This window comes from Ochotona curzoniae, unplaced genomic scaffold (assembly GCF_017591425.1).
Source record: "Ochotona curzoniae isolate NIBS_2020 unplaced genomic scaffold, NIBS_Ocur_1.0 contig_3622, whole genome shotgun sequence".
NCBI lineage: Eukaryota > Metazoa > Chordata > Mammalia > Lagomorpha > Ochotonidae > Ochotona > Ochotona curzoniae.
The window spans coordinates 28,253,983-28,398,161 of record NW_024465926.1 but is presented as its reverse complement, the minus strand read 5'-3'; the positions used below and the strand labels follow the sequence as shown (position 1 = coordinate 28,398,161).

The 144,179-nt window shown below is 47.5% G+C and overlaps 1 protein-coding gene across 4 annotated transcripts; it reads right to left on the bottom strand.

Annotated features, from left to right (window-relative positions):
- Window positions 1-74,824: 74,824 nt before the first annotated feature.
- On the bottom strand, window positions 74,825-137,922 carry ABCC12 (ATP binding cassette subfamily C member 12). Of its 4 annotated transcripts, none has more exons than XM_040982138.1 (29): window positions 137,754-137,922; window positions 134,639-134,794; window positions 132,057-132,204; window positions 131,552-131,785; window positions 129,750-129,923; window positions 129,205-129,352; window positions 126,113-126,261; window positions 123,769-123,876; window positions 121,607-121,885; window positions 118,127-118,198; window positions 115,451-115,575; window positions 112,285-112,357; window positions 110,731-110,934; window positions 107,997-108,131; window positions 107,715-107,793; window positions 107,560-107,673; window positions 101,861-101,950; window positions 100,752-100,855; window positions 98,817-99,014; window positions 97,931-98,157; window positions 96,317-96,454; window positions 93,266-93,422; window positions 86,637-86,726; window positions 84,863-85,052; window positions 83,925-84,084; window positions 78,524-78,602; window positions 77,143-77,256; window positions 75,668-75,832; window positions 74,825-75,569 (listed from the first exon to the last, which is right to left on the bottom strand). In XM_040982138.1, the coding sequence occupies exons 1-29, from the start codon at window positions 137,870-137,872 to the stop codon at window positions 75,483-75,485; spliced, it is 4,116 nt and encodes a 1,371-aa protein (XP_040838072.1). In that variant the 5' UTR covers window positions 137,873-137,922; the 3' UTR covers window positions 74,825-75,482. The 4 variants fall into 4 exon arrangements, with proteins under 4 accessions (XP_040838072.1, XP_040838073.1, XP_040838074.1 ...); XM_040982139.1 differs by having other exon boundaries at window positions 93,266-93,452; window positions 107,560-107,631; XM_040982140.1 differs by lacking the exon at window positions 131,552-131,785 and having other exon boundaries at window positions 93,266-93,452; window positions 107,560-107,631; window positions 137,754-137,872.
- Between the last annotated feature and the right edge of the window lie 6,257 nt (window positions 137,923-144,179).

Here is a 144,179-nt window from a genome sequence, read left to right as displayed (position 1 = left end):
TGGACAGAGCAGTCATGGTTGCCTTCCATGTGACAAAGGTACCTCCCTCCCTGGTCCCTCACCTATTCAAGCTGTTCAGCAGGAGCAGAGCAGATATAACCAAGTTATGCCTGGTTTTGCGGAGAGAGCAAAGAGCTTCCCTAACTGATGGCTTTGGAGAATGTTAGATAAGACACAAACGGTCCTCTGTATCCTCAGATTCTCTGGATTCATCCAACTGTGTATTAAGTATGTGATTATGCCTGTGATGGCTGTGTTTCCACTGAACACAACTTTTTTTCTTGTCATTGTTCCCTAGGCAGTATGATATAGCAACTGATTTGTAAGATTTTTTTTTTTATTTGAAAGAGTGACAGAGTCAGTGAGAGAAACAACATTGCCATTCAGTAGTTAACTACTCCAAAGGCCACAGTGCTCAGGGCTAGGCCAGGCTGAATCCAGGAGCCAGGAATCGCATGTGGGTCTCCCCTGTGGGTGGTAGAGTCCGAGTACTTGGGTCATCATTTGCTCCTTTCCCAGGTGCATTCAGAGAGAGCTGATTCATAAACAGCACACAGGACTCAAAGCACCACTGTAACACAGAAGTTCTGTGTTACAAGCAGTGGCCTAGCGTGCCACAAATGCTGACCTCTATAGCAGCTATTACGTAGTGTCTACATTGTATTGTATTTAAGTAACCTAGAGGTGATTTTTAAGTATGTGGTAGAATGTATGTGGCTTGTATAGAAACAGTACACGGATTCCTTTAAGAGATTTGAAGATCTGTAGACATTGTCATCTATAAGGCATGCTGGAGGCAACCCTTGTTGATTCCAAGGGACAGGTACACTATGGGCTTTCCGAGATCTGAGTATCTTTTAATTTTCTTCATTGACCAGCTTTAGGGTGGCAAAGCTGCCCTTAAAACAGGCCAAAGGTCATGTATCCACTTAGTAAATACTTTTAAAATTTGCACCAAGTACCTGCCAGGCTGGTTGGCTCTCCTGGGAAGGAAAATGGTCATTTTAAAAACATTTCACAATTTAGTAAATTATGTTGTGGGTAAGAAGTATCTTAGGGCAAGAGTTCTACTTGCCTAACAGAGTCTAATTAAATATTTGGCACTTTGTTCATCTGCCCAACCGTATGATTATCCCTGCCCTTGAGAAGCTAAAGACTCACAGCATTCCTGGGCCAAGGGGAATTCAACAATGAATAAAGCCTGGTGTGAAGAGCCTGAGCTTGAGAGTAAACTCCAGCTGGGAGGCCTTGAACAAATGCCTGGATTTGGGCCTCTCTAAATCTCTGTGTTTCTCCCTCCATGCAAAAAGGAAAATGTCTTCTTCAGGACAGCGGATCCAGAGGCGAGCCACGTGTAGAACCCTCAGATAATGGCAGCTCTGACAACACTAGCAGGGTGTAGCACTACATACCAGCATAAAGCGTCAGAGCGCTGGGGAGCCCCAGGGGAACGATGGAGGTGAGGCGGCATTGGTCATCCACCAAAATTGGTAACTGCAAAACTTTTGAGAGTAGCTAATCTTGTCAAGTTTTGGGGCAAATTGGTGAGAAGGTGAACTAGTGCAACTTCTTTGAAAGACACTTTCTGTCTATCCAATGCAAATTTGCATGCTCTTGTCTTACCAGTTCTGGTGGGAACTGACAGAATTTGCTATTGGATGTATGTGGGTAAGTTACAATGGAAAAATACACAAAACAATTCAAATGTTTACCAATAGTAAGCTAGTTAAACTACGGCACTCCATAAAGGTATATTCCAGCCAGCCAACACAAGGGCTGAAGTGGATCTTGCTGTACAGATAGGGAAAGTTCTCCAAAATATATTATCAAGTGAAAATACAAAATCACATTTCTATGTGTACAGTATGTGCCAGCTGTCATGAACATGCCGAGACATGCATAGAGAAATCTCTAGAAGGATACATGAGATATTCAAAATTCTGGTATATATTTTTAATTTTGAGTGTCTAGAACAAGAGGAAAACTTTCTTTTCACTGTTCATTATTTTGTACCATTTGAAAAAGCACAAACTATACTCCTTTTTCAAAGTTAAGGAATGGAAATATGTACCATGCAGATTGTAGAGGGCAGAGAGCCCTTAGAGAAGTGGTCTCATCCTTGCATTGCAAATGAATCCATTCCAAAGAGCCAAGTAAAGAGAACTGAGTCTGGGGAACACATTATAAGCCTGTGGTGATGTTGGGAAACCTGGAAAGCCATACGGATCAGTGAGGCAACTTGGTTGAGCAACAGCAAGGATGCTGTTGGAACCCAGAGGCCAGAGCCGACCTCAAAATCATCCTCTGGCTTCTGGATGAACACACTTGGAAGTTAATTAACAAAAAAGCTGGGAAATTAGTTTACAGGGATCCAATCCCTGCATATCGACTGAATAGGAGAAAGGTGCAACAAATCAGAGCTCATTCTGAGCCTGGCACATTCTGCTTTGCTGGTCAGTCCTCTACAAAGATGAAACATAAATGGCTCATCAAGCAATGGAGGTGATGTGAAGAAAGTTAAAGGATGGGATGAGGATGCCAGAGCTGCAAGCCAGCAGGAAGCTTTGAAGGACTGAGGAGGCCAACCCAGATGCAGTATATGGAGATGAGTTTGGTACCGGAGCGCAAGTGCCACTGTGCATGGTTTTGAATATTAGACATTTGTAGGGAAATATAATGAAGCAATGTGAGGGGTGAATTTGCCTGGTGTTTGTGCAGAGGACAGATGGAAGGAGACTTCAGCTTGAGTTTGGGGTGCCTTAGAAATCCCACTTGAGCATTTTCGATTTTGCATCATTAATATTGGAGCCATTACTGGACAAGCCCAATTTGATCTAACGTGTTTTTATTTGCCTTTCAGCACTTGGAAACATGAGATACTTCAAGATCACAGAGCACTGTATTTCCCAGTAGGAAATTCACATCTTCTTTTAATTTTCCACAGTAACTTTCCCTTTGATAAGACGCAGTAATAAGGGCTGTGCTACTAATTCTTAGTGGGGAAAAAATGAAAATTTAGAGGCCACATGCCGGATCCTCTTCATCAAAATATTTCCTTTGAAGTATTCAGGTCATGGAGCCTGGGGCCAGGGTTTTTCTCAATTAGTCGTGCAAGAGCCTCGGTTCTCAGTTTTTGAGACACAGTTTCAGGCTCTGGGTCAGGTCTCTTCCTCCCCGGATTCTTTATTAGGGTCATCTTGGCTTTGTCTCTCCCACATTCTGTTTTTCGAAGATACTACCTTCTTCCTCCTTGGGTGATAACTCTTTTTTGGGGGGGTGATAACTATTGTGATGAGAATTCTGACGCCACAGGGATCAGCTCACAACCACAGCCAAAAAACCCAATAGAAGATGCTTGAGCTAGGGCTGGGACAACAATGTGGCCTCTCAGTGGATGAGACTTGGTTTTAGCCATGTTGCTTGCCATCGCTAACAAGAGAATGAAATCACAGAGAATAAAGCCTGGCACCTGGTTCCAGCTGGCCTTTGGATTTGGCTTCCTGTGGTCTTACTGTGGTTAGAAGAAGCAATGCTTTCTCCTTTTAGAAGAAGCTGATTTGAACCAGGTTTTGGAGGTTTGTAATCTTAAGAACCTTGTCATATACCATTCTTCAAGAGTACGCAAGCTCTGGATAACCAATAGTTTTCATCAAATTTTCAAAGGGATCAGGAACTTAATGCAGGTGAATGATGCTTTTTCTTGCCACTCTGGATGGGTTATTTGTTGCACCTTGCTCCTGTTTTTGTTATCCTTGGCTTCTTTATCCAGACGTGAGCGCTGTTGAACTCGGGTGTACACCAAAGCCAGGGATCTTCACTTTCAGCAATCTGGGAGAGCTTCTTTAAAGAAGTCTCTTTCTGGAAGAAACAGCTTTGGGGAGGCAGTTTCCTGTTGGGCATCCTGAGGTGTATGGATTATGTGAAAGGCACCCTGGCAAAACATGAATGCTGGAGCCAGGTATTTGGATTCCAGATATTCCTCCAGCTGACTCTGTGACTTTAGGGGTTGCCTAACTTCTCTTTGTTTTATTCCTCTCATTTGTAAAATAGGGAAAGCCTGTGCCCACGAGCTAGACTGGATCAACATCTCACCAGTTTTAAAGAATGGACAGAAGAGCAAGGTTCTCCCAATTGTTCCAGTGGAAGTCCCAGAATTTATTCTGATTGGCCAGCCTTGGGTCACATGTCTGTTGATGAACCAATAAGAAGGCTGGAACAGTCTGATTCGGTTTTTTTTATCCTTTTTTTTTTTTTTTTAAGAAAATGAGCTGCAATGGCCAGTGCTGCCCCAATCCGAAGCCGGGAATCAGGAACTTTTTCCAGGTATCCCACACGGGTGCAGGGCCCACAGCTTTGGGCCGTCCTCGACTGCTTTCCCAGGCCGCAAGCAGGGAGCTGGATGGGAAGTGGAGCTTCTGGGATTAGAACCGGTGCCCATATGGGATCCTGGGCGTGTTCAAGGCGAGGACTTTAGCCTAGGCCATGCCCCCGGGCATAGTTATTTCTGATTCTTATGAACAGCTGGGGCACTTGTTAAGAGATGGGGCTATGAAGCCACAGTCTGTGAGTGGGGTAGGCTTGGCTCTCTAAAGGGAGCAGCACAAACCTGGGAGACACCAAGGACTCCACTATGGTGGGGTCTGAGCCTCCTGGGTGTGGGGATCACATATGACAATTTTCTGAACACAAAGTTAAACACTGTGGGCATGCAGAAGGCACTCAATAAATGAATCCCTTTCTCCTGGCTGTTCTCAAGCCTGGCTCATATTATAACCTCCTTGACTCTAAGTACTATGATTCATCTTGTTTCTTAGACAAGAAAACCTGGTACTATACTTGTAGCCAGAAATACAGCATAAATATTGTTTTAAAAAAAATCTTTCAAAGCTGGGAATGGCAGTGAACAGACTGAACAGCAGGCCCTGGGAGTGTTGGGGCCGATGATCTGTAAAAGGCACAGTGTGTTGCGCTGCTCTGGAGTTTAGGAGGCCTTCAGACAGACACTAGGCAGGGCATTTCCCTACTGGGAGAGCGCAGTGGATGTTGAGTTTCTGTGGGAGTCCCCACACAGAGGCCATCACTGTGGACCATGGTTCTGGCCAGTCTGGCATGGAGGCCTCACAAGACTTTGCTGTCTGGTTAATGTGCAGCAGAGACCAAGTGTCCACAGGTAATGGACTCGATGTGAATGCAGCACAAGTTTTTTATTTTAATTGATTGATTTTTGAGATATGTTTTTTTATTTGAAAGAGTTACAGAGAAGGAGGACACGGGGAGAAAGATCTTCCATTCATTGCTTCATGCCCCCCAAATGGCCACAATGGTCATGGTTGGGCCAGAATGAAACCAGGAGCCAGGAGCTTCATTCAGGTCTCCCAAATTGGTGGCAGGGACCCAGACATGTGGGTCATCTTCCACTGTTTTACCTAGGCCAATATCAGGGAGCTGGACTGAAAGTGGAGCAGCTGGAAGACAAACAAGTTCCCATATGACATGAGATGCCAGTGTTTGGGGCAGAGGCTTTATTGGCTATGCCAAAGTCTTGGCCCTGGGGAAAAGTTCTTAAAAGCTAGGCTACTCCAACCAATAGAAAAATACAGATGAAGCCTGCCTAACTAAATGTCACAGTACGAGGGAATTATGGTATTGCTAATAATATCCTACTTTTATTTTCTTGCCAGTAGCCTGGAGATGCTTTAGTTGAATGGATTAGGTGATCCTGATACCTGTGAGAATGAGGATAACATCCTTAAGAAGGACTGTCTGTTGTATCTTTTGTGAAGACAAAGAATACTCTGGGGGAAATCCCTTTGATGATCCTAACAAGTGATTTGAAACGCATACACACACACAGACACACACAGACACACACACACACACACACACACAGACATATGCACATACACACATATATACATATACACAAACATACACACAGACTACATGGACATGTATGTTAAGTGCTCCTGTTGGTGGTGAGAGAGGAGGACCATGAAAAGGAATATCTCCTGAAACAGCTGTCCCAGTGAGGGGCCAGCAGCGAAGTAGTGCTTGGTTGGCGTTGAAGTACATGGACAGCTGGTGGAGGAAGAGGATGGGAAGGGCGTGATGGTGGACAGTATACCAGCACTATCTGCTTGGAAATCCTTCAGCCCCTATGGTCTTCATGGGATCTGTCATAATCGCACATGCCCCTTCCATCAAAGAGGTGAGTGACTAGAGTTAGGCACCAGACTTAAAGCTGGTCCACTAGGAACATCCCTACCATCCTAGTCATGATCCACTTGAATCAAGAAGCCATTTTCCCAGGAATACATATTGGAATCAATGAGCATGGCAGGTCCACGGATCTCTGATGGATGAAGCTGATAATAGCTGCTGGTGCCATGTTCTTCATCACATAGTAGAAGCTCCTTTACAGAGGTGCAGAAGGAGGAATCGGGATGAGCAGCATCTTGGTGCATTTTAGGCCTGCACTCCTTTTGTTCCTGAGGCTTCCCTGCCTTCCTTATGTCTCAGTCCTTCCCTTGAGCCTCTTGAACCTGTGTACTCTTTTTTGTTTGTTTGCTTTAGCAGTTTCTACTGGCTTCTGCTACTTGCAACTAAAAGAGCCCCTACAGCACAGATACCTCAAATGGCCCAGGGAAGATAGACAGCTGGAAGGAAGATGGCTGGGGCTGTGGAGGAGGACCGGGCACTTGGTTAAGAGGTAGTGAGCTTTGCAAGATGAAAACCTCAGGAGCCTAGCTGCACAGCAGTGTGAATACACTTAATGCTCCAGGACTGTACTCTTAAAGAGTCAAGATGGCCAATTTTATGTTGTGCATATTTTAGTGCTATTAAAAACAATAGTGAAAAGGTAGGAAACAACCAAACAACAGCTTTCACATCTTTACATCCTATGGTGGGTAGGAGGGGAAATTACAGTTATACTTCATTTTGGGGCAAAATTGTACCTGTAATGACCAATTTGTTTCCACCTGTAGGCACCCTTTTTATTCTGCCAGAAACAGGAACCAGCGTCTCTTGAAGAGAAGCTTGCTGCTCACTCTGTACTTTGACCAAATCCACATAGTGCATTCTTGTGCTTTTGGTTTGTTTTATAAATGCCCACATAACAAATAATGATATTTGTAAAAAAGACTCTGAGAAGCAAACAACAAAATCTACTTCCCCCAGGTCTCTGGTCAAGGGTCAACCTTGCTGTGGGTTCATTGCAATTATCTTGTGGACATCAGCTTTGTGTCTGAGCTTGAAGCTTTCCTCACCCCAGTCTGACTCTTCCCTGCCCTTCTAGATCCCATTGTTGGTCATCCCTGCTGGATGTGACCTCATGTTAATAGCATGGAGTCTGTTAAGCTAAGCTATAATGAGTAATGCAGAAATAAATTGGCTCCAGCAGCACCAAACTGATTCAGCTCCTTCCAAAATGATGCACCAATGCTGTGGGGCCCTCAGCCCTGCTGCCAATTTCCACCAGCACAAACAACTAACCGTTGCCTGGGTAGCTGTGCCCATGTGGGAGGGAGGTCTTCAGCCTAGACTCAATCGAGGCCCAACAAGAGCAAAAAAGAGAGGATTTATTCTCAGCTCAACTTAAAAAAAATTTTTTTTGTACTGAACTGTGAGGCAGTGGCTTCCTGGTCCCCATCCATGCTACACATTTTCTCTCCTCTAAAGCCTCGTGGACTGGGTGGCCGAATGAAGGCACCAAGGCAGCAGCTACACTGCTTGAGGGAAATTTCATCAAGAGCCAGAAGCAGAGCGATCAACAGGACAGGATTTCAAGAGAGAAACTAAGAAAGAAGTGAAGCCACCACCTATGGTGCTGGAATCCCCCATGGATGCTGATGCCAGTCCTGGATGCTCCCATTCTGATCCAGCTCCTTGCAGATGCCTTGAGAAAAGCAGTACAAGTGTTTGGGGCCCTGCTACCCCAGATGTAGTTCCTGGCTCCTGAATTCAGCCTGACCCAGGGCTGGCTGTTGTGACCAGTGCAGGGAAATTTTTCTGTATCTCTCTCATTCTCTCTGTCATTCTGGATCCAAGCAAATAAGTAAACATTTTATGAAAATTAAGCAGAAACTCGAGAGCTGAACTGTGCTGAAAAGACCGAGACAAAAGAGATGGATAGCTTTGTCCTCTTAAACCTCAAAATATTTTGTGCATATTTATGTATATAATGATCTTATTCACAGGCAGACAAATCCCTTTCTTTTCCAAATATGCTATTAAAAGTGCACAAGTCTCCAAAACTCACTTAAGGGGAATTGATTTGTAGAGAGAGAAAATCCCTCAAAGCAGTAAATAGAAAGAGATTGTCATAAGCTATTGTGAAGAAAGTGAGTCTGAGTTTAAAAAAAAAAAAAAAAGGTGCCATGGATAGAAGGACCAGCCTGCAGAATCCCATTTGTTTTAGTGAGCTAAATGCAAGAGGCATTTTAAAGGGCGAAGTGCAAGTTCCAGCAAGTCCTTTGGCTTGAAGTGTGTGTGTGTGTGTGTGTGTGTGTGAGAGAGAGAGAGAGAGAGAGAGAGAAAGAGAGAGAGAGAGAGAGAGAGAGAGAGAGAGAGAGCACAAGGGCCTGATGGGCAGCACAGCTCCTCTGCCTATGCCTCACATTAACATTCTGAGCAGTAGCAAAATGATTTGATTTGACCAAATATGAGAAGCTATTAGTAAAACCAGAATTGAACTAAATCACCAATGTTCAAATGCTGCTGCAGGACTTTGAGGGAAGGTGAGATACGTAAGACTGTGCAGCGTGGAAAAAAAATTAACACTGCTCCCTCCTGAGCATCCGTGCTGCTGGAAATGATGTAGTGAAGCTGCCAGCCCTCTCTGCTGGATACGACTCTGTCACTGAGGTCAACCTTGCCCACTTCCCAGGGCATGTGTGTCTGCAGCAGCCCTTCCCGTGCCCTTGTTGCTGTTTTTCTCCTTCTGTTTCAAAAGTCACACACGTACACCAGAGTTCATCTGTAACACCCTCCAGGAAAATGTGACTCCTTTTTTCAAGATGCGTAGTGGCTTTGGTGTAGAAAAAAAATGGAATTAAAAGATGATGGTATTTTGGTGGTTAATGAATTTTGAAACGCATTTTTTCCTAATGGGCATTTCCATGAGCTTTCTGAAGCTCCCTCATATTTTACTCCTTGCAAACTTGTTGCAAATGGGCAGAATTACAAACAGGATGTGTCATAGTCACTTTAACCCCAGCGTCCCATTGATGCCACCCTTCTCTGATAACTCTGCTCATCCAGGGACCATGCACCACTCTCCTTCTCCCCGCCCTCTATTCCATTCCGCAGACTTCTCCCTCTTCTAGGAAATAACAAGGATGGATGGCCTGACATACCCCAGGGAAGAAACCCATAATTTAGTTGGGACGTACGTTTTCAGAAAGGCTTTGCAGTCCAGATACTGCTACAGGCAGGTATTTAAAATACAGCAGGAGTCCAGTGAGAGGAGGAGAATGGGAGCAGCTGAGTGGCATGTCACTCTCTGGGAATTAACCAGCTTCCTTTTCTAAAAAAAACATGCCAAGTTGTTTTTCTGTTCATGAAAACAAAAGTGCCTGGTATTTGAACAAGGTGACTATTGCCAGCTTTAACCAGAATGACAACACTGCAGCTGCAAGGCTGCCCCACCTTTGTTGGCACCCAGCCACAGAGGTCTCCATGCCACTTCTCCACATTGTACCTCTTTATAGTGCCTATGTGGCCCAGGTGTAAGTGGTGCCAGGATGAAGTTTAAGAAATAGAGTTTTCTCTCTCTCTCTCTCTCTCTCTCTCTCTCTCTTCCCCCCCCCTTCTCTCTCTCTTTCCCCCTCTCCCTCTCTCCGAAGCCAGGAGCCAGAAGCCTCTTCCTGGTCTCCCATGTGGGTGCAGGGTCCCAAGGCTTTGGCCTGTCCTTGACTGCTTTCCCAGGGCACAAGCAGGGAGCTGGATGGCAAGCAGGGCCACCAGGATTAGAATTGGCACCCATATGGGATCCCAGCACATGCAAGGCAAGGACTTTAGCTGCTAGGCTACCACACTGAGCCCCAGAGTTCTCTTTTTTTAAAAAAAAAAAAATAAGATTTATTTATTTGAAAAGCAGAGTACACAAACATGGAAAGAGCGATCTTCCATACTGTGGTTTACTGCCTTGGCTGGAGTAAGCCAGGGCAAAACTGCCTTACTCCATCCTGGTCTCCCACATGGTTGCAGGGACCCAAGCACTTGGGCCATTTTCCACTGACGTCAAGGAGCTGGATCGAAAGTGGAGCTCAGGGGCTGGTGCCATGGCTCAACAGACTGACCCTCCATTTTCTTTTTTTTTTAAAGATTTATTTTTATTATTTTTTCATTGGAAAGGCGGATATACAGAGAGGAGAGACAGAGAGGAAGATCTTCCGTCCGATGATTCACTTCCCAAGTGAGCGCAACGGCCAATGCTATGCCCATCCGAAGCCAGGAGCCTCTTCTGGGTCTCCCACGCGGGTGCAGGGTCCCAAAGCTTTGGGCCGTCCTCGACTGCTGTCCCGGGCCACAGGCAGGCAGCTGGAAGGGAAGCGGGGCTGCTGGGATAGAACCGGCACCCATATGGGCTCCCGGGCGTGGGTGCAAGGCGAGGACCTTAACCACTTGCGCCACCGCGCCGGGCCCACCCTCCATTTTCAAGCACTGGCATCCCATGTGTGGGCACCCGTTTGTGTCCCAGCTACTCCACTTCCAATCCAGATCCCTGCATATAGCCTGGGAAAACAATAGAGGGTGGCCCAATCCCTTGTAACCCTGCACCCATGTGGGAGGCCCATAAGAGTCACCCAGCTCCTGGCTTTGGATCAGCTCAGGGGAGTGAACCAGAGGATGGAAGATCTACCCTTTGGTGTCCCTTTTTCTCTCTATTAATCTACCTTTGAAACAAAAATAAATAAATCTTTTTAAAAAAATTAAAGATACAGAGCTCAAAATTATGCATATATAGGATGCTGGCAGGACAAATAGAAAATTCACCCATTGCAGAAAGATGCCAAACCTGAGGAAGTGATTTGAACTTGTCATTCTGATGTTGAGATGGCATCCGGAACTATGTCACCAACCTTAACAATTATGATCTGTTTAGGGAGTATTGGTTTATATGACAAAAGCCATAATGCTATTGTCAAACATGGCCATGCTCATCCATTCTTTGGACAAGGTAGGCGTGTGCTGTATTGTTATCATGGCTAGTTTCAAGATCAAGGTAATACAGACTCTTCTTGTCTAGCTTTCAGGTGGTGGGGAGGCTCTGAGATTGGCAGCTGCCAAACCTATTGGGTTTGTCCAATAGATGTGCAGGAGAGAGGGTGTCCAATGTCACACAAGCAAGCAAAGCAATGACTGAAGGATTCCTTGGAGAAGTAAATATCTGCTGTATTTGTGAAGCTGTTTTTCCCATTGCTTCTCGGAATCCAGACCAGGTCTAGTTCCTATAAGTGCTTATGTATGCATGAGTTCTAAGTCTTTGAAACAGACTCCATGCACCACCAGAAACACACCAGGCAGATTTTAAGTCAATGCCACCAAGTGTGCGTGTGTATATGTGTAGCATTTTGATTGCATTGGGACAGCACTGAACAGCATCTTTCTGGCATTATTTTTAGATTGTTGTAAGGACTTCACAGTATGAGAAAGCCAAAGGAGAGAATCAGTTTGTTTCAGATTCTGTTTGAAGAGTAGTTTGATGTGCCCAAAGAGTTTCAGAAAATGAAGAGAGTGCATCCCAGGTGTAATTGATTCTTTTGATGTCAATTGCAGATGAGGTAGAAAAATTTAATTTTGTGGCTCATTTGCGGTTTTGCCATTTATTTGTTTACTCACTTGGCTAACATTGATCAGGTGTGTGAATGTCAAGTCCACAATGACTGCCCATACCTGAACACTTGAGATCAGAGAGAATGGTTTATTTATTTATTTATTTATTTTTAATTGGAAAGGCGGATATACAGAGAGGAGAGACAGAGAGGAAGATCTTCCGTCCGATGATTCACTCCCCAAGTGAGCGCAACGGCCGATGCTATGCCGATCTGAAGCCAGGAGCCTCTTCCGGGCCTCCCACGCGGGTGCAGGGTCCCAAAGCTTTGGCCTGTCCTCGACTGCTGTCCCGGGCCACAGGCAGGGAGCTGAATGGGAAGTGGGGCCGCCGGGATTAGAACCGGCGCCCATATGGGATCCCGGGCGTGCAAGGCGAGGACCTTAACCACTGCGCCACCGCGCCGGGCCCAGAGAGAATGTTGTACTGTGGGGTTCTGGGGTTTTGGAGGTAAGGCCACTCTATCAGACACACGAAATAGCCCTCTACCGTAGCCTACTGATTATTTTCAGTTCAGAGACGCCATTCACATGGCCTATGGGTAGTTGACTGCAGCTTCTGTGAGTTTCCTGTTTTCACAAGCGGTGATAAAGGCAAAGTATTCTGGACCCTGGCACAGAGGAAGGGAATTAATCAATACTCACTGAATACCTACTAGTTTCTTGATGCAAGGAAGAAGAGAAAAAAGATATTCCTTCAGCAACTCCAGTCTTGCTGGAGCAATCAAACTAGCATGGGAAATGGCACAGACACCAGAAGAGAGATCATCTCCCGCAAGCATTCCCTAAGCTCCTTCTGTAGCGGTAGGATAAGTGTCTTGGAGGGCCTGAAAATGCACACCTGACAGTCCCTGTCACTGGTGGCTTACTGCCTAAGGGCCAGATGACAACATGATAGGCTGGAGTCACAGAGAGTTGTGATGGCCCTGGAGAGCAAGTGGTGGTACCCACTGGAATTCAGGGCAGCCTTTCAAAGGGAATGAGAGGGACAATCAAGATCTGAAGCGAGGAGTTCAGCTATCACTTGGGATTCCAGCAACCCATATACATTGTGGTGTTCAGGGTCAAGTCCTGGCTCCACCTCTGGCCCAACACACAGGAAGCCCTGGGAGGCAGCGAACTCAGGTGCTTGGCTTCCTTTCATCCCTATGAAGACCACATGGAGTTCTGGCTCCTGGCTTGAGCCTGGCCTAGCCCTGACTGCTGAGAGCACTTGGGGAATGAACCAACAATTGGGAGATGGCCTGCTATCTCTTTCAGGTAAATTTTGTGAAATCAAATGAGAAGAAATTGAAATCTGATCTCAAAATCCTATAAACAGTGAATCTGAAGGGCTTTGAATAAACATACACACATGAAAAGTTTTCCTTGCTTTCCTTTCCATTCTTTTATTCATTTAGCACACTTTCTGAAAGTCTTGGTGCCAGCAAGCTTCAGTGATGCTGGAGTCCCTGTGATGCAAAGCCTTTTATCCTGGTGGGAAACCAAACAAAATTATATCAGATTTTGGTAGATGCTGAAGTTGAAGGTGGGAAGGAATTGGTTGTTCTGGTGACGGCAGGCCCTTGGAAAGGGAATATTTGAGCTGAGACCTAAAAGATAAGAACTGGGTACTTATGAAGAGCTGGCGATGAAAAACAAGAGGACCTTTGAGACTAACAGAGGTGGGAAATCTTTGTGGAACACATGTGCTTGGGCCTTAACCCTTCTCACCTCCCTGTGAGAAAGACTTGATTATGAGTCAAGACAGGGTGGGATATGCCACAATAAAAAGCAACTCTTAATTTCCTTGCATTGTAACAAGTCAGCTTTGCATCACATTTATGGCCCGGGGCGAATCAGAGGCAACATGGCACCATGAGCTGGCTCTTGTGCAGATGGTAGGAGAGGACATGAAAGCATGATTAACCCATGGCAGCTCCTATGGCTTCCACCTAAAGAGGCCATCGATTCACATCTAACTCCAGGTTGTACCAGAACAAGCATTGTCTTATCAATAGTGCTGGTGTGGCTTCGTGATCTGGGACAGGACCTCAAACATTTTTGTCAGGAAGTCTGGCCAACTTCCAACTTCTCAGCCCATCAGAGCTCTCTGAGTGAGGGACTGGCTTCTGCTGACTTCTCTAAGTCTTGCAGAGCTACCATGCCCCTATAGACCAAAATAACACAGATTCATTTCTCAGAGTCATTCTGGAGGCTGGCAGCCAAGTCAGGGCTGGCACCTTCTGTGCCTGGTGAAGGTCGCCCTCGCAGGGCACAGACAGCACATGCTCTCTGAATGCTCATAGGCCCTTTTGTCAGTCTGTCTGTATCTTTCTCTTCTTGTAAGAGGAGCCAATCCCATCCTGAGGGCATTACCTCTGTGACTTCAACTGAATTTAATTACTGCCCAAAGGATGGTTAGCATTACCGGGAAGGTTTTAGCACATGTGTGCGAGTGTGTGTGGGGCAGGGTATGTGTCTGTGTGTATGTGGGGTGTGTGTGGCATATATGTGTGGGAGTGGTATGTTTGGTATGTGTGTATGTGAGTGGTGAATGTGCGGTGTATGCCTATTTGTTGTGTGTGTGTGTGTGTGTGTGTGTGTGTGGTTTTGTGTGTGTGATGCCTGTGTGTTATGTATAAGGATGTGTTTGGAGTTTACATGGTATATATGTGTGTATATGTGATGTGTGTCGATATGATATTGTGGTGTTTATGTATGTGGTATGTTATATGCATGTGATATGTGTACTGTGCAGTATGTGTGTGCTGTGTGAGGTATATTAGGGTGTATGGTATGTGTGTGTTATGTGTGTATGTGATGTAGGTATGTGGTGTATGTTGTACATAAGGGTATATGTTGTGTATATGCGTTATGTGTATATGTGATTCAAGTGTCTACATGTGTGTGGTGTATGTGGTATGTGTGTGTGTTTGAGTGTATGTGGAGGATGTGTATTTTATGTGTTAATGAGTGTGTGATGTGGAAATGTGCGTAGGAAGGAAGGAGGCATGTTCAGACCATAGCAGCCCCCCTGTGTCGTAAGGCCAGGTGTTTCAAAACCAGCTTTATCAGTACCTGGAAGTGAAAGAGACTGGAGACCATAAAATCTCCAGAGACTTTGCCAAGAAAATGTACCCTCATTTCAGTTTCTTTGAGGACTGCAGGAGCCCCAGAGGGGAGGAAGGCCCCACGAGTGGAAGTCCCAAGAGAATTTATAGAAGAGAGAGAAAAGAGAACAAGTAGTGAAGTGAGGCTTGACCTGAGACCTGGGGAGGCGGTGGGAGGATGAGGGGAGCGGGACCAAGCCGGCATTACAGATCACTCTCCACAGTGTTCTCAGCAGCAAAACCCTGCAAAGCCAGGCGCTAATCTCCTTGAATCTCACTTTCCTAATCCCTGAGATGCCAAATGCTCTGAGATCTATCAGGTAAAGCTTCCAGGTTCTTCAGTACCCACAAAGAAAGTGTGGCAGGTGGAAAATAATCCAGAGCTTGAGTTTTTAATGACAGTGGGAAAATGCCAGGAGAAGCATGGGCAAAACAAAAGAAAGAAATAGGAATGATTTAAAATGTCTCCAATGAAAGATGTGGGGTGAAGTACAGGTGGCAGCCTCAGTGCCCATGTGGGAGGGAACAAACCACAGAGGAGAAGGGTGTCCTATTAGGGGTCAAGTTCAAGGCTGGGGAGTACTTGGAAGAGCTCAGCTGGGTACAATTCTCACTGTAGAACTCCCTCCTTGGAGAGACGAAATGAACTGCTGTCTGTGTCATGCACAGTTGAGGGCTCAGTGTGCAGGCGTAGGGTAGGATTTGGTCAATGAGTGTGTGCACACTCCACTTCTCTGTACACACAGACAGCAAGGGTTAAGGACCAGCCCTGAGTTTGGTCCGCTAGCGTGCATGCACTTTGCTGTTCAGACAGCTATGGGTCTCGCAGAGGGACCCCCTTCCCAATGCACAGCTACTTCCCACCACTACTCCAAAGTTGGGTAAATGATCAGATTTGGCCAATACGAATGTAGCATCAACCAAATGACTGGTTTGAAAACTGGTAAGTGGCTCAAACTGGACCAATCATCCTAGAAGGTCAACTATCAAGACTTGCCTACAAGGGTGAGATCAGTCCTCGTTTTCTCCTGGGGTTGCAGTATGTAGGTTGCCCATCTCAAGGGGCCAGCAGCCATCTTCGCCTCCAACTGGGAGAATGAAATGGAGCCACAGGAAGTAACTAGACTGAGCACTGGGATTCCGCTGTGCTTAAGGTTAGACAGAGCCTTGGCCATCTCTTATGCTAAGCCTCCACACTCCTTTCATGCCTTAAGACCGAGTGTGCAGCTGCATTCTTGTCACTGAAAAGACCCTGATATTGTGCCCACTGCCTCTGGCAGCAAGCCTACACCTGCCCCATGTTCTGCCAGCTTTTGAAGTCTTCACAATGTCCATGGAAAATGCTTATCATACCACATTTTGAAACAGCTCTGCATGGATTTCTTTGTATGAGCACCCTTGTCCAAGGATATGTAATTATATATACCAACAGTAGTTATCTCTTCTCTGAGAATTAGAACTTTGTACTGTTTTCCAATTGTCTGTGTGTATCTTTTAATTATAGACAAAATGAATACACATTGTTCCTATAATAAAGAAGCTGTTCTTAACTCTAGAAATAATAGATTATTTTTTCATGGTGAATAAAGACTGCTATCCCTCCTCTTAAAAGATACTTATTATAAAGCTGGCAGGTGAAATAGTGGTCTAAACCACTACCTGCAATGCCAGTATTCCAAATAGGTACTGATTCTTATCCCAGCCACTCCACCTCCAATTCAGTTCCCTACTTTTGACCTGGGGAAAGAAAAGGAAGATGGCTCAAGTCCTTGTGCCCCTGTGCCTGTCTGGGAGACCCAGAAGAGGCTGCTGGTTCCTGCTGTTGGATCAGCTCAGCTCCAGCTCCAGCTCCTGCCATTATGGCCGTTCAGAGAGTAGACCAGCATATAGCTGAGATCTCTCTCTCTGTCTGTTTGTCTTTTTCCTTCTCTCTGTAAATCTTCCTTTCAAATAAGAATAAATAAATAAATAAATCTTTAAAGAATATTTATGAAAAATGATGCAAGGAAATCCAATTTTTTTGCATCAAAATAGTTAACATCTTTTTATTGGAAAGGCAGATATACAGAGAGGAGGAGAGACAGAGAGGAGGATCTTCTGTCCAATGATTCACTCGCCAAGTGACTGCAACCGCTGGTGCTGTGCTGATCTGAAGCTGGGAACCAGGAACCTCCTCCAGGTCTCCCACGTGGGTGCAGGGTCCCAAAGCCTTGGCCATCCTCTATTGCCTTCCCAGGACCCCAAGCATGGGAAGTGGAGCTGCTGGGACTTCTCAGGGCCACAAGCATGGCAAGTGGAGCTGCCGAGACTAGAACCGGCACCCATATGGGATCCCGGTCCATTCAAGGTAAGAACTTCAGCCACTAGGCCGTGGTGCCGGGCCCTCTATGGACTTCTTGAAGTATCTTCATACTACTAACTTCTTCTTATGTAAATAACTAAATGTGGCTTGGATATCAGCCTAAATGTGAGATCTTGGAGAAGTGATTCAAGCTATTCCTGCCTGTGTCCTCATTTGCAAAATGGGACAATCCTATGCACCCCATTTGCGTGTTGTTGCTTCATACTAGTGCAGGTGTAGCTCTCAACAAATATTAGTAGATCACCTCACCTCAGATCCACCTGCCAGCCCAGGAAGAGATGCCACATGGCCCATGTGACAATGATATATTCCTCAGAGCCTGTTCTTAGAACAGACCTGCCTTTCCTCATGGGCACCTCCTGTTGCCTTGAAAGCATGCAACAGGCAAAGTGAGGGGAATATATGGCCCTGGAGCCCCAGGGGCAAGGAGCAGCAGGAGAACTGGGAGTTCTGAGAGGGTTCCTCTGCAGGTGCCTGTCAGTGGAAGGGCTTTTTCACAACTCAGCTTGGAGCAGCTCCAGTTAGAACAGAGCCTCACCTCCCTGTTCCTTTGGAACTTCTCTAAGAGCACCACAGCCAGATTCGGGGAGTTATTTGTAGGTCTGTTGCCTGCATAGTAATTGAATCATGAACCCCTGATAATTCACTCTCAGTGGCAGTTTTCACGTGAAGCCTGAAATGGTTCACATATTACAGACAAAAAGGCAAGCTCTAAGCAGAGTTCACTCAGGCACTCCTCTCTTCTCACTCCATGCACTGGGATCCCTTTCTCTTGGGCATATGGCAGGGTGGCCTTCCACATGCCTCTGAGCTTTGTCAACTCCCCCCGTGTCAGAACATGCACAGGTCTTTTCTTCTTGGGCCCTGCACTTGCCCTGTTACCATAGAAACAGCTGCCTGTGTCAGAGCAGCTCGGAGAGGATAGGAAAGAGGCACGAGCTGCTGCCATAGTAACACGCAGCTCCACAGCAGCATCCCACACTCCCTGCCATTTTGTTTCCAAAGAGGAGGAAGGGTTGGTGGGGATACCTGAGTCCTTTCCCAAGGCTGGGAAGACAATAACTTGACTCTCATCAACAATCCAGGCAGCTGTGGTTGGGAGTGGGAGAATCAGTCCTAAAATGACCACATTGGCCAAAGCCCATGTGAAGCCATAGCATCAGTGGGGTCATCCATTGTTGACAATATTGAATTTTTTATGGCTGGCCATGACTAACACAATGCATGACTCCCTGGCTTCAGAATCTAGCCTTACCAACTACTGGCTGTGCCACCATGGACAAGTTGACTAGTCTGTGTCTCAACATTCTTATTTGTAAAGTGATTATATCCGTGCCTTCCAACAGGGTCACTGTGAGAACTAAGCCACTGAATTGATGAAAAGCTCACAGTCAACATCTGCCAGTGAATGCCACTTGTCCCTGCTAATAATGAGTGAACATTTACGAGGGCTTAATCTGTGCTAGGTGTTGTGCTCATGACACTCTGCTTTCATAGTGGTCTGCCATCCATTAGCTCATAGGAAGTATTGGGAGACTGGGTCCCATCGGCTCTGCCTCTGGAGCTTGTGTTACCAACAGGGCAAACCCAACCCAACTCTTTCATACATAAGACACCAAAATGCACAGAGCATATGACAGACACACAGTGCCTCTGGGCTATTGTCATTTCTGGGCAGGAGAGATGGAAGCAATGAGAGGGGGAAATGTGGAAAGGCTCCTTTGGAAGGTATTAGTGGAAATCAGAAATAAGAAAGTTCGAGGGAGGCCAAACTATGGGCAAACATAGCCACCACCTGCACTTTTTTTTTTAATTCTTTTATTTTGGTAATCTTTACATAGTTTATTAGGGCACAAAGAATCAAGGACTACAGCAAAGTGGGTAAGACCATTGTTTCCACATTAATAATATTATCATTTTTTCTGTATCTGGGGTAAGGAAAGAGATAAAGGGAAAAGCCCCGCTCAGCCTCCCACCCATCCCAGGTCCCCAATGTGGTGCATGCTCTGATGGTCCTGCTTATGCTGTTTTGATAGTTCAACAGCTCTGAATTGCTGCCAATCTAGCCTTTCCAAGCATGATGAAATCTCTGCAGAATCCTCTGGCTGACATAGTCTCTTCATGGTTGGGGTTCTGAGATCAGAAGTTCAGTTGGAGGGATCCCCAGAGAAACTTCGTCTGAGGTCTTCCCAGACCTGATTCTTGTGTGTGCTTGCCAGTACAGGGTCCGGCACAGTCCATCGCCCCAGTCAGCTCATGCACATGCTGGTGGTTGCAATTGCTGAGTCAGTTCTGTTTCCAGCCCTGTCTTCCATGCACCACCTGCACTTTCTACAGGTAATCAAGGCCAGAATTTTCAAAGCCTTTCATTCCATCCACTTCTCAGAGATAGGCAAAACTATACAGCAGCTGCTTGGGAGAAATTAATCCAATATTCATAAAGTTGCCTTGGTCTTGTTAGAAGCGGGGTTCCATGCACATGTTATGTCTCACGCTATTCTGGGTACTGATGGTGCAGTCCCATATTGTCCAAGAAGCCAAACTACACATGTACAAAGGTCTCAGCAGACTCCTGTCCCAGCTCCACCAGAAGCTGAGAGCCAGCTGGTGCATTGAGTGGACTTCAGGCCCTGGCTGGCCCTTGAATGCATCTGGGGAAGGCTGAACACAGGGCTAAATCCTCCTGGAGGCTTTTCTCAAAGGACTCGAATCATTCCCATCCCTGTCTCCTAGGCAGCTCACTTCTGGGCTTGAGTTTCTTATTGGAAGAAATGTTACTCCCAAGGCTATTAAGCTGCAGAAGCCATGGGGCACAGTGAGATTGGGGAAGTCCATGGGAACCAGCCTCCTGTCCCCCAGATACATGAACAAAACCACTCGTCCATCAGCAGTGAAAATCAACCAGGAGCTGCTTTGTGCACAACACGGTATGATGTGCTAAGCAAATTTATGTCCATCACATCCGTGAGATGTCATGTCTATTGGTAATGTTATTATTAAGCAAAGTAGGGACCAAGGAGGACAGATTTCCAATTCAAAAAATCCAGCATTTTTCCAAACGGAGCTCAGAAAGCAAAGCTTCCCAATTGTGTTTGCTGCCACTAATCCCTAAACGTGTTGTCATGTCTATGTCCAAAGGAAATTAAAGTATCCTGAAATAATATTCATATACGTATGAATGACGCCTTTGATATAGTACAATGTATTCTGACATGCTTTCACAGTCACAAGTCAAGGCTGACAGAGACTGACAAAGACCTTGTGTGACTCCTGAATACATCGAGCCACAGCTGCTGTGTAGGCAGATACCAGTGGCTCAAGCTCCAGGACCACCAGTCACTGCTGTGGAACTTCACAGCCAAGTTCCCACCCTTTTCCAGCCCTGACATGCAAGGTAGGAAGAAAACTCATGGCCTCCAAGGACTGCTATGGATATGTGCTGGGGGAATCTTCATTAGGTGCTTAGCATCAAAGGGCCACTACACAAGAAGAACCATCACTGCTGTCACTCTTAATGGGGTGGCTGATTTGAAAGACTGTGGAGGGTGACAGATGCACCCAATCACAGTCACTTGAGGGTTGAAGACTGGATAAAGCAGAAGGAGAAAACATACTTGGGAGAAGGAAGGGCACATTGACAAAGAGGACTTGGATGAAGAATCTCAGTGTGGTAAAATAGAAAGAATGTGTGTTTGCGTGTGGGAATGACAGAGAGAGAGAGATGGGCACAGGTGTTATTTATGCTCAGAAATCCTTCATACACAATATTTTCTTTTTCTTGTAAAATTCTAGGGCTCATTTGTTTGGAGACCACTGCAAAACAGATGCCACAAGCAGCTACTGTGACCTAGGCCAATCTGGTAGCCTGGGATACACTAATCAAAAATTATACTTTGTGTTTCTGTCAACGTCTGTCCAAGGATGATCTTAAGTATGGGTCTGAGCACACAGTTTACCTGACTCCTGACTCACAGGCTGTGTTGACTGAGCAGCTGAAATTGCTGGCGAACCTGCAGAAATAGCTTGGTTTGGCTTACAAATCACTGCGTTCATGCCAGGAGCTGTATGCCAGGTCCTTGCCTCTGCCCTCAGCTGGCAAGATAGACAATCCACATACTCCTAGGAACCAGGCAGCAGTGCGTGTGTGTGTGTGTGTGCACATGCATGTGCACAGTGGAGGAAGTGTACATGCATGAATGTGCTGTGTGACTGTGTGCAGAGGCACACATGCAAGGCAGTGAAAGCAAAAGGCTCCAGAAGCAGTAAAACAAGAGGCTAGTTTTCCAGACTGTTTGCTGTTCGTACCTGAAACCCATGCCTGCAGAGAAAGAGAGAATCATCAGGATGATTATAATTATCATAGTAATATAAGATGACTAATATTTGTACAAGATTTAGTGAGCCAGGGCATGCTGCTAACTTCTTTAATTGCAGAACCACATCTATTCTTCCCAACTGCATCAGACAGCTGTGAGCATAAACCACTCCTGACAGAAGAGCAACCTGAAGCTCACAGAGGTTAAGCAACCCACCCAGTGTCTGAGTAATGATTCAAACAGTTCAACTCAAGGCATCATCCCTTGGGGGAAGCATGCAGTCAACACATTATTTTTTTTTTTTACTGAGAAAATGGTCTTCTGGACTATGCTTGAAGTGATTCCAGATTTTCCAGGGAGGTGCAAGGAGTTTGCTGACATTTTCAAACACTGGGAACAAGTGCAGGAGAACTAGAAGTCTTAACAGAAATGTTGGCATTCCAAAAGGTAGTTGCTCCATTTATAATCCAGTTCCCTGTTAATGAAACTGGGAAAGCAGCAGAAGATGATGCAAGTCCCTGGACCCCCTCACCTACCTGGGAGACCTGCATGAGGGTCCTGACTCGTGGCTTCAGCCTGACCCAGCTCCAGCCACTACAGCCATTTGGGAAGAATGGAAGATCTCTCTCTCTCTCTCTCTCTCTCTCTCTCTCTCTCTCTCTCTCTCTCTCTCCAGCTCTGCCTTTCAGATCATCACAATAATTTTTCCAAGGCCACAGCAACAGACTAGACATGTGATAAGTATTCATTACCACCAGAAATCATGCTAAGGATGTTACCTGTGGAGGAGCTCAGGTGATTTTGACCTGGAGGCATGAGTGCTCAACCCTCCAGCTGTGTGGCACCTGCTGGGGAAATCCAGGCTGGGTCAGGCTCAATGCTTGAGGTCCTAGCCCTGGCCACTGCTGCCAGGTGGTGGGCAAGGCCTGGGCTCATCTAGGCATGAGAGATTTCTCCTTCCACAGTAATTACACTGTAGGTGGATTTCAGGCAGTTTTTGGCAGGTGCAGAGTCCTGGCTCCATCCACCACTGCCCTCTTGGTGGGAGGAGCTCAGGTGAGTTTGATTTGGAGGCATAGGTGCCAGAACCATGCCACCTGTATGGCAGTCACTGGGCGGGGTGGGGGGTGTCCAGGGTAGATGACCTTGAAATTAATGATGACAGGCCAAGCGCTCTGGTCGCCCAGCAAGTGCTCTGGGATCTTGGGGATGTGCCTTTACAGGGAGTCTGAGAGATGGCAGAGATGGAGATCAGCAAGGACCTTAGGGTCTGATCCAAGTGAGGAATGACTTCTCTGGAACTTCCATGGACAAGGCCACTCCACTTAAAGGGCTACAGTCTGGAACCCATCAGAAAGTGTTAGAAAAGGGAACAGGTTCTGGGACACTGGGAGTAGAATTTGCAGGAAAATATGTGGGCTCACCCATGTGGAACAGCAATCTCCATTGGCATGTGCAAGCACTGTGGCTGGAAACAGGCCTGGTTGGGGAGCTAAGAGGACATCCTGACCGGACGGGAATTCTCATCAGTAAAACAAAAGTGCCAGAATCAGCGCATTGTCTTGGACTGAACATAGCTGCAATCTCTCTTAGCATGGGTGGGGTTGGGGTCTGGGTCTGGGGAGGGCTAGGCTAGGCTAGATCCCAGCACCCACTGATAACTCATGAGAGTATTGAATGGGGTGCGCTATGTCTCTGCTCCTGCTGAACCATGTGAGAGCTGTGTATGGGCATGGACCAGGTGTGGATGTGCTGCAACACCTAACAATAAGAATCAGAAAAGGTATGGGCCAGTTGGGCAAGGACACCATTCCTGCCAGGACAACAGGTAAACAAAGTCAACCTGGGCCAAGAACCCATCAGTATGCGCAAGATCTGCCACTGAAAAAAGACTGGATAGAGGAGTTGGGTGAACTCTTTTGTCAGGTTGCAATCCCTGCAGGTAAGCACAAGAACCAAGGCAAGAAGCAGCCCAACCCAGATCAGGTTACAGTGCCCGCCGACGTACATGTGGGTCAGGTCAGAGAGTTGGAACTGGAGACTGACTGGGAAAGGCTAGGCTGTCACACCAACCAGCACAAGCTAGAATTGGGGGCAGATTGGATAAAACTATGCTTAAGCACCCACTAGTGGATGCTGAGGAACGATGAGCCATGTCAGTCTAGGGGTGATGTGTGTTGGGTCAGTGAGCCCCAGGGGTAGGGTGTCTGGAGGGCCCTGGGTCTCCTGGCCCAAGTTCTAGGATCCACCTACATCATGGGTATTGGGTCCATGAACCTGGGAGGTGGGGGGTCCAGTGGGGACTGGGTCTCCTGGCCCAGGTCCTTGGGCCCACCTGTACAGTAGGTGCTGGATCCGTGAGCCCCAGAGGTGGGGGACGTGGAGGGGTCTGTGTCTCTTGACCCATGTCATTGAGCCCACCTGCATGACGGGTCTGTGAGCCCCAGAAGTGGTATGTCTGGCAGATCCCAGGTCACATGACCCAGGACATGGGCTTGCTTACAAGGTAGTCACTGGATCTGTGAGCCCCAGGGGCAGGTGTTCCGGCATGACCCAGGTTGCCTAGCTCAGGCCCATGAGCCCATTAAAGATAACTGGTCCTCCTCAATTAGAGGATAGAGTGCTGGATGACAGACCACGGTGCACCTGGAAGACATGGTAGCTCATTGGGGCCTGCAGAGGACGTCTGGTACCATAGCAAAGAACGGAGAACAGAACATGGAAAACTATCCCAGCCAAATGATAACAGCAAATATCTGGGTGATTGGGGACTATAAAGTCGATGGTGTCAGCCAATGGACATTGGAAGGGATTCTTTATTCATTGATTGGCAAGATCAGCAGCATTTAGAAACCATCGCATCCTCCTGGGGAGAACCTTCATAATATTAGCTATTGTGACACTGGGTTGATATTGGGTTGCTTATCTCTATTTTCGTGACAGCTGGGAAGGTATGGGCTTTTGTCTCCACCACACAGCTGAGGCAAACCCAGAAGTGCCTCTGTATCCTCCAAATTCGCCAGTAGAAGCAGTCACTCTCTTACTTCCATCAGGCCACCATCGCCTGCTTCCCAACTAGTCTTTACCTAGCCCTCACCTAAGGAGTCAAGAGTGTGAAAAGAAACCCAGATAAGAGCTCTATACAGAGAACTTTCTAAACATCTTTAGCCACTCCCACTGCACACAGTTGCTAGGTGACAATCGCCTCCCCCAGCCCCTCAGTGACCTCATAGTTGCTATTGACTATGTGATGGTTCAGCTAAAGTGCAGCTGGACTCGGCTCTAGCTATGAACACAGCTCATAACTACACCCTTCAAAACAAAATTCCATCTTGCATCCAGTGCAAAACGCTTTCGTTTAATTTCGGTTATCTGGGAGGCCACTGTGTACTTTTTGGTTTTAGCCTCACCTTACCCTTTTGAGAGCTGGAGATGATCCTTTCTGCCCTGCTGACAGGCCCAGAAATGGAACCATGCTTACAGGGTCAGGCACTGCGTACAGCCATCATGCATAGCACAAAGATGGCGCTGAGCTCGGCTGGCAGCCGCAGCAGCCTCGCTCCTGGTTCCTTCTCCCCAGAGTTTGCTACAGTAGAAGGCTAGAGCAAATGACCCCCTCTGGAGTGAAGATGAGAGCTTAGTCGGGGCACCATGAGAACAAGCAAAGATCAAGAAGGAGCAGCAGGGAGCTGAGCGTGTGGATGAGTGAGATGGTCACTGATGGATGTGCTACCCACTCAGTGTGGAAGACAAAACACAAGGTCCTCTCCACCTCAGGCTCTGGAGTCAGACTCCAAAATTCAAATCCTGGTTCCTTACCACTGACAAGACTCTGAGCAAGTCCTTTGATCTCCTTAAGCCTTGGTTTCCTCCCCTGTAAAATGGGTTATTCACAGTAAACACCACACAACTAGTACAAAGATAAAAAAGAACCTTATATGAACCATAGTCCTCAGATATACAGAGAGGAGAGACAGAAAGACATTCTGGCTGATGATTCACTCCCCAAGTGACCACAATAGCCGGAGCTGAGCCAATCTGAAGCCAGGAGCTTCTTCCGGATCTCCCATACAGGTCCAGGGTCCCAAGGCTTTGGGTCATCCTCGACTGCTTTCCCAGGCCACAAGCAGAGAGCTGGATCCCAGTACATTCAAGACTAGGACTTTAGCTGCTAGGCCACTGCACTGGGCCCAATTAGTCTTTTACTTTTTAAGAGTTTTAGAATAGGCGAAACTGATTCATGATAAAAGTCGTTTTTTTTTTTCTTTTGAGGTTAGACATGGAGGGAGATTGCCTGGGTAGAGATTGGAGGGCTTCGTGGGTGATGGGCTTACTGTCAAAACTCATCAAAGTATGCACTTGAAATGTATAAATATTATTAATATAAATTATGCTGCCACTTGCAAATTGGCATAAGCCACAATTTTGCTCTACTTGAGATTAACATTTTGTATTCCCTTTTTAAAAAAATTATTTTATTTATTTTTTTTAAAGATTTATTTTATTTTTATGGAAAGGCAGATATACAGAGAGGAGAGACAGAGAGGAAGATCTTCCATCCAATGATTCACTCCCCAGGCAGCCACAATGGCTGGAGCTGAGCCATTCCGAAGCCAGGAGTCTCTTCCAGGTCTCCCACATGGGTGCAGGGTCCCAAAGCTTTGGGCGGTCCTCAACTGCTTTCCCAGGCCACAGGCAGGGAGCTGGATGGGAAGCGGGGCCACTGGGATTAGAACCGGCGCTTATATGGGATCCCGGGTGTTCAAGGTGAGGACCTTAACCACTGTGCCATCGCTCTGGGCCCTATTTTATTTTATTTTAAAATCAGAGTTACAGGGTGGGCAGAGACAGAGAGGAGCTGAAGCCAGGAGCCAGGAGCTTCTTCCAGGTTCCCCACATGGGTACAGGGGTCCAAGGACTTGGGTTAGCATCTGTTGCTTTCCCAGGTGCATTAGCAAGGAGATTGATTGGAAGTAGAGCAGCCAATACTTAAACCAACACCAAAATGATATGGCAGCATCACGGGCAAAGGGCCAGCCCCAATATTTTGTTATCTAATGCCACATCATAAGAGATTCATCAATTATGAAACTAAGTTAGATTAAACAAAGATATGTGGCAACTGAAAGTGAAAGGATGAAAAAAGATATTGTAGGCTAATGGAAAGGGAAAACAACTGGTGTAGCCATTCTTATGTCAGAAGATATAGACTGTGATGTGAAAAATGATGACAATGAAGAAGGACACCACATAATGACCCAAGGATCCATTCTGCAAGAAGAAATCACCATAATAAATATATATGCATCCATGTCAAGGCACCTAGCTGCATGAAACAAGCATTAATGGACTTAAAAGGAGAAATAGACTCCAATATAGTAATAGTGGGTGACCATGATAACCCATTAACATCAATGGAAATATCAAAGAGACAGAAACTCAGCAAGGACACAACAGCTCACCCAGACACCAAACAAATGGACATCCTACAGACAGGCAATTCTCCAAGACTGACCATGTTACAGGCCACAAAACAAGTTTCAGCAAATCTAAAAATTTCAAAATTATGCCATGCATCTTTTCTGATTCAAAATACCCAGGAAGACATACAAACACTTGAAGACTGAATACTATGCTACTAAATGAACAATGAGTTAGAGAACAAATCAAAAAGAAACATTTAAAAACTTGCTTGAAACAAATGAAGGCATCAACACAACATATCAAAACTGATGGAACACAGGCAGCGTTAAGAAAAAAGTTCATCTCAATCAATGCTTATGTTAAGAAATTAGAAAAGCACCAAGAAAATTAGATAACTGTACATTTGAAAGAACTAGAAAAACAGCAGCAAAGTAATCCTAAGATTAGCAGGAAAAAAGGAAATAATCAAAAAAGGGAGGAATATAGAGACCAAAAGAACAATGCATAAGATCAATGAATCAAAGAGCTGGTTCTCTAAAAACGTCAGCAAAATAGATTACCTCAATAGCCCAATTAATCAAAAAAAAAAAAAAAAGAAAAGAAAAGAAAAGAAAAAAGAGGGAGAAGATACAAATCAGTAGAATCACAGGCGAAAAAGGAAATATAAAAACAGATATATCAGATACACGTAGATTTAGTAGGAACTATTGCAAGCAACTATGTGCCAATAAATCAGAAGACATAGAAGAAATGGACAGATTTTTGGACACATACAATCTACCAAAATTGAACCATGAGGCAATTGATTATCTAAATAGACCTATAACAAGGACTGAGATTGAATCAGTAATTAAAACCCTCCCAACCAAGCAAAGCCCTGGACCAGATGGATTCACTGCAGAATTCTGCCAAACGTTTCAGAGGAACTTACCTCAATTCTCCACAAGATTTTCCAAACAATAAAAAATGGAGGCAATGCTTCCAAATTCTTTCTGTAAAGCAAATATCACTGTATTACCAAAGCCGGATATAGAAATAACAGAAAAAGAGGACACAGATTGATAGTTCTGACGAACATAGATGCAAAGACCCTCAACAAAATAATAGCCAACAGGATCCAAGAGTACTTCAGGCAGATCATTCACCTGGACCAGGTGGGATTTAGCCTTGGCATGCAGGGATGGTTTAACAAATCAACAAATGTGATTCACCACATCAACAAATTGAAAAATAGATGCATAGAAGGCATTTGATAAAATCCAATACCACTTTATGCTAGAAACCTTAAGCAAGATAGGCATAAAAGGAACATTCTACAACACATTCAAAACAATATATGAAAAACGCAGTGCCAGCTTCACACTAATGGGGGAAGACTGCAAGCTTTTCCACAGTACTGGGGATAGACAAGGATGTCCACTTCTACCACTGCTATTCAGTATAGTATGTGAAGTTCTAGCTAGAGCTATTAGGCAAGAAAGATAAATTAAAGACATCCAAATCAGAACTGAGGAATTAAAATGATCCCTGTTTGCAGATGGCATGATTCCCTACATAGAAGAATCAAAAGATTCAATTAAGATACTACTGGAACTCATAAGAGAATTTGGCAGGGTAGCAGCATACAAAATTAATGAACAAAAATAGACGGTGCTAGTATACATAAATAATTGAATGATTGAGAAAAAAACTTGTAAGTACAGTCTCCTTTAAAATAGCAAAGAGGACTCTTAAATACTTAAGAATTAACATAACCAAAGATGTGGAAGACCTCTATGATGAAAATTATAAAACACTGAAAAAAGAAATAGAAGAAGATATTAAAAGATAGAGAACCCTATCATTTTCCTGGATCAGCAGGATCAGCATCATGAAAAATGTTCATATTACCAAAAGTAATATACAGATTCATCCAGTCCCAATCAAAATCCCAACAACATTGTTCTCAGCAATAGAAAAGATACAAAGTTTAATTGGAAGCACAAGAGACCACAAATAGCCAAAGCTGAAGAATAAATTCAAGCTGGCAGAATTACAATTCCAGACCTCAATACATACTACAGGGCAGTGGTCATCAAAGGAGTTTGGTACTATTACAGAAACACAGACGTAATTCAATGAAACTGAATAGAAACCCCAGAAAGGAGCCCACACATGTCCAGTCAACTAGTTTTTGACCAGAAAACTGAAAATAATATGGGGGAAAAAAAAAGCCTGATCTCTTCAACAAATGTTGAAACAACTGGATAGTAGTCTGCAAAGGCAAGAAGCAAGACTCCCCCACCTGTCATTGTTTACAAAATTCAGCTCTAAATGGATCAAGGACCTAAACTGTAACCCAGAAACTGTCCAGCTATTAGAGGAGAACGTAGGAAGCACTCTCCAAGTTAGAGGAATGGGGAAAGACTTCTTAGAAAAGTCACCAAAAGCACAGGCAGTCAAAGCCAAAATAAACAAATGGGACCACATCAGACTAAAAAGCTTCTGTGCAGCAAAGGAAACGATCGACAAAGTGAAGAAGCAACCAGCCGAATGGAAGAAAGTCTTTGCACACTACACAACCAATAGCGGACATTTGAAAGATGTTTTGAAAAATCTTTACAAGGAAGGGTTACAAGAAAAAGCCTTGAGTATCCAAGTCACAGAGGGAATGTTGTGTTTCACCTTAGTCCCCTGCAAGTCACCAGGATGGGATTTGCTGGCTACAGTCAACAAAAGGAACCCCCCTTCTCTTTGAAAGTGCCTCCTTGAACTTGAGCGACCCAGACTTAACCCTGTCAAGAAGAGACTGTGGCCTTGAAAACCCTGTAGCCCTGCCGCTGTCTGTGTCTGGCTCCCATGAGATCCATTAGCAACTCTAGCACAGAATTTAAACTCTGTGTACCATCTGACTCTGTAGTTCCATGGCAGACAATCTCCTTGATGAAAGCCCTCATCTGTGCACACCCAGATCCGTGTAGACCAGAGGCCACTGCACCACATTTGTAACAGAAATACCACAAAACAGCCAAATAGTTGTTAACCAGGGGATCATACAGGAAGGTGCATTTGCATGATGTCACTCATCACAGATGCTGGAAATGAATAGAGTAGATCCATAGCTACGATCTGGAGCAGTGCCCCCCCCCATTTGTCTTTGATCTCATGAAAAATGCCATAGGAGAACGCATCATGCATTCACAATGTCCACCGGGTATGATGGGTTCCCTGCAGTACAACCCAGTGTGAGCAAGACAGGAGGCTGAGGCTCCTTCGGGCCTAGGGGCCTCTGCTGTAAATGGATTTGGTGCTGATTTGTCAGAAAATGTGTTTGCTGCAGCTCCTTGCAGAGAGCCGGGATTTGGGGCAGGGTGAGAGAAAGGCTCCTGGGAAGGAGGAAGAGGGCATCCCGCTGCTGTCATACATCTCTGTGCTGTTAGAATTCATTTTCCAGTCTGTATTTATCACTTTGCAATTTTGGTAAAACGAATAAAGGAAATAAAACAAATGAATGTCGTGCACGCATCAGCACACACCATCCATAAAGAGCCTAGCTGGGAGGAAAGGAGTGGGAGGAAGGAAGGAGCCAGTGGGAAGGAGAAAGATTTTTCCCAGGTTCCCAAGGAGGAGACAGCTGGAAGGAATTGCTTCTGGAAGGGAGCAAGCTACTAAAATACTCCTTCATTTGCATGTTCCTGTGCTGGAACCCAGACTTGACTCAGCACATGGGTCCCTGGGGCTCTGGGTAAGGAGGAGGCAGACACTAGCCTGTCCCCATGACAAGAGAAGACACCAAAGAGGGGCTATGATGATGGTAATTGTGGTGAGGGTTTTGGAAGGCAATACTCAGAAAGTGCCATGTGCAGACCAGGCTTAAGAGAGTGCCCAGGAAGTGTTAGTTGCTCTGTCTCTTGGGGAGATTGATGCAGTGGACAGAACAAGTCTCTGGATATTACTCCTGGACCCCAGTGGCTTTGGGATGTTTTTCATCCAGTAAATGAGCCAGACCCACCGGGCATCTCACACCCAATGGGACTTAGAGTGGCCACAGTCCTATCTCCCACTTCCTAGGTGGAACCCCTGAGGCCCAAGCCTGAGTAGTTACAGATTTCAGGGGAATGGGGCAGGGGGAAGGGGAGCAGGGAACAGAAGGTGGAACCCTGAGGAGGGATTTGTGCCTCTGCCCCTGTGTTGAAGTAGCAGGACTCTGAGCTGTGCCTCCCTGGCTTTCTGCACTGAAGCAACCCAGCTACACAGCTGGGTTCTAAGCAGCATTCTCCAAAGTGTGCAAATGATGCTGCTGGGACTGCCCTGAGATTTAGCACTCTGTTGCACAGCAGGCCAACCGCAAACTTCTTGTTCTTTCAGGTGTTTTCTTTATGCACCACATGTTTTTCAACTTTTTATATGGAAATATTTCCAGACTCTCAAGCTGCAAAGATAGCAAAGTTTCCGTGTATCTGCCATCCAGTTTTCCCTGGCAAGTGCCTCCTACATAATCATCATACAATGATCCAAAGTAGGAGAAGAATGAGGATACAGCTTTGTCACCTCTACTGGGGACTTTATTCAGACTTTCTTTTCCTGCTCTAGAATCCAGTCCAAGGCACTGCATGACATTTAACTATTGTCACCTCCTCCTTCTCTAAAAGACTCCTTTAATCTGCTGAGGACAAGGTGTAAGTCTGCAATGGTAAGTAAAGAATGCCCAGCCCACCACCCACCCCTAGCTGCATGCCCTCCCTCAGTTTGTTGTTCCACCCTGCCCCATGCTCATCATGATTTTAATTCCCTCGTTTATTGTTTGTTTAGGTCTCCCTTCATGGACACAGTGTGATTTTCATGGCAGAGAGACCTGGACTATTGTATTCATCACAATATCTATAGTGTTGGCACCCAGTTGTTGTTTCATAAGTATTTCTGCTTGATATTAAAAAAACAAACAAACAAACAAATGAATCAATGACTGGAGGCCAACCACATGCTGGGCTCATGGTTGTTCTTGCTCTTTAGGTCCCATCCTGTACTCGGATGAGTTGTGCTCCTCCAGGGATTCAACATTCAACACCACCCAGCTTCCAATTCAGCTCCCAATGCCTTGCCTGTCACCTTTCTGTATCTGAAGTCCCCTCTGTCCTCTTTAATCTTCTTTTCATGTACATGAAAACTGATATATCAGGAATGAAGAATACAGTCCAGCAAATTGAAAGTGCAGTGGAGAATCTCCAAAGCAGAATGAAGGAGGCAGAAGAAAGAATCTCAGAATTGGAAGATAGTGCCTGTCACCAGGAAGAAACAAACAAAAGCTGGAAGCAGAGCTGGATGAAGCTAAAAAAGTATTCAAGAATTGAAAGACACCGTTAAAATGCCAAATATAAGAGTTATTGTAATCCCAGAAGGTGCAGAAAGAGAAGCTGGGTTTACAAATGTATTTAATGAAATAATAAGGGAAATGTTTCCTAACCTGGAGAAAGAACTGGGAAACAGCATCCCAGAGGGGCACAGAACTCCCAACAGGCTTGACCAAAAGTGATCTTCATCACAACAAATGATAATCAAGCTCTCTTCAATCAAACACAAGGAAAAGAACCTTGAATGTGCACATGAAAAAAATCAACTGACACATAAAGGAATGCCAATTAAATTCACAGGAGACCTCTCACAGGAAACTCTACAGGCCAGAAGAGAATGGAACAACATATTCCAGATTCTCAAAACAAAAAAAAAATTTAGCCCGGAATAATATACCCAGCTTTGTTTTCCTTTGTCTTTGAAAATGAAATAAAATTCTTCCACAGAAAAGTTAAAAGAATATGCCTCTTCCAAACCTGTCCTGCAAATGATACTTAAAGATGTTCACTTGACAGAGAGAAGGAATATCACCCACCAAAACCAAAGGCAAATGCGAGGAACATCCCAGTAAAATAACAGCAGAAGACTAAATCAATGCACAATCCATTGCTAAAATAACAGAATCAAATTACCACCTATTTGTATCAACCCTGAATGTAAATGGCTTAAACCCATCAATCAAACATCATAGATTAGTAGACTGGATTAAAAACAAAACTCATCTATTCGTTGCCTACAGGAGACATATTTCACCAACAAAGATCAGCGGGAACTGTATTATCATGGATTTTCTTTCTTTTTTTTTTTGGTTAGTTTCATCTCTTCAAAGCACTTTCTTCTGATCAAATTCTTCAGTGACTCACAGATCACACAGTAGCACCATTTTTTTTCAGCAAGGTTCTTGACTTCTTCATTTCCTCAGTGACACATTAGTCATTCGGTAGCATATTATTTAACTTCATGGTGTTGTTAATTTTTTTCTTTCTGTTGTTGATTTTGTTTTGCACCTTTTCATTTAAGGGGTTGTATAGTAACTGTGTAATGGAGACTATCCTATCTAGGAGCATGTTATTTAATTTCATGGCATTGTAAATTTCTTTTTTCTTTTTCTTCCTGTTGTTGATTTTGTATTATGGCTTTTCATCTAAGGGGTTGTACAGTAACTGTGTAATGGAGACGATCATATCCAGATTTGAGGATACAATGCAGTATGCATCTCTACTTTCAAAGATAGACTCCCAATGAAACTGTAAAAACAACAACAACAACAACAAGAACAAAAGAGCACCCATCAGGAAGCAGCAGCAGCATCCTTGCAATTTGTTTGGCTCTGCCAGAAGTCGGCATGTGCCAGTTCTCGCACCAGGAAATTGCTGGCGTTTTCTGGCTCAGCACATTTGCACTTGACAGCAGGAGTAACACATCCCATGTTCAACAGCAAGCAAGTGGTGGTAGAAAGAAGCAAGACCCACTGCTCCCCAGACACAGACATTCAGATTTGAGAGCTGGCCTCTTTTAAGCCCCTTCCCACGAGGTAGGTTATTACCAACTCTGATTTGTTGATGAGAAGAATGAATCTGAAGTCAGAGAAAAAGAGTTTGGGGTAATGTTTTTCTTCATGTATATCTTTGATGATAAAGTTTTTCAAAGCAGGGCAGGTGGACTCACTTTCAGAGCACAGGAGTCCAGTGGAAGAATTCTAGAATCAACACACACACCTACTATTTTGTCTTTCTGAGTCCCCAAGGACCCTATTACCCAGTTCTTCCTCCCCTCCTCTGGGAGAAAGAGAGCTGTAATAGTCTGAGTCACCTGGTCATGTTATCTGATACGCATAATAAAAACTAACCTCTCAGTGTTTGTCCCGGAGCAGCAGAACACCTGTTAGTGACTGTGATGTCACAAGTGCCCCTCCCCCAAGTATGTGCTTCCTGCCAGGAGTGCACGTGGCTGAGCTACCCCCTGCTTCTCTCTGGGCTCAGACTGAAGGGTCACTGGCTACCCAGGCACGTTCTCATCACTCCAGGCATGAGCATCCCTCAGCCACGCAAGTCACTTGACTCAGCCCAAAATCAGAGGATGGAGAAACCCACTCCTCCCGTGGAGATTGAGGTAGGCGCGAACCATTTTTAGGTGTGTTTATTTACTTATTTATACATCCATCCATTCTCTTGGTGGGCAGGAAGAAAAGAGAGAAATGCAGTGGCGTTCAATGGTATGCCTCTTACATGCCAGCAGTGTCTGGGGCTGAGCCAAGGTTGGGTTAGAATAGAAGCTGGGAGCTGGGAACTCAATCCAGGTCGTCCACACTGGTGGCACAAACCCAAGTAATTAAACCAACCCTGCTGTATCCCAGCGCCAGCATGGATGAGAAAGTGGAGTTAGGAGCCACAGCTGGAACTTGAATCAGTTACTCGGATGGAGGCCAAGGGTATCTTAGCTTCTGAGCTAAATACCCACTCCAAGGAATCTATTTTATGAATCATTTACTCGGCCATATCCCTTCACTGATTTGAACTGCAGTTGCTTTAGCTTCAATCACTATTTGGTCAAGGGGCAGACATGCGTCATGCTTAAAGGATAACATTGGGTAAATTCTTGATTTCTGAAATAGTAACCTAGTATGTACTGCATACTAGATTATCACAGCTTTGATATGAGTAAAGTAACCCGCAGGTCAATTCCTATCTGTTACAACTATATCTGATTTGATATGGTCAGCCCACGCGTACCTGCCATCCTCATTACCAAGCTGGGAACATTTCCACTGCATTTCAACAGAAACTTACCCACAGCAGGGTGAGCTGCGTTGCTTCTATGGTAGTTTTCCTCTCACATGAATTATTAATGGCCAAACCTCTCTGCTTACTTTTCTGTGGCCTTTTCAGATTTTAGAGCTTGTTATTCTTCCAAGAGGGTTGAACAGAGGTTTGTTGCTTTTAAGGGCAAATGAGTTGAGTGTGTTTATTAATCAAGTGATCATAAACATGATTTAGGCACAGTAAGACACAGGACACTATTTCAGGAGAGAGAATACAAAACGGCAGCTGAAGACAGCCCCTATCCTGAGTTCCATCTGTTTGGAATTTGAGATGCTCACCCCAATTGACACAAGTCTGGCCATTTTGTTGAAAACACCCCCTTTAAATTCCTCGGCCCAGGCTGTGCAAAAAGCATGTTTTTCAGCACGTTCCTTGAATCTGACCTTTGTAGCTTGGATCTCAGAAGCAAATTTGAAATGCCAGTTTCCTGAAGTGACAGCTTTTTAAATCTCTAATCAACAATGTTTGCACTTCTCTGCCATTCCTTTCAGCTGAATTTCTCATCTGTAAAGGGTCCTTTTAAAAATCAATTTATGGGAGAAGATTAAGTTTGTTTGAGAGAAGAAAAATGGCAGTACTTGATGGCATACATTCATTGTGCTTTCCGTTTGTGTTTCGTCACAAATTTCTCACATCTGACATTCTCACTGTAACAGATCGTTCGCTGTATCATTTTGGAGTTGAGACAATAATTTGCCTACAAATTTGATGAAGATTTAGTAATGCTAAATTCCATCATATAGGAATATTTTGCACTGCAGCGATCATTCTCAGTGTGATAAGTCAATTACTCTGAACACAGCCTGCTATTGAGTTCCCTCCCTAAGCCGGTTAGACAAGAGAAAGCCAGGTCATGCTATTACAAAGTGGCTAATGTTACTTCGTGCGGCTCAAAGACCAATTCTGATGATAAATTCTGGGGATATCAAGCTCTGGATCCATAAGCATTTACTGACTCCACAAAGATGAGGCTACTTCAAAAAAAAAAATTCATGAAACGTTAACGGAAAGATAAATTTCTTTTGGTGTAAGACATTTTGAAATTCATGCATAGATTTTCACAATGCATATTCTCCATGGATATTTTTGAAGACCTCTTCTACATTTTTAAAAGTCTATGTATTGGAAAGGCAGAGTTACAGAAGGAGAGAGGGGGACTAAGAGAGATGGAGAGAGACTTTTCCATCCACTAATTTGCTCCTCGAATGGCCACAAAAGGCCGGACTGGACCTGTTCTAAGCCAGGACCATGCAGCTCTCCTCCCACTTGGGTCACAGAGACCAGATTGGAAGCAGAGCAGCTGGGACTTGAACTGGCACTCATACAGGAATGCTGGCATTCTGAGTGGTGGGTTAACCTACTGCACCACAATGCTGGCCCGACTGTACATTTAAAACCCCTAGGTAGGGCACTGCATGAAGTAGGAGGAGAAGAAGGAAGGATAAACAAACAGTATGAGACGGGGGACCCACACTCAGCGCTTGGATCTGCCTGCATGCTAATGTGGAAATGCCTAAAGTGGGCAGAGCAAGGCTTGGCAAACGGGAGGATCCTGTCCCACCCACCCAGGGCAACCTCCTACAACCCAGTGCTAAGGTATGACTGATCTGGCGTGGCTTGACGATCTGACTTTTTAAAAGGAGCCAGAACTCGGCCATTTGGTGGATGTGATTTGAACCATCTGTCGTTACCAGCCTATGGGCCGTAGTGAGGAGCCCTGTGGAAGACAGGACTGCAGAGGAGGCAACCATGGGCACAGGCTGTGTGTACACAAAGCAGCGAGGTCAGCGCTGTGAGGGAAGGGAGGAGGATCCTGCCAGAGAGCCCCCACCCCCACACCTAGCACCTGCAGGTCCCTAGCATTGTTGCATTGGAAGACCCCCCCCTCAGGACACACAGTAACACATCCAAATGCCATCAATTGCCAAATGAGGGCACCTGCCAAGACCTGTGGCACTAACATTGCAAAAACAATTTTGAAATCTTTGCATAGTTTTTTTTTTACCAGAAGGTTCATTTGCTACATACTAGAAAAAAAAAAATTTTGCACCAAAAATCATCTTTGTACCAAAACAAATTCACATGAACTATATAGCATTGTGCTGTCAAAAACATTTTGATGGTTCTGTTTGTAGGATACTATTGTTTTGATTTTGCAATTTTCCTATCTTTGAACTAATTTATATATACATATATATATTAAAAGACTTATTTATTTTTACTGGAAATTCAGATATACAGAGAGGAGGAGAGACAAAGAGGAAGATCTTCCATTAACTGATTCACTCCTCAAGTGGCCACAATAGTCCGAAGCCAGGAGCCCGGAACCTCTTCCAGGTCCCCCAAGCAAGTGCAGGGTCCCAAAGTTTTGGGCCATCCTCAGCTGCTTTCCCAGGCCAGAAGCAGGGAGCTGGATGGGAAGCAGGGCTGCTGGGATTAGAACCAGCACCCATATGGGATTCCTGCACGTGCAAGGTGAAGACTTTAGCCACTAGGCTACAGCACCAGGCCCTCTTTGAACTAATTACATCAACCCTACCCTGTGGGCCTTGAGATTTGTCCTGGGCTCCACTGAACTCCTCAGGGCCTCATGGATAAAATACCCTGTGGGTCAGGTGTCACAGATCCGGGTAAGCCAGGATACTTCTCCAGTAGAAAGGGAGGCAGAGGGCTTTGCAGGAAGAGAAACGAAGTGGAGAAGGGTCAAGAGCAGTATGGAAAGGCTGAAGAATTGAACACCTGCCAGAGGCAGGATGGAGAGAGGCCACAGGCAGCCACCAGGGATTCCTGAGAGAAGCATAACCTGTCCAGAATCCTGCAGGGAACTGGTATGGGAAGGTGAACTAAAACCTGAAGCTCAGAACACAGCTTGATGTCGACCACAAGGACCACTGGCACCAGTTCTGTTCTTTTCCCTTTTTTTAAAAAAAAAAAAAATTATTTGTTTGTTTGTGTATCTTTTATTGAAAAGTCAGATTTACAAAGAGAAGGAGAGGCAGAAAGAAAGATCTTCTGACCACTAGCTTACTCCCCAAGTGGTTGTAATGGTCAAAGCCAATTCAACCCAAAACCAGGAGCCTCCTCCACCACCAAAACTCTGCCTTCATCCCTAAACCCCCTTCCCCGCAAGGTTCAGGGTCCCAAGCTTTAGTCCATCCTCCACTGCCCTCCCAGGTCACAAACAGGGAGCTGGATTGGAAGCAAAGTAGCTAGGATTTGAACCAACAGCCCAATGAGATGCTAGTGGCTTTACCCACTACACCCCAATGCCTGTCCCTCTATCCTTCTCAAATTTTTCTGGTTCCATTGTTCTCCAAGGCCCCTCACTTCTTTACCCTACTTCCAAGCTCCCTGGAACCATATTTTCCCTCCTGCTGCTATCTGGAATTTCACAGTCCTGGTGCTGATCCGGCCTTCTCAGCTCCCCTTTCATTCATGACTCAACCTGCTTTTGCCCAAACAAGTTACCATCAGATTCACACCATTGTTTCCCTTCCTACCAAAGGAAGGAATTACTTTACACCACTCAGTGCTGGGAGCTGCATCACTGGCTATCTGTCCTTCATGTGCCCTAAGCTATAGTGAAGATAACTAGCTTAGGGAGGGACCAGAGCCAGAGTTGGGACAAGGATCTGTGGCATCTTTCAAATAGTTCTCCTTCTCTGTACCAGGCTACCTCCTGTGGGTATAACCTAGAAATTTTAAAATTGACAACTACACAAAAGAACATTCGAGACACTAAAAAGAAACACAATTGCCCTCTGCATAGAGATTGCTGCCCCTAGGACAGGTGCTTGCAGCAGCAGCAGCAGTCAGACACTGCCTGGAACAACCACACCTCACAATAAAGAGCCTGGTAGAGTCCCAGCTACCCCACTTCTGATGCAGCTTCCTGCTGATGCTCCCCTGGGAGGTCCAGATGACAGCTGGAGCACTTGAATCCTGGCTGCCTACTGGGACACATGGATTGAATTCCCAACTCGTGGCGTCTGACTGTTAGGGGCATATGCTAAGTGAATTAGTGAGTTGAAGATATCTGTCTCTGGTGCTTTGCCTTCCAAGTAAATATTTCTTAAAATAAAAAAGTAAAAATTTTAGAAATCAACATCCTCAGGGCGAAGTAGGTAAAGCCATTGCTTCTGATGTCAGCATGCCGTGTGGGCACCAGTTCAGTCCTGGTTGTTTCAACCCATCTCTCTGCTAACACACCTAGGAAAGCAGCAGTGGATGGCCCAAGTTCTTGGGTTCCTGCACCCTCATAGGAAACCCAGAAGAAGCTCCTGGCTTCTGGCTTCAGCCTGGCCCAGCTCCAGCTGTTGTGGTCATCTGGAGAGTAACCTGATGTAAATGGAAGATCTCTCTCTCTCTGTAACTCTTTCAAATAAATAAATACATCATTTAAGAAAGATTGGTGCCCTAGAAATACTTCGAGCATACGGCCCTAGGTTGGTGGCCCACAGAACTGTTCTGGGCCCATTACACAGCCTCTTAGAACACGTGCTCCTCGACGTCTCCTTGGTGACCTCGACTTAGGTCTCTTTTCAATCATCTCAAACAAGCCTGGCAGAAATAAACCTGGGAGTTGGTGAGGCAGCCTTTTTCTGGGCCTCTAATAAGAAATGTCTGATCGTTAAATGAGCATTTTGAAGGTTTCTTAAACAGTTTGCTGGATAAATAGTTTTTGAGAAATTGTCGCAGTGAACACAACTATGGGCTCCCTTCTACCTGCCTCCCCTCCCATGTTCATCCAGAGACACCTGCGGTGAGAGGTAAGAGTATTGCACAGAATCCTCATTTCCCTCTAAAGAAATGTGGTTCAGAAACCACCTGTGAAGGTCTATTAGCAGCAGCACAGCTGGAAGCCACAGGCTGTGTTGTGGGGGTTGCAGGGCTGGGCAAAGCAGTCGGGAAGTCCTAGGGCTCTGGCCTCTCCACACGGCCGGCCAACTGAGGTCTGGGCTCCACGAGGTTTTCTCGCAAGATTCTGACCCTCCCGCTGACGCTATGATCTCAAGGCTCACCTACTCACTTCCTTTTTCAGCTCAGTGCCTAATACATACATCAACTAAGACATCAATCAACTCTTCCGGAAGACATAACAGTTCCTATTGAGATAAGCATCGAAGTATCTGGACCGAGAAGGTAGCTGGCTGCGAAGGTTTTCTGGTTCCCAGGGCCCTGGATTCTAACCCCGAGTTCAGGTACACCTATTTAGTGAAGGTGGCAGCTCAGTTCTCCACTGCCTCTTCATTTCTTAGGGATGCCAGTGAATACCCTGCACGCACAACAAGAACACATTGCCGCTCTGAGTCTGTGCCCCTAATTAAATAATAACTTGCACTGAGCAAAGCTTGAACAGTACTGCCATTACCTCCTGAACTGAAGTCAAAATTACAGAGCTGTCATTTCCTGGATTTTCTCGTAAATGTAAGCATTAAATTATACCTACACTCACCCGTTAGTAGCTTCTCTTTGTAGTGGGTGTTTAAATGTCTTATAATGACTCTCACTATCTCTTCGACTTCCTTAGAATATTAATAACTCACCTTATTCCACAGTTTCTGTCTAGTTTGTCTTCTCATTTCTTGATGTAACATGGATTTGATTTTGTAAAGATATTTTTTCTTTCCATTTGAAAAAGGAAAATAGAAGTCTCTTTCTTACACAGAATTAAAAGGCTTCCTTGAAGGGCTAGTGTTGGGCACAATAGGTGAAGCTGCTACCTGCCATGTCTGCATCCCCTAGGAGTGCCAGATGGAGTCCTGGCTACTCTGCTTCCCATCCAACTCCATGCTAATGCATCTGGGAATGCAACAGAAAGTGGTTCAATGGCTTGGTCCTGTGCCACCAACACGGGGGATCTGGGTGGAGTTTTAGGTTCCTGGCTTTGGTCCTGGCCCAACCCCAGCTGTTGTGGCCACTTGGGGAGTAAGTCAACAGATCCAAGATATCTTTCTTTCTCTTTTTCCTCTCTGTAACTCTGCCTTTTTTTTTTTTTTTTTTAATGATGATAATAGTAGGGCTTCCTTGAAGGGCAATAACTCCAAAGAAATACCAAACACCGAGAAACACGAAGGGCAAGATCACTGTTCCAAAATCAGAGGGGCAGATCCGTGTCCCTGGCAGCACTAGACCTGTAGGACAGCAGTTCCTTGGGTGCTGAGGACCAGATTCCCCCTGTTTAGGAGGGAATGAAGACATCATGGATACCAATGTCTCCATTGAGCGACATTGCTCATCAATGTCACCTGTTTGTTTCCTGCAGGTGTTCAGAGCACAAGACCTGAGGCTTATATGCCCCCAAACAGTCCGAATGACTAACTGAATGACCAACTCTCATGTGCTCAATAGTCAATGAAGGAAGTTGGCACTCTTGAAAAGAAAGAACCCCAAACCAGTGCTGTGACATACTGTGGAAAGCTGCTGCCTACATACCAAGCATCCCACATGGCAACCAGTTTGAGACCTGGTTGCTCCACTTCCAAACCAACTTCCTGCTAATGTCCTGGGAAAGCATCCAGGGATGGCCCGGGTCCTTGGGCTCCTCCACACTCATGTGGGAGACCCTGAGAAAGCTCCTGGCTTCTGGCTTTAGAGTGGCCCAGCTCATTACAACCATCTGGGGAATTAACCAGTGAATGAAAGACCTCTCCCTCTCTTTCCCTATCTTTCTCTGTAACTTTACCTAAAAAAAAAAAAAAAAAAAAAATTAGAAACCAAAGCAAAGGATTCAGCCATTGTACAAAGAATTTTTTTAACAGAGTGGCTTAAGGCATTTGACAGATTGTTTTTTCCCAGCACTAGAAAACGAACTTGACAGCATGTGTTTTAAGCAGAGAGGCATGTATGAAGCTTCCAGCATCAGTCACTGCCAGCCATCGTGTGGGGTGGGAGTGGGCCCTGAGAGGGGGTTGTGGTTCCCTGTCCTTCTTTCCACCCGGAGCCCCAATCTGTCCCTACAAACCCATTCCCTTCTTGCTGCCACTAATTCCAGCTAATTCCTTAGTGACAAGACCTCACACATTACCTGGCTTCGCAAATGTGGCTGCAGAACCGACTCCACTACTTTCAGCGCATGCTTCACATCGGGGACCCTGGGACCACATCGGGTGGCAGTCTCCCATTCATGGGTACTGATGCAATTGGGATGCTGGGTACGGCTTCTCCCCTTCTCTTACTCCTTCCCCCAGATATAGGAAGAAGAAAAAACAAAACTGGAAACAATGGTCTCATCTACTTTCCCCTATTCCTCAACCCTTCCCAATCTGGCCAGTGATTCACATGGACATACATCCTTCTCAGTTAAACATCATCAAAATTTTTAAAAATTTTTTTAGACAAAAAAATAAATTACTGCACTAATTACAAAGAGTTTTCAGGTGAGAAGCCTGCTGAAGGGGTATACATTATGGCACTGAATGCTGGTTCATGTCTTGTCTGCACGACTTCTAGGAGTTCCGGGCTCCTGGCTTTGCCTTTGCCTAACCCCACCTATTGGAAGATCTGTCTCTTCCTCTCTCTTTAATTCTATTTTTCAAATAAATTCATCTTTAAAAGACAGAGGGAGAGATGCTGCTAAATGTCTGCTAGAGTTCAGAGAAGAGTATTTCCCTGAAGGGCTGGGCTGGGCTGGCAGTGCCAACGCAGGAGAGAAGTGGCAGGTGTCACATTCAGGTCTTCCTCTTTCCCCACAGCCAATGCTGCAGGAACTGGAAGAGTCACTGTGGGGAGGAGGAGCAATGAGCCTGAGCTGGGGGATGGAAGCCACTGGAGGAAGTCAGGGCCATGGTTTAGGAAAAGGCAGCACAAGGGGTTCTGTGATTGGCAGCCTCGCAGAGTCCCTGGCTCCCTTACGGGATGATGGTTCCCTGATGGTGTCTGCGGTAGACCACAAATTCAGCTGTGGGTGAGCATCCATCTCCTTGCCTGATTCATGCCAGACTGCTGTGCCACCCTGCTGGGCACTTTTGTTCTCCCTGGGTGTCCTATAACCATGCACTACACTGCTAAATGGTATCAGTGTTTATTCATGTTTCCTCCCATTTTTTTGAGAGGGAAGCAAACAGTTTTGTTGCTCTCTGGTTGCATCCTACAGCTTAACTTCAACTTGAACAACCCCTCATTTTGCTGAAATTTTTTAAGGCACAATATACTGACTTAAAAAAAAACAGTAATTGGCTAAGCATAGGTGAGAGTGGCCATTAATTTTCTTTTTTGTCTTTGTAGAGCTTGTCCTCAAAATAATTCTTAATCTAATAAACAATGACCTCACCATATTGTCTGTCCATCCCTCCATCTTATATCCAGGCAGCCAAGTGCCCATCTGTATATCCATTTTACCCACTCAACATCTTGTTGAATGCCTAGCGTAGGCCACTCACAAAAATGTTCTTTGCTCTTAGCTGTAAGGAACATTTGCTTAGGAAGGCTATTCATTGATTGATTTTGGGGAAAAAGAGAGCAACTTTCCATCCACTGGTTTACTTCCCAAATGACTGCAATAGCCAGAGCTGGGCCGGGCCAATGGCAGGATCTGGAAACTGCAGCCAGGTCACTCATATGTGTGGCAGGCACTACCACTTGAGCCACCATCTGCTGCCTCCCAGGACAATTTGCATGAGCAGAAAGCATGGATCTAGAGCAGACGTGCGGCTCACATGCAGCCATGTATGTGTGGATGTGAATGTCCCACGTGCTGTCACAGAACAAAGCTAATAGGCACAAGTCAGTTTTTTTTAGAACAATTGAGTTTACAATCGTTAGGGGCAGAACTGGGCTCAATTAAATTTTTCTGGTATACATGCCATCCCCAAATCTTTAAAAGACATGTCTTTTTTCAGACCTTTTTATTTTTTATATGAGATATATATATATATATATATATATATGATGAAAACACTCAAAATAACATCACATATTTCTGCATGGATAAATGTACACACATGTTATAGTCAGCGATCTCAAAGATTTCCCGTTGTTTCTGTAGAAAGAGAGCACACAAATCATTTGCTGCTTGTTTTTGCTATAAATTCAAAGTTCCTGGTTAAACATCAGTGCTTTGGCAACAGCAATGTCCAGGCTTGGGTCAGAACGATGGCATAAATTCACAGAAATGTAATTTGTTAAGATCAATTAAAATTAAAACCGCCGGCTTTCCAGAGGGCACAGCATTATCAATTTCCCCCTGAGCTTTTCCTGAGTAGCGGCTGGGGATTAGGAAAAGCACATATCACCACTCTGATGTGCACAGGCCCAGCCTTGCTCAACATCCCACTTGCTCTTAGCTCAGTCTCTGCTCTGAGAATGGAAAGATTGCCACCCAGGGAAAAATAATGTGAATGAAAGAGAGTCTTAAAGCATGGGGCTGTCACTACATCAAACCCAAACTGGAGGTGGTAGGGCATTAAAACAGGGCCTTAAATCACAATGCTGAACCTGCTGTCAGGCCGACGGGCATCTCTCCTACCCCTGCCATCGCATCGTTAATACATTGTGTGTTCTCTTTTTGCTTCCGTTCTGAGAAGCACTGATCACCACAAAATCACTTACCTTGAACACAGAGAGCTCGTTCTTTGTCCTCTGCTCCAACTTGGCCACTGGTTCTGCACCCCCAGAATGATTGAAGAAAGCTTAGATGTCAGCTTTGAACAATGACAGTGCCATGTATTAGCTTGTGGAGAAATTTCCAAAAGAGGGGTCTGTGAGCTTAAAAAACAGTTGTCTGTGGTTGGGCATTGTGACCTCTGCTTGTGATGGTTGCATCGCATGTCAGAATGCCAGTGCTGGCTGCTTTGTTTCCAATTCAGCTTCCTGTCAATGCGCCTGGAGACCTAGCAGATCGCTCAAGCACTTGGACCGCTGCTATCCAACTCTACACAGTTCCTTGCCTCTGGCTTTGGCCTGACCCAACCCTCCACGGCTATTGAGGGCATTTGGAGAACAAATGAGCAGATGGTCTGTTCTCTCTCACTCTTTCCCTCTTCTTATCACTGTTTTTCTGATAAATAATATTTTAAAAATCATGTTTGAGTTATAAATCAGTAATATTTATAGATATATTCAAATGGTCTATGTTTAACTGTTGAATGGTTTATTCTTAAAGTGTATTTCCCAATTAACTGATCCTCTTCATAAAAATGCTTTTCAAAAATATATATATATTGGTTGTGGGGCTGGCACAATTGTGCAATAGGCTAATCCTCTACCCTGTAGCGCTAGCATCCCATATGGCTGCTCCACTTCCAATCAGGCTCTCTACTTATGACCTGGGAAACCAGCAGAGGAATTCTCAAATCCTTGAGACCCTACACCCATGAGGGAAACATGGAAGAAACTTCTAGCTACCAGCTTATCTGGCCATTGCAGACATTTGGGGAGAAAACCAGTGGATGGAAAATCTTTCTATATAAAATCTGCCTTCCCAAAAAAAACATTTTTTAATAAACATAATGGCTGCTTGGTGGTTTTAAAATTATTTATCGACATAAGTCTATTTGAGAGACCACCTACCTGCTGATTCTTTTCACAAAAGCCTACCACAGCCAAGGTTAAGCCGGGTCGAAATCAGGAGCTAGGAACTCAATCCATTAGGGAAGCAAGGACTTGAGCCATCCTTGCCGCCTCCCAGTGTATAAATTAGCTGAATATGAAGTGGAAGAGCTAGGACTCTTCAACCAGGCACTGTCATGTAGCATGCCAGCATCCTAAGTTTTATCTTAAGCACCACACCGAATATCTGTCCTGGCTGTGTTGTTTTTGGGTAGTTTGTCTTGACTACAAAGAATTTTAGCAGTGCCAAATCTATAAAAAAAAAAAAAAAAAAGAAGAAGAAGAAGAAGAAGAAAGAAAGAAAATGAACCTAAATCAAATGCCCAGAAAATTATCAGAATAGTATAAATAGTTTTAGTTCCAGAGTATCCTTGTACACGCCTTCCTTCTGCAGATAGCCAGAGATCCTACTGCACTTGAACTGGGCTTGAATTTGACTTGAATTTAGTAGGAAAAAACTTCATGTGAAACTGAAAACAAGATATGAATTTCACATGAAAGCTTCTGTACCACTGGAGCCATTGAGTCCTAAAGAATCGTCTTAGAGTAAAATAGTAGCAATAATTAGAACTTGAAAAGTTCTCTTGATGATCTATACCAACTTAAAGTCATATTTATATGCTCCATTCTCAGGAATGTATGGAAAACAACACTAGTCTCCCAGTATTTTTATTGGTCTTTTAGAATTTTTCAAGCCTGGGACCAGCATTGTGGCATAGCAGGTAAAGCTACCCATGGTACTGGCATCCTATATGGGTGCCTATTTGTGTTCCGACTGCTCCACTTCCATTCTAGCTCTCTGCTCATGGCCAGAGGATGCTCTGGGCTTTGTGGCCCCTCCACTCACATGGGAGACCTGGATGAAGCTCCTAGCTCTTGGTTTCTAGCTACTCTGTGGTTGTAACTTTCAGCTCATTTGTACTGACCGCCAATTAAGTGGCTTTATTCCACTTCTCTTCTCACTGGCTGCCCATTGTTGTTGGATAGTCTACCAAGAGGATTTTGGGCATTGTTTTCCATGATGCTTTTCTGTTGAAAATTTCTGCCTGCTCCTGCTTCTTCTGAGTGATATCATGTTCTAGCGCAGTAAGTTGGGAAGGTCTATGTGTTAGTCTCCTGTCACTATAACAGAATCCTGAGGCAGCCTTATTCATAAAGTAAAACAGGTTATTTAGCCCTTAGTTCTTGTGAAGGCTCAAGGGTGTGGCACCAGCATCATCTTGGCTCTGGTGACGGCATTCTGATGGCAGGAGCACATGTGGGAGGAGAAGACCACGTCTCAGAAAAGGAAGCCAGAGAAACTGGGTCCCACATTCCCTTCCAAGGACTGACCTAAGGATTCTCCAACGTTGTACTTGCCAACCTTGCCACATCGGGTCCACGCTCCCAAGGCACGAGCCTTTGGGGAACAATCACATCCGCACAGCAGCAGTTATGTCCACACCCTGAGAGCTGTGCATGGAGATGACAGACTGCCGGCTTGCAATGTGCCGAATGCAACCATCCGAAAAGCAGAGGGAGAAGAAGAAAGACAGTGTGCTGGAAGAAAGGTGACCCTGCAGGACAGCTGCCTGTTAGAGGGCCAACCCCACATTCATGCCAGCTCTTGCAACAGCTGCACGCAAACTCTGAAGGAGGAAGACAAAGGCCTCGCTGAAGTCAGAGAAGCCAGGATGTGAATGAAGACCGGGAAACAAAGAGGAAATTCTGGCCCCGGAAAGCCGAACCTTCTGAAGAATAAAGAAGAAGAAAAACTAACTAAATGTACCAATCAGAGCTGAAGCAGATGAAAAGGGGCAGTGAGGCTTGGAGGAAATAAAAAGCTGTGATCAGGCACAGCTGGTCCATTCAGAGCCAGCTCAATATCCCTCAATCACAAGACGAGCTCTGCTCGGCAAGAGTGTGTGCACCTGCTTCCTTGCTAAGTCCTCACAGTCACGCTGTAACCTTGACAGGCCCAACCCTGTTTCCAGGAAGTGAACTGCTGGCTGGAAGCTGGAGAGCCAGGGGGACAGGCTCATTCAGGAGGACTACCTTCTGCTTTGCTGCCTCCTGCATATTCAAAAGACAATGAAAGAAGACGGTGATGATAAAACTAGGAGGGCCTCGGGTGTCATATTGGTCTGTAGGTGACTTTTGCAAAGCTGTTCAACCTAGGCAGTGATGTTCAACCTCTTTGGCCACCTGACACTCTTGCATTCTTGTTGGGGAACTAAGTCCTGACTTCGCCACTAAGAGTTCTGAGCGGCAAGTCTTGGTGCAAAACAATTTCAAATGATCACCTTTTAGTACAGAGCCTGAAGGAGACCATATACCCCAGGAAACAGGCTCCGCGGGCTTTAATAAAATGCTAGCACCAAACATGTCTGCAGTTGGATGCCACTCATCAGGGCCGTGGCCATTGTGTGCACACTTGAGATGGAACAACTCCTGCCTCTTTTTTCCATCTGGTAAGTCTCCTTTCATACCAAGAAGCCAAGGTTGTTTTCTGGTGCTTACAGCTTAGAACAGGAACTGCTACCAAGGGGATGGCAGGATTTACAATCCTCCTGTGTTTGGTTGCTGGGGCCCTAAAGGAACAGCCAAGGAAGTGAGAAGAGGAAGACATGCCCAGAGCCTCATTGGGCCCTGTGGTTGCAGGTGAGCAGATGCTCAGTCAGCAGGAATACTGCCATCATGGCTGAGCGAGAGCAGAGCTCCTGGAGCCTCCTGGATGCTGGGCGTTGTGGCTTGAACATCTGAGGAACTTAGGTCTCAAGGTAAAGGTGTTAACACGTGAGGCCTTTGGGAAGTGAGGCCAAGAGGACTGTGCCCTCAAGAGCAGGATTCACACTCTTCTCCAAGACACTTCAGAGAACAGCCTGACCCTCCCATCACGTGTGGACCCAGGAGTACAGAACAAGCTGCCATCTTGGAAGCAGAGAGTGGACCCCGGCCAGAGGTTGAATCTGTTAGAGGCTTGACCTGGGACTCCTCAGCCTCCACAACTATGAAAAACGCGTTTCTGTGTTCAAGAAATGGCTTAGCAGCTGTCCATGACTGAGATGGTGGGCAAGCAGAGGCTTTGCTGGGGTCTGGGGCTCCTGGAGCGCTGCAGGTAATGGAGGCTGCCTGAGGGAAGGGGCCCAGGCATGCTGTGGAGACAGTGACCATTACAGAACCTGCTGCAGGTATTGTTGCCTCTCCCACAACACTCAGCGCAGCCGCAGAGGGGCAAGTGTCCTGCAGAGGCACCATTTACAGGCAGTGCTGCTGTGTGCTGCCCAGAGCTGCCGTCCATGTAAGAACCTGCCAGGGAAATGTCTGGGAGTCCGGTCTGAAGCCTCGACTCCCAGGTTCCACCCAGGGTCAAGCCTGCCCTCCCCCAGCTACCTGCAAATCACACCCAAGCCCCCACTTGGGCCCCAACTCATGCCATGGGCAGTGTGCATGCCAGGCAAAGGATGGCCACCACCGCTGCTTTTATCCATCACTCTCAGCATCTCTGAAGAGCACAACGGCTTGTTTTGGGAAGGTGTGGTGTTCAAGCAGAGTCTGGGGCAGAAAACAAAAAGAGCTTTTCTTGTGTTTTGTTCACTCCCTCCTGCTTAAAAAAGCTGCTTGCAAAATAGAGATGAGAAACACACAATGATTAGAGCTGCAACAATAGAGGAAAGCAAATTCTGCTGTCCAGCCAGGCCTCCTGCTGGCTTCACAGCAGTGCTGGGTCTGCAGGGACCAGACAAGCTGGTCAAGAGGTGCGCTGGAGGGGCCTTCTGTTCTCAGCTTTCCTCCTTCCAGTGGGAGTTCTGAGAGCATGGAAGCTGAGTTTGCTGTCTCTGTATGGCCTGGATGCACCTGACCCATGGGGATGGGAGGGCTAAGCTATTACAGTGGACAGGAAAGAGGAAGAAGCCCTTTGAAAGAGTCTGGAACGTGAAGGGGAAGACATAAGGGCCCGCCATGTTGTGCTCCAATGGCTCCGTTCATGTTGAAAGCATCCACAGAATCAAAGCATCTACCCACCTTGTCACACAGTGGATTAACAAAAGAGAGGGACTCACATGACAGATGACCCTTCAGCACTGTCCAAGACTTCCCAGGCTCCTACAAACACTTAGCACACAGTGGGCTAGCCTCAAACATTAACCCATTGAAGAGGATGGAGCCACAATGACCTAAACCTCTAGGTTCCACCTCCCCACACACTGGGGATGAAGCTGACTTCACGTGGTGTGGGGGGCACAGCATCAGATCTGAGCAGAGCTGAGCTCCAGCACTGCAGTGGGCCTGCACGCAAGATGCTGCTGACATGCATGGACCATGCTTCCATCACAGAGCGACCATGAGAACTTACGGGGAGAGCCTCGTGTCAGTAATCACTTTGGGTTGCTCCCATTTCTAAGAGTCCCTGAGTGCTAAGCCTTCCATCAATAAGACAAAGATGAGAAATCAGGACATGACTTCACAAGCACGTGAAGGCTTCCGCAGCTGCAGAGGTGGGTAGAATTTGTGTGGGAACGACATGCCACTCGGACCTCCGACTGTACCGGGAAGAGGCGGAGGAGATCCGGCATGTTACTAGGGCAAGGGAGCTTTGGTGGACCAGTGACGCGTTTGAGCCTGTATTTCCTCTCCTACTAAGGACCAGAGCTGCATCCGCTCTGGCTTCCACGCAGGAGGTATATAAAAGCCTCCTGCCTGCTTCCTCGCATACCTTTTTTGCCTGCGCCTTTTCCTCCCCACGGCTTCCTGCTTTCTCTCTGCCTCTGTCAAGCAGAGAAAAGGCCCCAGAACAGACTTCCCCCCCAATAAAGGCCTCTTGGTCAACAATCCTCCAAGCCTTTTTTCTTTGCCTGGTGTTGGTTGAACCTTGCAATACACATTTACCTTTACACTTACATAAATTAAGAGATCTCTGTACTGGGAACTAGCACCAAAGGAACGGGAGGTATTAGTTTTTGTATTTTCACACCAGCAGAAAAGGATTCCTGGTGGCTACAATGCTACTAAAATACACAGCATATGTGTAATGCATTTCACAACAAATCTGCTCAGTTTGATGCATTTAGAACTTGTTAAATGCTTTATAAGCAGAAAACAACAATGTGTTCTGCAAAACTAGGAAGACACATAAAGCTCTTTGCTGATACTCTCAGCGGAATGAGGCCTCTCACCCTCCCGCAGCCCCTCCATTAAGTGTGTTCCTCCGGTTATCAGCTTTCCATCCACACTGATGCTGTCTCCCCTGCTGGCTCTGGGATAGCCCAGGGAAACTACCCCGAGCCCAATGGGCCCACTACAGAGGCAGAGTCCTGATGTCAAGAGCTAATCACTGAACTGACAGCTTCCGGTGAGCAGGATGCAAGTTAGAAGGTTCTGGGAGAGAGGAGGAGGGGCTTGCCCCTGTGGAGGACCTACTGTGTGCCTGATGATGGACCACACACATCCAGGAGCTGGGCAGAAACCAAAGGCAGAAGGGAAGTTTCCTGATACTTGTGGGCGTTAGAGACAAGCCAGCATTGCCCAGGCTGCTCCCTGTCCTGCCACATATAGGTGGTGACTTGGAGCTCTTGTGTGTATGCGTGCCCAGAGTCTCAGAGAGCCCATGACAGACACAGAAGCCTGCCCGACCACATGGGGAGAACCCAGTGAGGACTGCCAGGCTCCACATGGTCATTGTTCCTGCTCCCAGGGGCGGAGAAGTCCTGTGGCAAATCTGCTCTCACGAAAATTCTAGACCCTCCTCTTAGCCTGACGGGCTAAGCCCTTGGAGCACCAGGGACTGGACCAAAGTGCTGTGGCACCAATACCCCGTGATTAATGCTACCGATTGCAAATCTATTTCCAACTCGGGAGGAATGGCCTTTTGGTTTTTTTGTTTTTTTTTTTTTTTGCTTTCAAATGGAAAAGTCTAAATTGATAAGCAGTGATGCATGTCCTTTTGTGGTCCATTGCTCATACTAGCCAAAAAAAAAAAATGTCCAAGATAAGAATGACAAAAATAATCAGAATAACAATGCACCATGACCTTTCAGCAACATGGAGGAAACCATCCTTCAGCAGGAATCCATTTTTCCAGCTTTCATGTTTTTTTTTTTTCTTTTAGCCACAGGAAATAAACGCAACATTGTATTCCACCCTTTGATTCACTGTTTTCCCCATGGAGTTTCTATTTCCTGCTAAATTAAATAGCTGCAATTTACAGGTTTTTCTTGCTTTTTTGTTTCCTGTGAGTGAGGCTCTTTTCTGAAGCAGTGGCTCCCTGCAACTTTTCAACCCAGCTCTTCCGAAGAGAATCATCTAGAGACTGTTGAGCTCAAGCGAGATAACCAGGCACACAGTTGGTGCCCCCCACCACACACACTGGATTGGATTAAACTGAAGCTCCGTAGCCTCTCACCCTGGTCTCAGTCTGATGGGCAGTGCCTGTACCTAGGAAATGTGCTGCTCAGTCCCTGCCTTGCCACAGTAGTTAGTCCCATCCCACACTTGCAACTGAATACAGTTCTCATTGATATGCACAGAGGAGTTCTCCAGAAGGAAGATTTTATTCTCCCTGGCTGCCAAGGTCAGGTCAGCAGCGGCAGTCTGGCCCTGTCACCCCACATGGAGGGGATCTTGTTGGGGGCGGGCGGGGGGGGGGGGTTGGCGGGGAGGGCCATCCTCGCTGGACCATGCTATAAGAAAAGTCACAGACTTGCCACAAGAGGCTGGGGGCCAATCACATCTCCCAAATCCCCTGAAATCACAAAATTATAGATGAACCGAAATAATCATCTCTTTGTCTTTTTTTTCCTCTTTCCTCTTGGTAAACAGCTTGGATGCTATTCCCTGGCCACAGCAGCCCCTGGTGGCAGCAAAGGGAACACTCATGGCTGTGAAAGGATCGGAGGAAGATTCTGATTAGGATCTGTTGCAGGAGCCAGGGGAATTAGGCACCTAAACCACATCCACCTGCCCTCCTCACTCACTCTCACTGATGCGAAAGTTACTCCCTAGAAGCTGAGGTTAGTCTTTTGGTTTTTCAACCTCCACAAATGCACACAAATGTGTGCTCACATTAAGCATATCTGTCTATGTGTCTGTGTGTTTTATTTGGGGGTGGGAGAACATCTAGGTCAAAGGCCTCTGGACGAGGACCAATTAGGAGATTGGAAAGGAGAGAAGACATTCAGCAAACCCCAATTCATTGGTCCAGGAGCCCAGTTGTGCCAGGGTCCAGCTCTGACTTGATTTCTGCTTAGAAGGATTAGTTGTCACAGCTAGGATGAGAGCCAGGCCCCACCTACCAGTGCTCCCTTCCCAGAGCTGCACCAGCCATGTGAGACAAAAGTGGTGACACGGCCTTCAGAGAGTCCTTTATGAAACAGTAGAAATTGTCTTTGTTTCCAGAGAATGGCTGAGCAGAACCTTAAAAGCCTCCTAGGTATGAGAGCGGGAGCAACTCCTCCTAAAGACACACTGCAATGCAAATGTTGATCAGAAACTGCGGTAACTCAGGAGAGCCCGTGGCTACCAGAGTACAGGTAACGGGACTCGCGCCAAGGTCCCCTGCTCTCAAATGGCACCTCCACTGTCAAGCCCCTCCGTGCTAGAATCCAAGGAGGACATGAAGCAGCAGTCTCCTGTTTGGGGTCGTTTGGAAGGGCTGGGCAGGGAGGGGATGAAACTGTGGACACCTGCTGAGCACCTGGCCTCTGGGGGTGAGGTCGCACATCAGACCAGCACAAGGCAAGACAGCCCATGGGGAATTGACACCTGTGACTTTCCACCCTGCCTTTGGCTTTGCAAATGTTTAACATAGATTCAAATGCAACTGAAAACTGAGTTGAGCGCTTCTGACATCAATTAATAGACTGACAAAGTGAGCAGAAGAGAATTTTGAATTACGTTCAAGAAGAAAAGAAAATTACACAGCCTCCTATTTTCTGTTTTAAATTATCATAGCATACATAGTTATTCCCCCGGAGCTTATTACGAAGACTAAGATGTTAAGCTGGCTGGGGAAAGTGCGAAGCTCTGGCTCTTGGAAGGAAATGTCAGTATATCAATTGAGGGACTGTGGACATTTCAAAGCATGTGTGAAGCACAGCTTAGCTCTCTGAAAGGTGGAGGTGAGAATGAATGAGCTGGGCTAACTTCTATGGCAAGAGCTCCTGGAGACGCAGGTGTTGTGGCGTTGGGCTTCCTCTGATGCAGGCCAGCCCTCATCCCCTCTTATCAATCTGAATGTGGAAAAAAAGCTGTTGGATTCCATCCTTGTTTGGAGAGCACTGGCTCCACGGCAAGTCCCTGGAGTAGCATCACTAGCAGTTTCCACCTCCTCACCCTTCACGGGTGGCCTCCACTGAAAGGGCTTGTGCTCCGGATCCGGACCCCTCATCCTGGAAGAGCCTCCTCCTGAGACCTGGCTGCTCCTCGTGTCTTCACCCTCTGCTATGTTCTTCCCCAAGCTCTGTGGCAATCCCTGCTCAGCATTGATGCTCTCTGCAAGTTCAGTACAGAGCATCTCATCTGTAATCTAAACCACTCGCCCATTCCTTCCACAGATACTCACTGAATACCTACCAAGGAACAGGCTTGATTCCAGCACTGGGGCCGCAGCAATGAGTAAAACAGACAAAAGTCTCTGCTCTCACGGGCTGAGATTCCAGTGCCAGGGTTGGCATACTGCTTCTGTAAAGGATCACACGGTAAATATTTTGGCTTTTGCCAGCCGTATGGTCTCTATAGTAACTACAGCTCCATGCCTGTAGCTCAAAGAGCACCCGCAGATAACATGTAAGCAAGTGATGTGGTTGTGTGCTAACAAACTTTCTTTCTACATAAATAGATTATAGAAGAAAGGATCTGATCTGTTGGGGAAAGCGTGGCCTCCTTCTTTCTAAGCTAATAGAATGAAACCTGGGGCCATCTTTGTGACGATGCAGATGGAACAGGCCTGAGAAGGTGGCTAATCCACAGCCAAACACAGTGAAGAATCCTCTTGACCCTTAAGATGTTCTGAGCTCTCGGATTCAACCACAGAACTAAGTGTAAAAGCATCACGGATTATGCCCCCAAGAAATCCAAACCCCTTCTGTTTCAAAACCCGTTAAGTATATTATGTTCCCCCAACGATTCCTGACAGGTTGCAGTCACATTCCAGGGAGAGATGCCATCTCTGGGCACTCTGCAATGGTGCGTGCAGGTCCTATTGCTAGAGCAAAGCCTGTGTGCACAGGTCAGATGATAACCAAAGGCTACTGCTTGCTTTGTTTTGTGGCCTTTTCGTATTTTCAAATTCATTTGAAATTCAAAGCAATAGAGAGTGAGAGAAAAAGAGTTTTTCTCTCTGTTGATTTTCTCCTCAAAAGGCTACAATGGCCAGGTTTAAGCCAATCTGAAGCCAGGACCCAAGAACAGCATCTAGATCTCACACACAATAGCAGGTACCCAGTATTTGGGTCATCTTCTACTGCCTTAGCACTTATCAGGAAGCTGGGTCAAAGCAAGCAAGGCAGGACTTGAACCCTGGCCCTGTGATATGAGATGCCTGTGATATAAGTGGTAACTTAACCTGCGGCTCCATAACGGTGGCCCGGACCCTTGCTTCATTGTGTTACTAAGATCTCCACCCCTGGAAGGGCTGAAGTGTTGTTATGGTAACATGTAACCTATGTGTGTTTCTGAACTGCACCTGCATGGACTTGTACCCACAACCACATATGGTAGCAAGAACTTTCCCACTGACGGATTCACTTCCCTGCTGATGGAGTCACAGCTTTGGAAACAGTTCCCTGGGGTCCCCTTATTTGCTGCAAACAAATTACTTAGTGTGACAACTCCTTCTGGTGTGTTTCTTAAAACTTGCCAGGAAACAGGCCCACGATTTTAGAAAAGTAGCAAAATCAGACATACATACCTTTTACTTTTGGTTGCTTGAGTTGACCAACATTTTTCCTCCACTTTTTCCATATACCGTGGTTTTTTCCATGAACCAGTTACACTGGGGTTCTGTCACTGGTAACCAGAACAAAACCCAGACCCTGCAATGGACCCCTTACCTTAGGCAATCACATCCACCTCCCTGAGCTTCAGCTTCATGTGGATGACCCTCCTCCATCTTTATCTCAGCCCCTAATTTTATTCCTAGAGCCACATTTGCTAGTACTAGGATATTGTAGCAAGATATTCTGTAATAGGTATAAAACGATTCATCACCATCCCTCCAAATGTCTTCTCTTTTCCTAACAATACTGGAAAATAACAAAACCAGAACAAATCCCTACGTAGGAACCTATATTAGCCATTTCTAATTTTCTCAGTGGACATGCAAGGCCCAGTGGCCAGATTTTAGGAATTCACCTAAACCCATTTTATCCATTTTTGGCTAACTGATTATTAATCTAACTGTGGGGCAATTGTCTGAAAGCCTTAATCAATCCTCTTCTATGCCAGGTTGGTCCTTCCTCTCTGGTCAATAGCAGCATCAGTCATTCAGTCATCCAAGACAAGAATTCTTAGACATTGTGGCCCAGTTTGGCATGGCGCGCCTCTCCTCAACATTTGCCAGTGATGCTGTAGTCTGGCTGGGATCAGCCTACCCCTAATTCCAACTCACACTAGAGGGGGCTACAGCCTAGCCTAGCCCAGCCCAGCCGGCCCCCAGTTCTGACCCCCATGTGAAATGGCTTGTGTTGTGATCCAACCTGGCATGACCCACACTCCATTCTGGCACTTAGAATCGCCAGCAGGTGATATGAACTGGCCCAGCTTGGTTTGCCCCTGACCTGTGCCAAGTGCATGCTGATGGGTAACGTTCCCTGGCTTGTTCTGGTCTGATCCGCTTGCTATCATGGTTCTCGCATTCACCTGCAAGGACTGTGTCCCGACAGAGGCATTTCCCATTCTAAATCCTGTCTGCCCAAGCCTTTCCCTTCCATTCCACTGCATACCACACTTCTCCACAGGAACAGAAGCTCAAACTCCCTGCAACATGTCACTCCCTGACACAGGAATCTGTTGCTAACAGATGGAAGCCAAGCAGTTTAATCAGCAGTCAAGGTTATTTTCAATCCAGGACACAGTCTACTTTTTTTTTCCATTGTCCATATTAATGTTATACACCATGATATTTTGATACAATAGGGGACACCAAAAAGTCCACGGAGAGACCAATGTTGTACAGTAGGTTAAGCAGCTGCTTGAGATGCCCACATTCCATTTGGGAGCTCCTGTTCCAAGTCCTGGCTGCTCCCCTTCCAGTCTGGCTTCCTGCTAATATGGCTGGTAGTGCAGCCGATGATAACCTAGGTCTCTGTGATTCATGTGGGAGACCCAGATGGAATTCTGACTCTTGGCTTCAGCCTGATTCAAATCAGGCTATTGCAGTCATTTGGTGAGTAACTACAAATGCAATCTCTCTCTCTCCTTCTGTGTGTGTGTGGCTTCTTTCTGCCACTCTGCCTTTCAAATAAATAGAGGCATTTTCAAACATGGAAGTGGGGAAAGCACTATGGCACAACATGTTAAGCTGCCACTGAGGTTTCAGCAACCCTTATGGGTGCTGATTCAAATTCCATTTGCTCCACTTTCGATCCAGTTCCCTACAAATGTGCTTGAGAAAGTAACAGAGGATGGTAAAGTCACTGGGTCCCTGTACCCACATGGGAGACCTAGAACAAACTCATAACTCTTGGCTTCAGCCTGGCCATGCCTTGACTGTTGGGGCCATTTGGGAAACAAACCAGAGAATGGAAAATTTCTCTCTTCCTCTCTTAGTCCATAACTCCACCTTTTAAAAGAAATAAATCTTTTTAAAATGAAAGAAAAGGGCCCAGTGTGGTAACCTAATGATTAAAGTCCTTGCCTTTAATTGCATGAGCCGGGATCCCAGATGGATGCCAATTTGTGTCCCAGATGCTCCACTTCCATTCCAGCTCCCTACTTGTAGCCTGAGAAACCAGCAGAGGACAGTCCAAAACTTTGAGACCCTAAATGCATGTGGGAACCCCAGAAGAAGCTCTTGACTCCTGGCTTTGGATCAGCTCAGCTCCAGCCATTGCGGCCACTTGGGGAGTGAACCACCAGAGAGAAGATCTTTCTTTGCTCCTCCTTTTCTCTGTAAATTTGACTTTGCAATAAAAATAAATTAAGATTTTAAAAATTAAATTTTTTAAGAAAAGAAAAAAAATGATTCATGGAAAAGCTGAATTATAAGATTAATTTATCTGGGTTAGTAGAAAACGCCTGTTAGGCAAAGCTGAGTGGATTTCATGTTTTCACACCCCATGCTATTCTTTCATTCTGTTTTCCATGAACTTTATGAAGTATCTTTACACGTGGTGAATTGGTCACTACAGTCAAGGACGTTAGCATTACATTCTAGCTTTTTAATTCTGCATCTACTGAGGCGGCAGTTAACGACACTCTTCATCTGTCCACGAATTCCAGAAAATAGCTACTCTAATCTGCTTTTCTAATTGAAACCATTCCTGCATGGGAGAATCCAATCCCTGATTCTCCTGTAAGTTTCTTTTCAATTCCAATTCTTCCAGAAAGTATTCCTTAATGCTCTCACTTCTCTATTCCCAACTTTCTAACCTTCTTGTTCCTTCTACTGTTCTAGGAAGTGGTCTCTGTCTCTCTGTCTGTCTTCTTCCCTCTCCATCGTCTCTTCTCTTTCTTTCTCTCTTTCTCTCTCTGTGGGTGTGTTATCCCTACTCTGAAACACTGTTGTCTTACTGTGAATTGTTACTCCCATTGCTGTCATGTCATTATATAACACACATGGTTACTCAGCTGCCTGTTGTCCTAACTAGCTAGTGGCTGGGGGTCAGGGACGGGCTATTTCTCTTCCTCTGCTGTTCCCAGCACACTTTCTTTGTCGTTCTCAAACTTGGCTGCACATCAGAGGCTCCAGTGAAGCTTTAAAAATGTTCCAATGCCAAGTTGCATGACCACGGACTTGGATTTAATGGGTCTGACAGGAGGCCCAGGCCCTGTTGGATTGTAAATCTTTCTCGGTGATGCTGGTGTGCAGCCGAGCCTGAGAAGCAGTGGCAGAGCACATCACAGATCCCTAGAAAATGACCAAGGGATGTTTCGTGGACTGACCTGAGTCCAGATGTAAACTCAAATGTTGTAAATGTTTTTTTTTTCTGGATTTCATTAGCTATCATAACAAGATGCCTCATTTAGCAAACTTAAAAAATTCTGCTTGGGACCAATGGTGATCATGTTGAGGATGACAATGATGACAGTGATGATGATAAAACCTGGAACAAATTTCCTCTTGCATTGTTGGTCTCAGCACCAGGCAACCATTCCCCACTAAGAAATCAGGTCAAGCCCAGTTCAATCTTTGCAAATTCTTTTCTTCCACAATAGGTTCCTTGCCAGTCATCCCACATGGGGACTCTTTGTAAGACAATGGGCTTCCTGCATCAGTGGAGCAGGCTCCCTGGGCATAACCCAGTTCCTCCCCGTCCCCAAGGCCACAGTTTATAAAAAGCTCAGTGAATTTGTCATCATGAGGAACTTTTGGACACAACTATGTTCTTTTCTTAATGAGGCCTGGTTCCTAGGGAGTAGCTAGGACACAGCCTTTGGCCTAAAACATCCTTGCAAGAAAAATAGTTAAGCGTCAGCACTTGTTGCTTGTTGTTTGGGTACTAAAGGGCTGGAATTGTGGTTTCCTTTCCTCCTGGAGTGAGGTGTTTTGCTCCAGTCCTAGTATCACTCTACACCTAGCCCATGACCTTGGATTCACATGGATGGTGAGAGAGCGGACTTGAGCCAACCATTTCCACTGTGAAGGGATTCCTGCAGGGATAGTCCAAGCAGCCAGGACATATGTGTGGGATCCTTCGACCCTCTGTGGCAGATCTGATTTCAGAGGCCTGCTGGTTTTGAGTCAAAGGAAATCTGAAGTGCAAAAACTGAGCATTTTCGCTCTTATTAAGCCCAACTTGCCTTTAAATCTACAAGGAACTAGGATAGCTTCAAGCAGATCAAGGAGAGAAGGGCTTGGGTGGTACTTGCTTGGAGGACCACACAAAGAACATGTTGGGAAAGAGTCAAAGAGATGCGGAGCAGACTTACAGCCAGATTGAATTCAGTATCAGAGTAACACATTCAAAGAGGTGACCATCTACTAAGGTAACACGTTCAAAGAGCTGACCATTTACCAACGTGCCCACAGAGAAGCATGTGGCAGAAGACCCAGTTTTTCAGCAGGCTAGGCCTGTTATACTTTTGGGGTCTTGGGATGCTCTGAGAGATGGGGAAGCTTAGAGAAAAGGGGAAATGAGTTAGGCTAGAGTAGCTTTTCTTCCATGGAAAAGTGCAAGGAAATGCAGGAAGATTAGTGGGGCGAATGGGAGGATCTTATCAAATAGCTGCCTGATTCTACCAAACAGTTGCCAGATGCAAAAGGTCTGTTGAAATGTTTAGGAGTAGGGGGCAGTGTGAGGGCTCAGTGGCTAAATCCTCATCTTGCAGACAATGACTTGTCCCGCTTCCCAGACAGTTCCCTGCTTGTGGCCTGGGTAAGCAGTACAGGATTACCTAAAGCTGTGGGATCCTATATCCATGTGGGAGACCTGGAAGAAGCTCCTGGTTTCAGATCAGATCAGCTTCAGCCATTGCAGTCACTTGGGGAATAAACCAGCACATAGAAGATCTTCGTCTCTCCATCTCTTTGTAAAATCTGTCTTTCCAATAAAAATAAATAAATCTTAAGGAAGGAAAGAAGGAAAGAAGAAAAGAAAGGAAAGAAAGAAAGAAAGAAAGAAAGAAAGAAAGAAAGAAAGAAAGAAAGAAAGAAAGAAAGAAAGAAAGAAAGAAAGAAAGAAAGAAAGAAAGAAAGAAGGAAGAAGGAAGGAAGGGAGGAAGGAAGGAAGGGAGGGAGGAAAAAGAGTGAGCAAAGGTCCTGGGGGAGATGGCATTTGGGAATTTTACTGGGGGAGCCAGAATTGTTGTCTTGTCCTGTTGCAGGGTACATGCGAGATCGTGCCAGACAGGATCAGGATGTCTTGAGGCGTCTTTATTAACTAAGCTTGGTGCTAACAGGGTCCACTAGAAATTAGCAAATGACAAGTCCATATGCCAATTCAGTCTGAATTGCAACCCTGAGAGGAAGTGATGGCCATTACTCTGGAGTCCATCCAGTAAACTGAAGACCTGTGTTCCAGTTTCCCCAGCAATTTAAGTTATTCTAAGAGACATGCAGCAAACAACCTGGGCGCACTTACAGAGCCGCAAACATTTATCTTTTCCTGGCTTCTCTGCCAACATTCCATTATTGTTAGGCCTCCCTCTCCTGGAACTCTAGAAAGTACACAAATTAGACATACAAAGCATTTAACATGTGCATCTTCACTGACTCGCCCAAGCAGGGAACAGAGGGTGAGGAACACGGACACACAGGGGCCATGCTCAGGGTCTGCCTGTTCTGGATCTATCTGAGAGAAGCAGGGAGCAATCAGGTACTGGGGAGGCCAAGAGTTGGAGTGTTAGAGTGATGGAAACACACAACCAAGAGAGCAAGCCCCTCCCTATCATGGCCCTTTATGGGGGCTTGTGAGGGGAGTGGTTATGCAACAATGCAATACTGCCCCCTCTCAGGTTCCACGTGACAATAGGTTAACATCATAGGTGGGCAGAAGGGATCACATAGGTGAGAGGGGTGGCTTCCAAGCTTGTGACCCAGAGCTAGCTGCCTAGCCCACAACAGTCCCATCAGAAGATATAGATAAGGGCAATGTGGTGACCGAGAGCTTCATTGGTCTGTGTTCACTGATCATTGAAATCAATTTCACCTTCTGGCTTCAGTTTCCACATCTGTAAAAATGGGACAATAATAATTTGGTAGTAATAGCCTTAGGAAGTTCTGGATCTGGTTGGAGGAAAATTGTGTGAGCTATGGCCCTGGAAGTCCCATATAATTGCTGTGTGAGAACAACATTGAGCCAAATCTTTGTTCCCCGCAGACTAGCTTCTACTGCATATTTTTATTTTGTTGTGGCTTAGGTTTTAGGCCAAATATTTATTTCCTAAGTTCCAATCCCCTTACTTAGAAAGCACTTTACGCATAGGCACTGACACAAGTGGAGCAAGTGGTAAGGTTTATTCAGAGGTTAAGGAATACAAACCAACTTGGGCTCCATTCAGGGAGAGTGAGCCAGAGAGCAAAAGGGTAAGGGGGAGAGATTGCTACCTCTTGTTGTGAGATATAGCCTGCAGGGAGCAAGAGAGTTTAGGGGAGGGGGAGGCCAAGAGCCCCAGGGGTGAAGAGAGAAAGTACAATGGAGGAAACTGACCAAAAGGGCAAGCCCCTCCCTGCACAGGTTTTAATAGGGCTTGAGAGGAGAATGTCTGTATCCCAACACAACACTACTGCCCCAAGGCCCAGGTAATGATGGGCGCACACTCCCTGATGCATGGGTGGGCAATAAAAAGGTTAGGCAGGCAGGGAGGTGTGGTTTCCATACTGGTGGTTCCTGAACCAGCTGCCTGCCTAGACTGCACCAGTTTCACTGGCCAATGGAGAGTAATGGGTAGCCTTTTTGCCTTCAATTCATAGCATACACCCCCATGTTAATCAGGATTCAAAGAGCAGGGCTGATGCTGCTCTAAGCCTTCCAAACAAGTAGTCTAATAGGGGAGACTGGAGTTCGAACAGAGAATCTGTATTTGTTGACGGCTGGAAGGATAGCGGAAAGAGGTAATACTTCAGGGGCCACTGGGTCACCTCCAAAGTAGTTCAGAGCTACTGGATGGAGAACTGGTGGGAGCTAAAAGCATGGAGGAGACGCAGCTGCTGGCAGAGAGACACCACGGTAAGTAGAGAGAATTGGGAAGACAATCCCAGGCCTTTCTCTGCCTCTCCTCCAGGAGCAAGGGAGCCTGGCAGCTGTAGTTTCCTGTAATACCAGGAAAGTTAGAGAATGCAGATAGGCAGGTGGTAAACATCGCCCCCTCCCACACTGCCGAATGCATGTCCCTCTCTGGGAGCCAGCACAGAATCAAGTCTGCAGGAGAATTAAAGTGACAAAGGGAATTCTTGTCTGAGAAGGGCCAGAAGGCCCTGTGGAGTTAAGAGTTAGGTCTCGGGGACACACTCCACCCCAAGGCTATTCTGTTGGGATGCAGAATACCACAAAGAGCATGAAGGAAAATGCTGCAGGGACCGCGGAATGAGATTGGCTTGTTGTCATTCTTTCTTGTTTCTTTTTTCTTAAGATTTATTTTTATTATTTTTTTTATTGGAAAGGCGGATATACAGAGAGGAGGAGAGACAGAGAGGAAGATCTTATGTCCGATGATTCACTCCCCAAGTGACCGCAACAGCCGGTGCTGTGCCGATCCAAAGCCGGGAACTAGGAACTTCTTCCGGGTCTCCCACGCGGGTGCAGGATCCCAAAGCTTTGGGCCGTCCTCGACTGCTTTCCCAGGCCACAAGCATGGAGCCGGATGGGCAGTGGAGTGGCCGTGATTAGAACCGGCGCCCATATGGGATCCTGGCGCGTTCAAGGTGAGGAATTAGCCGCTAGGCCACGCCGCCGGGCCCTCTTTCTTCTTTCTTTCTTTTTTTTTTTTTTTTCCTAGCAAGTGCCTCGGTCCTTTTGTTATCAATTTAAGTTTGTTTGGTTTTATTTTTCCTGCCCACATTCTCAACACATTTGGAAGATTAATTTAAGCCAAATCTTTAGGTTCCCAAGGGACTAATCCATGCTTCCTGACTCTGAACAAAAGGCAAGTCTTAATTTCTTATCAACAGACTAGCACAACTTGGTGAGTTAAAAGCTTGGAGTGCGGCCTGACTCTTTGGCTGTGTGGGTTTGAGACACGGCAGGGGGACTTCCGCACAGGCTGAGTTCCTGGGGGGGAGGACCATATAAGCACAGCAGGGAAGAAGGAGGGGGTGGTGGCAACAGCCTTCTCCACAGCCCCGGCCTCTTCCTCTGGTGCCCAGCCAGCGGGCAGATGCACCGTGAGGGACCCAGTTCCACTTGTGGGTAAATGAAACAAACAGTTCGTGGGCTACAATGGTCTCCCAACTTTCATCTGAACTTTAGGATCTGGGGGCCCTCCAGCAGAAGAAAATCGTGACAGAAACTTCCCACAGGGGCTGAGAGGCAGTGCTAGATACACAAAACACGAGATTAAGGAAGAAAGACCCCCAGCTTCTCCCTCTTCTTCTCCTCCTTGAAATCTGGAGCAAGAATCAAGATAAAAGCAGCTCTTCTCAGAAGTGAAATGTTTGACCTTCCACCAATGTCCCCTCTTTTTGTCTACCGCTCACACCTACACACACACACACACACACTCGCACTGAAACCCATACACTCACACATACTTGCTTACATTCACACACGAGTACTCACACAGTTACACTCATTCAAATGCACTCACACATTTCACACATACATGTACACTCACAAAGCTCATATACACACGCACACACGTACACATTGCATACAAACACACATTCATACTCAGACACTCACACTCATGTACGCCCGCATTTAAAGTCACACACACTCACACACACGAATACATATTCACGTACCTGTTGGGCAGTGGCCAATGTGGGTGGGTTACAAGCTTGTCCCCTATTCCGGGCCTGCTTCGAACGTTAGTCCTCACCCTTCAGGTGCAGCGTGTAGCACATCACCCCCCACAAAGACCCTCCTGCACTACCACAAGGAGATGGCACGGGTCTGTTTAAGCTGTCAGACCGAAAGGCAGAGCCACCTGGATGATGTCAGGAAACTCAGCATTTGAGCCGAACGGAAAATGGCTGGGAACTTTTTTCTCAGCCATTCTGTTCAACCAGGATCAATGCCAGGCAGGGGAAGTCATCAGACAACACGGTGCTGGCTGTGTTATAAAATAGGATCATTTTATAGCTGAAAAATCTAAGGGTTCCTAACCATCCAGGTATAGGTATGTCATAATGTTGGCAGAGGACATTGAAGCAGCAAGGAGGGAAGCTGGGCGTGAGCACACAGCTGGACCTGCGCAGGGATGCAAAACCGTGTCCTCAAACTCTCAGCAGGGACTGGGAGGCCTTTCCTTGCACACACACACACAGAGAGAGAGAGAGAGAGAGAGAGAGAGAAAGAGAGAGAGAGAGAGAGAGGACGGGTCCATTCCCTGATCATTTGCTTCATGCTCAGCACTTGGTGGCCTTTTCTATGTGGGATGGGATAAAACGCTTGAAAGGGAAGTGTTCCCAGGCTCTGCTGAGCCCTGCTCACTAATGAACATCCTGGCTGCAGCTGTGCTCTGCCCTCTGCGGAGGCAGATCAGCACTTCAAACTCAGAACCTGCAGAAGTGAAGAGAAAGGGGAATATTCCTGCAGCAGGCCTGCAGAGCAGGGCGTGGAAGACTTGGCCTTTGGAGGTAGTCGAGAAACAGCAGCAAGTTCTTGAAGCACAGGAACCGAATGAGAGAAGAAGAGCACCAAACGAGAGAGAAGACGGTAGCAGACCAGGATTAGCCTGGGTCTGGGCATGCCCTCCACGGTGTTGGAGTATCTATAGCAAGAGCAGGAGTGCTTGCTCGGAAATGATTCACAATTGTTGGGCTGGATTCTTTTGACGTCATGTTCATCTTGTGGCTGAATTTTGTGGATCAGGGTTTAACAGGCTGCACAGAGGTACGCCCACAACCTGAGGCCAGCTACAACAGGTGTGGTTAATGACCAACAGAAATGGGCAGGGGGACTCCAGCCCCTGTGCATGAAAGCTGTCCTCCTCTGTCTGCCCCCATCCTTGTTCCTCACATCTACTTAGTATGGTCTTCTGATTTCTCTGTAGTTCTATTCTGAACCCTGCACTCACTTCCACTCTGAACTTGAGAACAGAAGTCACCTTCAGTGCAGTCCCTGGCAAACTGATATGCGACTTTCTGGTTTCCCCTGTCCTAAATCTCTAGGGTGCACATCAGTCAGTCTGGCTTCAGTGCCTGAGGAAAGCTACATGGCTGTCTCCCAGTAGACAGAACCCCTATGGGCTGAGACACGGGAGTGAGCTGTAGGTCTCAGCCTAGGGAAATGTTGATATGAACTATGAGCCTTGGAATTTCCCAGTGAGACAATTAGCTGTGTAAACAGAAAGCTGAGGAGGGTCCTGGGTAAATTAGAAAGCATAGGGAAGAGAGAGAAATGTAATTTTCTGGCCAACAGCCAAGTTATTAATGATTTAACAAAGTCAATAGCGCATGGGCCCTCTGTGACCTTACCACACAGAACTGCTGTTCTTCCTTGTATTTTAAAGGTCACTTCTCCCTTGGCTCAGCTGATTTGTTTCCAAGGTGAGCTGCACTTTCCTAGACCTCAAGACATCACCTTGTGCGGTGTCTTCAGCCACCATCCCCTCCTTATACCTGAAGGCTAGAACCAGATAAAATCCAGGTTTGCTTGAAGTTGTGATACAATCTTGGGTTGGTTCTTGTTGGATTATTCGCATTTCCAGATCTTGTTTTTCCACAAGTTTGGCATTGCCTACCCAAGCCTGGCACTGTGCTGTGCCGACAGGGACTGTCTCTGCCCTCAAGAGGTCCCAATGCAGTGGGGAGCACAGAGTACTTGGCAGAGAAGGCTGAAATGTGGGGGAGGGTTGCAGGAGATGAGGCAAAGGGGGCGGGGAAAGACTTTCAGGAAAGGGTGGTGCCTGAGATCACTTGAAAGGATGTGAAGTAAGTAAGTGAGCCCAGTAGGGATGTAAGATGCTCTGATCATCCTCAGCCCATGACCTCACTCATGGAACCTTCTTTACCTGGCCTACCTGTGCACTCCCCCCAAAGATCAGCTCACAGTGTAGACCACCTCTGTGGACCCTTCCCTCCCCTTTCATGCTACACCCATCTACATTCAAGCTTTCTGGCTTCTCCAGGATAACTCTGAACCCAACACAATAAAAATTCTCACATCACATCCTTATAATATAATCATAAATCTGGCACCCAGGTAGATCTTGCTCATCTTGGTAACTGCAGGGTTTAGTATAACATCCAAAAAACACAGTAACTGCTCGATGCTTGTTGTATTAAAAAATTGAATCTTACAGCAGTTTACTGAAGTCCTGATGTTGCTGCCCTAGGTGTCAGCTTAGACAATGATCGATGCTGGTAGGTGCTCACAAAGCTTCTGTCTCCCTTGACACAACCAGAAACATCGCTTCCTGCTCATACCAACCTATTCTATTCCTGTCAGAGTAAGGAGAGGGAAGGGATTCCTCTCAGGCTAAACTCAGGAGCTCGGGGTGATGGAGGCTCTTCCCTTAGAAAATTTCTCTGAGGCTCAAGTGGACAAAGAGATGTAGGGAGGGTTTATCACAGGCTCTAGCACATCAATCTCTGCTGACATGTGTCTCCACAGAAGCTGAATTCCTAAGGGAATTGCAAAAACTCCCTCCCCTGACAACCAACAAGGAGCTGGGAGCAGTGGGAAGGAGAGCAGAGATGATGCAGAAGGACTCTGTTGCAAGTAGACATTGCCCCTCTGGCCCTTCTCTATCCTAGATGGAGAAAAGTGGCACCAATGAGGGAAGGCTACTAACTGAGCCGAGATCCCCCTGCCCCGGCTCCAGCTCATTCATGAAACTGTGAATTCCGAACTGTAGCAAACACCTGTGTCACATGCATGTTCTCTGGGAAATGCTCACTGCTGCTCTCCAACTCCTCCTGGCCATCTTCCCCCCGGGGGGAGTTACTGCCACCATCAGGGAACTCCACATATGACACAGATGCCAGAAGCCACCAGGGCAGAGCTTCTCTGACACTGCTGGGCCAATGTCCCCCTTTTCTTCCCTAATGGAAATCTGCCCCTGGGACTCCCACTTACACACAACTGCAGCACATGACTACACTACAGCACCACGGCCTTTGCTGTCTTCATGTTCAAATCCCCCTTTGCTTTCACCCTCATTCTTCTCTCTGGTGCCAATCCCTTGAATTACTGCAGTGCTTGTTTTCAGTTCATCAGAGAGCTCATCTCTGAGTGGCTGTCACCGAAGGACATATTCTGGATACCCATTTTCCAATGTCCTTCTCCCTCCCCCTCACAGCAGTTGTCCTCTGCACCGTTTATCTGCTCCCGGCTTGGGCTCACTCACAGAAGGCATTCTAACTGGTTTTCTGCTCAGCACATGTATGTTAATAGTAGTGCCTTCATTAATCCATGTATGTTTCATACAGTGCACATGTATGTTAATAGTAGTGCCTTCACTAATCCTGCTTATGCTATGCATTTGGAATCAGAAGCTGCACCAATGCCTGAGGGAGGGAAAAGGCTGAGGCATGGCTCAGCACTGGAGTCTGTGTTGAAACTGAACCCCTATGATGTCAATGCACAGCCCAGCCTAGGTTTGTCTCCCTCCGCCCAAGGTGTTCTTGCCTGTCCTCTACAGCAAGGAATTCAGGAAGACGCACAGCTGACACGACACAGTTCTAGTAGCAGTATTCAAGAGTCATTTGCTTCTCCAATGGATAAAAACACTGATGGCCAAAATTATGCAGAGGGTAATTCCATTTCAGGCAGATTATAACCACAACCTTCATGTAACCCCCAGACCAGCTGGAGCTCTCTCTGGCCAGCACCAACTCTGTAAAGACTGACCAATCACAGGAAGGTCATGAGCTCCTCTGATGAACCAGGAACTTGAACATAAGCTGATGGTACAACTCCCAGCCCCCAAATTGCTCCAGTCCCAATTCCTTAGGGAACTTAGGAACTAGGGACAACAGCCAGGCTCCTTGCTCAGCAATTTGCAACAAATACCTACCTACTTTCATCCTGTGGTTAGTGATTGACTTTTCTGTGCATTCGATGTGTGGACCCTGCTTGGGGGTTCTACAGCACCACCTTCGTCTAACTTGGGGTGTTGTTTGGCAACAGTGTCTCTGCTTTCTTTCTCTCCTCCAGCCCCATGAGGAATTTTCACTGGTATGCATTTCTCTTTACAATTTTCTCTTCTGAGCTCACGCGACTGGCTGCAGCCTCCTCCCCAGCAGTGACTGGGTTTTCTCTGTGCATCCCCAGGGCCTGTTGGACACGCCTGCCTTACTGCGCATTTGACTAATCAAGCCATCCTTTCCCAACCTCCTCCATGTCCCAGGTGATAAGAGGACAGAGGAAGACAAGAGTCCCCAGACAGTGCTGTGGGGCAGAGGAGCCCTAATATCCTGTGCATGTCTTTGTCTCTCTCCTCGGCATTTCTTCCCTTTAGCTTCCCAAGAGTACCTAAGCATTCCTTGGACGCTGCATATGCCTCATACAGAAAACTAAAGTGAGTTTAGCTTGAGCTGAAGCATGGTTCAGTTCTACAGCCATAATTGTGACTAGCAACCCTATAGTAACCCTGTAGGATCCCTATGGCAATTGTACAGTAACTCAATAGAACCCCTTTAGCAACCAGAGTGTCACCATATAAGGGACACTAAGAGACTGCAGTTGAAACAGGAAACCAGCAAAGGTGCCCAAGGCCATGCCCCACTGTGTCTAGAGCTCAGGTTTTGTACACGAATCCGCTGAGTCAGTGCTAGGACAGATGCACTGCTTCCCACTGAAAGCCCTGGTGTCTCGCCCCTTTGTTCGAGGATCCTGGTTTTGTGAATGAACACTGGCTCGAAAATGGGTGTGTGGACAATTTCTTTCATTTTTGTCTTGTTTGAAAATTGTAGATAAAAGAGGGTCATCTATTTCATTTTATATTTTATCTTATTTATTGGAAAGGCAGATTTATAGAAAGAAAAATCTTCTGTCTGCTGGTTCACTCCCCAGATAATCACAATGGCTGAGCTGAGTCAATCTGAAACCAGCAGCTTCTCCCAAGTCTCCCATGTGGGTGCAGGGTCCCAAGGCTTTGGCCCATCCTCTGCTGTCTTTCCTCCGGTCACAAGCAGGAAGCTGGATGGGAGGTGGAGCATCTAGAACACTAACTGGTACCCATATGCTACACTGGCACATGCAAGGTGAGGGTTTAGCCACTGAGCCATCATACTGGGCCCAAGGAAGATCACGATTCAATCAGCTGCTGCAATTATTAAAGGAGATTGAGATGTAGAAATACCCACAAACTGTGAGGGTTCTTGAAAAACTCAAGATTCTTGGGCAAGTTGCTTATCCTACCTTTGTTCCTCACGGTCTTTATCCGCTCTGGCTGCAGTTACAAAGCGCAAGGCAATGTGTAGGTTACAAAAGCATGTCACTCAGAGTTTGGGAGACTGTGAAGACCAAAGTCAAGGTGCCAGAGGATTGGGGCTATGCTGACAGTCTGTTCCTCCCAGTGCCTCCTGTGCCACCCATGGTAGGGACTGTCAGCAAACTCCTCGGGCCTTTTCCACAAAGGCAGGCAACCTGCTTATGAGGGCTTCACCTCATGACCTAATCCCTTCGAAGGTACCACCTCTGATTTTTTTAAAGGCTTATTTATTTTGAAAAGGAAAGAGAGATCTGCTGGTTTATTCTCCCAAATGGCAACAATGGTGGGGGGCTGGACCAGGCCAAAATCAGTAGCAAGAAACTCCGTAAGGGTCTCCATGTGGGTGGCAGAGGCCCAGGTAGGTGGGCCATCATCTGTTGTTTTCCAAGTGCATCGGCGGGGAGTGCTGGATCAGAAGCAGTAATAGCCAGGACCCAGACTGATACTCCAGGGATAGTAGTGGGCATCACAGGCAATTAACCTCCTACACCTTGACACAGGCCCCCAAAGTCCCACATTTTACAGAGATAAGGCACCCAGGATTAGATCGAATACTTGCAATTGGAAATGATACAAATATACAGGCAGTAGCTCTGAATGCCCCCACCAGAAAAATGTGGAAAACAAGAGATGTGCTGTTGAGAGGAAAATGAACAAATTCAAGTAAAACTCTTTAAGATAGTATCTGCATTCCACCAGCATTACACAGGGTAAAGGATAAGAACAGTGCTCCCTGGGCCTCAGCCATGACGCAGGTTGGCCTGGTTTGGGCTAAACTCTTGGATTGGGCTCGACTCGGCCTAGGCTAAGCCATGGGTGTCAAAACTGAAACCTTTTGCAGCACCACACAATTGTGACAACTATAGTGGACCTGGTCTAGGTCTCAGGCTCACCCTGGAGATAGTGGGTAGAGTTGGCACTGCCTGATACACCTGGGTGCTAGGATAGAATGGCCAGGATCCCTACAGAGGGGCCTGCAACTGGTAACAATGAGCTGGAGCATGGATTTCTTCTGACCTAACTCCTCAGGTTAGAATTCCCAGAAGCTGACCTTGTGACAAGGGTTGCTAGGCTTGGAGTGATGGAAACAGAGTTGTAAGAGCTACAGGGAAGTCCTACAGGGGAGGGGAAGGGCTCAGGAAGGAGACAATTTCAAGCAAGGTCCCACCGAGGCCGAGTCCCCTAGGCAACTGGCAAGTGTGCATTTCACACCACAGACAAGGTGCTGGTACCCATGAGCTCAGCGCAGCCCTCGGCAGAATGGAAATCTCTAGGTCCTTCCACCCTCCTAGTGTGTGGGCATTGTGGCTCCAGCAGGAAGGAAAGGGGGGCCTGGGGAAGAGAAGCTACAAATCCAGCTGCTGGCGGCCAAAGCACTTTAAGGCTGGGAAGGGACCACGTCTCAGAGCCCATGGCTTTTTCTTGCCAGCTACTCCCTTCTCCCAGCAATTTGGACAGCAACATACCTGGCTCTACAAGGTCCCCATCAGAGAGAGCTCGGCATCTGCTTAGGGCTGTGGCACCATTAGGAGCACTTGCCAAGGAACCCATGTGGTGGCCAAGCCACACATGCTCTCTGCACAGCAGCCTCACCCTCTTCCAAATGCTGGAGATATGCAGATGACCTTGAATTCACCAAATGCAGCGGTGAGGACAAGCAATTCGTACAGATGCACCAGAGGATGCTTGGCTCGCCCGATGCTCTCACTGCATGGTCAGAAAAGAGCGGTCAGGGCAATGTGAATTGCAGGGGACTGTGTGTCTCCAGCAGTGCTAGTCACAGGAGGCTTGGTCCTTTCCCTGGAGGGGTGCCATTTCTCTTCCCCGTGGCTTAGTTGACTCTGCAGCAGCAGGAGTCTCCAGATTCTCCATTCCCTTTGCTCCATTTCTTGTTAATGAGATCTTCCCAAATAGTCCCTTTCCCATACAGCTCCCTGCCTGTGGCCTAGGAGGGCAGTGGAGGACAGCCCAAAGTCTTGGGACCCTGCACCCATGTGGGAGACCTGGGAGAAGCTCCTGGCTTTAGATTGGCTCAGCTCCAGCCATTGAAGCCACTTGGGGAGAGAATCATTGGATGGGAGATCTTCCTCTATGTCTCTCCTCCTCTGTGTATATCAGCCTTTGCAATAAAAAATAAATTAAAGAAGAAGAAGGACAAGGAAGAGGAGGAAGAGGATGAGGAGGAGGAGGAGAAATGCCAGTCCAGGATGGGCATGAGAAGACATACACCCTTACAATTCACTGAGGGAATGCAGGGTCAGAAGAAGGGAAATGCTGACACACCCAGCCACAAGACTGAGCAGTGAAGATACTGCACAGCCCAAGCCCATCATGAGAGAACCAATGTGAGACCATTCCCCTTAAAGGCAGCACCACCAACAAATATATGGAATTAGATAGTAGCCTGGCGAGGAGGGATGGAAAGCTCATGGCCGTAGATTGGAAAGATAAAAAAGATCTGGACCCGGATAGCGGTGAATCTTTGTATTTAATGCCACTGAACTTTACATGTAAAATAGTTAAAAAGCTAAGTCTGGTGCTGTAATTTATTGTAACAAAGAGTGTGTTTGCTGTTATGGCCTGTACCCTATAATGGAGTCCCTGGATTAGGTTCCTGGTCCTGCTCCAGCTTCCTGCTAGTGCAGATCCCGGGAGGCAGCAGGTTGTGGCTCCAATGATGGTGGAGGATTGAGCTCCCAAATTCCATTTTCAATTGGAGCACACTCCTTCTGTCTCGTTTTCTTCCTCTTTTCTCTACCTCTCGAGCAATTTTTTTTTTTTTTTAATATGAAGCTGCCACCAACCAAACCTAGTTATCTTTGGGTATATATTTTTGGGCAGGTGAAATAGGCCTAGTACTGCAAGAGCCTCTTGGGCTGAAGGCAAAGATCAGACTGGCAGAGCTGTGTTTGGGGCTAAAATGGAAAGCGCTGACCTGCCGGCCCTTGAATGCTAGCCCTGCCGAGGGACAGCTTTTCAGCAGGAGCCATGAGCTTGCACATCAGGCAGGGACTCTGCAGAAATCAGCATGTATTTCAAGATTTGAGTGCCCCATTTAGCCTCACCCAGCAGTGACCTTCCACACGGGACCCAAAGAAAAGCGATTTCTTTGATTGTCCATCTAACCCCACCACGACCTCCTGCATTTTTCAATTCATTTTAAATCATGCTGTACTGACCAAAGTGATCCCAGCTCTCTGCAAAGAATATTTCACATTTTTTAAACCAAAAATTCTGGGTCATTTTTCAGATGTGTTCACTTGAATGACAAGAATAAAATCTCTGAGTCCTTTCTGAGTCTTTCTGATCTTACGCTGTAGGGAGTGAAGGTGAGCAAAACAGGCAGAACTTGCATGGAGGTTCAGGAGGAGATGAGAATTATAAACTCTGTTGGACTTGGTTCGGTAGGCTAACGGCTAAAGCCCCCACCTTGTATAATCTGGGATTCCATATGGGCCCTGGTTCTAATCCTGGCTGCCCTGCTTTCCATTCAACTCCCTGCTTGTGTCAGGGGAAGGCAGCTGAGGATGGCCCAAAGCCTTGGGACCCTGCACCTGCGTGGGAGACCCGGAAGAAACTGCTGGCTTCAGATTAGCTCAGTTCCAGACATTGTGGCCACTTGGGGAGTGAATCAATGGACAGGAAATCTTCTTCTCTGTGTCTCTTCCTTCTCTCTGCATATGAGTTTAAATGTTAGGAAAGAAAGAAAGAAAGAAAGAAAGAAAGAAAGAAAGAAAGAAAGAAAGAAAGAAAGAAAGAAAGAAAGAAAGAAAGAAAGAAAGAAAGAGAGAGAGAGAGAGAGAGAGAGAGAGGGAGGGAGGGAGGGAGGGAAGGAAGGAGGGAGGGAGGAAGGAAGGAAGGAAGGAAGGAAGGAAGGAAGAAAGAGAAGAGAGAAGAGAGAGAGAAAAAGAAAATCACTCTGCTTACAGTCAGTTGTAGATCCATGCACTTTGAGCTCAGGAAGATGAGTGGAATCTCTGGGGCCAGATGGGGTTGACTTTCACTCAGATCAAAACCCCCCACATCATCCCAGAAAGAAGAAGGGTGTGCATCTTGTGCATTGCCCACAACCCAGCTCAAATTGTGGCTTCAAGAGAAAAGCGTTGGGTACTGTGGCAAGATGGGAGGTCTGCAGGGTGGGGCTATGAGCCAGCAAGCAGCACAAAAGCAGCACAATGTCCTGAGCCAGGGTGTGTTCTCCATCTATTGTCCCCTCTTTCCATGGACCTCAAGAAAGTTTCCAACACTGCATACAAACCTGGCAATGGGAAGAAACCCCTGCCAGCACCCATTCCAGCAGCCAGCAGACTGTCCTGTCCCAGGTGTCCTATCACAATCTGATATCTGAAGCCAGGAATCAGCAGATGTGTATGTGAAACGCCAGTACACCCTCCGTGGCTGTATCTGATTGAATTCATCAGATGTTGCCATTTGTGCATGCTGCAGGTGTAAATTTCTTCAGCATTCATGGTGCATATCTTCAGGTATGGCTGGAGAGGGGCAGGTGCATGACCAAGACTCAGAGAGTAACAGGGAGGGGCAGTGAATGGAATCTTTGTCCTGTGCTGTGTCTACAGTTTAGCCTGGGTGCTAGGGAGTTAGCATGGGGACCAGGAAACATCAGGGACCTCAGAAATCAAGGCAGGAAATCTGGCCAGAACTTCTGTGGTGCCCTCAGCAGACCTGCCTAGGAACCCACTGGACTTGCCATTTGTTTTCCTTTTGAAATGTCACCACTTGTTACAGCATTCACTCCCAGGGCTACCCCCATCCATTACAGCAAACCATGAAAGACACAGTAAACAATTGTGATTCTATAATACTGAGTCGGGGAGAAAGAGATAGGGATCTGAGAGAAGAAGCCATACAGAAACTGCAACACCCTCAGTTAAATAATTGTAGGGGAGCAGTTCAGGGTAGTTTAATTTCCTATTAGATTTTAATGACCAATAAAGAAGATATAAAAATGTCATTTACAGAGCTTCTCTGGCATTTTGTTTTCCTGGTTATTCTAATACATCAATTGAACACATAAGATGATTAAACACTTTTTTTTTCAGCCAACACTGTAACCCATCTTTCAGACTGCGGATCTGTGTGGTTGCTGCTTGTCATGCAGTCAAGGCAGACATGAACAGGGGTTAAGCAAGCAGAGAATTCTGCTTTTCTCCCTGTTAAAAGCAAGGCCAGGAAACCCTTGCAAATGCCATCCTTGGGCATTTTTCCTGTTCTGTTTGCTTGGAGCAGCTTTCAGTGGAAAGTTACAGCATTTCCGTTCTCAGGCGGTACAATGGTATTAGTAGGTACACATGAGGGGCCCTTGTGGGAATTAGGAAGTAAGGGCCAGTTTTTAAATCCACTGACTTCATCTTCTATTCAGAACTAGCCCAAATCCACCAAATGAGGAGAGGTGGCAAGAACTGCGGGCAAGGTAGGGGATAGCACTGTGGCCTCGGCTGCCTGTACCCCCAAGTGGGAGGTGGCAGCCTGTCCAGGTGACAGCTCTTGCTGCTAGCAACACTCAACCAACATCCCACATATCTTCCTTCTCCTCTAAACTCAGCAGTATGGATGTTTACAATTGGACTTCTGCTGCTAGCAACATGGCAAATGCAGAATCTGGCTTTTCAGCAAGGACCTCAGGTTTGTCGAACTCAATCACCTGAAAGTCAGAGAAGAAGAAATGAAATTTCCAGAAAACGCCCACCCACTAGAATGCCCAAACCACAGGGAGGTAACACTGACATGAGCTTGCAGCACCTTGCCATTTTCCATGACCAGGACCCGGTCACAGTTGAGAACCGTGTTCAAGCGGTGGGCAATGGTCAGCACGGTGCAGCCTTTGAAGGCATCCTTGATGGTGCTCTGGACGAGTGTGTCCGTCTTGGAGTCCATTGACGCAGTGGCTTCATCTAGGAGAATGATCTGTTGGAGAAGGGAATGCCCTACATGTCACACTGAGCCAAAGCTGTATTGAGAGGTAAATTCATAGTTTTCGTTCTGCTTACAAGAAGAAAAGCTGAAAAGTAATGAGCTAAGTCTTTGCAAAGAATGAGATGTAAGTCCCATCACATCACCTTCCCCTTCCTCTGAGGGACTTGCTAGAGCAAGGAGCTTACCTCTTGGTAAATGGCTTATTCTAACCATCTAGACAGGCTGGAAGAAGCCCTACACAGTGTATACTGTGCTAGGGTGAATCAGCCTAAGTTAAAAAGAACAGCACTGACATTTGTTCTCCTATCATTGTCTCTAAGAAATTACCATGAGTTTAGAGACTGAAAGCCATATTTATTAACCTACAACCCTAAAAGTTAGAAGCCCTAAAACCAAGGCACTGGTTTTTAGGGCCACATTCCTTCTCTGGGCTCTCAGCAATAAACTTTTCCCTGACCTTTTCTGGCCTCCAGAAGCCAGACTCTCAAGTCTGTAACTCATGTGTGGAAGTTTCCATGTTATCAGGACGTGGGGCATCTTTTTGAAGGGAAAGGAGATTGGTCTGCCTGCCCCAACCCCTTTGATACAGCAAATCAAAGAGCTTGACCTCGGTCCCTAACTGTGCTCCAACCTCTGTCTAGCTGCTTGACTCACCCCCCTCACTCCCACCCCAGGATCTATTTCCTGGCTAGTGAAAGGAGACTGAGCCTTATCATGAGCACAAGATACACAGATACCACCCCGAGTGGCATTACAGCAGGTTCCCTTTCCCCTGTCCTTAGCATGACAAGCACAATGGGTTTCACCTTCATGGGGTCTCTGTAGATTTCTATAGCAACAGCAGAGGACTCCTGGAAAGCAGCAAGCAAGGGTGGCTAAGTCCCTAGGAGAGCAAAGTGTCCATCCCACAATGTCCACAGGAGAGCATCCTGGTGGCCTTTTCCAGTGTCCTGGGTCCTGTTTATAAGGACTCAGAACGGCTCAGGGACAAAGTGGGGAAATTGCAAAGGCAGAATTGCCAAAGTCATCCTAGAGAAAATATGGAAACTAGACCTCCCGGCAGGGGAGAACCTCAGGGGAGCAAGGCGCCTCCGCCAGAAATAGCTGTGATTTTTCCATTTTTACCCTCGTGTTAGTCTTAAGAAACAAAAACGTGACTGTTTGTTAAGTGGCTCAATCGTCATCTCTTTACTGAAAGACAAACCGGTGGCTCTACCTCCCTTTTGGAGGAGAACCACAGGGAGAGCACCACAGGAAATAGTCACAATTTGACAGATCCACTTTCCATGCTGTCTCCTTACCTTTGAATTACGGAGAAGCGCCCGGGCCATACAGAGCAGCTGGCGTTCCCCTACGGAGAAGTTTTCCCCATTTTCTGTGACTTCTGCCTGTAATTTTTCCGGGAGTTTCATTATCTATATATATATATAAAAAAAAAAGCAGAGAAAGCAGCGCATTGATGCTGATGATCTATACAGTGGTTCCGCCTCGTTCCTGTTGATGGCCTCCTCTTGTGAATTCATCCGCTGGCTTTATTTTACTGTGGGAAAGGCACAAAACAACAATCATTTTGACACTGCAAACAGGCACGGCTTGAGGAAGGACTAGAGAGGAGGCAGACTTGCATAATTTAGAATCACAGTTGGACCCGTGGAACCCTGTGGACAACTCACCAAGGAGTACCAATCAGGCACTGCCAGCTGCAATGAACACAGAGCCAAGTGGCAACGGCACCGGGGTTGCTACCCCCATGACAAAACAGTGACGGGATGCAAGAATTTTCTGGTCACCAAGAGAGGAAAAGGCAAGTTGGGGTCTGATGCAGCTGCAAGAACAAGTCATAGCATCTGAGAGAGAGAGGCTCACATGGGTGCCAAGTCTTGGAAGAGATGAGTCATTCAGGCTACAGGGCTGGGGCTGTTGGCCTGCTGATCCCTACTGGGGCTGCAGCTCCTCCAGGGCAAGCCCCTCCCAAACAGTCCCTCACTTTCCTCTGAATTTTCTGTTGTGAGCTACTAGTGTGCTCCCACAGCTCTGGAATCAGGGTTCAGGTCACAATCTACAGCTCAACAGCCTGGACCTGTTACTGCCCTGAGTTTTAATTTCTACATCTTTAAGTCAAGGGACAAGAGGGCCAACCGCAGAGGACTGCTGTGAGGTCAACTGATGCAACATATACACATGTGGAGCTCATGATGGATCATGGCAGATCCCAGAAGCAGTGTCTAGGGGTGCTTTGATAAAAAGTCAGTGGGGTGCAGTAGGTAAGGCCATCTTCTGCAATGCCTGGCATCTCGAGTGGGTACAGGTTGGAATCCCACTGCTCTACCCCAGCCCTGGTTCCCTGCTAAAGATGTCCTTGGAAGACAGCAGAGGATGACCCAAGAACCTGAACCCCTGCACCCCCATGGGAAATCTAGAAGAAACGTTTGGCTCCTGGATTGCACCTGGCCCAGCCTTGGTCATTGCAGATGTTTGGGGAGTGAATTAATGGACAGAAGCTCTCTATCGCTCTCTGTGTCACTCTACCATCTGTAAATCTGCCTTTCAAATAAACAAAATAAGTCTTAAAAAAAAAAAGAGCAGTGAGGACTGCATCCTGCTGACACACAGGTGCCCACTGATGAGCTTTGGCCCAGGTTTGCCTGCCACACTGTGCCTGGTGCAGCCCCAGAGACCTACCGTGTCTTTCATGAATGTTCTCTCCAGAACCTGCCAGAGCATCTCATCAGTGTGACTCTCAAATGGGTCCAAGTTGTACCTGCAACAAAGGAAAAACAGAGGGAGTTAGATTTCTGAAGGACCAGTAAGAGGGGCCAGGAGTTTCTGTAGAATGAGGGGGACAACAGGAGGTGGTGAAGGTCCAGGACTACCAACTGCAGGCCATGAGCCCAAGCACCTGCAACACGCTAATGCAACAGAGAACTCCAGTGGGATGGGAAACTGCAACCGAGAGGCAGCAGCACCCAGCGAGGCACTGCAGACCTGTGCAGTGGAGCTGCACGGCAAAACTCTGGGTCAGGGATGGTGACAGCAAGTGCACATGTGGCCCCTCCACTCTGTTCCTTCAGCCTTCAGAGGTGAGAGGGACTTTTGTAGTCCCCAGGGCCTCACCAAGGACTGAGGATGTCACAGCAGAATGTGATACTGATGTTTCAAGACCTAATGTGCATTTATCCCAGGGCCAGCTCCACATCCAGGAAATATGGTTTCCCTGCTGCATTTGGTGCTGAGGGGGAGAAACAGTCCTCTCCCCCAAGGGCTGGGCACTGCATGAGGTTCATAGAGAAACTGGTTATCTCAAACTTTCTATAGCTGAGCACAAAACACTAAAGATACCTAAATGTGCACATGAGAAGCGTCTGATAACCTATAGAGGATCTCCAATCAGATTCACAGCTGACTTCTCATCAGAAACCCTACAGGCTGGGAAAGAATAGAGAGACATAATCCAGGTCTCAAAAAAAGAAACTGCCAACCCAGAATACTATAGCCAGCAAAGCTTTAATTTTTACATAGAGATGGAATAAAGAACTTTCAAAACAAGCAGGAATTGAAAGGACTTGTTTCTACCTAACCAGCCCTACAAATGATGTTTAAAGATGCGCTACACACAGAAAATGAGAATAGCACCCACCATAATCAAGAAGACAGAAGTGGAGAACATCCCAGGAAGGCCACCCCTAACCCCCTCCTACACACACAAAACCATGAATCAAACAATGAGAAAATCTGTATTAAAGTGATGGAACCAAATTGCTACTCAGCAATAACCCTGAAAACAAGGACCTAAACTCTGCAACTGAAGGATGTAGACAAGGTCCATCTATCTGCTTCAGGAAACACATCTCATCAACAAAGATACATGCATACTAAAAGCCAAAGGATTAAAAAAATGTTCTAAGCCAATGGGAAGGAAAAATGAGCTGGAATAGCCATTCTAATATTGGACAAAATAGATTTTAACAAAATCCTCTAAAAGAAAAGAAGAAAGACTTTACAAAATGATCAAGTGACACATTTAACAAAAATCAACAACTTTAGTAAGTGTATATGCACCCAACGTGAGGGTACCTGGCTATGCAAAACAATTGCTAAAAAAAGGAGACATAGATAATAATAGTGCGAGCTCTCAACACTCCATTCTCATCAATGGACAGATCAACGAGACAGAAACTCAACAAAGAAACAACAGAGCTTAGCATATGCCATGGGCCAAGTGGACTTAATCAATATCTACAGAATATCTCATCCTACAGATGCAGAGTATATATTCTTTTCATCAGGGCATAAAGCCTTCTTCAAGGTAGACCTCACGATAGGGCATTAAGCAAGCCTGCATGTTAAAACTTCAACCAAATTAACACAATCAAGGCAATATAGGAAAAATTCAAAGCCAACATCAGATTCAACGGGGAGAAGCTGGAGGCATTCTCACAAAGATCTGGAATCAATCAAGGAAGTCCACTCTCATCACTGCTCCTGAACATCGGACTGAAACTACTAGCCAGAGCTATCAGGCAAGAAAAAGAAATCAAAAGAACACAAATTAGAAAGGAGAAAGTCAAATTATCCCTGTTTGCACAGGACATGATTCTCTACAGGGGAACCAAAGACTCAACAAGAGACTACTGGAACTCATCGAACTCATTAGAGAATTTAGCAAGTTCATAGCTTACAAAATTAATCACATCAACCAATAAACCAATCACCTTGCTATACACAAATAATATCTGAAAAAAAAAAAAACTTTTCAAGATCAGTCTCATTAAGAGGCAAAAAAAACTTCAAATACCTTAGAAAAACCGAACCAAGGATATGAAAGATCTCTATAATGATGATAACTACAAAGCAGAAAAAAAAAAAAAATAGAAGACATCAAATCATGAAAAAATGTTCCCGGTGTTCTTGAATTGGTAGAATCAATATCATCAGAATGTCCACATAATTAAAAGTCATCTACAGATTCAATGTAATTCCAATAAAAACTCAACAACATTCTTCTCAGAGCCAGAAAAAAAATGATGCTAAAATTCATATGAAAATATAAGAGCCCTCAAACAGCTAAAGCTTTCAAACAATAAAACCTGGAGCTATCACAATAACAAACTTCATGATATACTACAGGGCAGTGATAATCACAACAGCCTGGTACTGGCGCGAAAAAAGACCTGAAGACCAGCAACAAAATAAACACCCCTGAAGTGACCCCCCACATCTACAACCAACTAATTTTTGGCAAATGAACCAAAAACAACCCAAGGAGAAAGAGTAGTCTCTTTAACAAATGGTGTTGGGAAAATTGGATATTTTCCAATTTTTCAAACTGGAATGGATCAAGGATCTAAACATATGATCTGACACCATCAAATTACTAAGGAAAAACATCAGGAAAACTGTGCAAGACACAGCTGTAGGCAAAGACTTCTCAGAGAAGCTCCCCAAAGCACAGGCAATTAAAGCAAAAATCAACAAATGGGACTACATCAAACTAAGAAGTTTTTGCACTGCAAGGGAAACAGTTAATAAACGAAGAGACAACCAACAGAAAGGGAGAAAATATTTGCAAATTACACAACAGATAGAGGACTAATACCCAAGATTTACAAGAAACTCCAGACACTTAACAACAGCAAACAAGTAACCCAGCTAAGAAATGGACAAAGGACATTTGAAGTGATACTTTGAAAAGATGATATTAAAAAGGCTCATAAACACATTTTTAAAATGCTCAGTCTGCCTGGCTATCAGGAAAGTGCAAATAAAAACCACAGTGAGGTCCCATGGAACACCAATGAGAATGGTCTACATACAGAAATCAATAAATAACAACTATTAGCACGGATATGGGGGGAAAGACACCCTAACGTGCTGTTGGTAGGAATGGAAACTAGTACAACCATTATGAAAATCAGTATGGAGAGTGCACAGACATCTAAGAATTCATCTCCATATGATCCAGCTATACCACTCCTGAAAATATATCCAAATCAAGTGAAATCTACATTCTAAAGAGTCACCTGCAATCCTGCTTTTAGAGCAGTACAATTCACAAAGACAAGGAAATAACTCAGATGCCTGTCAACAGAGCCATGGATTAAAAAAAAAAAAGTGGTACATCTACTTTAGGGAATACTATTCAGCCATTAAAAAGAATGAAATTTCATCATTTGCAACAAAATGGTCCACCTGAAAGGCATTTTGCTTAGTGAAGCAAACCAATTCCAAAAGGAGAAATATCACAGACTCCCGGATAGAAAGCAGCCACTATGCAAAGAATGTATATATGAACCATACAAGGAAGACTAGCACACGGGCAAGTATGAGCTTCTATTCCTAAACAAATAGGACTGCCAATGAAACTTATCACCTCTACATTACACCAGGAGGGACTACCTTTAAATATCAGAAAGTTAAGTTAGTAATTTGCACTATGGAACTATACTATTGTGATAACGTGGGAGCAAATTGGGGGTTGGGGAAATCGGTAAGGCAAGAAGGGGAGGGGAAGGGGAAACCCTTGTGCCTACAAAAACTTATCGCTGATAACAGAACACTTCACAACAACCAAAAAAACCAAAACAAACAAGCCACGCAAAAAGGCACGGGAAATGTGCATAACATTTCACAAAGGAACCCAATCCAAATGGCAAACAAACATATAAAAAATTGTGTCCAGCGCCCGGCAATACAAAATCCAATATAACTGCGTTGAGTACCAACCTAACACCAGAAAGTGGCCCCACATAAACAAGAACACAAACGAACACTGCTGCAGATGGGCGGGAAAAACCCTACCCACTGACTGGGGGAACGGCCAAATGGGTACAGCTTTATGAAATCATATCCGGAGAACACTTAAACAACCCAAAATGTTCCCTGCTTACAGAAACCCACACTACACGCCTATAATAGACCAACACACCAGTTTTACGACAAACCAACATGCAGCCCATGTTTCACTCACACAATCATAATTACAAAAAAATGAACAACCAAAATGCCCATCAACAGACATTGATAAGATACTTTGTTCATCCTACCACCCTGGAATACACTCAGCTAGATGAAAAAAGAACATAAAAGAGTGACTTTGTGGCTAAATGGCCCAACTGGAAACTAAAACCAAGAAAAGAAGCAATCCCAAAAGGTTAGATGCCACATGTTGTCTGATTGATTTATCTTGTAATTTTGTGTTGTTTTGGTCGTTATTTGGTTTGAACCACATTGATACTTCTCAACCCAATTTTTCGTAGAAGAACTTGGCATGATTTTTTCAACATATGTTTAGCCCAACAACATGTCCAATGAATTCCATAAAGTGTGAGTTGCGAGAGACTAGGGTTGGTGCGTTTGTAACGACCGAACTTTCTCGTTACGCTACCTTCAACTCAAAGAAGGCTCCCCAAGAGCCACGAACTTATCTACTATAAAACGCGACTTAATCGAGCGTAACTGTCTGTGGCAAGGACATCTCAACTAATCTTGAACGTGGTTATGCAGGCAAGGTGAGGAATCCACCAGGGGGAGGGTATAGAGGTGGGAATCTTCTCCCAGTGCCTATAAAACTGTATCACATAATACAATGTTAATAACAAAAAAAAACTGTATCATGGAAAACAATAAGTAAAAAACAGAAGTTGAAGAAGGAGGAGGAGGAGAGGGAGGAGGCAGCTGTGGTTCTCCCCTCGCACTTTGACCTCAGCCCCTGGCAGGAAGCTGCAGCCCTGTTGGCACGCAGCTGTCCAGCTTCTGTTTGCTCCCTGGTAGCAAGGAATCATCACACAAGTGGCTATAAATGGAGGGGAATCACTTACTCAGTGTGCAAAGTGGGGTGCTTCTGACAGTGTCTGCTGGAAAGCCTGGTAAGATACACAGATAAAACAGGGCTGTCTAGGACCTGTCAGGAGCAAGCATCTCAGTGATTGACAACTTAATGCGGAAGCAGTAAATCTCATCAGGGTCCTCCTGCCAGCCCTGTCCCCTGTCTCCCCGAGTTGGCTCAGCCCCATGCTGGCCATGCTGTGCTGGTCTGATTTCACTATGCAAAAATAGGAATGCACAATGAGCAAAAAACAGCTACCTTACTGTACCTACAAACAGGACAGGGTCCTGGGGGATCACAGTCAGCTTCGTTCTGAGGTCTTCCAAACCCACGGAGCAGATGTCCACAGCATCGATGAGGATGGTGCCGCCTGCAGGCTCCACTAGGCGGAACAGCGCCATACCTAGCGAGGACTTCCCTGGGAATCGCACAGGCAAGGGCGACAGGGAACACAACCTCCACGTCAGTTCCAACTTGTGTCCGTCACAGCAAAGTGGGTAATTACAAGGATTTTTAAGGCAATGAAACAAATAGCTCCTGACAGGCAGGGATTCCTGGTTCTGGGGCTTGCCTGAAGCCACCCTAACACAGTTTCCCTTCCCCACCCTGCCCTGTCCCTGCAGGGACCCCCTCAGCCAGCACCCAGCCTCTTTCACCAGAATGAGTATCATCTAATCAATTAGAAACTGCTGCTGGGCGTTAGCTCCCAACTCCCTCCACTGCTGAACCTGAGATCCTAATTTACAGGAAAGAGATCTGAGGGGAGACAGCAGTCAGTCCCACAGGCACATGGTGCTTCTCTGTTGTGGTTTAATAAACAGCACGCTCTGGGGATGTATAGAACACAACCTAAAAAAATGACAGCGGGGGGTGGGGGTGGCATGTGATACAGCCATAAAACTGCTGTTTGCAACACGGGATGCTGGGTTGTATCTTGGCCCCCCACTTCTGGTCTAGCTCCCTGATAATGGCCTGGGAACCCAGCAGAAGATGGCCAAAGCCCTTGGATCCCTGCCATTCACATGAGAGACCCAAATGAGTCTCCTGGGTTCAGCCTGGCCCAGCCCCTCTGTAGGAGTGAACCAGCAGATGGAAGATCTCTCTTTCGTTTGCCCTCCTCTCTCTGAATCTCGAAACAAAAACATGTCCATTTTTATAAGAAAGAAAGAAGCAAGAGCAGAGCTGGTGGTGCTCACCGGAGCCTGTTCTCCCTACAATGCCCACGGTCTGCCCACTCTCGATGTGCAAATTCAGCCCGTCAAGGACCAGCGGGGTGTTCTCTCTGTACCGCATCTGGTAGTCTTTGAAGGTTATCTCCCCATGGCTGGGCCAGTCCTGGGGACAGGGCCCTGCTTTAAGGGGATGAGTGCACTCAGGAACACAGGTCTGAAAAGCAGAGTGGAACAGTGAGTTACCCCTAATTCTTCCTTGCATTCCATATATTCACTCCCACATTCCTAGGCACTGGGGTGCAGACCAGTGGGGACACCCCAACACCAGGGTGCATGTCACATTACAAACAAGAAAAAAAAATAATAGAAATGAAGACAACAGGCAGCGTGGCAGACAACAGGCAGGGTGGAGGACGATAAGCAGGGTGGCGGATGGCATCTGCGAGGATGTGACACTGGCGCTGAGACCAGAAGTGCTGAGAAGAAGTGGCTAACAGAGAATTTGAATCTAGAGCCTTGGCGGCAGCAGTCACAGCTGGTACAAAGGGCCTGATGTTTGGGAGACTAGAAAGAAAAGCCCTGGAGCTTAGTGAACACAGTATGGCTGCGCCACAGGAAGTAAGAGACAGCTCCCATGGGGACCAAGGGAACCTGGGCATGTGGCCTGGATCTGAGATCTACAGGATTGGAGCAGTTATCATCTCAGCACCTGCAAGAGGTGTCGTGGGGATGGAGGTGGGGAGGTGATGAGAATGCAGGACAGTCAGCTCCACTCAGGGGCAAGGGGGCACCTGCATCTCCTAAGAGGCCCAGCAATGCAGTCTGTCTAATGAGAGCAGCAGCTTGGCTTGGTTTTAAGGCTGAACCTGCCTCTGATTAGGAGGTTCCTGTTAACTGACCAGAAAAGAGAGCCCATGTGCTCCTTGGGGTGACTGATGAGCCCCTTCTCTGGCTGATCAGAACCTCAATGGGCTGAGAAAATGACCTGTACCCGTGGAGAGTTGTTTTTGCTTAGCTCCTAGAAGATTCAGAATTGAGAATACAGGTTTAGGAGGAGGAAAGACCACAGCAGTAGCATTCTTAATTGGAGGAGGATTTGGTGCAATAGTTCTAATATTAATAAAATCTGGGATTGTGTTTCTGTCTCGTGTTAAACGTATAATTGCATCATTGGTTGAAACACAACTTTAAGCCAAAAACTTCTTGTTGGTGTAGGGCGTTGAAATGTCAGGCGAACTTTGAGTTCACCAGATTTGTAAGTTTAATTTATTACATGTATATAAATAGGAAGATTGGTTTGTGAAATCTGATCATTGAGGTACTTAAAAAAGCAAACTGAATGTATTAAACTTTAAAATGCAGTCCAAAATGTTTCAAAGTGTTTAATGACGTTTGCAGATGGAGCCAAACACCATTTACAGGCCCTTGGGAGTGACTAACAGAACCAGCGGGACTTCTTCGCAACGACTAGCGGAATCTGCAAGCAGAATAGAAAGGCTTCTAAAGAAGTGTAACATTGTGCTTCTTTCTCTTTCAGCTTGCAGCTTCAGCTGATCAAGTTCTAACTTTTGGCAACCAAAGCAAGCCACTCACCTGCCCTTTGTATGTATAAAAACTACCCTTAAGGAACATTCAATGTTAAGGATTTAGACTGTCTTATAAACAATTTAAGAAGAGGGGTGACCAGCACAACTTTTTTTCCCCCCTAACATCTCTTTGTACATCTGAACAAGTCAAATATGATTCTGCAATCTACAGGGTCACTGTGCCCCCTTCTGCTCATGCGCCAACTTCTTACCAACATGTATTCCCTTAGCAGTTCCACCGAGGTGAATTTGGCTTGGGTCTCAGTTCCTGTGCGCACACACACTTGGAGCAGCCCGCTGAGCTGTTGGCAAGGAACAGCCTGTCACTCAGAGCCCTTTCCTTTCTCAGCTCTGCAGTGCCACCCCTCAGGGGACAGCCCTGGAGAATCCTCCCTCCCCTGCTTCACTTGGAACCTCACACAAAGGAAGCCCAGAGTCTGCATTCCCAGACTCCTGCCCCAGGAGATGTCCCAGCACAAGCATTTGCCTTCACTTGCTCTGTGTCGAGGAACAAATGGTAACTGTACTCTCCCCTGGCTGCCCCGTTGGCATTTGGCCCCCCAACCACTGCACAACTCCAACATGCACTTCTGTCCAAATATGAGACTCTCTCTGGGGGCAGTCCCAAGATCAAGAAGTCACTGGAAACCACCACCACTACATAAGCACCCCAAAACCGTTGACCCCATCTAGCATGAGCCCCCAGAAGCCAGCCCCATCAGAGACCTGAGGGCTCTTCATCCCAAGCCCTCTCTCCCTACACAAATCCCCGCCACTTCATCTGGAAAGGGGGTCTTTGGGAGTGAAGTGAGGCTCTTAAGATCACTCCAGATTCCTGAGTGGGCCCTGAATACCAGAACAGGTGTCCTTGTAAGACACAGAGGAAGTGAAGTCACAAAGAAGAGAAGTGGACATGAAGCCAGAGGCTGAGATTGCTGTGGTGCGACCACAAGCCAAGGAACGGAAGCAACCACCAGAAGCAGGCAAAGGACAGGGACAGTCTGCCTCGGAGCCTTCAGAAGGAACACGGAAGTGCTAACACCTTGACTTCTGATGTCTGCCACCAAGTCATGAGAGAATAAATTCCTCTGGAGTGAGAACCAGGCCGGCTTTACATTGTTATTCCAGCCTTAACCAATTACTACAGGTGGTAAATCCCCAAAATACTCATAGAGGGTGGGCAAGAAAAGGTAGGGAAGAAAGGCAGCCAAGAAAGCTGTGTGCAGAAGCAGGTACCGCTGTGTGCAGCTGAGGGACGAGTCTATTGGAGAGCCCTGGGAAACCCACCAAGAACTGTCCCATGCCGAGATAAGGAAGTTGAGCACGTATTGTCATTCCATAGTATCAACAGGAGATGTTTTCACCTTTATAAGAAAGGTGCAGAACTGACATATGAATCCCGCACCGATTTTCAATCACCCCTAGATGACCTATAACCCCTGCTGCAGTGGAAATGCTGGCTAGACAGCTGTTACATCCCACTGGTGAGGGAATAAAAGGGAGAAACGTGTCTTAACACTTTCAGCACCGATGTACCAAATCCCGATGTTTGCTTTTGATGCAATCTTGGTTGAATCTGTAGAGGCACAACCTCCAAGACAGGGCTGAGTGCAACCTCAGACTCCCACCATTCCCTGCAGAGTCTGCTCTGGCTGTGCCAAACGCCTGCACCTCTGCCTGCCCTGAGAAGCTGTGTGTGTGTGTGTGTGTGTGTGTGTGTGTGTGTGTGTGTAGGGTGTGGGCATCAGCACTCCCTCCCTGGATCACAAAGTGAGCTGGAGGAAGGAGCCATCCACCACCCACGGAATACATACCTTCTGAACTGTGATTTGGGCTATGCACTGCTTCCCCAAATTGGCTGCGGATAGACCAGCTCCATGTGGGCAACACAGAGTGAGTGCAGGTGAGCCTCACATGGATATGCACAATGAGTCATGGTCTACATGTGTTTGTTAGATGCTCTAGGAGAGGTGGGAGGTGGGATCCTTTGGAAGGGATGACGGGAGGGAGACTGTGAGCTGATGAGGTGCTTTAGGTAACAAGTCCCCCAGATGGATTCTGAGTAAGAAAGCTCTGGTCACCAGCATTGATGCCCACTGGGTCAAATCACTACCTGACACACAGGCATCCTGTATGGTTGCCTGTTGTTGTCTCGACTGTTTCACATACAATCTCGCTCCCTGCAAATGCACCTGGGGAAGCAGCAGATGGCGGCCCAGGTTCTGGGAACTCTGATGAACTTTTGGATTCTAGGTTTAATCTGGCCCAGTTAATGGCCATTGCAGCCACTTGGGGAGTGAACCATGGCATGGAAGATCTCTCTCTCTTTCTCCTCTGGAATTCTGCCTTCCAAATATATAAAATAAATATTTAAAAAGTAGCAGCTATGGTAAGAAACAAGTGATCCAATAGAAAGTAGGCAGATGAGGTGGAGAGTGGCTGGTTCCTGTCCCCAGAGCAGGCCTTCAGCCGTTCTGCAACCCCTCCCCGCTACCTCCCTGCCCCACCCAGACCTGGGGCTGCACACTCTGACACCAGTGACTTTCCCAAACACACAGGCAGTGCTGGAGTTTTTCTTGCTCATCACAGCCTGGAGTAGGGATGGGGGAGTAGAGAGGCAAGGGAGCTGCTAAGCAATGCACAATGCCCAGAATAGCCCTGCCCATCCAGATGTCTACCACATCATCATGAAAAGGACCCTCCCTGGAACAGACGCAGCACCCCTGCCCTGGCTTACACAGCTCTGCAGCCCACCCACCTCACTGTCTACCCCTTCTTCAAACTTTCCAACCCCATGCCTGTCCCCAAGCCATGCCTCAGCACCTTGGCCTGATCCACCGATCCTTGACTTCCTTCTTCCTTGTCCTTCACCTCCCAGCCAAAGCCTCCTGGGAGTGCTGGCTGCCATGCTGCTCCCCCCAACAGCCACAGCAACCCCACTCTGCTACCTTTGTGACACAGACTCTCTGAGGCCTGCTCACTCTTGCACTGCTTGCCCTACAATTTCTTCCAGCTGCCTGCTAGATTGGAACCTCTCCACATCCATTTCTTTTAAAAATGGTATACAATTATATGCATATTTATCAGCTACAGGGATGCTTCTTATCCTTTACACTTTTTAGAATATGTTTCATTTATTTGAAAGGCAGAGATGAGGGTGGGGGAAAAAGAGCGATCTTCCATCTACTTGTTCCTCCCCAAATGCCCACAACAGCCTAGGCTGAAGCCAGGGACCTAGAACTCAACCCAGGTCTCCCACCTGCATGGCAGGAGACCAACCAGCTGAGCCATCATCTGCTGCTTCCATCTGCTGTGTATTAATAGAAAACTGAAATGAAGCAGGGAGCCTGGGCTTGAACTATGCACTCCAATTTAGGATGTAAGCATCTCAAAGGGCGAGTGAATTCACTGGGCCACATACTGTCCTTATATGAAGTTTCAACACACACACACACACACACACATATATATATCCATCATTTCACTTACTTGAAAGGCAAAATTACAGAGGGGTAGGGAGAGAACAGAGGAAGAGGTCTTCCTTCATCCACTTGTTTACTCCCCAAACAGCCACCATGGCTGTTAGAACTGGGCAAAGCCGAAACTTGGAGGTAGAAGACTCTTCTAGGTCTCCCATGTAGGTACAGGGACCCAAACATTTGAGCCATCCTCTGCTGCTTCCCCAGGCGCATTAGCAGGAAGCTGAGACTGGAGATAAGCAGTCAGGATTTGAATCTCTGCCCATATGGGTGCCAGCATTGCATCACCACACCTGCTCCACCATAGCACCAGCTCCTCAACACTAGGTGTACATTCTTATTTTAAAAATAAATGATGTTCAGCATTTTAGGTTTCATCGTGATTGGAATGGTGAGATTGGCAGCAAATCAGAACTGTTGAACTATCAAAACTGCTTGAGCAGGACCCACAGAGCATGCCTCACATCAGGGACCTGGGATGGGTGGGAGGCTGGGTGGGGCTTTTCCCTTTGTTTCTCCCCTGACACAGGGGAAAAATGATATTAATGTAGAAACAATGGTATTACCCACTTTCCTGTAGTCCTTGACCCTTTGTTCCCTAATCAACTAAGTAAGATCATTTTTTTTAATAAATAAATAAGAAAAAATGATGTATTTATTTGAATTTGAAAGGTAGAGTTAGAGAAGAAGAGAGACCTTTCATGCTTTAGTTCATCCATCATGGCCAGAGCTGAGCCAATCAGAAACCAAGAGCCAGGAGTTTTCTGCTTGTCTTCCAATTGGGTGCAGTGTCCCAGGATTTTGGCCATCCTCTGCTGCTTTCCAAGGCCATAAGCAGAGATCTGAATGGAAGTGGAGCAGCTGGGACTTGAATTAGCACCCAGAAGGGATGCCGGCACCAAAGTCAGAGGCTTTAGCTTAGTACACAACAGCATCGGCACCTGTGTGTATATTACATAATGCTCAAACCAAGGTCTTCAGCACGTACATCCCCACAAATATCTATCATGTCTTTGAGGTAAGAATATTTAAACATCCATTCTTGTGATTAATTTGAAATATTCTGTCCAGATAATTTAATGCTGAATTCACAGCAGCCAGGACAGTGAAAGCAGGTGCTCAACAGATGTCTGATGAGTGAATGGTTGAATTCAGCCCTTGAGAAGGGCAGGTGCAATGCTCCTAAAGCGTGTGTGGGCCCTGCCTCCTTCACTCTATTCGCTGATATGCCCTTACATCCACTGTCTGCTCTGCAGGAGTTCACACTAATTTCCCATCCATCTAGGCAGTTTCCTCTCTTTGCGAGTGAAGCTCTGTCATTTTGATCCTGCATTCTCCAAAGGGAACAAATGCTCAAAAAGCCACAAGGTCAGCTGGAGAAACATCCCAGAAATCTCGATGAGTGCAAGTTCTCTAAACTTCACAGAAGGGTAGGAAAGCAGGTTCATGGACCCTGGTAGTGTCACCCCAAAGCCTGACTTTCATTAGGAAAAGCTGCTTTGCTTGGACCAATTCTAGAACAGCATTATTGGTTTGGCATTTACTAGGAACAACAAATGATAACATCAGTGAGGGAAACTGTCTAACTCAGGCAATTCATGTGTCCCTACTTAAGACAGAGGACTGAGAATATGCTAGGCTGCTCCCTCACTGCCCCCAATGTCATTAAGATAATATCAGAGGGCCAGCATTGTGCTGCGATGAGTAAAGCTGCCACCTGAAATGCTGAGATCCCATATGGCAGTGATTTGAGTCTCAGCCTCTCCACCTTTGATCCAGCTCCCTGGATCCAGCTAATGGCCTAGAAAAGCAGCAGAGGTTGGCACAAAATGCTTCAGCCCCTCACCCACATGGGAGACTTAAATAAAGCTCCTGATCCCTGACTTCGGCCTGGCCCATTCTTGATTTGTGACCAGATGGCAGTGAGCCAGTAGAAAGAATCTCTTTCTCTCTTTCTCTGTCTCTTTGTCTCCCTATGTGTGTGTGTGTGTAACTCTGAATCATAAAAATAAACAAATTTTTTTGACAAAATAATAATAATATCAGAAACAATTCCAACAAAGAATAGCCCTTTGGCAGCAAGGGTGTTGGGAAAGAATGCCAATGAGTGAGAGAATGACAGACTTCTGCTAAGCAGGAAATGATGAAAGCTCTCTGATAAAATGGAAACAGAATGTGCTACGGGCACTTAACGAGCTTCGGTCCAGCAGAAAGAAGCTTCAGGCATGAGGAAGAGCCCACAGAGAGGCTGGCTACGTGCTCATGTGTCCACAGCCAACCGCTCCTGAGAAAGAGCTTGTGGAAACTAAATATACGACTCTATGTTCGTCAGCTCTAAAAGTCAAAGGAGAATGACAAAGTTCAGAAAAATCCCCCACCCCCCAAAAATAAGCAGCCCAGAAAAGATGAAACTTTGAGATAAAAGAAGTTTAGAAACTTGATTCAAGAAATCAATATTGAAGCAATATTGCGTTACAGGTTGAAACGGAGAGGGAGATATTGTCTGGGAAACAGGAAGAGGAGAAGTTTATCCCAGAGGAAGAATCTTTTGACTTTGAAACAGCCCAGCCCACCAAACAAGCTATGTGCAAAGATCTACCATCTGGGACACCGCCTAGACCATTGGAGAACCAAGGGTAAAGACCACATTACAGAAATTTACCAAGAGAATGGCACAAAGTATGTGCCAGGGGACAAGGGTCAAACAATCGCCAGTCTGGCTGGCCTGGGTACAGATCGTGACTGTCACATGTGACCCTGGAAGAATCTTCCCAACCCTGTCTTCTGCAAGCAGAGCCTACGGCAGTACCCTGTGGCCACTACACAGCAGTAGGCAAACTCCTTGAGGTAAAGGATGCTGCCCAAAGCTCTCTAAAAGCCGTCTAGCTATTCACTAGTCAAAAGCAGGCAATCCAAGAATCAGTGTCATAGACACTGCGACCATATTCCCACCACTCCTTTCACATTCCAACTTGTGCAAGAGCCATGTGACCTGGCGAGAAGGGCTGTGATTCTAACCCTTAGCTTAAACCAACCACTTCGATTGAATTATTCCTCAGCTCCATGGTGCCTCAACTCATCTCAGGAGAAGCAGCTTGAAGCTCTTGTTCAGTGACTTTCTTCCTGCTTGAATCCTGCTGAAGACCCGAGAGGCTGCTGGCCACCACTGCACAGTTGTGAGGACAAAACCAAGCGCCAAGACCCAGTGGTGCCTGAAGCCCACGTAGCTGCCCAACTTTTTCATGATGTGAGCTCCTCGGTTCTCTTCGCTAAGATGGGTTTTCTGCTCCCTCAATCCCTCCTGATGTGTACACTCCACGTCAGAGCCTCCAGGCCAGGCCCCACCGTGAAGGGTTTGTTACCTGGATGATGTATGACAATGACAAGCCCTTGGATGAAGCACTGATGTAGGAGAAGCTCAGTGTCACCAACAAAGCCACAATGAAGGTGACGATGTTCATGAGGACATCCATTCTCAGAGCGAACCACCTGAGCGCGCAGTTAAAGTACAGCAGGTGGCTGGAGTTCTCATCATTCAGCATCTTAAACCTAAGGCGAAGAAAATAATACCGTCAGACACAACACATCAGGCTGCGCTTCCATGGATTTAGGGAAAAAGAAGGAGGGGTGGGGAAAAGGCACCCTTCCACAGGAAGTTTTCCCAAAAGTTAGCAGACATCCAACCATGTTCTGAAAATCTGCCACCTTTGCACATATTTTGAGAAATTCCACGTGGCATTTGAGCATGGTGACAACTTGGCTCTTTCCCAGAACTTCCAACTGAAACTCATTGCTGGGAACAAAACTGAAAGTGCTTCACACTCTAGTTTCCCATCAATCCCTGCTCTAGGGCCTTGTGGAATTGAGGACTAGCCCCTTTGTTCTATAACATGGGTAGACTATGTTCTGGAGGAGCTGGCCCTGATGAGACGTGATGTCTGTGACAGTCGGGTGGGAATGAAGGGTGTTTACTTGGTTCTATCTCTAAGTCAGAGAAAAGCTTCCTGGAAATGCTGATAAAACCACCAGTCTCTTCAAAGAGAGAAGGGTGGCCTCTGGTGCCCCTGCTACACATCCACCAAGCCAAAAAGAAGGCAAAGTCAGGGCAGAGTGACAGAGAGGCAACACAGTCAGAAGGTGGAGGCGAGACCTGCCCAAAGAATGGGCGACTCTTCTTGCCCATTCCCTCCATCCCTAGAGTTGAGCCTGGAGGGGGAAGATGACACCCAAGGCTATAGTTTTGGTGCAACCCCTTGGGGTGAGGCAGAGGGCCCTCCACCTTAGGGGGACAAATGCTGCCAGGCAGAGCTCCCTGGAAATCCAGTGAGTCCTAGTGACCCAGTTGCGGAGAAGGACTCTGAGAACCCGAGTGTTCCATCTCTCCTTCAAGTCACAGTTCTGAGTGCTTTGTTGGCAGGAGCATCTCACTGCACAAGATGTGGCTCTGTCTTTGAAGACCAGAAGGTTTCATTCAGCTGCATCACAAAAACAAACCAACCACGTTTTTGTTTTGTTTTGTTTTGTTTTGAGGACAGAGAGACAGACCTCTTGCCATGCCACATCTGCACAATGTGCCAGGTCAGCAGGAATGAGTAGTACACAAGAAAGAACAATCCCAAAAGTCAGCAGTCCCCTGAGGACGGCCCCTCCTTGCTGCCCTCCTCCACAGCTCCCCTACGTGAGACTCAGAGAAAAAGGGGTGGAGTGTTCTAAAAGTGAAGTGCTTCCCAACTATGCATCATCACCCCCCCCCACTCCTCATCACACACATACACACACACACAACTCAGCCTCATCACAAGACCCTGTGACCTGGACACATACAAGAGTGAGATTTTAGCCATATAGCTAACCATGCCATTAAGGGCTCCTGCCCAAGAAGGGATGGGAGTGGAGGGGGGAGACCGTCATACATGGCTGTTGCCCCCTGCTCCCTAGGCTCCCCAGGCCTTGTGTGGCAGCACCTGTGGCCACTCTGGGCTCTGCAGTCCCCTCACCTCTTGTGTTTCCACTCTGACGCATTATTCCCCAGAACTCTAGAACAACTGTCCTTCCCGGCACCATGATGTTTCTGTTTACCTGGCAGCCAAGGCAACACAGCTCAGAATCCCAAACCTTCTGGAAAGAAAACATCAACAGAAGGGACACCCCATCTTCAATCTTGCAGGGACTCAGCTCCCTCCAGGATCCTCCTAAAGGTGCTTGAAGGAGAATCTGCAGGAAGGCACAACTTGCATGAGAGGGTCTGCATGCAAGGCAAGACTCTTGGTGGGTGATGTGACAGAACCAGGTACTGACTCAATTACCAGCAAGCAGAGAGGCTACATGGAGATCCCCAGTGACGAAGTTGGGAGACAAGGAGAGAGAAAAAAAGTTAGAAGCAGGTGTCAAAGTATGTGAGTTTTCTGAGGAAGATGGTAAGGAAATGGTGGAGGACACAGCTGTAGATTTCACCAAACTTTGTTTTCACTGCCCCTTGCAACACACTGGACTACATTTCCCAACCTCCCTTGCAGTTAGGAGAGGCGTGTGACTAAAACCTGACCAATGAGTATGCAGAGATGACGGGTACCCCTGTACAAAGGTTGAGCTGTTAGGATTTCCCATGGGGTCCTCTACCCGCTCCCCTTTCTTTTTCATCCAGCTGGACATGAAGGATCTTGGAGAAGACCCCAAAGGCCATCAGGTGGAAGGAGACTGTGTACCTGAGTATAGAGCAGAATCCCCTACCCCCCCGCCCCAGGAACGCACATTAAATTGGGTCTTGAAGGAGAACAGCTATTTAATGCAAGAGCCTAAGATGCCAGGATGTTTCTCACTGCAGTGAGCCTCTGGAGGCTGGTACCATTTATCAAGCATCTTAGAGGTCTGCAGCTGGATGACTCAGGAAGAATCTGCTCATCTCCTCTCCCCCACTTAAAAAGCAGGAAAATGATGGTCCCGCCAAAGGGAAACTTTCGTTTTTTAACAAAAAAAAAAAGTCTCTCACATCATGAGAAATGATACTAAAAATTTTAAGTACATATTTAAAAACGAGGAAAACACTCCAAATACATAAGAAAAAAACTAATGAATTTTTATAAAAAGGACCGAGTGAAAATATTAACAGGACTTTGGTTTTACCTGTGTGTTTTATTTTTTTCTTTTCCTCCTGCTTTCCCGTATTTTCTTGAATTGAACCCACTTTTGCTTTTAGAGTACAGAGTAAAGATGAAGTTAAGTGCCAAGGCGGTCGTTTGCATAAGTACCCCAGCTCACTGGGACCAGGGCCCTAGATGCTTTAGTGCTCCCAGTCCAGACTTGGCTGTGGGAGCCAGAGGAGCCACGTGTTCTGCTCCCTCCCGGGCACCTCAAGCAGCGCCGCCCCTGCCACCCCACCCCACCCCACCCCACCCCACACACAGCAGACTCACTTGTTGATGCAGTTCTCCTCTTTGCCGTAGGCGTGAATGACACCGAGGCCTTGCATGGAGGAGGTGATGTGTGAGAACCAGGGTGAACGACTGATGTTCTCCACCTTCTTAAGCTCCTGGACTCCTCGGTGGAAAATACTGCAAGGAAAGGGTGTGGGGGGGGAAGGGAGGTGTAGCAATCAAGAGGGGCCCAGAGGGCTGCAAGGCAGGGTCACACAGGGCTCACCATGGCCACTGGCAGGTCTGGCTGCTCACTCAGGCCAATGCACCCACCGCCTTCCTAGGGAGAGAAGGTGAGCCTGCTTGTCCTTCTCTGGATGTGCAAATCCCAGGTGGTACGAGGTGGGAGTCTGAGCAATGTGAGTGCCTGTGCCCTCTGGGGAGGCCTCAGTCCTGAGCGCTTCCTAGATCAGAGATATCTCACTGCAGAATGTGAGTCTGTCTGTGAAAACCAACCTTTCTCAACAGCACAGCCCCAAATGGACACCTGAGCTTGTTTTCTGAGAAGCAGAGAGACAGTCAGACATCAGGAGAGAGTTCCCGTCTGCTGTTTTACTTGTTTTACCCGCCTAGAGCACAGCTAAGTGTACACTTCCAGTTTGTTGATTTTCACGGAAACTCTTCAGTTATATGTGTATTTACTTATTTAAGACACAGAAGAATTATTCTTATCTAATGGCTCTTCCATGACCACAATGGCAGGGACTGGGCTAGGTCAAACAGGGCTCCAGGAACTCAGTCTGGGTCTCCCACTTTAGAAGCAGGGTCCCAACTAACTTCAGTTATCATCCACTCCCCACCTCTACTGCCAGGATGTACAGCCAGCAGCCAAGTCAGGACTTAATCCCAGGCACTCTAATCAGATGCCCAAGCATCCCAAACCAGCGGCTTAACCACTAGGCTTTCTACTGGTCCCTTATCTCATTTGTAATTTGCAAGAAATTGGTCAGACTGCCTCATCTGACCATCAGAGCGACACCTCGGACACAGGTGAGGCAAGTGTGTTGGCCATGGCCACTTTGGACATGAGCAAATGGAGGCTTCCAGCACTTCCCCAACTTCCTTCAAGGTCTCCTGGCTAGTTTTGAGGCTCAGGAGCAAATTTTTGCCCTTACCCAATAACCACTGTACCATCTGCTTAGAATCCCAGTTCACTCCAGCAAATGGGGGATCTGGACCCCCTGGGAGGCTGGAGTCCTTCTCTTCCCCTACCTTCCCGGCCCTGCAGGCCTGGGTCTCTAACCACGGCCTGGGACAGCTCCAGGACTTTATCACCAGGCTCAGAGTCCCCAAGGATGGGTCTCCTCTCTTCTCCAGCAGCAGGAGTGGGGACATCAGCAGACAGATAGCGGTTACTAGTCTCCTGGCCACCTCCTAATACTATCCACCTGCCTGAAACCAGATGTGGGCTAGATATATGTGAAACACTTTACAAAGCAGCTAACATTTAGCAAGTGCGGGAGACCAGTTTGTTGTACTGTCAATCAAATCAGCAAGAACGCAGCATCTCCTGACATGCCATCATTGTCCATCATTGCACATGGGTGTGTATGTGTATGTGTGTGTGTATGTGTGTGTACAGCTTTCTCCTCTTGAAGTGGCACCAGGACCTACCGTAACAGTATGAGGAAGCCCACAGCCAGACCCGCCACCACCAGCAGGATAGCAGGGAACACAGCCGCCAATATCACGAGAATGAACACCACCATAAAGAACTGCTGCAGGAAGTTCTCAGCATGAAATGGCAGCCTCACATCCAGCTCGTCCATGTCTTTGGAAAAGCGGTTCATCAGCCTGCCGGTGGGAGTCGTGTCGAAGAAACTCATTGGGCTCTTTAAGATCTGTAGACACAAGCAAACAGCCAGGCAGGGTCAAGGTTGGTGCTTGGCAGACTGCAGGCTGCTCTGCTGGAGCTGCAGCTGTAAGAGTGGGACCTGACCTTGTGTCCTGGGCACAGTGGGGCTGCCCTCTGCTTCTGTAGTCATCATGAGGGACAGTGAAAATGGGGGCAGGGGGAACTGGACTGGGCACAGAGACGCAGAGAGACCCTCGAGAAATCTCAGGTACAGCCAAGTATGGGAGAGGTGGTGCCTTTAGAGATGAGGGACATTGTGCCCCAGGGAACTAAAATGCCAAGATGCCCTTGGTCCTCTATCCCCAAAATGAAAATACCTCCCATATTCTCTGACCAGGGCCATCACCGCCAGTGGCTGCCACCTGTGGCAGCAGTGTGATAAGGTAGGCGACAGAAATACTTTTTAGCTATCTGAGTTTCCTGGAGCAGGAAATGCTCCTGAGCCTGCATGTTTGCCTACTGCAGCTCTGGTACCCCTAACAGCTGCCTGAAATTTGTTTTCCTGGGTGCTAACTGGATATTGGAAAGTCTCTCCCGGGAAGAGACTAGAAGCTCCCAGAAGGCTTCGCCTGTGCCCAAGGCTCAGCACAGACAGTGCCTGGCACATCAAATCACTGGTGTGCCTTGGGGCCCTGGTGGTGGCACCTTATCGAACACTCTGTCATGCAGCGAGGAGGATGCCATCAGCGTGGTCTTGGTGAAGGTGAAGCCTTTGGCGATGCCGAAGAACAACACAGACCCCATGCTGGCTGCGTACACCCACTGGTACAAGCGCTGCCCCGTGTCTGCCAGGACCTCACCCACATCACACACTGTCTTGTTGCCCTGTGGCCCGCAAGTAACCTTGGGAGAAAATACAAGAGAAGCACCAAGCGTGAGTAGACTCTAGAGAGAACAGGGATTATCCAGAGAACCTTCCCAGAGAGAAGAAACTCAAACTAAGAGGTGGGTAATGGTACAGAAGTAATTGGGTGAGCAAAATCAAGCCAGTTCCCCTTTGGGGCTATGCATGATTCTTCTCCATGGGCAGTTGTGAGTTCAAGGGGCATCTGGCATGAGCTCACAGTCACTGTGAAAACAAAGCAGCTGAACAAGGTGACATGCAGGCAGCCACCCAGCAACTTCCTGTACCTTACAAGACCAGAAGAAAGGCTGGGCCAGGCAGATCCAGAAGCAAGTGGGGCGCCTGGAATCCAACCCCAACAGGACAGTGCCCAGGAACCACCCTGCACTCACCATGCCTCCTGCCAGCTGTCAGCTGTCATCAAGCCTTAGCTCAGGGAAACCCAGGGGGCTCTCTGGGAGGGCACAGCCACACAGCCCTGGATGCGCGGCCCCCATGGGAGGCTCCAGCCACAATCCCATCCAACCCAGTCCAGGGGGCACACCCATTTTGCCAGCATCTCTGAGCACAGGCCACTTTCTTCTCCCTACCCTGAGAAACTACCAAGTTCCTGTGTCTCCTGAACGTGTGCTGGGAGACTGTTTGGGGGAGAGGAAATCACGCTTCCAAAATGCCTTTTTGCTGAGGGCAGTAATAGCAGAAGTGTAAATCAGAGGTGGCTGATTGATGAACTGTTGAAAAAACAAGTGAAAGAATCCCCGGGGGAGTCCCTGATCACAGGCCTGGCTGAAGGTCTTTTGTTCCTTCTGCTCCTGCATCCAGGGACAAGGGACGAACACTTGGCCTGCCACTGCTGCTTCACACCCAGTAGCCTGCTGTAGAGAAGCCCCAAGCTCAGGAGTGGCCTTCGCCACAATCTAAACCAGCTCCCCAAAAGGAAGTCCTCGTCCTGGGCATGTTGGATCAAGAAGAAGCTATGGATCCTGGAGCTGCTGCCACCATGCTGTCCATTGTTGGCCTCCGCCTGGGGTGTGGCCTCAGAATGCTGGTGTCCAATAGCCTGTCTCCTGCTCAAGCCCCACCCTTCCTGATTCTGGTGGTCATAGCAACAGAATTAAACAAAAATGTAGCCAGCCACCACCAAGCATGGGCGGACACCACCCACAGCACTGCTGAGGCTCTGAAACCATTGGCCAAAAGCTGAGAAAGCTCCAGGGAAAAAGGACTTCAAGCCCTTCCCCAGAGGAGCTCAGCCAGCAGGAAAGGGCTCCTGGTGGCCTGTCACACTTATGGGAACTGAGTGTGACTCTGGCACATCCCAATCCCACAGAGGCAACTTCATGGGACAGAGCCCTATGCAACTGTCTGGCGCTGATGGTGTCAAGGACAGAATGCCAGTTCTTCAATGGCAGGAAAGAAAAAGAAACCTATGTGAGGTTTCCCTGACCTGAGACCCAGGCTACAACACTGACCTGGTCTGTCCTGACCCCACAGACATGCTGCTTTTGGCACACTTTTTCAGCCATCCCTTTGATATCTGCAGGTGGCACACGGGAATCCCAATGCACTGTTTGTCTTGAGAAACTGAAGGGGATGTTAAGAATTGGAACTGGACAGTTTAAGCACCTGCCCCAGATGCCACCTGCAAGGGCAGAGGTTCCCAAGTGATTTCAGTGAGTGACTTCTGTGCTCCAAGACACAAGTTCAGTGCTTTTCACTGCCGAGAACAAACTCACCTGTGAGCCCTTGTCCAGCCAGAGACCCAACCACCAGTTACTGAAGGTGCAGCTGCCAATCATGAGGAGGAAGAGGGAGACTGCGAAGAGAGAGAGGAGGTATCCTGCAAAGAGGGGAGCCAGGCGGGGTTACTAACGCCAGCAGGGGCAGACGTGGCCTGGCCTCCCTCAGGACTCAACCCCACGGGAAACCCGACACCCACGGGAAACTCAACACCCACGGGGGGGGGGGGGGGGGGGCCTTGAACCTGGGGAACCACCTTCTAGGCTAATAGAGCACTGTGAGAACAACTCACTGTTCCATCTATTTGGAAAATGTGCCCAAACTATCATCCTATGGTAACCACCAGCATGCATTTTAATAAGAACTCAGTACTCTAAAACCAAATCAATGGGGGCCAGTGTTACGGTGTGGCGAGTTAAGCTGCCACCTCAATTCCAGCATCCCATATGGGTGCCCATTCTAGTTCCAGCCACTCCATTTTTGATCCAGCTCCTTGCTAATGTGCCTGGGAAGGCAATGGAAGATGGTCTGAGTCCTTGCGGCCCTGTGGAAGACTGGAACCAGCCCAGTCTCAGCTCTTATGACTACCCAGGGAGAGAACCAGAGGATGGAAAATCAGTGTCTCTCCTTCTCTGTGTCACTCAGCCTTTCAAATAAATAGATCTTACAAAAAAACAAACCAAGATGATGGGGAAATTAAGCATTTTATCAAAAAATAGGCCAGGAATATATCAAAATGATGGAGGACAGACTAGGAACGAAGCTGCAGGTCTGCCTTGCGCACCGACAGTGCCTCTAATGTGGATGGCAGGCCATAAGCAAACTGCCATCGTAGGCAATGGAGAGAGTGTGAGGGTTTGAAGAGCCATTGCCAATGCATGCTACTGCCCACCTGGCTCCCAGAAGATAGGGGCTGCCAGCTTCAATATAGATAAAGGATGATTCCATTTAAAAAGTCCTATTATCAGACTTCAGTTTTTAAAGGGAGAAAAAGAAAAGCCTTGATAAACAGCCCCAGCGGTTGTAACTGCGGAGGAAAATCATAAACTTGTGAACCCAGCAATTTAAAAAGGGATCATGGCTCCGTGTAAATGAGATCAAGAACCTCCAGAAGCCTTAATGTATGTGTGGTACGTTCTCCAGGTCACCGTGCCTTCCTGGGACGATTCGGTCTGGACCAGCTGATGTGCAGGAACTGCAGAGACAAACACAGGTCTCAGATGGTCACTGCCAGCTGGGTTCCTGGCAAGACTGGCAGGCCCTCCACACCCCTATCCCCAGAGGGCTCGCAGGGCCCATCCTCCCCCATGCTCCACTCATTCAGGTTTCCGGCACACCTGTGCTCACTGCTCTATAGCTGAGCTCTGGAAGGTAGGCTTCTGGTCTAAACTGAATGCCTGCTATGTGCTCAGCCCTGTGGATACTCCCTCTGTTGTCTTGATCCATTTCTCTTCAAAGCAGGGGATGTGAGCACTGGCTCTGCAGTGTCCACAGTGAATGAAAACAGCCACAGATTGAAAACCTTTGGGAATGGGCTGCCACTGCAGTGAAGTGGGTGAAACTGCTGCTAGCAATGCCAGCATCCCGTGTAAACCCTGGTTTTGAGTCCTGGCTGCTCTACTTCTAGTTAAGTTCCTTGCTAATACTCCTGGAAATCAGCAGAAAAATAGGACCCATTCATGGTTCCTGTCACCCACATGCAAGCCCTGGATGAGATTAAGCTCCTGAATTGGGCTTAGTCAAGCCATAGCCATCCATTGTTGCTGTTTGGAGCGATGAAGAGTCTCTCTGTCTCTCTCTCTCTCTCTCTCTCTCTCTCTCTCTCTCTCTCTCTCTCTCTCAAAGATTATTTTTATTGGAAAGGCAGATATACAAAGAGGAGGAAAGACAGAGAGGAAGCTCTTCTGTCCAATGATTCACTCCCCAAGTGACCATAACAGCCAGAGCTATGCCGATTCAAAGCTAGGAGTCAGGAACTTCTCCCAGGTCTCCCATGTGGGTGCAGGGCCCCAAGGCTTTGAGCCATCCTTGACTGCTTTCCTAGGCCACAGACAGGGTCCTGGATGGGAAGTGGAGCTGCCAGGATTAGAACTGGGTTCCAAAAGATTCCATTCAGCCATAAAAAAGACTAAATTCTTATTTGCAACAAAATAGATGAAACTGGATATAAATAAGTAAAATAAGGCAAATGCAGAAAAAGAATCGGAATCTTTTGGCATCTATTAGATTTCACTATTAATAAAATCAGAGGAAACACATGAAATCTAGAATCAAACAGAATTGAATATCTTCATTTTTATTTCCTGTGTCTTTTCTTTTCTTTCATTTACTTTATGTGTGTGAATATTAAATTATATAACAATGAAAATACTCATTCTGATTTGGTTACAGATCTTAAAAAAAAAAAAAAAAAAAAAAAAAAAAGAACTGGGTTCCATATGGGATCCTGGCGCATTCAAGGCGAGGACTTTAGCCGCTAGGCCACTGCACTGGGCCCTCTCTCTCTCTCTTTTTCTCTCTCCTTCCTCCCTCCTTCAAGTGAATATATAAATGAACTCTTTAAAAGAGGATGTAGGGAGTAGAAAAAGGAAGACAACTGGAGGCAAGTCATCCACTGTGGACAACCAGAGCTCAACTCCATGCCTAGGTAGACAAACAATACGACAAGAACATGAGGATTTTGCACATCGCTGGCCACTGGGTGAGGCTGTTATCTGTGAGGGCCCAATTCCCAGCACTTCCAGCCGGAGTTACACAGGCAGCTCTCGGGGAGAACAAGTAGGTTGTCATAGTGGTTGGCAGTGGGGCTAGATGCCCAGCTGGAGTAGCAAGCATACCCACATGTTTCCTACACCTTGAACATGAAAGAGCCTTTTCTGCCTTCTCAAGCTCACCCCCAGCAGAACTCCTTACATCAGAATGCAGTCCCCACTGCTATGCGTAAGAGCCAAGGCTGGGAGCTGTCCAGACAAGGCTGGGAGCCGTGCAGACAAGGCTGGGTTGTAGTATCCTTTGGCATGTGTGTGGGGCAGGCCTGGGGTATGGCCAGGCTGGAACAGTCCACAGGATCTACAGGCAGGTGAGAGCCAGGATAGGTTGCAGGACAGACTAAGTTCAGCTACAACACTTGCCAGTTCACATTATGGCCAGAACTCTGGGGCAGGCTGGGTGGAACCAGGCTGTAGCATCCACCAGCAAATGTTGAGGCAAGGTGAGCCATGTCTGACTAGGGTTACAACAGGCACCGACAAACACAAGACCCCAGGCCAGAGGAGTCTGATATGAGGGTTGCAGGGGCTCCCCTGTTGGACTGCTGCTCCCATTGGTGAGCTGAGACTGGGGTGAATCAGGCTGGGCATGGTTATAATATCCATTGGCCTGCATATGAGTTGGGTTTGTGGGAGAGCCGAGCTGGACACCACATTCACAGGCACAAGCAAGAGCCAGAATAAGTGCTGGCTGGTTGGGCTTTGCCACAGCATCTGCTGACAAGTGCTGGGATTGGTTACAAGTCATATCACCTAAAAAATAAGATCTGGGACTTGGAGTGGGCTTATTGGGGAAACTGCGGGCACCCCCTCTAGATTGTAGCTCCCTCCTGTGAGCAGGAGAACCAGGGCTACAAACAGGCTGGACAAAACAGAAGCACTCACCAGCATACATGTGGGTTGGACATTGGGGTCAGTCAGGCTGAGCTAGGCTGCAGCACCCATGGGTGTACACAAGAACCAGATGGGATGCGAAATGGTCCAGACCAGTCTGCTATACATACAAGGGTATGTTCCTACTGCACAGGAACTGGGGCTGGTGGCAGACCTGGTGCAGTTATTGGGGATCTCTCCAACTAGGCTATAGTTCCCACTGATGTGCATAAGGGTCAAGTATGTGGTGGGCAGGTTTAGGCTGGGCTGCAGCACCCATTGGTTGGTGTATGAGATGAGGCTGGGAACAGAACTATCAGGTGACTGCAACTATCAGTATATATGTAGGCTGATACAGGTGATGAACTGAGCCAGACCCTGCACTGGCAGGCAGAGACAAGACTCAGGTCTGAAGTCACCTAGGTTGAACCACGGAACTCAAATTCTGGCCACACAGAAAAACACAGGATCTGTGGTCTGATCATGAAGTGCATGTATTGGGACTGGGCTTCCCCAATTGCTGATGCCTGTGAAATGGACAGCATGTCCAGATGTACATGGGCGCATCGCATCCAGCTCATTGAGAACTGCAGAGGACATTAGGTACTATGTCAGAGGATGGGGGGGCAGAACAGATTGGATAACTCTCCTGGCCAAGCTTTGACAGCAAGTATCTGGGCAAATGGACACACTAAGGTGGACTATGTCAATCAATGTTTCTTGAAAATATTTCCTCAGCCTTCCCCAGAACTATCAAAACCACTTAAGTACCCGTGAAACATGCTCCACACTGGGGATCCTAGGTTGATGTTAAGTGTCTGTCCCCCATCCCTGGGTACCAATGTAGTTTCGCTGCTGGGAGTGACCCCAGCCCTTCCTTCCCTGCTCTCCCCCCAGACACAGGAGGAAAAAATAAATTGGAAGCATTTGTCTTACTCCCTTCCCTGCAAGCCTTGATTATCCCTACCCTGATCAGTGGTCCACATGGGCATACACCCTTCTCAACTATATAGATACTTTTAAAAAGAAAAAGGATATGTAGGAAACACACACACACCCTTCCAGGTCAACTGCTGCACGAGCTCCTGGTGCCATCCATGTGGTAACCCCATGTCCTCCCCTGCACTGCCCCAGGAGAAGGCCCAGACCTGCCACATTGTCATGAAAACAGCATTTCAGAGATATAGCAGTGCTATCTGAAACAGCTCCAGGCAGGTAGGGTTGAACGCATGTCTTCTGCCCCTCTCTTCCACCAAGAGGCATGAAAAATGTCATTCCAATGCAGACACACAAACCAAGCTTGGCCTTATAAACTGAGTTAAAGAGAGCTGGACCAAGGCCTTTTGCACCCTGCCGCAATGAGGAACGCATTTGTACCTCAAAGGGGCCAGCTGCCTTGAGAACTCAGAGGTTCCCTGCCCAGGAACCTGGCGCTCCTTTGAGAAATGCTCAGCCTGACATCTGCTCATTGTGTCTCCCACCAGGACTGGAAAACCAGGGCAAGGCCTCAGTGTGTGGGCAGAGCCTAATAAAGGACACCCTGCAGAGCCCAGGGCACTGGACAAACCCCATGGCCGGCACACTGGAACTCCCCTTGCCACCCTCTGCTGGCACCCTGGTACAGGCGAGGTGGGCAGTGCTGCCTATTACTGGTTTCCAGGTATCTTCTCTCCTGCAGCTGTCAGTGGCCAGAATCACCCAGATGTTTATCCTCCAGCAGTAGGTCTTTCTCCAGAGCCAAGTGCACAGTGCCTTCTTCCTCTCCAGAGGAGCATGAGTGGTAAGAACACAGGGAGCTGTGCTGACTGCCCACAAGACCCCCATGCCCCTTTTCCCCTAAAGGATACAGCACATCACTTCCCTGACAAGCACTCACACCATCGCTGTCTTTCTCAAGGCACCTGTATTTGTCATAAGCCCATCGAGGGTGGCTAAGCTCAAGGCAGCAAGGACACACCTGAGTTTTAAATTCACATTCTAGCGTCTTTGAAATTAGGATGTGCCCTCCATCTGAGAAACGTTCAATTGCAAGTGATTTTTCTCTTTCCTAAGCGGCACATAAAATGATCAGGTCTTATAAAACAGGAAGCATCTTCTATTTGATGAAATGGATTAAGTTGTTTGAATTTTTTTTTTTTTAACCACACATCACTGAGGAACAGACTCCAGCATGGAAAATCACCTGCTACAGGCACTTTGAGGACTGCTGAGCCCTGCTCCCTCAGGGTCAGGCTAAGAGCCCAGAATGAGAGACAGTGAACTTTAGGGCAGGGATGAGGGGCAGCAGTGCCTAAGAAGTGCAAGAGGCAGCTCACCTGCCAGGCCCTAGCCAATTTCCCTGCTCCTCTGGCTTCCCAGAGTGCCCTCAAGCTCCCAGCCTCAAACCCTCTGCCTTCTCCACCTTCTCCCACAATGTCCCCAGCAAACCTCTTACACATCCCTGAAGGCCTCATCCAAAGAGCGCCCCCTCAGTGAAGCCCTCCCTGATTTGCTTGTCACTCCCGCTCAAGACCCCATCCACAACTCCTGCTACAGTGTCTCATTTGGCTGTGACCCCCTCCGGACTGTGAGATCCCACAAAGGTGGACATTCTGTCTCTCCACGCAGCCTCACATAACACTTGGCACCCAGTACTATGTTTGGAATGACCTCATCCCACCTCGATCCCATCACTGACCCAGGTCCTTTTCCATGCTCCCCTGCAGGGTAGGACACAGGCCTTGGGCTGGCTTCTGCCTCTGAGGAAGCCCTGGCATTGCGTGATCTCTCCAACTGGTACAGTGACTATGGGGGCATAGTTACTAGCTTAGTCACTGTAAGAGAGCATGGATGGAAGCTGGTATGACGACGTAACAGGCTAATCCTCCACCTTCAGTGCTGGCATCCATTACAAGCACCAGTTCATGTTCTGATTGCTACACTTCCAAATCTGTTCCTTGTTCATGGCCTAGGAAAGCAATGAGCATGGCCCAAGTCCTTGAGTCCCTGCACTCACATGGGAGACCCAGAAGAAGCTCCTGGCTCCTGGCTTCGGACCAGCTCAGCTCATTGAGGCCATCTAAGGAGTGACCCACCAGATGGAAGCTTTCTCTCTCTCTCTCTCTCTCTCTCTCTGTAAATCTGCCTTTCAAAAATAAATGTGTATATCATGGATGCTAGATACCTTTGACATCTCCAAATTCCAAGGTTGTTTCAGATTCTTTTGTTTCCTCTTTCTCATCTCCTGGAGCCAAAGCTAGGGTAAGAAATAAAGAGAGCTCTGGGTCCACGCAGATGCCTAGGGCAGCAGGAGAGCCGGGGCTTGAGCTCTGCGTGTACCAGCATCCTCACTGCTCCTCTGCGACTGGCTCTCCTTAAGGACTTCCACCATGGCCGCGTTGTAAATGTGCTCGGGGTCCTGGAGACAGAACGACATTCCTTCTGAGAGCTGAATGACAGCACCTCTCCCGTCCAGATATCAGGAGGGACAGAGCACCATCCACAGTCCCTGCCACACCTGCACACGCACACTCACGCACACACACACTCACACACACACACACACACACACACACACACACACACACACACACACACACCACGCAGGCGCACCAGTGCTACCTTAAATTGCAAGCCTCGGAGGTTGTGGATCAGCTTGGCATAGCGTCCCCGCTCCTCCATTAACTTCTTGTGAGTGCCCTTCTCACAAATCTCTCCATCTTCCAACAGAATGACTTCATCACAAGACTCCAAGAACTGCAGAAGTAGAGGGGTGATTCGCAGCGTGCTCTACCTTGGGGAGAGACAGGCATCCCTGGCTCACCAGCCAAGGGGAATCTCACCACCATCATGCAAGGGTCGGGTGATTCTTAGCTGCCTGTGCTCTGTGGCATAGTTAGGAGTCTTCACCCACCAGCCTTCATCCTTCCCCACTGACTGTGACCAGCAATAATAAGTATATAAAATAAAATAAATCTCGGTGCCAGCACAATGGCCTAACTGGCTAATCTTCTACCTCCAAGCGCCAGGATCCCATATGGGCATCTGTTTATGTCCTGGCTACTCCACTTTCCATCTCACTCCCTATTTGTGGCCTGGAAAAGCAGTGGAGGATGGCCCAAAGCCTTTGGGTCCTGCACGTGTACAGGAGATCCAGAGGAACCTCCTGGCTTCAGATCTGCTCAGCTTGAGCAGTTGTGGCCATTTGGGGAATGAACCAGCAGATGGAGATCTTTCTCTCTGTCTCTCCCTCTGCCTGTAAATCTGCCTTTCCAACAAAATAATAATAATAAAAATTACATCCAGACATTGCCAACACCCCCCAGGGAGGAGCCCTGATGTGGCACCCACGAGTGTGAACGCCAGGGTTTGACATTCAATGGGAAGCACGTAGCACCCTCCTCTGCTTCAGCTGATGGTGGCAAAAGACACGTGGGGCGTGTATGATGGCCCTTGGCATCACAGGGCCACCTCTGACTGCAGAAGACCCTGATGCAGACCCCAAGGCAAGAACCCACAGCCCCTGGCTTCAGCTATGCCACAGAAAGAGAGCTGCATCTGCCCCTGGCAGCCCGTATTCTACCCGGAGTGCTTCTGCTTTGCTCACTGAAACTCCATTTCCATGTCATTCCTGTGATCAAAGAGTTATGCCAAGAGGGGCTTCCTCATTCACTCTGGAAGGTGACAGAGGAACTGTCCCCTCACTTAGGATCAACCTGTGGGAAAGCAGGAAGCCCCTCCTAGTGGTAGGCAAGCAGCTGGGGCAATATTTTAGATTTTGCTGTGATTTTTCTTTTAAGATGCTATAACCTAAAGAAGCATTTATAAAATGGGCCAGGGGACTTCTCCTATACTGCAGCTCCCATCAAGGTCAGACCAACCTTGAACATCCTTAAAAAGACCAAGAGGGAGCTACAAGGGGTGATTGTGTCCCAGACAGGAGTGCAGGTCTGACAACCTAGACAGCTCCATCCTTGCCACCTCCCTGTCCACTGGTGCAGACAGCCCAAGCAGCAACGGACTGGCTTTTAATGTCCAGTGCAGTCACTTCCTGACAGAGCCTCCTTCCAAAAAAAGAAATTCTCACTCCTGTAAATGGCTTCTTACTTCCTGCAGCATGGTCTGGTCTCTTACCTCCTCCTGGTCCTCTACAACTCCACAGCCCAGCAGGCAACTTTATCAGCAGCTGATATTCCAGATGGGGCAACTGAGGCAGTGCAGGGCCCATGGCAGCCCCACACCCTAAGCTTTGCAGCTCCTGATGAGGTGGAGGTCCCTCTGGCCAGCCAGCCCCGGGTTCACTCAGGTGCAAGTAGGCAGATTTGAATGGCTTTGCTCTCAAACACTGGAATCTGACTCCGGGCTGGGGACCCATGGCCTTCCAAGGGCACTCGGAAGCATCCAGAATAAAAGCAGCAGAGACAAGCCTGAGTCCCCCACTCCCTCCTCCCCATCACACACAATACAATGGACAATAGTGGGCCAGACCCAGAGTCTGGAGCCACCTGGTGGCTGCCTGCCTCTTTCACCAGACAGGAGTGACCTTGGGAAAGGCGACCTGCAGAAGGCTGTGGCCTGGAGCAAAGGTCCCTCTTGCCTGGGTCACACTGCAGGTGGGTGGGTCTCAGCATCCCCAGGTTGTAATGCCCCCTCCATGGGGACTCCCAGAGGGGCAGTTCTGACTCACATGAGTCATGGATGAGACAGGCCCCAAGGATTTCCAGGACCCCTGACAGGAGCTGGAGAGGACATAAGGTCTATCTCCCAGAGGATGGTCACTACAGCCTGGCTGGGTCACAACCATTCCCAGTCACCTCTCCAGAGCTCCAGCCATTTCCTCCACCTTGCCCTAAGGACAGGAGCTCTACGGAGACCCAGCTTCCTGCAGGGTGCAAAACCCTCTCAGAGGAAGCCCAGACAGCACTCAAGTGCAAACTGCAGGAGTGGGGTGGTAACGCCATCCTCCCATGTAAGGTGCCCCTGGCCTCAGGCCTGCCAGAGCAGGCTGAAAGAAGGGTGGAGTGTGCCTGCTTCTCCTGGTTTCCCATCTTCTCACTCACTGCCAGGTGCCCAGAGCTGAAGGAGGGGTCCCCATCTCTACCACCACGGGCTAGGGTTCATGGATCCTAGTGGAGGAAAGGCCTTGCCCACGCATCCCAAAGGCAGGGCTGGTCAAGGCTGTGCCCAGGACAGGCGGTGCTATACAGAAGCCAGACAACGGGGACAGAGTCATAGATGCCTTCTGTGTCTCCAGCTTCCTCTTGCCCTTTCTGAGCCTCGGATGGAAGAGGCAGCTATAAGCAGGAGACTCTCCATCCTGGCCCTTGGCCTCGTGCACCCTGTGTGTCCCAGTCACCTGCAGCTGGTGGGTCACCAGGACGACCGTCTTCCCCCTGAGTGTCTTCCTGATGCATTCCTGAAATACATGCTTGCCCACGTGCGCATCCACGGCCGACAGGGGGTCGTCCAGCAGATAAAGTTGACGGTTGGAGTAGACGGCACGAGCCAGGCTGATCCTCTGCCTTTGTCCCCCGGAGAGGTTCAGACCTCGCTCCCCAATCTGCAAACAAGGATAAGGATGGTGGTGCTGCAGCTCTCAGGGGACAAAAGCTTCCTGCCACCCTCACAGAATGGACACTGGCAAAGGGAAGGTTCAGCTTCTTCTCCCTCCTCCCTGAAGCCTGGTGGGCCCTGGCAACCATGGCTCTTCCTGATGCTGATTGATGGATGGGCACCTGGCTCTTGAGACTCTACCAACCACCAACACTCCACAGAAAGCCACATCTGGACCATCAGCTCAGAGGGAAGTGTTGGTACACTGGAAGAACAGCGCTGTGATCTGGAGGCAATGGAAGGAGATGGCTAGAAAAGGAGGGACCAGGGGACTTGCTCCTTCCCTATGGAGCACAGATCACTCCACCATTCCCCCCATAATAGACAGCATTGGGCTTTGCCCAGACATGACCCTGGTCTTCATGCTCGTCATCACATCCTTGACACCTGACACCATGCTGGGCCAGATGAGCATAGAAATTTTTTCCTTGAAAGTTTGTAAAGCCTTGGCTGCTTATTTCAAAGGGATTCTATCCAACTGAGCCCAAAGCGCATCTTCCTTATGTTTCAACCAGGTGTTGAGCTGGATATTGGGGCAGACCACATGAGGTTGGGCAAGAACACGCCCTAGGCAAAAGGAGTCCCTTTACAGCAGGGGTAATTAGTGGCATGCATGCATAGTAATGGCACAAGGCAGAACTGAATTAGAGCCTGCAGAGGAGCACGAATGAAGAACTGTGCCAGATTGCTTCAGACTGGGAATGCAGAGGGGCTGGGGAGAACTTCCCCAAGGAGGAAAGCTGGAGTACCAACTCAGACAATTGTAACAGTTGCAAGGGCAAGGACCCAGAGGCTAGAAGGGGCATACCCACTTGGGCAGGCAGGTAGAAGAACAGCCCGGGAGGGCAGCAGGGCTCAAGCACAGCACTGAGCACCAAGCTTTGGACAAGCGCCCTGGGATAGCAGAGGAGGCAATGCTTGGAAGTGCCCACTCTTTGGCTGAGCAGAGCCAGGGAGACAAGCAGGACGCCTTGAAGCAGGTCTTCATGCCACACCCGGGGACCCTGCTTTTGGAGAGTCTGGCTAGCCTTGGAGGTGAGGAAGGAAACTTCACTAGAACATTTCCCAACATGCCAGACAAACCAAAAGTAGCCTCAGGAAGTGGTCTTGGTGTCTCCCCTCGTGACATCCATCAAAGCTGGATGCCTTATGCACAATGCAGGATGGGCAGAAGTTGGAATTGGTCCACATGGGCTGGCATTTCTCTGTCCTCTGGTGCACATGAACTTGCAGCAGGAGCTCGCTGGTCCCAGTCCTCTGGCCCTAGGCTAGGCAGCTACTGTGAGGTGGCACTCACCTCAGTCAGGTCTCCGTAAGGGAGGCTTCTCAGATCCGTCTGAAGGCCACAGACACGAACCGTGTGTAGATACCTGCGGGCACAAAGATTTCGAGGCAGCAGGGTGAGCAGGACTCCCAGCACTGCTGCTTTGGGCTGCCCCAAAGGCACGACTGCGACAAGGGAAGTAGCACCAAGGTCAAGGCTCACAGCTCCCTGGCCAGCTGCTCTGCCTTGGGTATTCCCTTGATCCCTAGACCTGATATAGGGCTGACTCAGGGTCAGCCCTCCCCTGCCTGGCAGGGTTCCTTCCACCTGCAGAAGATGACACACATACACCTGGACCCCCTGAAGAGGACAATGAGGACTTTGACTGCTGGCCAGCCTCTGATGGGGCCACCCTCATAAGCTGAGGTCCATGGGGACAGCTTTCCAGGGAACAAAGGGCCACAGCTAGGCCAGGAGGAGAGAGCACGGGTAGCTGGAGGCAGGTGGCTCAGAGCTTGCTGATTACAGAAGGGCACCCCAATATCTGCCTAGAACACCAAGGCCTAAAGAATGCCTCCTGAAAGTGGGGGAGGCTGCATGGGAACATAATCAGACCCCTCAGCCTTCCTGGTCTGCTCCCCTATCCATCCCACATCGCCAACCATCTAGCTCCAGTCATTGGGGAATTTGACAAGTTCTGCTTTGGCCAAATTGCTGGGATGAGATCCTGCAAAGTACAAAAGTACCTCAAGAGCCTTGGTGCCAAAGCGGACCTGACCACTCAACCCAGACAGCAGCCAAGCCCTAAGGACTTTCTGCACTAGAGCACCTAGAAAGGTCGAAAGTACATATCCAGACCCAACATTGTGAGAAAAGCCCAGTTTCTCCTTCAGCTTTATCTGCATGCTAACCCCACCCAGAAAGCCCCACCAAAACAATGTCTTCTGCTCTGACCACCTTGTGTGTCCAGGGGTGATCCAGGCGTGTGTCCTGGCTGAGCAGCTGCCAGGCACATCTGCTTGGCCTTCCATTTCTATCAGCCTTGATGTTTGAGGAGCTGCCTTCCTTCATGGAGCCTGATGGATGCATTGGTTCATATATGTATCCTTTCCCCTCAATGCATGACAATCCACACTTTGCAAAACACACAGTCCCGATGAGTGGAGAGAGCAGTAAGGAAGAGGGCCGTCAGCCTGGGTCAGTGGTCAGAGGCATATGGCAGCACTCAACAACACCTGGAGCATAGCGTATATGCAGACCAGGGACCAACTGTAGGACTGGAATACACAATGCCTGAGATCGGGGACTTTGGAATGAGAACAATGTGGCTCTCTATGCAGCTGCGTAGCCTTGGACAAGCATCACCTTGACCCTCACTCTCCAGTCTAGGAAACTAGGCTGGCAACTCTCATTGAGTTGCTGTGAGAATGGTTCAGGAGTGCACACGGACAGCCTTTAGTGCTATGTCTGGAGCATTGCAAAAATCCCTATCAAGTGGGAGTTGGCAGTAGCATCGTTGCCTTGGGACTGTCTTCAGCAGCAATGCTCAGGCTGACCAGCACCTCTCCTTTCCCTCACCAAGCTCCGGTTTAAACTTCTTCCCACTTCCTTCCTTCCTATTGCTCTGAAGCCACAATTTCCCCTAAAAACCCTGCTTAAGATGCCTCATGGGAAGGATGCTTGGTCCATCCTCTACAGCTCAGTGCAGGAGCCACTCTTCCCTGATCTCACACCCTCTTGTGATCTTGATGGCCACTGAGCAGTGCACACAATCTCCTGTTGCTCATGACGCAATTTCTTCCTGCATTGCCCTTCTCTCATAGCCTCTGGCAGACTTCAGCACTGAGAGGGCCAAGATGACTGTCCCCCGTTATGCTTTGTGTGGTACAACCATTTGGTAAATCAAGGGTGTTTTTAAAATTCCTGGGGGAAAGAGAGATGGAACGTTAAGTCTGCTTTACTGCAGAATAATATTGTTGAATTCCTTGCTCATGCAGCTAATTAAAAAAAATGCATGAATTTCCAAAAATAAACCAGAATAAACATCTTTGAATTGTAACTTTTGTGCCCCTTTTAAAAACACCTTCATGCTTGCTCACCAAACATCCTGTTGAATAAAGACCCCTCTTATCTGGCTGTTTCTGCAGACTGAGAAGGCCTTCCATGTGGCAGGTGAAGGCAGCCAGGGCCAAGAGATGCTGAGCTGAGGGATTTGGCTGGTGCTCAGTACGCTTGTACTGGTCAGACCTGCCTGCCACACCTGAGCGTGCTGGTGACAGGATGTCACAGCCAGGAAGGAGGAGATGAGGCAACAGGCCTCTTGCTGGGAGCCCACATATGGCCAATACCAGCCAGCATGGCAGTGTTGGCAGGTTTAGACAGTACGGTGAGGAAGTCCTAGCCACCCCCGGAGTCAACAGCTTACTCCTGGAGTGAGCTGCATTTCTCTCTACTTCAACATGGTGCCTGGAGCGGCTCCTGGATGACTCCCAGACAGGCTGTTACAATGGGGACAGAGGATGCTAATGTGTGGTGCTCAAGATGGAGACCCAAGACTGAGTCTCCTGCTGACTAGTGTAGGTCTTGGCTGAGTCAATATGCCTTTGTGAGTCTAAGATTCTCCACCTTGTTGAATGGGGAGGTAGTGCCAGGATGCCCCAGAAACAGGCGGTTAGAAAAGTCAAAGGAGACTGTGTTGACCCCGCACCAAGCTTGGTAAAGAATCTGAGCAAGCTCTCTTCCCAGGGTTTCACATGAGAGTCAAGTCCCAGCACTGCGAGCACACTCAGACCATTAGGACTTGAATGCTGCTTCTAACATTTTGAGGACAATGACAACAATTCATCTTGGCAGTACTGACATCAATTATTGATGCCAAGGTAGATTCATTGCTGCTCATGGCTCCAACAGTGTTGGCTACTCAGCCTAAAGTTACACAGTCAGATTCGCTTTCTCCCAATCAGACAACATGTGCCCTGTTCCCAGGAACCCGAGGACATGCAGTGCCTGGTCCTGGAACTGAGTCACAAGTATGCATCAGGTGCTTTGCCTAAACACATGGAACAGGAAGAGAATAACCAATGACAGCATGGTCTGATGTATTGTCCACCTGCTTAAGCCACCTTCACCAATGGCAGCAGCACCTGGAAGCGAGCCCACCAAACAGGGACATGCCTTACGCTTTCAAGGCTGACATTACCTTTGCTCATCATATTTTTCTCCAAATAGTATATTTTCTCTCACATTTCCATGGAAGATCCAAGCCTGCTGTGAGACGTAGGCCAAAGTTCCATTGACAGCCACAATTCCTTTCTGTAGCTGCATCTGGAAAAAACAGAATCACGTGACTTTTGGAAGCCAGACCCCAGAACTTCCCCACCATGGCCTATGAGGTTCCACCACTCATAAGCACTAATTATGAAGTGCAAGAGGGTTGACCAGATGTCCTGAACATACCTCCCCCCCTCATACACACATACACACTGCAAAATGTCACCATACATTTGGGGATCTCAAAGTCAGATGGTTAAAAGTCCATGAAAGGAGGATTAGGGAGGAAGCAGTAGCGAGTTATACTGTAACATGCCAACAGCAGCAAGATGCTCTCCAAGCAGCCAAAGACACAGGGCTTCCTTTCTTCCTCATGTACCGGTTGGACTTGAACCTTGTCAGCCAGGCTCTGGGAAGCTTAGCACAGCTTGAAGTGCTGGGGCCGGTGGTCCTGGCATGCATGCCTCATCTCAAGGATGCAGCCTTGACTGAGTCGCACAGTGGGTACCTTGCAAAGACACAGGCCTGGAATGACCAGGGCTTCAAATTGTTCCAGAGGAGTGGAAAAACAAGTTTCACGTGCAACAACTGGACTTCACAAACACTCATCAATGATCCCATTTGAAAAAAAAAAAAAGAACAAACAACCATGCATTGGGGGCTGGCATCGCAGTACAGCAGGTTAACACACTATTACAGCCATTTGGAGATTTCTCTCTCCCCTTCTCTCTCTCTCTCTCCTTTCTCTTCTCTGTCATTCTGTCTTTTAAATACATAAATAAATCTTTAGGAAAAAATGCACAAGCTTCTATTTGTGTCCCTGACATACATAGATCATTAAGGAAGGCCCTACAAGGTTGGTGAACACGAATGGTGATACAATGTCTGAAGGTATCCATTCACAGCAAAGACCTGAAGAACAGGCCACAGAATTCAGGGTTGCCATCCGCCCAAGTGTGTCTGCAGGTGGAAAAGGAGGCAGCCACAAGGCAGCCCCGGTATGAAAGGCAGTGATATCATTTCACTGCAGGAATGGTTCAAGCAATAAAGAACACCAGACTGGGAGAAGGGACACCATGAGCAACAACGTGAATATTCATAGCAACTAAAATGTGGAGAGCGTAGTCCACACACTGCCTTGCGTGCATGTAAGGCACTGATGGCCAGGACTGGCATGGGGAATTATCCTGTAATGGATCATTCTATGCAGTATCTCATTTAGCCTTACCACAATGCTCAATAGCCCTTGCATGCAATAGGGAAATCTCATTTCATAGTCAAGGTTCAGAGAAGTGAAGCTGTTTGCCCAAGATTACACACTGAGCATATGGCTGAGCTAGGCGAACAAACCCAGGCAGATGGGGTCCCAGGGACTTATCCTGTGTGTCACCGTGGTGAGGGGCCTGTTGCCACCACAGTCTCATAGTAGATGGATTCCATTTTCTCAGAGAAGTTTTAAAAAGATGCAAGTCGAGAGGAGGCAAATTATACCCTGATAAACATCAAAACTCTCCCAGAGGGAGCTGGCTGTGAAATAATGAGATCCCCATTGCTGGAGGGATCACAAGAGCAGGTTGGACCATCTCCTGGCTTATCCAGAGGACACATGCTGGAAGGTGGAGAACTGGGCTGGATCAACTCTAATGAGCCTGCCGACTCCAGGATTATCACAGAGACGCATTCTGAATCCCTGGGGTTGGCTGCCTCCATGGCTGCCTCCATTTTTAGTACCGACTAGTTGAGCGGGGTCAAAAGAGGCGACGTGTAGTGTAGCATGTCAAATACCACCCTTCCTTCTGAGCCTAGTACCATTACTTCTTCATAGGCTCCCAGCCTCATCCTAGCACTGTCATTCTCAACTTCCCAACCTGTTCTTGGGGACAGTAGAGAGAAGAAAAAGAAAACTTAGCATTTGTCCTCCAGAGAATTTCTCTTTCATTGAGTATATGATTTAGAACCCGTGAGAACATGGAAGCCTATGGATCCTGGAAATGCCCTCAGTCTTTCCCCTGGGGACACACAGCCTCAGGTGACCTGGAAAGAACAAGAGCGCAGGCTCCTGCATCTTCTAACCACAAGATCTGCAGAGAAGCCTGGACTGCATTCCTGCACTAGTGTGTGCATTCACTTGGCCACTCCTTCACCAAGGCAGGCTAGGTTGAGCATCTGCTCTGGGCAGACACCAGGGCAGGTGCTGGAACCATGAAAATAAACAAGGAAAAAAGACATAATCCACAGTCACATTGCATCCCAGACCAAGCTGCCTTGCTGGCATTTCCCCATCTGTGCAGCCCCAGTCACAGGAAGGCCACAGATCCGATGATTCAGCTCTCTGACCAAGATGGAGCTCTAGGCAGAGAAGCAGCCACCACTGTGCACATGCCCCCAAGGTTCAAAGCCACAACTGTGTTAAAAAGCTCAGAGGAGCTCTGAGCTGTCAAGTTCATTAACTACCCAGCCACCAGCACCAACAATATGCCCAGAATCCAGGGCAGCCAACCCAAGCACTGGCTCCATGTCCTAACGGGCTGCAAATACTGCAGGAAGGGAACAGCTTGGTCATAGTGTCAACGTTCCACTTGGCAGCCCTCCCCACCAGGCTTACCTGTCCCAGCAGGGCTGCAATGAGGGAACTCTTTCCGCTCCCCACATTCCCGCAGATTCCTAAGACCTTCCCCTGGCAGGGAAAGAGACAATACACAGTCACCGCTGGAATTCTTTCAGGGTCCAGGGCCAGAGAGGGGAATCATCCTCAACTTGGTGGGAACCAAACTGTCATTGCTTGCTCAGTGGGGCGCCAGCTGCAGCCTCACACTCCAACCCCCACCCACACAGCAAGGAGCATCCAGGGATGTAAGTCTTAATTAAGTGCTCTCCTTGCTCAGCATGGCAGAGAACCCAGAGGGCTTCTGGAGATCATGTACCAGCAGCGATGTGAAACAGCCTTGTGCCAGTCTGGGAGTCACAGGCCTTGGAGACCAGGGTGATCCTCTGCACAGCCTCCTCCAGGAAAGCAAAGCCAGTGGAAGGGAAAGGCTGTGCAGCTCAGGGGACCAAAGGACAAGGGCAGCCTTTGAAGTTCAAGAAGCGGGGGCACGTTTTCAAAGTCATTTTTCTCTATTCCTGAACCATAACAATTCATTAAAACCCCCAAACAATGACACTACTTCAACATATTGGGCTCCTCGAGGATTCTGCAGCTGCAGATTTTTTTTTTTTTTTTTGGTTCCGCCATCAAATGCCTACTAGCATCTGCTATGTGTTGAGGACTGCTTGTCAAGAACTTTGGAAATGAAATCAAAAAAAAAAAAAAGTTTGATGCAAAGTCATTTGTATTCCATATGTAGTTTTCCCATAGTACAGACTTTCTGCTTACTTTTGAAAAGTCCTTCTGCACCAAAGGACCACAACAGGCAAAATGCATCGACTACAGACCCATGAGACTTCTGTTTCAGTTAGCAGAAATGGACAAAAGCAAGATAAGCCAATAACACAGGGAGAGTGTCAGGTGCACGTCAGGGAGTCAACTAAACCAGGAAAGAAGAGAAAAGGATGGTGGGAGTACAAAGAAGGCTTTCATGAGACTGGTAGCTGGCTCAACAGGCTAATTCTCTACCTGTAAGTGCCGCCATCCCCCATGGGCACCAGTTCGACTCCCTACTTCTGGCACTTCCAATCCAGTTTCCCATTTTTGTCCTAGGAAAGCAGCAGAGGAGGGCTCAAATCCTTGGGCCCCTGCACCCATGTGGAAGACACGGAAGAAGCTCCTGGCTCCTGGGTGTAACTGGCTCAGCTCCAGCCGTTGCAGCCAACTGGGGGAGTGAACCAGCAAATGGATGATCACTCTGTGTCTCGTCTCTGTAAATCTGCCTTTCCAATAAAAATAATATAAAAGATAAGGTCTTCATGGGGAGGGAGATATCTTAGCTTGAGGTCTTCTAGAAGCAGAGCCTGAATCACGGGTGCAAGTGAGTGTAGTTTGCTGGGAGGGGCAGGAAACACCTGCAGGAAAAGGGAGGCAGTGAAACAGGAACAGCAAGGCAGCCTACGAAGGACATGCTGTGAGCTCAGTTCCCACAGGAGGCAAGCACAGCTCATTGCTGTAGGGAAACTCAAGGAAATCTGAGAAGCTGGGTGGGGTTTCACCCAGCTCTGTGGTGGAAGAAGCTGGTGCTTAAAGCAGCCCAACTGTGATTGTGGGAGAGCTGCTCCCTGTGCTGGGAAGATCCTGGGGCTTTGCAAGTACTGTGACATGCCCAAGGGCAGGCACAGGTCCAGCAGTGGCAAGGTGCCAGGAAGCCACCAGCAGTCCGAAGTGCATGAGTCACAGACAGCACCTGCCTCTAGTGATGTTTCAGTAAGACCTGCAAAAGATGAGGGAGCAGATGAAACCATATAGACTACCAGAGACGACGGCTGACAGAGAGAGTGGTGCAGCAGGAATATCCAAGAACATTCTCATTTTGACCTGCTTCATGCAGTCCCTTGGAGAACTCCAACATGGGATCAGATGTGGTTCCTTTACCAACCTACGCTAGACCAGAAAGGCCCTTCACTTGCTACCACACCTTGGCATGTGAAGGTTGCCAGCGCCTGTCAATGAGTCCTGTGGCACATTTTTAATGAACGTCAGGCACCAGGATGGGCACCAGAGACAAAATGGCAATCAGGACAGAGTCAGTCCAATTCTGCCCTGGCAGAGCCCCTAGTGTCATTGCAGCCACCTGTCAACAAAGCTGGTTCTTTCCAGTTCCATTCAAAGCACTTCAAAAAAGAAAACTGTGACATTATGGGAACAACAGATCACAGACAAGCCTAACCGTGTGCTTGGCTTTCTTCTGGCTCTCACCCACTTCTTGGGGTTGACTACGAGTCTTCTAGATCCATTCTTGTCTTCAGCAGAAAGGACCTGAGGCCCCTGACCTCCAGGTCTCTGATTCAAACATTGCTGGGGAGTCTCTGACACTTGCCAGTTACACGACCTTAGGCGATTATTTAACTTGCTTGTGTCTTGGGCTCTTCCATCACAAAGTGAGAATAATGTGGTGGTTAAATGAGTGGATTGCACACCTGGCAAATATGAGGGTACTTCACCAAGATTGTGTAAAAGTGAACTTACAATTAATTAAATTAAAAGTTAGCTAATTAAAATTGATTAGAAGTTCATTTTGGTGCAAAAAAAATTGAACACCATGCATAATTTGCTGAAGTACACTCGTAGCAAGTGTTCTTAATTATCAGTTATTATTTATCTGTCTTAATTGGCCAACATGATATTAAGAACAAATCCAAAAGATTTATGAAAACTAGTCAGTTTGAGCCTAGCCATGTCTATTCAAAATGGCAGTCAGTGGAGTTGGCATTTAAGATGCCACTTGGGGCACCCACATCCCATCAAGTCCAGGCTGTTTCCAGTTCACTTTTGTGCTCAGGTGAACCCTGGGAGGTGCAACCGGGTCCCTATCATTTGCATATGAAATCTGGGTGACGTTCCAGGTTCTGTTGCTTTGGCAAAGGTTGATTCTCACTGTTGTGGACAGCTGTGGAGTGAACCGGTGGATGAAAGATCTCTTTCTACCTGTCAGATATTTTTTTTTGAAAGAGAGAGAAGGACAGACAGGGGAGGGAGAGAGAGAAAAGTACAGAGAGAGACTCTTCCCTCTGCTGGCTCCCTCACCAGAGGCTGCAATAGCTAGAGCTGGACCAGGCTGAAGGCAGGAGCCAAGAGCTTCTTCTGGGCTTCCCATCTGGGTTCTGGGACCCAAGCACTTGAGCCATCCTCCGCTGCTTTTCCAGGCCATAAGCAGGGATCTGGATGGGAAGTAGAGCTGCTGAAGAAGAAGAAAAAAAAAAAACTGACACCCATATGGGATGCCAGTGCAACAGGTGCGATCTTAGCCTACTGCACCTTTGGTACCAGACCCCAGCCAAATAATTTTTAAAATAACATAAAATTAGAGGAGGAAACAACTAGAATAGAGATCCCCACCACTATCACCACTATCTCCAGCTCAAGCTAGAGGCCTTGAGGTAGACACAGCCATGCCAGGTGTGGAAGAGGATGGAGGCTCCCAGACACACCCACCTTTCTCACCACAAAGCTGATGTCGTGGAGGACCGGTTTGGGACTGCCAGAATGTTCCTCTGAACCCAAAGATCTCTGGGCTGAGGGACTCCGCTCACGGTACACCTCTGGCCTTTGCTCCTTTGCAGGCTGCACTTTCTGGTTCTGCCCTTTCTTTGGGTCACCTTTCCAGGTGGCTTCTTGATCCCATGACAAAGTGGCATTTGCTAAAAGCAAGACAGTATCTGGGTCTTCTGGTTGGGTGATGTAAGATGGGGAGCTCTTAGCTATGAGGATTTTCTAAGATTAAAGAGACAAAATTAACTGAGCAGACATCACCCATTTGCAAGAGCCATTCCAATGTATTTTCCAATGACCTCAAATCATAACCTTGACAATCTACCAGGACACCCACAATGGAGCTGCTCAAGTTACTCCCACAACAGAAGCTGAAGCAGAAATAGTTCACCAACTCACCCTATCTGGGACAGAGGCCCCTTACCACAAGCCCTATTTGGGTCACCCACTTTGAAGACTGCTGATCGCAGCTACATTCCAACCTCACACCAAGGACAGGTGGTCTGTGCCACTCTTTTGGTGGTAGACTCGCTTGTGCAGCACAGATGCCTGGGAGTGCAGAATCACATGCTGTGTGCTATTCCTAGGGTCCCATTCAACTCAGTTCAACAATTACTTTTGTTTTTGCCACGTGCCCACCCTGTCATGGCCTCTGGAGCAAACAGTAGAAACACAATTCTAACTAAGGCACAGTTCTTGTCTTTGAGGAGATAAGTTTAGCAGAAGACCAGAACATGCACTGTAACTTCCCGGAAAGGGGTATCTGGGTTCCCACCCTGGAGGTCCAAATTGACCTGGCATGACTGGCCTAAGCTAATGGTTGGTGCTGTCGAGTGAAAGGGAGGAGAGTGTGCCCATGGAGGGCACCATGTGGGCCAAGGCATGACGTTTGGGGTGGGGACAGAAAGCAAGACATTCAGGATGACTGAGGCACTGAGATCAAGATGGCAGATGAGTGGAGGGCCTAGAGATGGGGGCTGGAGACAGGAGTTCAAAGATTTTAAGCTGCTGAGAGTTGGTGTTTAAACCAATATGTTGCAGCCCTCGGGGGGGCTTGAGTGCCCCCAGAGGACAAGGCTGGAGGCGGAGGCCAGGCTGACATATCCCTGGATTTGTCCATACGGGACATGATGAGACGCCAGGTACAGGCAAAAGGAACAGCATGGAGATTGCAGATTCAAGAACTTCCATCTTTCCCAAGTCTGAAAAGAATCCTTTCGTCGCTGATATCATAATAGATACAGTTAACACGATGGCATTGATTCTCATACTTTATTCCGAAAGTGTCAACCCAACAGTTCACTTTTCCCTTCTATATTGAAATGGTGCCTCTTAAAATTGAGACAGTACGGTGACTCAACCAGCTCTCAATTAGCTAGAAGTGAAAAAAGGTGCAGAAATCAGGCAGACTTAAGGTGACGGTCAGATGTCTGGCCGGGGCAAATAACATCTAATCAAAGCCTAGATGTCTGAACATACAAGGTTTTGTTTTTGTTTTATCCAAATGTTCTTCTCCTTTTTCTGTCCTCACATGAACTCCAAAAAAAAAAAATAAATAACTAAATCATATTGCATGTCACTGACATTCTTACTGGAGTGGAGCCTTTGAGAGATTCTCTTATATTTTTCACTTGCCACATACCTTGTATAGAAGGCAGGCAGGGAGTCCTTGCTGAATGAATGAAAACAGTGACTAAATAAATATAAATGTGGCGCCTCCACCATGCTGGTCATGACTTCTATCCCCCCCACCCACCACAGGACAAAGAAGGTGAAGAGGAGATGACAAGGAGTAAATCCATCCCCACCTATGGGACAATTGAAGATTCGGGACTTGGATGAAGTGCAGAGAGAAAGTCAAGAACATCACCTTCATTTCCAGGGATTCTGTCTTTCCTATAAGGGAAGATGGCTTAGGATGCTAGCCCTGCTGCCTACGCCATGCACACTGACCAACCCCACTCCAAATGGGGTTCCCGTCTCTCCCTCACCAGCCCGACAAGTGGCCTAGCCCTCCAGGGCATGGCTGCGACCACCCCACACCTGAGTATCTCCCCACCCAGGAATGAGATGTCTCTTCCCTACTCACCCAGTGTTAGTTATACCTTCATTCTCTTCAGAGACACATTGGCTTCGGCCCCTGCTTTGACCGAGAAAGGCAAGATTGCAATGGAGAACTTCATTACGTTAAACATGGCAATCACACTAAATGCCTGAAGAGCAAAAGAGAGGCATAAAGAGTTAGGATGGGAAGATGCCTTGGCTCTCACCTGTTCTACCCATGGGTGCAAGAGACTAGCTAAGAACACATTCAGTGGCGAAGTTGGAATTTACACAGAAACAACATCTCCTTCTTGGCTCAGCAACCATGTGCTGGAAAACTAGCAAGAGAGGCATCTTAACCCATTTTGCTTTTTTGATTTGCAACAAGATAGTAGGACATATATTCCCTTGTCTCTATCAACCCGGAAGGAAGATCTGAGGGTGGCCTCTAACTATACTCCCTTGAACACCTATCTCTTTATTGTCCCTCCCTGAGTCTAGTCCAGTGACTCATCTACATCAGCCTCTGCTCTCAGTTCTTCTTCAGGCTCTCCGGAGTTAGAGCATCCTTCTCAACATCACACATGAAGGCAACAGCTACCTGGAAGAATCTTCTAGAGTTCCTGCTAGCTGTCCCTCTGGTTCTCCTGCTCCCAGGGCCTGGCCTCTCCACACACCAAGGGCAGATTTCAGAGGCTTTGTTTAACAATGAATCCTAAAGTAATCTCTTCTGTCTGTTGGGGGATTCTTCCTCATGGCGCCCTATGAAATGGATAGTTGCTGTGGAGAAGCCCCAACCAGGATTAGTTTCCTCCAACCTACAGGAGTCCCAAGGGTATGCAATCACACCTCTCCAATTTCATCTTCCCACCTGTCCACCTTGTAATTAGCATCCTCTCCAGCTGCTCTTTCAGTTTAATAACAAAGCTTCCTTCGACAAGTTCTGCCTGCTATCAAATGGACCCCCTGGATAGAAACCACTCCCCACCCCAGCCCTCACTAATCCTTGTTATTAGTTGGCAAAGTGATGGAGGATGTGCTTGTCTGATCTTGTTCTGACCCCCACTTACCCAGGATTCAAAGTGCCCTCTTGGCTCGGGGAGTCCAGACCTCAGCTAACAACGCACCAGGGTTGCCTGGTGTAACCAGGCACCACAGAGTTAATTCCTTCTAACCCAGCCCCAGCAGAGGAAGCCATCGCAAGGGATTCTGAGTTCAAAGACTAAGGGAACTTGGTTTCGGGTCATCTGGCTTTGGTTTATATTTCTCATAAGCCATTGTGATGCATGCACTCAATTTGTTTTCAAATTAGTTTACCTGATGTGTTGTTTCTGGAGAAAAACTACTTTTCTTTTGAGAACCCTGGAAAGCATGTTATTATTATACCCTCCATGGGTCTGAATGCATGGCTGGGCTCAAAGCCCCTGGGGGATGTAAGAGCAAACTGTGTGTGAGCCATGACCTTCCAGAAACTGCAGAAAACAAACACCTGCCCAAGTGACACGTGGCAGCAGAGGCCACTGACAGGACCTTCTCTGACAGGACCCCTGCGTGGGCCCAGAACCCCTTCCTTGGGGGCAGCACTTTCTCCCTCTTTTTCTTGCCTCCATCCCCTCCCATTTCTAGCTCTGCTGATAACTGCGTTAATACGCCAGCCATTTCCTTTATATAAATCAAGAATCTCTTTCTTTCCAATCAAGTTTTTCTTCACCTTGGATAGCTCAGGCGCCTCCCTTACCTTGCAATTAATCAATCGATAAACTTCTCACACTTAACCCAACTTCCCTTTTGAGATTTTTTGCTTGTTTGGTTTGTTTGTTTGTTTGTTTGTTTGGCATACACTTGCCTGGCCAAAGAATCAAGCTAAAAAGGAAAGCAGAATTGATGCAGTACTTGAGGGCCAGGGCAGAGCCCATAGGCTGGAACGTAAAGTAGCCATTCAGGAGTGACCCCTGCATGGAGAAAGACTGTTACCCCATTTACAAATAACAGAACTAAGGTGAGAGAGGGTCAATCATTTGCCATCACTCATGGCAAAGGAGAGGTAGTGTTGAATTTCAAGAAGGCAGAGCTGCTTTCTGAGCCGAGACTCCAATGCCAGCACTGCTTGTCCTGACAGCCACAACTCCCTACACCATAAGAATTTCCTGCCTCTCCTAATAGCATCCAGGACAAACCAAAAAGCCAAGCACACCTCTGACTTCAGGTTTCCCCCAAATGTAAAATCACCGCCTGCTACAACCTGAACTGCCAGCCCGAGCACTTACAAAATGCTGGGACTGACTTGTGGTCCATTGTGATTGGGTGGTTTGATGCCAATGTTGAGAGAAGGTGAGGCAGGATCTCCTGCCTGGGGCTTGGCAAGGACAGGGTGCAAAAGACTCCAGATCTAGAAGTTGCTCTTACCACAGGGGCGGTGAGCTTGCGCCTCAGCAGGATGTGGCAGGTGAAGGTCAGTACGATGGCTATGGTGGACGCAACAGGGGCCAGGGCTGAGTTTCCACTTTGAACAAATCCAGCTTTTTCGAGTAATTTTCTTTCCCTCTTTCTTATATCTACAAAGGCGGAAACAGTTCAGAATCACCTCCCTGTGCACACCCAGAGTCAGTGTGTAGAAACTGTGTGACCTTCCGTCTGATCCTCCTCCAAATAGTGATAAGGAAGCCTGGTGTGGAGTTTAAATGAGCCCCACAAGCCCTTAGCACAAACCAAGCATCAGCCAGGAGCTCGGTGCACATCAGCTGCCATTCCTGGGTGAGCTCCAAGGTCCCTCCCAGGCCCGACACCCTGTGTACTAGGAGTCATAAACTCAGATGCCTCCAGGGACCAGGCAAGGACTGAAGCAGAGGAGAGGGTAATTCCATAGGGAATGTACAGGTGCAGCAGAATGGGGAGGGGGGTGAGACCCCATGATGCTGGGTCCTTGCCCCTTCCTGGGTCTCAGATCTAGATTTGAATGAGCTATTTCCTTATGCCTCAACACTGGCAGCCACCTGAGCAGCCACACAAAACACATATGCAGGCCCGAAGCCCACCTGATTGGAACCCCTGTCTGGGTGTTCCTACTCCAGCCATCCACTCGGAAGCATCTCTCCCTTTCTTCAGCTGGGAGGATGTCCCAAACTCCACACTGCTCACAAGTTGAGTTCACACCTCCCGCTTCAGACACTTACGGGCCTTGCCCTGAAGCCCTGCCCCAGCCTCGTCTGCAGCATCTCCTTCACTGCAGCCACGGGACAGCCACAGCTGCCCTTACCACGTGCTCACCACGTGCCTGGGGCTCCGCTGTGTCCCCGCAGCCACTGTCTCTCAGTGGTGTGCTGAGGGAGGGGCACTTCTCATGCCCTTGACACCACCGGAGGAGGCGTCACCCATGAAGGGCCATTTCCTTCTAAGGTAGGGTTGGAACCCACTTCTCACATACCCTTCTCAAAACAAACAAACAAACAACACCCAGTCACTCTTTTGCCCAAGTGCACCCCCACATCACTACCACCAGGCCAGGGCTTCCCCCATTTTCTGAGTGTGCAAACCCTCTCCTGCCTTAAGGCCTATGTGAAATCCACCATGTCTAGAAGTATTTTCTGGCACTGCTCCTCAAATTGGTGTGTGTCCCCAGGAGCCCCCTAAGATCTTCTGAGTTCCTCCTGTGGTGTTTTCCCCATTTGTAAACTATGGTTGGTATTGTCTCAGTTATAAGGCTCTGAACCTGCAGATCCACTTCGCCGTGCATCAGAGCATCTGCATCCATGCTGGACATGAGCAGAAATTTTTCTAGTCATTTTTCCCTAAATAACATAGTAAACTTTGCATGAAGTCACTTAGAGACAATTGTAAAGTACAGGAAAAGACTATGCAAGTGTGGCATCATTTTCTATAGAGGACCTGAGCATCTGCAGATCTGGGCATCCCTAGGGGTCTGAGAATCACTCCCCCATGGATACCAATTCAAGTGGCTATCCATTCAACAATTTCCCAGCAGAGGGAACAGCAGGTACAAAGGTCCTGTGGCAGGAAGCAGCACGGCCCATTGACACAGGTTAGGGTCCACCGTGAGAGAGCCAAGGAGGCTGCCAGGGGCCCAGTCCCGCCAGACTTCACAGGCCCTGCGGTGGAGGAATTGAAGGTTCATTCCAAAGACTTTCTTGAGAATCAGAAGCCACTCCAGGTCTTCCTGCAGGATCTGACTGACATTTTTTAAAGGTCACTCTGGTTGCAGGGTGCAGATGGCATGCCGAGAGGCGGGGGAGAGTCGAGGGAGCAGCCAAGGGCTCTGGCCCTAGTCCCGGAGGGCCAGGCAATTGCCTTGCCCTGGGGTGGCAGAGGAACGCAGGGTAGCAGATGGGTTCCGGGTGTGTTCTGGAGGTGGAGCCAACAAACTGTGGCTCTTCTGAGACTTAGTTATCTCATCCTTCCTTCATCTTCAAAGCAGGAACTCCTTTGCCCCAGGCCCGTGGCCTCACACTCAGTAGGAATATCTATTATATATTGACGGAACTAAAGCACTTGCTTGAGATTCAGTTGGGTGAATTTGATTAATTCCAATGGATTCAACTTGAATTGGATCATACTGAAGTGAGTTCAGAGTGTCAGGGAGTGTTCCTGGGTCCTCTGAGAGGGCCTGTGGGGATACCTGTGTCCCAGTCTTTGGCAAGTTTTGAAGCAGCTCTTCTAAAGCCACTTTCTCAAGGGTAAATAGACAGCTTTGGCTCCAATCACACGTGGGTGCAAAGTATAACTGCAGATCCAGGGAGTCAGTTCTAACAGGGATTCAGATCATTAAATGGCCAACCACCTGAGTCCATGTCAGCAATTATGTAAGTGTCCTTGCAATTAGATTTGCATTTATATTTGATTGAAAGTTTCAATATCACTTAAAAAAAAAAAGAGAGCGAACCTGCCTTCACCATGCTCGTCATGGCTTTCATCCCACACATCCATCACAAGGCAAGTAGGTAAAAGAGGGGAGCATGCGGTGCAAACCCAACCTCGCCTCTGTGGAAGGAGCACTGAGTCAGTGGCCATGCAGGTGTGCTGGGGGTGCCACTACCAGCGAGCAGGAGAGCAAGGCGGGAGCTTCAAGATGGCACCTGATGCAAAAACCATGCACACCTTTCAAAATCTTTTTCAATCCAGATAAACATTTTTTTAATTCCACCTTCCACCAACCTTATGAAGCATGTGTATTTGAGAGTATAAACGTGTGTGTATGTGTGTGTGTGTGTGTGTGTGTGTGCACTGCCTATGTCCAGGAAGTAGTCGCCTGAGACAGCTATTTTCACACTCACCAACTTCCAGTGGATTATTCCTGGCAGCTCAATACTGGGAACTCCACACTCCAGCCAACGCACGGTGGCTCACCATGAACAGGTGCCTGAGCCTGTCCTAAGATCTCCATGAGGTCCCTACCAGGATGACTCAGGCAGGGAGACTCAAACACCCCTCAGTAGAGCCCATTCTCCAGGACAAGTGGCTCTGCCAGGAGCGGCTCCGCCTACCTCGAATTGTATTGGTGAAAGATTTCTCCCAGGCATACATTTTAATCAGCTTGATGCAGGTCAGAAATTCATTCATTGTCTGAACGCGCTTGTCTGTCACTGAAATTGCTGATCTTCGGAAAGCTGAATTGAGCTTGGCCATAAATATCTGAAACCAAGACACAAACATTGCATTCAGAGGGAACTGCTGAGAGTTGCAGTTGATCTAAAAAAAAAAAAAAGAAGGAAAAAAAAAATCCAGGGATGGGAGTGATTGGCGGGTTGGTGCCAGGCAAAGTTCCAAGGAAAGCTGCCTTGAGACTCTCCGGGGTTTTCTGCTGGAATGGAGGCCACTGATCAGTCTGGAGGGAAGTCAGCAGGGATTGAGCAGCTGATGGAATGGATTGTCAGGATGCCAGGGACGTGCTGGGGACTTGGGAGAGCTGGAGAGGCTCACCCAGAGCATGCAGATTTGAGTCTGTGAAGAAGGACATGGTGTCAGCACTCCCATTTTGACAGGTGCATGTGTGGGTAAAGCAGTTACAGCTACAGAGGCCCAGCATTACCTGGATGGGGATGAATACGATATACACGGATATCCCGATGAAAGCGGTGAATCCCAAAATGAAAAAGGCATACAACGCACAAACGACCATTAGGATAGGGATGGTGGCTGGCAGGGGACAAAACAAGGCAGCTTCAAACAAGGAATAGCTATCGCTTGATAGTATGTTGAGCACCTGTAAAGAAAGCACATGAGTTCAGGCTTTGGAAGCGTCACTCAAGCATTACCTTAACTGAAGGCATTTCCGAGTGTCTAAAGGGTCACAGGCGAGAAGACAGAAACTGCAGAGGATCATCAGTGGACCAAACAATGCATTCTGGGCTCCCATTCTGATGTGGCTGTAGAGAGCTCAGTCTTTGAGGACCGAGAATCTCAGGGAAAACTTAGAAAGTAGCAGCACTATCTAGGCGCATGCTAGAGGGCCTGCCAGTGTCTGCTTTGTATTCACTCTCGCCTTCTTCAGTATTAACCCAGCTGCGTTCCCCAGCCTACTTTGTGGAAGAAATGTACCCTTGTGACTACGGCAATGGCAAGACTATGCTGGGATATAAGTCAACATGTGGGATGGGACTCTGGGATGAATCCTATTTGTTTTTCATGTGGAAGACAAACAAACGTATACACACAGAGAGAGGATATCGATACACAAGATAGATCTGATGACAGGATAGATAGATGTATAGGTGCATAGATGACAGACAGCTCCCATCTACTGGTTCATCCCCAAAATGTGCACAGCACCTTTGGGTGGGGTGCCAGGAGCCAAAGTCAGACACCAAGAAGAGCTCAGTTCAAGGCTGTCAAGCTGCAGGCACTCAATCACTCGAGCCATTTCAGCTGGTTCTAGGGACTGCATCAGTGGGAAGCCAGGAGTCAGTCCCAGCTGTCAAAAGGAAGATGCCCATATGGAATACAGGCGTCTTAACCACTACATTAAATGCCCTCCCCTGGAATGAACTGTGAAAGGAGCCAACTTGGAAGAGGCATCTCTTTGGCCCCTTCCTCTTCCTACCAAGATCTAAAATGTGACCGAGAAGGCTGGATCCCCAGCATCCACTCTGAACCAATTTGGTAACCACGTCCTACAATGACTGATGAAGAAAGATAGCAGGTTCTGGAAACCCACCTCCTAGCCCTCATCTTCCTCTTCCAGACTGCTTTTATTTACAGTGAAATAAATTCATCGTGTTGCTATAGGGTGTCTGCTCTATATAGAGAGCTGAATCTGATCATAAATGAATATAAAATGGCTTGAGTATACTTGAACTGTGTGAGAGAAGTAACTCTTTCCTCTTGTGTCAGACCGCCTGGAGTTCCTCAATTAGGGAAATTTTCTCAAATAGGTGGGAAGGATCTCATTGCCACGGACGGATTAAGGGCTTAAGAAAAGGTCAACTCTGAAGTCCAATAGGCATGTTCTAAACCAAGGCTTTGCCACCTCCAAGTGCTCCACAACTTGGGAGTTTTTGTCCATCGGCCCATCAGGATGGTCCTACTAAGTGCCTATCATGTGCTCTGCTGTGCTTCAGAGTCTTGACATTGACCATCCCAAGGGCTGGATGCTGTCACCCCAAACCCTGTTCCAGCTGGAACTCAGAAACCTTTTCAGTCCCCCCCAGCCAGCTGGCATGGAGCTCCCTGCCCTGCCTCTGCTGGCATTTGGAGTCTCAGCAGGGAGCACCGTGGGCAGGACCGGCACAAGCCAAAGGAGGCAGGTGCTTCCCTCCAGAAAGCTCACCTCACACTGATCCAGGAAACTCAGAACCCACCTGCTAAGCTTGGCCTCCCTCCGGCCCGGCTTACCTCACCAACAGAGATGTGTGTCAGTGTCTTGAAGGACAGCAGGTTTTCGAAAACCAGGGTGGAGACAGCTACCTTCAACCGGATTGCTGTGCGATAATTGATGGCCCAGGCAAGGGCCCAAAAGAGAACTTTGGTAAACTCAGTCGCAAAAAGGGCTAGGCACAGGCTGATGCCAACCCAGATTTCGCTAGAGCTGCTCTCAGTGTGCTGGAGGATTTGGTGAATGAGAACCGTCTGTAAAACAGCACAGCAGAGAGAGGAAGGGCGCTGGGGGTGGCCTCGGACCCAACCCACAGATTGACTTTACTAGGCAAACGTTTTAGTTGAGTGCTGTGGTGGCTGCAGCACTCACCAAGGATGAGCTTTGTGAGAATCTGCCCCCAGGAGTGCAAAGATAATGACAGTGCAACTAAGCCCACCAGTTCACAGAGGAAGTAACTAATGACACCACTGGTCAGGTTGGACACCTGGGAGAAGAAGCGAGAGAGGGACCTCCCCCACTCACCGGCCCTATGGCCGCCATGATGATGCACAGGATGTTGGCCACGACGTCCATTAGCACACGCGTCCTCTGGAACTTCCAGACCACTCGGCCCAAGGAGGCCTTCTCAGGACCCACCCGCTCCACTTCTTCATCCCAAAGGATTCGCAATCTGTGGCCGAAGGACAGCAAGGGGCAAGGGATGTTGACAGCCCTGTGAGTCGCCTCACGCTCCTCTGGTGGGCAAAGGGCAGGATCCCGCCCTCAGCCCTCACAGCACCCACAGCACTGACGCTGCTTTCTTCTTTTCCTAAGCGGGTGGAGCCAAGGAGATGATGCCTGGACATTGAGGCACTTTCTAGTCCTTTGTTTGCCTAATCCCCAAGTCTGATAAAACCCCAGGGCAATAGTGAGATCAAGGAAAAGCTTCCCCAGGGCATAGAGGACAGAATCCATTTCCAAGTTCCAAATGAAGATCGGTGTGAGAGAACAGTGCATGAAGGAGAGGGGCTAACAAGAGCCAGCAGGCAAGGCCAGCCAAGTCTTGTAGGACCTCACGGGGCACAAGAAGGGACTCAAATCTTCATCCCATCTCTAACCAATGTGACAAAATCATCTCACATTCCCATCAGATCACTTGGTTGATTAGAAGGGAATGGATCGGGCCTGGCGCGATAGCGCAATGGTTAATGTCCTCGCCTTGCACACCCGGGATCCCATATGGGTGCTGGTTCTAATCGCAGCAGCCCCGCTTCCCATCCAGCTCCCTGCCTGTGGCCCAGGAAATCAGTCGAGGACGGCCCAAAGCTGTGGAACCCTGCACCCGCGCTGGAGACCCAGAAGAGGCTCCTGGCTTCGGATGGGCATAGCATCCGCCCGTTGCGCTCACTTGGGGAGTGAATCATCGGACGGAAAATCTTCCTCTCTGTCTCTCCTCTCTGTATATCCACCTTTCCAGTGAAAAAAATAAAATAAATCTTTTTAAAAAAGGAAAAAGAAGGGAATGGATCATGAGCAAGCAGAGGCAGAATCCAGAGATGGTCATAGGAGAACCGGGAGGGGGCTGGCTGAACCACACACAGCATAGCAAAATAGTGGATCTAAGGACAAGAGCACCGGGAGGGACCACAGCACTCACTGATGAATCACACGCAGGAGGGAAGGAGAAGCCAAGAATGGATCCTCATTTCCCAAATGACCCACAGTGTGAAGCAGGAGGAAAGAGGAAGATAAGAATGATACAGAGTCAGGGCCCAGAATCGAGGGTAACACTCAAGTTAAAGAGGCTTATAAGGCACCCCAGGGCAGCCGTGCAATGGGATGCAGAGTCTGGTAGAGAGGCCTGGGTGTGAGGCAGACATCGTATGGAGGAGTCAGCGTGGGTTTGTAGCTGAATCTTTGCCAAGTGGTAGAGATCACCTCAGCAGAGCAGACAGCATGCCAGAAAAGAGGCTTCCAGTTGGAAGTTGGGAGAAAGAAAATCAACAATGATAACCAAGGAAGAAAACCCAAGGCTCCATGGGTACCCCACGGTCAACACTCTTCTCTCAGGATGTATGTAGATTTCAGAAATTGTCACCAGCTGAGATTTCTCCAGGGTATCCGTGAAGGGCGATGAAGTTTCAGAAGCAATTGCAAGACCATAGCTAACACACCCAGCCCGTGCTATGAAGGCAACCCCCACATGGCCCAAGACAAAGAGACTCCCTGGAGACACGGGTGCAAAGGCCTTGACCACTATGCCCTTGTCCAAACAGCCCAGGCCATGGGAGCCCTGGAGGTCACTACAGCTGTTAGAGAGGAGGCAGCTGAGGTCTCCTTGCAGACACGAAGGGTCTTTATATGACTGCTGAAAAGAGCCAAGTGATGGACAGTCAGTTGGCACACTTCCTTTTCTGTTTAAGAGGAAAAGCACGACCTGTGAGTGGAGACAGAGAAGTATTGATCTGTAGACAATGGTAGCCCAAGGTGTGTTTAATTAGAGCAGGGAAGTTCTAGACCGAACCACACCTGCCTGGTGTTTATAATCCGAGGTAGTGCAGCAGGGCTGCGGCAGGTGCCCCCACTGCTTAACCTTTGTCACTTTCACACTCTGGTCCTGAATAGCAAACAGGTTAAGTCAGTGGCATTTACATTTTTACAGGTCAGGACTGGCAAATATTGGACAGTTTCAGCTGCTTGCACCCAAACACATTTTGCAATAGCAAAGTCCAATAAAGGTCTTCAAGCCAAAACAGAACTGATGCCTTCAGCCACACAGGCAGCCCTGGTGGAGTCTGCCTGGATGCATACATACACTAATATCTGAATTTCCAAGTATGTTTATCCTGAGGCACCGACAAACCAGAGCATCCTTGCAGCCTCAAGCCACAGTCTTCCACCCAACCTTTCTCCTCCACACTACCTCTGCCTGGTCTGGACCATTCCAGGATAGAGCCAAGAAATCTGGGCCTCCCAGCCCCAGGTACAAAGTGTGACTATTAAGCAGGGTGACCAGCACCTGTGGCTAGGGACCTCCACGCATTTTGGGTAGGTGGAAGCCCAGGAGAGGGATCATGGGACAGTTTCCCTGGGTACACTCTTCTCCCAACGTGACCCAAGCGTACCTTTTGGCATTGATGTCAGATGAATCATAGGGTGACAGCGGGGGCAGGGTGTCCACTGTCAGGTCATGCTTGTACCCCTTGATCATGATCGGTGTGAGCCAGGAGAAGGTGGCAAAGGACAGGAGCCCTGCATCATCCACCGGGTTAGATGCCAGCCTGTGGACAAATGCGATAGACCCTGGCACCCCCCAGAACACTAACCACAGCCATGCTAGGACTTCATGACTCTCACTCGTCAGCCCCTCGGTGGGGGAACTGTGCCGTGTAGAAATGGCAGTAATCCATGGTTGTTTTCATGAACACCATGTTAATGATATACAAGGGCACATGTGAGACATAGCTGATATTCTAAATTAGATTATATAGACTTAAAGAAGCCATGCGTCATTTATTAAAGAAGGTATCAGTCGTACTCATCATAATCAAAACTTACCACTTCCTCATTATTTTAGCATCAGCTGTGTTCCTGAGGTTAGCTGTACTTGTTGGGTATGAAGGGTAGAAATACGATAGACCAGTGAGCTACTGAGCAAGACCTCCCAACTTTGTTCTCAGTGATGTCATGTCAGGAACCACAAATCAGTCATGGTGGGGGCAGTCATACCACCAAAACTGATCAACACAGGGCTGGAATTGGAGCACAGCAGGAAGTTGGCTGCTGCATGAGCCAACTTTATCAGAGCCCTGGTTCAAGCCCTGGCTGCCTGACTTCCAATCCAGCTCTGTGCTAATGCACCTAGGAAGGTAGAAGATGAAACCCAAATACTTGGGTTTCTATTATCTACATGGGATAGATACAGTTGGAGTTCATAGGTCCTGGCCCAACCCTGTTGTGGGCTCAAGGAGTGAAACAACAGATCTCTCTCTCTCTCTCTTCCCCTAAATGTTGGAGTCTCTCTCAGTCACTATTTCAAATAAAGAAGTCTTTTTAAAAAATTGATAAACATTAACAACTCAGACATTTCTTTCAGTGGCCAGTTGTGGAGCATTTACCAAAAGCTGATCCTTGGAACCATTTCATGGGAAAGAAGAGTACCTGGTCCACGTGAAAGGAACAGAGAACCACAAGTTGGCCTGCAGAGAGTTCAGTAAGTGCCATCTGACCTTAGGGGGATAGGAGGTTCCTCAGCAGGGCATGTTACAGAAAGCAGGCCCACCCGAGAGCTGGAGGCAAAACCAAGGCTCACCGTTGGGTAGGGAAGGGCAACAGAGAGGGTACAGAAGACGGGAAAGAAGAAAGTAGAGATATTGGGAGGAGGAGAGAAAAGAGGAAGAATGAGGAAGAAGGGAAGAACAGGAAGATAAGCAAAGAAAGAAGAGGGGGGAAAGGAGTAAAGAGGAAGGAAAGGAAGAAAGAAGAAAAAACTTGAAGAATTAAGCATCTAAGGCAAAATACAAGCCAGACACACAGAAGGCCCTCTCCCGAGTGCTGGCTGATGGTGACATTCCCGGTCCTGCAGGAGCTCTGCATTTGTGGCAGACGCTGTCGGAGACACCCTCTGACCTCGGCTAAGGAGGACGGTTTCCTGTGAGCTCATGCTGGCCGAGTCCTGCCTCAATCGTGTGCTGGGCCTCCTTTCGCCATCTGTTCTGGGATCTTCACAGGAGCACGCGAGCAGCCAGCAATGCAGGGGGGCTGCCGCCCCCAGTGGCACACCTTAGCTAACAGTACTCGAGGGAGCCCCCAGACAAATGTTCCCAGCTCACATTCTTTGGGTGGGAAGTCAGAGACTTGTCAGGTGACCTGGTAAGACACAGTTCTCCCTCACCGCCCTAGCCTGGTTCACACCAATGACGCCGCTGTATCCCATTGTCACCTTTCCCTTTCCCTGCCTCTTTCTCTCTGTGTTTTATATAAATAAAGAAATCCTACCAAAAAATTGTATAAAAACACAAACAAACAAGATTCTTGAGTCTTAAGGTGATAGCCCAAGCCCTCACCTGTTCACCTGCTCACCTTCAGCTCTCACCTTAGAGCATGCTCACATGTGCAGTTTCACTTCTATATAGAGCTGCCTGCTAGCCACTTGCTGTCATGTGGAAATGGCAGTAATTCATGGTTCTTTCGTGAACACCATGATAAGGATATACCAAGGCACTTCAAGAAATCATGGAAAATAGAATTAAAGGAGCTGATTTCGATGCAAAGATTCTTGCAACCCATGCATGGTTTCTTCCTAGCACACAGTTCCCATGAATTTTTTGAAGACCCTTGACCTTTACACACACAAAGCAGGAAAGCCTAGAGGTGAGGCTGCTGAATTATAACCTTCAATTACAAAAGGACCCACTCTCTCTCTCCATGTGCATTCAAGATCCTTGCAGCTTATTCTGTCAAGAGGTAGAATCTGGACTGACTTGTGATTTAGCCCATGGGATGAAGTTGAGTGGGTGATGTGCCAATGTGAACCTGACCCTTCAGATGCCCATTTTCTTCCCCCCAGCTCCTCAGAAGCTGACAATATCACTATAAGATCAAATCCAGACTGATCTGCTGGAGACAGAGTTCCACCCTGGCCCAGGGGCCTTCACTGTCCCAGATCAGTCAACCAGCCGGCCCCCCAGACACATGCACCTTGCTAATTAGTAGCTGTGTGGAATAAGTCCAGGCAACACCCGATGAACCACTCAACTGAACTCAGTCTAAACTGATCTACTCTCCAGGCCACCCAAAAAATTACAAGGTTAAAGACCAATTGCTTTTGGTTACAAAGCAAATGCTACCTGGTGAAACCAACGTACGTTTTTTAAACTCTCTGAGCCTTTGTTTCTTCACCTATAAGACAGAGATAATATCAGTGCCTCCATGGTGACTGTGAAGAATGAATGCAATGCTTCATGCCACTTGGGCAGATCCTGGCATATAGACTCTTCTTAAACATCAGCTACTGCCTTCCTCTCACCAAAGGTTAGGAGGGGGCACAAAGTAAGTGGTCAACAGATGAATGAACGTGAGGGTGGTTGGAAGGACACACACACACACACACACACACACACACACACACACACACACACACAGCCTGAAGACAGCAGGAGCAGGGCCCACCCTCCTGAAAGGCAGGCAACACCCACTTAAGGTCCCGGCCCTCTTCCTCCAATTCCCCTCCTGATGTACCTTGCATAGGGTCGCACAGGGATCATGGTCTTCAGGCTGGGGTCATATCTCTCTGAGAAGGATCTCCGCTGACCCCGCCGGTCCAGATCTGAGATGAGATAGGGGGCATCACCCACCATCCTGATGGAAGTCTGGAGCCCTGGGCTCTTCCTTTAGGGATATATCAACTCTGCAAAAGAAAATGGGGCAAGGTCACAGAGGGTTCCCAGACTCCACCCAAACCAAACCCAGTTTCCCCATTTACAGAACCTTCCACATGTGCAAGGAATGTGGCCAGGAGCTCCACCACATTCTTTAACAGCACTCTCAGGCTTCCTTGTTAATGAGAATTTATGATTCCTCTTCCTGTTTATCTGTTGCACTGTCTGGGAGCGAAAAACTGGCATAGGTTTGCTATTGGGAGCTAGCCCTTGGTCAAAGTTGAGTCTCAGATGGCAAAAGAGAGCCAAGAAAATGGAAAATGGGTCTGCTTTCCTAGGATGACACAGTAAAGTTCAAATCTCTCTCTCTCTCTCTCTCTCACTCACTCACTCACTGCTTTCTCTTACAAATTCCTTCCAATAGAAGGAGTTTGTTCATCTACAGCCCTTCCACTTATCTCCACCAGAGACCTTCAACAAAGCTGTCCATCAGGACCAGCCCTGTCTGGACCCACAGCCTTCTGTGAAAACAACCTTGGCAGAGGATGGGTTCCTTTGCATTGTTCATCCAGTCCTCAAGCCAGCCACCCGGCTCTGTACCCACCCACACCCAACACATAGAAAAGGAGCCCCAAAGGTTTCCCTAATCCTTGTTCTAATACTTTCTTGAGGTCTAGCTCCATTCTTGTCCTAAGACTCCCTAGCAAACTCCTCCAAAAATCCTATAAATAAGTTCTTTTTCACTCAAGATGTTAAGTTGGTTTGTTACTTGTAATTAGAGGCCACGTCATTCTATATACACAGGAGTCAAAAATGATAAGATTAAATAAATGGGGTTTTTTTTTTTGTTGTTGTTGTTGTTGTTACAAAGCAAAAGCTACTGATGAGAGAGGTGTTCCCTCTAGAAGTTCTCATGGCTAGACATGTTGCCTAAACCATTTTCCCTCAATTTGTTCATAGCTGATGGACCCACAGCAGGTCAGAGCTGGCAGTGTCTTCAGATGCAATCTTCTACCAGTTCCCCACTGCATAAAAGAGAAAGCAGAGGACTCACACAGCACGCATAGCCAAAGAGAGAGAGCATCTTGCCTGGCTCTCTCTTGACACAGGGACATTTCCACACCTTGCCCAGGTGCCCTGGAAATGCCCTTTCCGTACACCGCATGACACGAGCAGTTTTCCGCACTCATTCTTTTTCTTTTGACAAAATTTACAAGCAGAAATGTCTTCACCTCAGAAAGATCAGCCTTTTAACATGAAGACTGAGCTATTTGGTTAGTCGGAGGGCATGTGCTCAATGGGCAGTGTCTGACCTACATGTCCTGTGATTTAGTTCATCAGCATTAGGGATGGCATCATCATAGGCCCAGGTCTCAAAACCTCATTCAGCAAGAAAACAAGAAGTTGCCAAACTTCCAAAACTTCCTGCCAACCCCGCCCAGCTGAGTGTCTCAGTCTGTTCCCTGAATGAGTTGTCAGTCCCGCCTGCCTTTGGGCCTGTGTCCTTACCATTGCAACACTAATAGGACTCCTTTCTTGCTCGGCTTTTAAAGCTCAACTCAGACATCTCCTTTCCTGGGAAAAGATCCCTACTTTTCTATTCTTGCAAATAGATCACAAGCTGTATGCCTGTTGTTGATGGCTATACTCCCAACACCTAGTGCAGTTCCCGGTACATATCAGATATTCAATCCGCATGTAGTGCATGGATGAATACTGCTGGCTATGAGAGAAGTACGGGACACCAATCTTCCCCACAAAGAGAAGGCAGCACACACTCAGATGCAAGCCATTGCAAAGCACGAGCTCTGAAAAGCACCGAGGCACTACAGGAGAGAGGTTCAAGTGAAATCAATTGAGGGAATAAAATGGAACTAGTGTGAACTAAAAGCACAGTTACAGACAACACAACGAACAACAAGAAACACCATTCTTCATTCTTCAAATAGGCAAAAATACAAGCAAGCGGGGACAAAGGAACAAAAACATAAAAGGGGTAAATACAACACAAATGGCAAGCTGACAGGCTTACACCACACGACGTCAATAAGCACATAAATAGAAATGGAGTAAACATTTCAATTGAAAAACCAGAGATTAGTAAGTTCGCTATTAAAATAAGATCCAATGATGCTGCCTACGGGAGGAATTGTTTTAAAAACCCAGAATTTACAAAGCACATTATTGACAAAGGAACAACTTTAACAGTAGGCAAAAGATATAAACAGATAATTGACAGATGATCCAAATAAACACCCCAAAATATGCTCAGTGTCTGAGTCCTAGGAAGTGTGAATTAAAACCACAGTTACAGAAGACGCAATGAACAACAAGACATACCATTTCTTATTCTTCAAATAGACAAGCCTTGGCACGAAACGAAGCAAAGCAGCTCTTAAACCCTGCTGGTGGGACTGTAAATTGTGCAACTAATTCGTAAAGCAGGTTAAATATTGTCTGCTTGGTGCACCCAAAAATTACTCTCCATTGGTCTACAGAAGACCTCTAGAAATCCGTGCTTTTCAAACCCACCAAAATCATCAAAATCTGCAAAAATAACACAGCCCAGGGGAGCCTTGGGGACACTACAAAGTGACATCTTGGATGAAGTTTTGGGACAAAAGCCTTTAGGTACAAACCAAAGAAAAGTAAAGTATGGATATTGGTTATGACAGATCAGTGTTTACTGTGAACTAATTACAGTATATGTGTCATTTTAATCTAAGATGTTAATAGGGGGAATAAGGTGTGGTTACAATGAAAATGTCTTCCTTGTCTTCGTCATTTTCTGTAAGTCTTAAATTGTCCACGAATTAAGTGTATTTTAAAGCATGGATGGGAAAGCTCAGGAGCCAATTCAAAATAATGCTTTCCTGGAGTAGGGAAGGGGAAGCTGGCAGTCACATGGGCTCATCCCAGGATGCTGTAGCATTTCATCATAGTCTTGGTAAAACACATTGCTTGTGTTCAGTGTTGCTGAGTGACACGGCCCATCCAGGTGTGCTCCCACACATCCACTCCCCCTCTGGGAGGAGGCAGGGAGGACTTCCTGGGGGAGGTGGGACTAAACCCAGAGGTTGCAAGTGAATGGAAGGGAGATAGAAACACTTGTGAAAAGAGCCCAGATGTGGGCGTGTGCATGGCACCTGCCGAGTGGGTTTCTTATGGGAACTATGAGCAGATAACTTGGGTGAGAGAGTCAAGGGACAATGCTGGCAGGGGCAGGCCACGCCTTCGATTTGCCCCTGCTGGGTAGACACTGGCCTCTGCATGGGCCCAGCTCTGGGTGAAGGTACACCCACAGAACTTTTCCCACTTTGCTATACCTGCTGTCCAGAGACAGTGATGGAGGGCTGCTAGCTGCTGCAAGGAGGCTCGGGCTGATAAGACGAAAGAAATCAGCCTCTTGATTAGATCATTGGCTCCCTGAGTAAATGCGATGCATGGCTGACCTCAGAGGTGAAAAGAAAGAGAACTGGACAGGAGCCCAGTTTCTGTTGATAGTCCTGCAGCTGCTTCTGGGTTCTGTTGTTACTGCTACGACCCTGGTTCTTGGTTGGCTGCTCTCTTGTGACCTTCCTGACTCGGCCACTTCCTGGTTCACCAAGACCTGAGCAAAACAAGCTCGGAAAGCAACCCAGTTGATAAAGAAGTACTGAAACCCAAACACCAAACCCCCCCATAGAATGCAACTAAAGTCATGGGACCTGGGAATATAGACATGCATGAGTTTCCGTCTGGCCACCTCGCTGGGATTCACAAGTGAAGGCACAAGATCCAGCCACTTCTCAAGATGGCCTCACGCAGCAGATTTGTAAGAAATGTAGAGCCTGGATCCAAGCAGGAGGAACGACCAGATGAGCACCAAGTTCATTCTGCAAAACACATGGCCTGGCCTGCACCATGCATGTGTCACGGGAGGCAAAGAAAGGCAAAGAGATGTTCCAAATGGAACGAAGCAACAGAGACGTGACAAGCAGAGGTGCGAATTTGGCTGCATGGTTCATGCTACTTGGGACATCATGGTCCACATCACATTACCTAGTTCGAGTCCTGACTCCACTTCTGATTCTTGCTAACGTACACCCTGGGAGGCAGCAGGTGATCCAGTGCTTGGGCTCCTGCTACCCATAGGCAAGACCTGGATGGAGTCCCCAGCGCCTCAGTTCATCCTGGCCCTGCCCTGCCTGATGTGTTCACAAGGGGCATGAACCAGCAGACAGAGGATCTTCTGCTGTCCATCTCTGCCTCTCTCTTTCTCTCTCTCTCTCTCTCTCTCTCTCTCTTTCTGCCTTTCAAATACATTGTTAAAATGAAAGAAATCGGGTCTGGTGCTGTGATGTAGCAGCTGAAGCTGCTGTCTATGATGCCAGCATCCCATATGGGCGCCAGTTTGAGTTTGAGTTCCGGTCATTCCAATTCCACTCCAGCTCCCTAATAATGCACCTGAGAAAGCAGCAGAGGCCAGCCCGAGTGCACCCATGTGAGAGACCAGCAAAAAAGCTTCTGGCGCCCAGCTTTGGACCAGCCCAGCTCTGACCATTGCAACCATTTCAAGAGTGAAACAGTAAATAGAAAAATCTCTTTCTTTCTATCTCCCTGTTTATCTCTGTAATGGCCTTTGAAATAAATCTGTAAAAATAAATAAAGAAATAAAATGTAAGAAGAAAGAAATTCATGACACTTAAAAGCAATATCTAATCCTGTATTATATCCTGGATGAAAATCATTATAAAAGACATAATTGGGACAATTATCAAAACTTGAATGTAGACTTAAATTATGTAAAAAATACTACATCAAAGATAAATTTCTTGAGTTTGATCACTGAACAATTTTTAAATTATTAATCTTTATAGTTACAGCTCTTGCTCTTAAGAAATGTACAGTGAAGAATTTGGGGATCGCCATGCCAAGTGTCTGCCGTGTACTTCCAACTGTGTCAGAAAAGTAGCAATGAGAGAGAAGGCTGAAACGAAATGTGGCAAAATGCTAGTTTGCAAATCTCAGGCAAGGAGTTGGGACTTCTCAGCACTGCTCTTGTTACTTTACTGTAAATTGTAAAATTAAAAGTTAAGCATTTTTTTTTTTAAGAACGAACCCTAAAGGGGAGTGACTCTTGTCTTTCCATGGGACTGAACGCGAGTTCCGTCCACGTCCTCTTCATGTGCCCGCTCCACCGGCTCCCCTTTGTCCAGATGATGCTTCCCAGCCCCACTCCTCCTGTCCCTGTCCCAGTGTGTCTTCTGGACAGGTAGGACTCAGCACCTGCAGAGAGCACCGTACTGACAACTTCTGGGTGTGTTTTCTGTCTTTGCTCACTCTCTGATGGTGAAGGATGCTCACAGGGAACCGGCATCAGCTCAGAAGGCCAAGGTGGGCAAGTGGGAATGCCCAGGAGTTGGAACTGGGAGGGAACTTTCTTGCCTACCCCTGGGGAAAAGCAGAGCTATGATTCCCTTAGCTGGCTCTTAGAGGACTTACAGCTGGAATGGCATGTTGCTAAATTTGGCATACGCAGGGGGAAATGAGATTTATATATATATATATAAAATCAGGAAGTCTGCTTCGGCTAACGTCTCCATTGCCGTCTGTCATGCCAGCCTCTGCCAGTAGTGAGGAGCTGCCTGGGGTGAAAAATCTGCTCGCTGGCAGTCGTGGGGGGACAGGGAGGAGGGGGACAGCTCGTGAGAGCTGGGAGGAGCTGGGCCAGGGCCCCTGCGGCCATCACGACTCGGTTCCTGGCCTGGCTTTCTGCAGCTGAGGGGCAGCAGGAGAAGGCACGAAGCTCCCTGAGGTCCCCCTATGCTTGCAAGCCAAGGTCGCCCGCCCTGACCTCAATAGACTGCCAGGACAGAAGCACAAGGCCTCTGCTAGGAGCACAAGACACAAGCAGACAGATGGACGGCCAGGTTTACTTCGCATGTCCATTGCCTATGATCTGCACAGATGCAATATTTTAATTCGTGGAAAAAAATTAATAATAGAAGGTAGTATTTTTTTTTTTAAGATTTATCTATGTGTTGGAAAGATGCAGAGGTGAGTAGAGAGAGGGAGGTAGAGGAAAAACAAGAGGAGAAGAGAGAGGAAAGAACTTCCTTGTGCTGATTCACTCCCCAAATGCTGCCATAGCCGGGGCAGGGCTGAAGCCAGGAACCCAAGCACTGCCACCTTCACCTACATCTGCCTCGCATGCACCTGCAGGCACAGAGCAGGAGAGTGGGTCAGCAGCAGAGGCAGGGCTGGATCCCAGTCCACTCCCATACAGGATGTGGGTGTCCCCTGC

Bases quoted from the DNA above. Each gene is read 5' to 3' on its own strand.
- ABCC12 (XM_040982138.1), bottom strand. From the start codon at position 137,872: ATGGTGGGTGATGCCCCCTATCTCATCTCAGATCTGGACCGGCGGGGT. The intron at 132,205-134,638 runs GTACGCTTGGGT...CTTCGGCCACAG, and splicing joins TCTGACATCAATGCCAAAAG to ATTGCGAATCCTTTGGGATG. The intron at 123,877-126,112 runs GTAAGAGCAACT...TTTGCTCTTCAG, and splicing joins GCAAGCTCACCGCCCCTGTG to GCATTTAGTGTGATTGCCAT.